This window comes from Stylophora pistillata, chromosome 1 (genome assembly GCF_964205215.1).
Source record: "Stylophora pistillata chromosome 1, jaStyPist1.2, whole genome shotgun sequence".
Classification (NCBI taxonomy): domain Eukaryota; kingdom Metazoa; phylum Cnidaria; class Anthozoa; order Scleractinia; family Pocilloporidae; genus Stylophora; species Stylophora pistillata.
Genome location: NC_142519.1, coordinates 38,159,674 through 38,284,112, shown reverse-complemented (window position 1 = coordinate 38,284,112; position 124,439 = coordinate 38,159,674). Strand labels below are relative to the sequence as shown.

General features: G+C 39.4%; 10 protein-coding genes, 2 long non-coding RNA genes and 3 pseudogenes across 14 annotated transcripts in view; 7 read left to right on the top strand and 8 right to left on the bottom strand.

The window, feature by feature from the left end:
* Positions 1 to 11,783: 11,783 nt before the first annotated feature.
* On the top strand, positions 11,784 to 19,591 carry LOC148742394 (delta-1-pyrroline-5-carboxylate synthase-like; annotated as a pseudogene). Its single transcript, XR_015996165.1, has 9 exons — positions 11,784 to 11,955; positions 12,583 to 12,621; positions 13,153 to 13,477; positions 13,800 to 13,949; positions 14,844 to 15,035; positions 15,588 to 15,710; positions 16,224 to 16,407; positions 17,013 to 17,108; positions 18,503 to 19,591. The product of XR_015996165.1 is annotated as a delta-1-pyrroline-5-carboxylate synthase-like (transcript).
* An 863-nt stretch (positions 19,592 to 20,454) lies between these two features.
* On the bottom strand, positions 20,455 to 26,040 carry LOC148742393 (vesicular glutamate transporter 2-like). Its single transcript, XM_088756028.1, has 4 exons — positions 25,792 to 26,040; positions 22,113 to 22,249; positions 21,323 to 21,494; positions 20,455 to 21,168 (listed from the first exon to the last, which is right to left on the bottom strand). Exons 2-4 carry the CDS (start codon positions 22,171 to 22,173, stop codon positions 21,147 to 21,149), a joined length of 255 nt encoding a protein of 84 aa, XP_088612154.1. The 5' UTR covers positions 22,174 to 22,249; positions 25,792 to 26,040; the 3' UTR covers positions 20,455 to 21,146.
* Positions 26,041 to 31,569: 5,529 nt separating this feature from the next.
* Positions 31,570 to 33,822, top strand: LOC111329736 (uncharacterized). Its single transcript, XM_088747360.1, has one exon. The coding sequence runs from the start codon at positions 31,570 to 31,572 to the stop codon at positions 33,820 to 33,822; it is 2,253 nt and encodes a 750-aa protein (XP_088603486.1).
* A 153-nt stretch (positions 33,823 to 33,975) lies between these two features.
* Positions 33,976 to 35,184, top strand: LOC148742392 (uncharacterized). The gene has a single exon (XM_088747351.1). The coding sequence runs from the start codon at positions 33,976 to 33,978 to the stop codon at positions 35,182 to 35,184; it is 1,209 nt and encodes a 402-aa protein (XP_088603477.1).
* Positions 35,185 to 37,780: 2,596 nt separating this feature from the next.
* Positions 37,781 to 39,693, bottom strand: LOC148742391 (uncharacterized). The gene has a single exon (XM_088755516.1). The coding sequence runs from the start codon at positions 39,610 to 39,612 to the stop codon at positions 37,966 to 37,968; it is 1,647 nt and encodes a 548-aa protein (XP_088611642.1). The 5' UTR covers positions 39,613 to 39,693; the 3' UTR covers positions 37,781 to 37,965.
* On the top strand, positions 39,680 to 41,219 carry LOC148742390 (uncharacterized). Its single transcript, XM_088747346.1, has 2 exons — positions 39,680 to 39,692; positions 39,737 to 41,219. The coding sequence occupies exons 1-2, from the start codon at positions 39,680 to 39,682 to the stop codon at positions 40,996 to 40,998; spliced, it is 1,275 nt and encodes a 424-aa protein (XP_088603472.1). The 3' UTR covers positions 40,999 to 41,219.
* Positions 41,220 to 53,297: 12,078 nt separating this feature from the next.
* LOC148742389 (uncharacterized) lies at positions 53,298 to 57,577 on the top strand (annotated as a pseudogene).
* Positions 57,578 to 72,670: 15,093 nt separating this feature from the next.
* Positions 72,671 to 75,356, bottom strand: LOC148742388 (uncharacterized; annotated as a pseudogene). Its single transcript, XR_015996148.1, has 4 exons — positions 75,314 to 75,356; positions 74,193 to 74,812; positions 72,955 to 73,107; positions 72,671 to 72,839 (listed from the first exon to the last, which is right to left on the bottom strand). The product of XR_015996148.1 is annotated as an uncharacterized LOC148742388 (transcript).
* A 784-nt stretch (positions 75,357 to 76,140) lies between these two features.
* On the top strand, positions 76,141 to 78,690 carry LOC148742387 (uncharacterized). Its single transcript, XM_088747321.1, has one exon. It carries the CDS (start codon positions 76,141 to 76,143, stop codon positions 78,688 to 78,690), a length of 2,550 nt encoding a protein of 849 aa, XP_088603447.1.
* A 7,293-nt stretch (positions 78,691 to 85,983) lies between these two features.
* LOC148742386 (uncharacterized) lies at positions 85,984 to 87,819 on the bottom strand. Its single transcript, XM_088755563.1, has 2 exons — positions 86,909 to 87,819; positions 85,984 to 86,727 (listed from the first exon to the last, which is right to left on the bottom strand). Exons 1-2 carry the CDS (start codon positions 87,804 to 87,806, stop codon positions 86,684 to 86,686), a joined length of 942 nt encoding a protein of 313 aa, XP_088611689.1. The 5' UTR covers positions 87,807 to 87,819; the 3' UTR covers positions 85,984 to 86,683.
* A 2,307-nt stretch (positions 87,820 to 90,126) lies between these two features.
* LOC148742385 (OTU domain-containing protein DDB_G0284757-like) lies at positions 90,127 to 93,291 on the bottom strand. The gene is made up of 3 exons (XM_088747306.1): positions 93,267 to 93,291; positions 91,207 to 91,460; positions 90,127 to 90,426 (listed from the first exon to the last, which is right to left on the bottom strand). The coding sequence occupies exons 1-3, from the start codon at positions 93,289 to 93,291 to the stop codon at positions 90,127 to 90,129; spliced, it is 579 nt and encodes a 192-aa protein (XP_088603432.1).
* Positions 93,292 to 107,410: 14,119 nt separating this feature from the next.
* Positions 107,411 to 111,308, bottom strand: LOC148742384 (uncharacterized). The gene is made up of 4 exons (XM_088755599.1): positions 110,355 to 111,308; positions 108,812 to 108,992; positions 108,530 to 108,735; positions 107,411 to 108,269 (listed from the first exon to the last, which is right to left on the bottom strand). The coding sequence occupies exons 1-4, from the start codon at positions 110,555 to 110,557 to the stop codon at positions 108,092 to 108,094; spliced, it is 768 nt and encodes a 255-aa protein (XP_088611725.1). The 5' UTR covers positions 110,558 to 111,308; the 3' UTR covers positions 107,411 to 108,091.
* A 5,851-nt stretch (positions 111,309 to 117,159) lies between these two features.
* On the top strand, positions 117,160 to 122,248 carry LOC148742383 (uncharacterized). Its single transcript, XM_088755593.1, has 2 exons — positions 117,160 to 117,546; positions 119,590 to 122,248. The coding sequence occupies exons 1-2, from the start codon at positions 117,539 to 117,541 to the stop codon at positions 120,356 to 120,358; spliced, it is 777 nt and encodes a 258-aa protein (XP_088611719.1). The 5' UTR covers positions 117,160 to 117,538; the 3' UTR covers positions 120,359 to 122,248.
* Positions 119,349 to 122,792, bottom strand: LOC148742382 (uncharacterized). The gene is made up of 3 exons (XR_015999539.1): positions 122,254 to 122,792; positions 120,525 to 120,560; positions 119,349 to 119,470 (listed from the first exon to the last, which is right to left on the bottom strand). It is a non-coding gene; the product is annotated as an uncharacterized LOC148742382 (long non-coding RNA).
* A 1,588-nt stretch (positions 122,793 to 124,380) lies between these two features.
* LOC148742381 (uncharacterized) overlaps positions 124,381 to 124,439 on the bottom strand; it is a 3,287-nt gene continuing 3,228 nt past the window's right edge. Inside the window, exon 2 of the long non-coding RNA XR_015999552.1 lies at positions 124,381 to 124,439. This exon is cut by the window's right edge and continues 1,715 nt beyond it. This is a non-coding gene — a long non-coding RNA (uncharacterized LOC148742381).

The window sequence follows — 124,439 nt, the reverse complement described above, 5'->3', positions numbered from 1 at the left end:
GCTAAATTAAGATTTGTCTGTTTTATTTAAGTCAACACCAGATAAAACAGATAACAAGAGATGGGACATTCTGCTAAAGTGCAGTAATGTTTCACATCAAACTGGATGCTATCTTTAGTAAAATATATATTCTTCTTTGAGGCTTTACTACTTTTATTTAGCCCCCAACATGTACAAGGTTTTTGTAAAGCTTTGTAACAGTTGTAGTTTTACAGTAAAAATTAGTTCCATTCATTCTCTTACACGTACCAGAGAAATGTTTTGAATACACTGTGGTTAACACAGCGATGGAAACGCGCCTGATTGCATAAAATTCTACAGAAATCGTTGACAGAAAATGTCACCAACTGTTTTGCCGCGCTTTTTATCTGCGCCGAAAGCCGAATATTAAGAAAGCGATCAAATGAACATTATCTTTTGTAATGACTGTCAAGTCATCTTCGGTTAACGTGCAAATGATCGTGACCCCGTGATAAAATTTCTCAACCTCATTATGTAAACGACACGTTCTCACAAAGCGAGAAGATTTTACGAGCTTTCATGTCACGAATGTGATAATGGCACTACAATAGCCACGATACCGTAACGCTTACTAGTAAGTAAGCAAGGACTTGACCTGTGGCCGCATGAGAAACGTTATCACCTTACTTTTCCGCCCTATTTTGGGATAGACAACGATTGCATTACATGATTTTTGCAAAGGATGTAAGCCGAATTGAAGCAAATCATGTTACCGAAACACAGCTAATTACTACTATATTTACGAGGCGAATTAATCATCAAAAATTAGAATAATTCGTTTAACATCTTCCATAATCAAATGCTAGCAGTTAAGTAAACTTGAACCTTTGCTACACAATTTGTAAATAATTATTCTGTTACATGTTATGATAATCCAATGAAATTAACTTACCGGGCTTGAACGTCGTTCGGATCGCGAAATTGCCATTCTCCATTCAGTTTCCATGCCAAGCGATTCAAAGTTTCTAATTTTTAGAAGAAATTGCATTTTTTAAAATCCAGGTTTCGCCTCCATCTCGGATAGGATGTCCACTCATTTCGCGCCATAAGGTAATTTTTGGCGGGGAATAGATCGATACCTGGTGTTTGTCGCTGTGTTTTCTGAAATGCATTCCCGACAGATTTAGCCGTGTTTTGAGACAGTTAGAATACATTCAGCATTCAAGAAAGCCACAAAATGAAATTGATTTTGACATAAAAGAATGAGGCTCGTTCACTAGAGTCCGATCTTGCGAAAGTTATTAATCGAACGCAGTTAATTTCACGGGAAGTCATGTTGTGACCTCAGCAGCATTGTTTTCCAATCTCAAGTCAAATAACCGCTTGCTGATTGGCCAAAACAGTAACTAATTTCATGACCGCGCGAGTCACCAACTACCACGTAGAATACTTATAAGCCAGACACAATCAAGATTATTTAACATATTATAACAGGAGTCTATTAAGCAGCAGCTTTTGTTACACAACACGATGTTTGTGTTAAATCGTGCCCGCACTGCCTTCTTTCAAGTAATTTTTTAAACTTCCGTTCTTTTGTCGATCAAATCAGTCGGCACTTCTTCCCGTTTATGGAACCGGCTTCATCTTGATGAGATTTTCCGAGTTGTCGAAGGGCTCATAGTCCTCTTTAACCTGTGCTCAATGAAATAATTCGCATTTAGCTCGTACTTGAGACTGTCACCTCCTTCTAGGTGTCAAAATAATACAACACTCAGTTGTTCTTTTAGCAATGTTTTTCACATCTGTATGCAGTCGTCGATACGATGCGCATTACGCTCAGCAAAATGTCCACATTTGCGAGATATCTTAACGACTGTCTAAAAAAATCCTCTCTACTCTTAATTTTATTATTATCCACCTTTGCTTCCGAGTTGCTGATCGTCCTCAGGCCTCAAACAGCTCGAAGCTTAAAGCGTTTGAGTTGGTGAATCATTAACCACTACATTATGTCAGATTACATTCGTTTATCCCCTTTCGAATATGTGGTCGTTAAATAGTTCATATTCAGTTGCTCGAAATGCTACCTTTTTTTAACTTGTGTTTTGACTTACGTCCAAGGATTCAGTCTAATTCTTTATTTCATCAGTAGGTAATGTTGCTTCTGAGTTGGCGATCGTCTTAAAATGGCTCGAAGCGTGCAGGCTTCGAGTTAGTAAATCATTACATCATCACTAATGTCACACTACATTCAGTTGTCCTTTTTCGAATCTGGTGTTGTGAAAATTCATCGAAATTTCACCTCCTTTAAGATTTCGTAACAAAACGTATAAACACATATGGTGCACGATCCTCGCAGTAGACAGCGCTATTTAAGCAATAGCGAAAATCAGACCTGAAAAACAATCAGGCCTGTACGGGATTCGAACCACTGACCTCTGCGATACTAGTGCAGCGCTCTACCAATTGAGCTAACAAGCCAACTGGGAGCAGGCCGTTAAGTTGTATCCAAGTTCATTGTATCCAAAACGTATAAAGCGATATCCTTACAACTCTTCAGTTTATCAATAGGCAAACTCACTTCTGAGCTACAGATCGCTCTGAAGTAGCTTCACTCTGCTTGATTATTTCAGCGTTAAGCTTTTTTAGAAGTCGAGAAAGGGGGTCGCACTAACGATTCCGATGTTTAAATTTGACTAAAGTCCTGTCTTGACATCATACGTATGAGACGTGCTGTAAGTGCCCTTTTGTTCTTACAAGTCACCACTGTGGTTTTTGTGGTGGCCGAGGCACCTTTTGAGATCAGTCAGGCCGATGTCCCAATTGAATGTCCTGCCTCAATTAAGCAGGTCGTACCTTGCCGGATGACCTTGATAACAATATTGCGTGATGTTCTACTCCGTACCAAACTCTGGTCGTTCAAGAAATTCGCATTTATTTGATCGAAATGCCACCTTCTTCAACATGTCTTGACAAATTTCGAAGGATACAGTTTAATTCTTAATTTTAGAAATTGGCATTGTTGCCTTCGGGTTTATAGTCGTCTTGAAACAGCGATAGCTCAAAGTCTACATGGGTCGAATTAGTGAACCATGACAATCATACAACACTCAGTTGTCCTCTTTCGCAATGAATTGTTTGTGATCGGCCCAAACAATCTGCCTAAAACTCAGCCAAATGTCAACATTTTCAAGATATCTTTATAACTGTTTAACAATCCCTTTTACTCTTCATTTTACTAGTGTGTAACTTTGCATCCAAGTTGCTGATCGACTTCAAATAGCTCTAAGCGTGCAGCTTTTGAGTTGGTGAATCATTACATCATTACTAATGTCAAATTACACTCGCCGGGTTGTTCTCTTTCGCATCTAGATCTGTAGGGAGTAAAATAAATCGCGTTTTGTTGATCGAAATGTCACCTTCTTTACCATGTCTTTATATATATTTAAGGATTGAATTCAATTCTAAATTTCACCAGTAGGCAATGTTGCCTCCAGCTTGATAATCTTCAAACAACTCCAGGCGCACCAGGTTTATAAAACTATTTATCAATAATATCATGCTGCATTCATTTTTCCTCTTATACAACTTTTTGCGGATCTGTCGTCGAAAAAACAATTTCCATTTAGGTTATCACAACGTACGTAGAAGGATTCCGTTTGATTCTTCACTTCACCAGTAGGCAATGTCGCCTCTTAATGCTGATCGTCTTCAAGGAGCTCGAAGCTTACGTAATGAGCTTAGTTAATCATTACTTCATTACTAATTTCATTCTACACTCAGTTGTCCACTTTCCGACAGCTTAAGGAATCATTATCGATCAAATAATTTGCATTTAGTTCATCAAAATATCACGTACATTACTAACATTCTAACTCATTTCACTCTTCAGTTGCTATGCGCTTTTCCTACTGAGGTAGGAGTTCAAACCTTCTCACCCCTTTATTTTATTGGATATTTGTTGTCAGAATGCGACCTTAGACGGAACCTGCCTGCTCCACTCTTACAGTCCGGAGGCTTTGTGTCTTTTTTTCAACGAACAGAGTTTGGTACGGAGTAGAACATCACGCAATATTGTTATCAAGGTCATCCGGCAAGGTACGACCTGCTTAATTGAGGCAGGACATTCAATTGGGACATCGGCCTGACTGATCTCTAAAGGTGCCTCGGCCACCACAAAAACCACAGCGGTGACTTGTAAGAACAAAAGGGCACTTACAGCACGTCTCATACGTATGATGTCAAGACAGGACTTAAGTCAAATTCAAACATCGGAATCGTTAGTGCGACCCCCTTTCTCGACTTCTAAAAAAGCTTAATATTGAAATAATCAAGCAGAGTGAAGCTACTTCAGAGCGATCTGTTGCTCAGAAGTGAATTTGCCTATTAATAAACTGAAGAGTTGTAAGGATATCGCTTTATACATTTTGCATACAATGAACTTGGATACAACTTAACGGCCTGCTCCCAGTTGGCTTGTTAGCTCAATTGGTAGAGCGCTGCACTAGTATCGCAGAGGTCAGTGGTTTGAATGCGGTACAGGCCTGATTTTTTTCAGGTCTGATTTTCGCTATTGCTTAAATAGCGCTATCTACTGCGAGGATCGTGCACCATATGTATCTAATACCGCAGTTCAAAATATATGAACTTCATATATTTCATTGTATCTGATTTATCACTTTCACGGGTTTATTACGAATCAACTTAACGGCCTGCTCCCAGTTGGCTTGTTAGCTCAATTGGTAGAGCGCTGCACTAGTATCGCAGAGGTCAGTGTTTCGAATCCCGTACAGGCCTGATTGTTTTTCAGGTCTGATTTTCGCTATTGCTTAAATAGCGCTATCTACTGAGAGGATCGTGCACCATATGTGTTTATACGTTTTGTTACGAAATCTTAAAGGAGGTGAAATTTCGATGAATTTTCGCAACACCAGATTCGAAAAAGGACAACTGAATGTAGTGTGACATTAGTGATGACGTAATGATTTACTAACTCGAAGCCTGCACGCTTCGAGCTATTATAAGACGATCGCCAACTCAGAAGCAACATTACCTACTGATGAAATAAAGAATTAGACTGAATCCTTGGACGTAAGTCAAAACACAAGTTAAAAAAAGGTAGCATTTCGAGCAACTGAATACGAACTATTTTATCGACCACATATTCGAAAGGGGATAAACGAATGTAATTTGACATAATGTAGTGGTTAATGATTCACCAACTCAAACGCTTTAAGCTTCGAGCTGTTTGAGGCCTGAGGACGATCAGCAACTCGGAAGCAAAGGTGGATAACAATAAAATTAAGAGTAGAGAGGATTTTTTTAGAGTTGTTAAGATATCTCACAAATGTGGACATTTTGCTGAGCGTAATGCGCATCGTATCGACGACTGTATACAGATGTGAAAAACATTGCTAAAAAGAACAACTGAGTGTTGTATTATTTTGACACCTAGAAGGAGGTGACAGTCTCAAGTACGAGCTAAATGCGAATTATTTCATTGAGCACAGGTTAAAGAGGACTATGAGCCCTTCGACAACTCGGAAAATCTCATCAAGATGAAGCCGGTTCCATAAACGGGAAGAAGTGCCGACTGATTTGATCGACAAAAGAACGGAAGTTTAAAAAATTACTTGAAAGAAGGCAGTGCGGGCACGATTTAACACAAACATCGTGTTGTGTAACAAAAGCTGCTGCTTAATAGACTCCTGTTATAATATGTTAAATAATCTTGATTGTGTCTGGCTTATAAGTATTCTACGTGGTAGTTGGTGACTCGCGCGGTCATGAAATTAGTTACTGTTTTGGCCAATCAGCAAGCGGTTATTTGACTTGAGATTGGAAAACAATGCTGCTGAGGTCACAACATGACTTCCCGTGAAATTAACTGCGTTCGATTGATAACTTTCGCAAGATCGGACTCTAGTGAACGAGCCTCATTCTTGTATGTCAAAATCAATTTCATTTTGTGGCTTTCTTGAATGCTGAATGTATTCTAACTGTCTCAAAACACGGCTAAATCTGTCGGGAATGCATTTCAGAAAACACAGCGACAAACACCAGGTATCGATCTATTCCCCGCCAAAAATTACCTTATGGCGCGAAATGAGTGGACATCCTACTAACTATGTCCTATCCGAGATGGAGGCGAAACCTAGATTTTAAAAAATGCACTTTCTTCTAAAAATTAGAAACTTTGAATCGCTTGGCATGGAAACTGAATGGAGAATGGCAATTTCGCGATCCGAACGACGTTCAAGCCCGGTAAGTTAATTTCATTGGATTATCATAACATGTAACAGAATAATTATTTACAAATTGTGTAGCAAAGGTTCAAGTTTACTTAACTGCTAGCATTTCATTAGGGAAGATATTAAACGAATTATTCTAATTTTTGATGATTAATTCACCTCGTAAATATAGTAGTAATTAGCTGTGTTTCGGTAACATGATTTGCTTCAATTCGGCTTACATTCTTTGCAAAAATCATGTAACGCAATCGTTGTCTATCCCAAAATAGGGCGGAAAAGTAAGGTGATAACGTTTCTCGTGCGGCCACAGGTCAAGTCCTTGCTTACTTACTAGTAAGCGTTACGGTATCGTGGCTATTGTAATGCCATTATCACATTCGTGACATGAAAGCTCTTAAAATCTTCTCGCTTTGTGAGAACGTGTCGTTTACATAATGAGGTTGAGAAATTTTATCACGGGGTCACGATCATTTGCACGTTAACCGAAGATGACTTGACAGTCATTACAAAAGATAAAGGTCATTTGATTGCTTTCTTAATATTCGGCTTTCGGCGCAGGTAAAAAGCGCGGCAAAACTGTTGGTGGCATTTTCTGTCAACGATTTCTGTAGAATTTTATGCAATCAGGCGCGTTTCCATCGCTGTGTTAACCACAGTGTATTCAAAACATTTCTCTGGTACGTGTAAGAGAATGAATGGAACTAATTTTTACTGTAAAACTACAACTGTTACAAAGCTTTACAAAAACCTTGTACATGTTGGGGGCTAAATAAAAGTAGTAAAGCCTCAAAGAAGAATATATATTTTACTAAAGATAGCATCCAGTTTGATGTGAAACATTACTGCACTTTAGCAGAATGTCCCATCTCTTGTTATCTGTTTTATCTGGTGTTGACTTAAATAAAACAGACAAATCTTAATTTAGCAATGACATGGCATATATTCTTTCATGTCATTGGTTATTTGAGGAACTTAGTTCCTGAAGAGTAAGGTTCATATTACAAACCCAAATCTGATTGGTTGATACAGTAACTTATTTCCCAAAGATCTCATTAAAAATGTATTTGAGATCTGATTGGTTTATTCAGGAACTAAGATTCCTAAAATGTCAAGTACATTTTAAAATGGTGAAGTACATTTTTAAATGGGGATGTGTTTACTATAATTTGACTTGAATGGATATAATTATGTACTTTCGTGACTCATTGAAATGCCACTCACAGTTCAGACATTCAATTGAATTTCAAAATCAGGTGTGGCAGAGTTTGCCTTAAATAGGATGACAGGATTTTCTTGAGCATATAGATGGACTGCAACATCACTTAATAACATTATTTTTGTCTCTTTGATCAGTTACTTTTTATTTTACTTTAGGTGAAAACTATATTGAACCTCCACAATCCTCTTCTCTACTCTTGACAAATTTAAGAGGATTTCAGTTGAAGCAATTCTCTTAGTAGGGGCATACTTTTATCTGTAGAACTAAGGAGAACACAAATCAAACCACCAGTTATTCGAAATGATTTTGAGTTGAAATATTTTTTTATTAAATTTAATTATTAATTTTATTATTTTTTATGATTAACATTTATACTGTTACAGTAGCATTTACATGTAGGAAGGTAAATGAAGCTGTTAGGTCATGTGCCTATGCTGTGTGAAATTTTCTCTCATTACTTAGCAGTAGACCACAATGTAATGGTAGTCAGACAGAGTGAAACACAAAATAGGGAATGAATTTTCTAACTTAAAGAGAGTGAGAATTTGCCAAAAATGCTCCTTTTTAGTAAAACACTCACACAAACTGCTAGCCACAACAGGATTAACAACCAGAAGCAAATAAACAATTTCTCCTTTTATAAAATGTACCATCAATTGACTGAGATACTTCTAGGTTTCAATATTAAGTTTTTAAGAACAGGTTATTACAAGTTATCTGTCTGCATGTCTCCTTTAATATGAAAAGTTAGCACTTGATCTTCCAGCTGTATGTGGTCTGTGAAATATCTCTCCTCTTCATGATTCATAGCAAAAACTCTATTTCAATAAAAAATTCTTAATAAGCTCTTTAGTTTTAAATGTCTCCTAACTTTCAGAAGCTTCAAAAGTTATTTTTTTATTATTTAATTCTTAGCTCTGAATTAGATTTGAAATTTGGGATCCTGTTATTTGACAGTTAACTGTGGGTAATTGGTATTTGTGACAAATTTCTGGCCTGCAAATCTAAGCTTGTTTAAAGCCAAATTAGATATATTGTACATCCACTATTAGAAACTCAAGGCAGATGTATCAGTATTATTTTTTATCCAAATTAAAAATTTGTGGTAGGGTCTTTTTAGCAATTTTTGACCAACTCCTCCTCGCAACATTTGAATAAGCCATTCTACTATCTACATATTGAGCAAATTCTTTCACCTTTACTCAGCCTTGCTTTCCACTCTCTTTCTCTTGCTTGTAGCAGATTAACATAATTGAAATTAAAATTGGTCTTCAAAAGATGTCATTTATTGGTATGAATTGTGCTCATCAATTGAAAGTAATTTAATAACTTTCTCACCAAATAGAGATGTGAGCTAAAGCATTTCATGAACTGCATATCCTATTCTAGAATTTTTTCAATCATATTTGCCCTCAAATGTTCTCACTATTTGACAATTGCCATGCCAAAGGAACCAAAGAAATTGTCCAATTGTATGAACAGAGTAGCCAAAAAACATGAAACTCATCATCATAGACATAAATAAAATTTTGTCAAACAGTTCAACTTAAGACAAAGTTTTATGTAGAATTTAGCTCAGTGAGAATGAAGTTAAATGCTAGACAGTTGACTTTTCTAACACTGTCACTGTTTCCTTCTCTTACATGCACTTTTCTCACGACTTGATAAGATGGCCTGGGCACCGGTAAGTAACATTTTCAATCACAAATCCCTAATTCAGTTACTTAGCACCATTTAGAGAGGGTAGTTGGCACAAGAAGTTGTAGTCAGTGAAGACAAAGATTTAATGTTGAAACTTTACCATCTGTTTCCCGGTTATTATCAATTCCAAGAACCCTAAAAAATATGTATTAATTTTAGCAGTTTCCTTAAACTTGAGAGGCCCAATTGAAGTATAGCATGTACATGTTTATTTTATTGTCAAACTTTGAGAACATTACCTTTATTTGTGGATCAGCGAGTGAAATTTTTATATTATGCTCAGGCATATTGGAGATTGACCTAGTATTTTAGCGTGTCATGCATTTTTTGGCATTAGTACATAGCTGCATTGTGTCAGCCTGGCATTTTTAGCTTTTAACCCTTAATCCTAAGATCTGATTGCTAATTCTCCCCTCTAGCTGCTACACATTTCCTTGTAAATTAGTAACAAGAATTTGGTGTTAGATCACAATCACAAATTCTACTTGATAAGTTTTGAGTATTCTCTTTACCTGTTAGCTGGATATTATTGAATATTATTTGGGGAAGTTACATGTTGATCACTTCTTGGAGTTCTTTAGGGTCCACCAATTCTAAGCACAATTTATCACAATTTATCTTAAAGTTTAGTTTCCTTGGTGACTCTGTCTTGGTCTGAATTAACCTCACTCATAGGATTGTTTGCTGTTCCTGTCAATATGTCTATGTTTATGTTGATTCCAAAGCCTTGTTGCATGCTCATTGTAAACAGTCATTCAAAATACACTCTTTATGAGCTGTTCTTCTAGTGAAAAAACTTTGAAATTTTGTTACAGAAAGCAGCCTAGTAGTGAAAATCTTGTTTATAATCTTAGTCAATGGACTTTTAGAAGAGATTAACAGATATCTTGTCCTTACAATATCAGTAAGCAAATTCTCCACACTGTTCACCAGTACGGTACTGACTAGGAGAGTTTGTTGAACGATCAGTAGCTTCTGCAGTTGGTGATCATTTGCTTTATTCTCAGTACTGTAATGTTTGATTCAGCAGTAAGAAGAATTAGATGCTTGTCACCCGCAGGGTTAACCAGCATTCAGTGTTCATCAGATCGTAGGAGCTGCAGACATTACTTATCAGTCAGAGAGTTTTTAGCTTGATGTGATGCTAAATTCTCAATTCTCAACATCTATTTATTGGTAATCAAACGATATAGGATGCAAGTTGGAATGAAAAAAACGCGTGGAAAACTTTTTACTGACAAAAACAAATTGTGCACTTTTTTGATCCAGTAAATAGCCACTGACAAAATTTAGAGCAATCACTGAATCCTCAACATGACAGATACAAATCTACAGGTGTTCTTAGCATGTAGGAATCTGGGTCATCCTCGGTGTAAAAACCTAAGGAGGGTTTCTTTGTTTCATGAGGTATTGTTTTGCTGTACGCTATTGTTTATAATGTTTTGTTGTCTTTGTTTTGTGTCACTCGTGAGATTCACAGGTTTTTACACCGAGGATCAGCCAGGAATCTTAGCTGTAGATAAAATTTTAGAGCAATTTTCAATTGTGTGCTGAAAGTAAAACGGAATTGCTTTGGGTTTTACTTAACTTTTCTTCTGTGACTTCCTGATGTTACTATCAATGACTGAAAGAATGAATGAACTATTAAGCTTCAACGTAAATGTGAATCTCATAATAACGTGACTGTTATTCCACTGTTCTTAAAAAAGATTCGATTCTCGTTGTTTTCATCAGGTGATAAGTGTAAAGGACAATGATAGTTTATCTTCCTTGCTATCAGTGGAACTGAAGTCAGATTTGCTGTTGATATTATCAGATGTACAGGGCATTTACAGCAGCCCTCCCGACTTGCCCTAGTCTCGCCTTCTAGACACATTCAGGCCAGCGAACGTCAGTAATATTGAATTTGGAGAAAAGTCACGTGTTGGCAGGGGAGGCATGGAGTCTAAAGTGAAGGCTTGGACTTCCAATAGTTCAAAACATGTTTGCAAAGAGTATGAAGGGGGAACTTTAGACAATTGACCGTCCATGAGCGAGGATTGTTAGAGCACCGGATACTCTTAAGGGGAGGTCAGGTAAATTTTATTGGAACGCAACATTGAAATTCCCATTCGCAAGCAACGAGTTGTCATTCAAAAACATGGTGAAAGACCAGTCTTTTTGATTGAATAAAATCACATAAAGGTACAAACGAGAAAGATACTAAATCCTGACGTAAACTTCAAGGCAGGCAGACAGGTACCGAAATTTACATGCAGCCAAATCCTTTCAATTTTGGACTATCCGTAAACAGCTACTTTTTTTCGATTATTCTCTGAGTACATTTTAGTTACCGTATGGCCTATAGTGCCGTTTTGAAAATTATCTGTAGTTTGAAAATATCTGTTTTTGGTGGAGAATTTTTTCGGATTATTGTGGACGCAAGGCAGAAAGATGACAGAAAGTCACAGCACTATGTGAACGGGGCTTTATGCTAAATTTAGTACGAGTCATAAATCGGTTATGATTCCTTTACAAAGGCAAGTTTGCGTTTGAATCTTTGGGAAAGAGAGATCGAAACAGTTTCGCGATTTTCTCTCAGAGAATAAGGCTTACAAAATAACGATGAATTATTTCAACTCTCGTAACTTAACCATTTTATTTTTACCTTGTTCATGACTGTTCAGGCTGCAGCCTGGGCACTAAAGAGCGCTACGAGTTTAGTTATAGCCAATGGTACTGGAAGTGATTACGTCATTCGTCAAGTCCTGGATAGCCGAAAGGTTGGAGCATTCTTCACTATGGTCGACGAACCAGGGCCATCTGTAGAGAATCAGGCTGCGGCAGGTACGTCAGAATGTACCTTAGTCCATGTCATCGTCATGTTGTAGTTTACCTTATAGTGATTGGTTGGAAACTTAAGGCAGCAGACCAACAGAGAACGCTTTATATTAGATCGGAACTTAATTGCGATACTTTTATGTTTAGAATTCTCAAACTCTAATGGCTATCTGATACAGAGTTGATCTCGGCCTTAACTTAAATATTCAGAAACACTGGAGGGACAGGATTCTGAAGTCAAACAATTAAAGAGGAGCTCGTGATGTCCACATAGGGTTCTGTTAAACTACTAATTTTAGATGCTAGATTGCGGGCAGTTTTTGTAAAAATGCCATATCAGCGTTTTCATTCAGTGTGCATCGTGAACTAGATACGGAGTGCTTTTAGTGATTACAGCGTCTGGTTAAACCTTTCAGTAACTTCCCCCCATCTCCCCTCCCTCCTGAAAACCTGTGGTAACTCGCATGTGATGATATACCGAGTGGTCCTGGTTGATCCTGTGACTGTAAATTTGCACCTTCTTCTCGGGATATACTAGTTTTATAAAATTGTTTGCTGTTATACTGTTTTTCTTTTTTTTTCTGCGTAAATGTGTTTTTCGGTTTCTTTTATTAATTCGCTTTTTTGTCATAGCTCGCAAAAGGGGAAGAGTAAGCACTGACCGCTGACCAGGTACGGTTGTAGACTATTAAAAATGCTTAAGGCCGAACATTTGTTTGCTATTAACTTAATTCCATGTTCAGGTCTAGCCTGCAGAGCAGGCGTAATCCTTTTGTGTTGTTCAGACGAACGGAGGCAAACGCGAGGCGAGCGTGAAGTAGCACGTTTCTCCCCTTGCACGCGACTGGCACTCCGCGCTTGTCTCGCGCTTACCTCCGTTCCACTGAAAAACGCCAAACAAATAATGTCTGTTCAGCAGGCTTATTTGGACCATTTCAAATTATCCAGACTTATAGGCAAAAAAAAATTAACGGAAAAGTTGTCGACGAGATGTTTGACCAAAATGACCCAAAATTCCCTTTGGCTGAGGGGTAGTGTTCGTTTTTGCCAACATCTCTCTTTTTTTGCCTTGGCCTAGGTTTGAAGCACGGCTTGAAGCTGACTCTTCTCGCGCCTCATCTATCATTTCAACATTCAAACGTCACGCGCAGTACTACAGTTTAAATGATGCGTCTTTGTTTTTCTTTTACATGTTTTGTCTAGCCGGCCAGAATCATTTACAAATTAGCCAACCTTCTTATCGAACGCAAGGATCAAATTGTAGATGCTAACTTTAAAGATCTGGACTACACTCGGTTTGAGAGACGCTTAAGTTCCCTTATGATGGGCAGATTACTTTTGACACCGTCCGTCCAAACTTGAAAACCTTGCTCAGGGACTGAGACAGATTGCGGATTCCTCGCACAACATCTTGGGTTGTGTGCTAAAACGAACCAAAATCGCTTCTGGTTTAGAGCTCAAACAAGAAACTGTTCCAATTAGAGTGCTTCTTGTGATTTTTGGATCTTGCCCAGCTGCTCTAGTGCAGGTACAGCTGTAGTAGGTTTAAATGTTTCTCATCTTTTTCCTTAGAGTATTGTAAGATTTAGAAGTTTACTTACCTGGTCTTTAGATATGAAAAGTATTTGTTCGTTCGTTCGTTCGTTTTGTTTTGTTTTGTTTTTTCTCTTTTTGTGTGTTCCTGTTAACTTGCTTCTTGATCCAAAGTAAACTGAAAACATAAAAATCCTGCTTTTATAAAACCCAAGGATTTTGAGCCTTACCCATGGAAAACGAAAGGAATTTTTTTCCTCTGGTTTTGTTTGTTCATGTATTTGTCTTTTCATAAGTTGGAATTTTTTTTCTCCAAGGTCGCCTCTTTAGTCATCAGCACAGGCAACGGTTTGCTTCTGAAGGGTGGTAAAGAAGCTTATCACAGCAATAGATATCTTCACAGTCTTGTTGCAGAGGCTTTGTCCATGTACGTTCCCCCCTCCCCCCCCCCCCAAGCTGTTAGTTTGGTAAGTTTTGTGACGGTGCTTAGGCTGATTAGCTGACACTAACCCATCATCCTTGTTGTTTTTTTCGCCTCAACAGACGTCAGTAAATGTGTACAATTTTTACTGTCATTTGTAGAGAGAGTCAAATAATTTCGAGATAGTAAACCGGCAGCAGTAACTTTTTCTAAAAGATTAAGACATGAAACGAGCCCTTTTAAACTTTTCATTCATCAATTTTCTGCTCTCAATTTAAACTTTCTAGTGACTACCATTGACTGACTTTCTCGCAGCCATTGGCTTTGATTCAGAGTTTTACTGCCTTGCAATTCACTTCGCACACTGAATGTGGACTAATTTGGTTTCAGTATATCTTTGATGCTCTCAATAATTACTCAGGTATGAACTTCGCAACTCTTTTGCTTTCCAAAACATGAATAAGCAAAGTGGGTACCCTGTTCCAGAAGTTCTCTCAGACCGCTTTTCGATTGGGTGTCGTAAAAACAAAACTCAAGTAATCACAAGGAGCTAATGACGGCTCAAATATAAAAAGCAAACGGCTGAGTGACCATCTCGCCTCTGGTTGTAGTTTTGGATCTGATTGGTCGAGGAAGTGGTACGAGGTTTTTGGACCAATGACAAGGCGCAGTAAATTAAACCAAGATGAAGACAATTCCGAATTTGTTTTCACACTCAAGTGGAAATTTCTCTAATAAATGAAGCGCGATGGTACGAAGAGCGTTGAATTAGGAAGGTTTGGCGTCTACCCTTCTCAAACCTCCTCTCCCTTCTCACCGGCGATCATTTCTCATAGAAGCCGTGCCACAGATCTGTGATCGAACTCTGTGAGCCGATCACACCCGTGTCAGTCCTGTAGTCTTTATATACTGACTGTGTAAATGTTATTCTTACTGTTAGGTCAGTACTCGAGAAGAGGTAAATCATCTTAATCAGTTGGATAAATACCTGGATGTAATCATCCTTCGAGGCTCCAGTGAGATGATTGAGCGCATTCAGACAGAGCAAAGAAATTCCTGTTCTTGGCATGCTTAGGGAATTGGCCACGTGTATGTCGACAAAGATGCAGATCTTGAAATGGCCACAAAGATTGGTGAGCATTATATAACTCATTATTGTACCTCATGCTTGGTGAAAAAGCGTTTCATTGCCGATTTTGCTCGATTTTTAATTGGAAGTAGTAATAACCCGCGGTTGCATTCGTTGCGCTTAACTTCGCTCTGTGATTGGTCCAGAAAACTTGCAGCATTCTTCCAACCAATTATCCTTGATTCGGGTGCGATTAACGCGACAAGAACCCGCATTCTGCAATCTTCAGCGATAACTTCCTTGATACTACTTGTGGTGCTTGTGTGGGGATCAACTTTACCACATGGCTTTACTTACTTCAAGGATCGTGAAATACGAAAATTTTGGCTTTTTTCCCAAAAACCATTTGGTAACTCCCGCTATTCAACTAGATGTTTAAGCGCGGGTAATATCTTTAAACCAAACCGTTCTTCAATGGCTTTCCGTTCTGGCTTAATGATTGCCGAGACAAACATTTCGTTGTGGGTGATCATGCTCGTACGGTACATCTGTTAAACTTGATTTTTTGGCATCAATCTGTATTTTGGTTGCAGTATACTCTATTCTTCCTTTGTGGTAATGGATTCCAAATGTGACTACCCTGCAGCTTGCAATGCTATGGAGACCCGTTTAGTCCACAGGGATCTTGTTCGGTCACCATTTCTGGAACACATGCTAAAAGCTCTCAGGGAAAAAGGAGTAAGTCGTTAACCTTTACACTATAACATCAGAATGCGCTTTTTCCATATTGCTCTCTATGCTTTGGGTGATGAAAAATGAATGCGCGAGAGAAATTCGCTTCTGAGAAATTTTAGAGCGTTACTTTTCAACGGTTATGAATTTTTGTGTTATTTTGCGCAATTGAATTTATTTTGTTTTTGTTTTTGTTTTTGTTTTTTTTCATCGCTCTATGCGTTTTAAGCGTCAAAATCACGAAATTTGACAAAACTATGAAAACACAGCTTTGAGTGAAATTGAAGAGCGAAGCTGTTTTATTATTATTATTATTACTTTTTTTTATTATTATTTTTTTCAATCAGTACGCTTTTTTTGTCCGTCGCTAACCTACGTAAGTTCGCTCACTACTCATGCTGGACAAAATGTGCGTCCTTCTTATTGAGACCACCAACTCACCAACTGACTCCGTTTGCTAGTTTTGTTCTTATTTCTCGTATTAATTTTGTTGGTTTGTTTAATTGATTTTCTTTTAAGGTGATAGTTCACGCCAGACTCAAGTTGGTCAAGACTCTACCGCTGGCTCCGGCTCTGGCCAAGACTACGGAGAAAGAATACAGCGAGTTGGAGTGTACAGTGGAAGTAGTCAGGACTACAGAGGAAGCCGTTGATCGCATCCATCAATTTGGAAGCTCTCACGCTGTCATTATCACTGATAATGGTAAGAATATCTTACTTAATCTCTTCGTAATCAGGGTTCTTTTCAGCTCTGTTTTTATCGCAATGATTTCGCGGAGCTATGACAGTGTGATGAAGATTATATCAGTGTTTTTGGTAATTCTCGTGATATTTAAGAGCTATTCACCGAGTGAGGGTGGCAATGCAGCGAGGTGAATATCCACCGCTAGCTACATGTAAGACACATTAGTCTTTCAGTGTTAACGCCACGCTTCATTTTAATTTGCCGCATGTGTTGACTAAGCGTTTGCTAAAGTTTTCATTATAACAATTCAACGTCCGTTTGTTTCCATTACGGGGAATTTCTTTCAATGACTCTAAGGTCCATTTTTGGAGGTCACTTCTGTTGGCCATCATCTCTACACTGTGATGTTTCGTATGTTTGTTTGTTTGTTTGTAAAAACCTTAAAGAGAATATACGTAAGCTGTGCAACGCAGAAAAATATAGACAACTTACTTATATTTTCCAAGTTTCTATGTTATACTACATATTGCTCAGTTCACAAATTTGTAAGCCGCGCAAGATACATTTATGGTTTGCGTTGTGTCGATTACTAAAAGTCCCTTATCAAAATATTTTATTTTTAGAGGGGACTGCTGATCACTTTCTAAAAGCTGTGGATAGTGCGTGTTTCTTCCATAACAGAAGCACTAGATTTTCCGATGGGTATCGCTTTGGCCTGGGTAAGTATGAAACAGTGTGCTTAGCTATTACAGGAACACAATTGCCGTTAATTAAGTAAAATAAAAGATTCAGTTTGTGGACCGCAAAATTGATCAATGACCCGATGGGAGGAGAAATTTGCTTCGGTTCCGGTAACAAGGGTTCTAGTTATGGAGTGTGAAGGGTTAAAAGATTATCCCGAAGGGAAATAAAAATCTTGTCGAATTTGCGGGAGGCTTAAAGCAAAAATAATGTAACCTGCGACGATCCTTAATTGGTAAAAAGGGATACTTTTGCTCATAGATATCAGAGGTCCGGGAAACAGGTTGCAGGCGCGCAACTACGGCAGTTATGGGATTGGATTTCTTACTTTGACATTGTAATGATGATGACATCCTCCATTCCCAGTGTTCTTCGTGTAGCGTGGCACCTTTCCAATTCTTTTTATGTAATCATCTGGAATTTAGAAGCTTGTAAACCTTTAACTTCCATCATTGACTCGCGGCCCGTTTCTCGAAGGTACAGTGATATTAACGGGCCGGTAAAGCTGTTCTGTTTCTGCGGCTACTGTTTCCTATAGGAGGAATATGTTGTTATTCAATGTGGGGTTTCTGAAGATTTGTAAATTGTGCAATAAAACTATCAGCTAAAGAAAAAAATGAACTGGTTAGAGTGCCAGAACCTGCGAATCTTTTCTCTGTTTTGATTGTAAAATATGGCTTCGGGCCTGTTCAGTTAATGGGACTTTCGGAAAACGGGCCCCAAAATTTCTCCTTAGGGAATTATTTATTGATCCAATACCAAATTCTCCGAACTAGTTTCATACTATTTGTATTGCTGCCTCTGAGGAGAATTGCTAATGATATCTTGGGAGTGAACGGGCTAATCTAATTAGATACGCATAGGTAGGATTTTTCAAAGGCGGTGGGAAGAGGGATAAGGACGCTGTCACGAATTTCCGCGCTCTTATGTGAAATGGCTCATACTGCGTATTTGCGCGTTTGCATTCAAGCGGCGAGAATGACGAACAAGTGGAGTATCTAGCCATGGAAAACATATTATGCCATGACGATCCTTTGGATTTGGGCAGTTTTCCAAAAGTGATTCTGAAGATTTGAATGTTGTTGACCTGAAAAGATCGTTTTACAAAGGGAGGGGAAATTATGCGCGCATCGGGACTCCTACCTTCCAGGTACACCCGTGAGTCCATTAGAACCTTGAAACCCCGGAATAGCTCCAGTGCTTTGGTCGTGGATGCACTTTGCCCGTTTTTCTACCTGTTGATTATCGTGGGTTTTGTTGCCCTGCGTAGGAGCAAAGTGTGTCGCGGAACTTGCTATAGGTAGCGGGGATGGGAATTCATCGAGTCCTTCAAAGGTACAGGATACTAAATAAACACCATTATTTTATTTAGGTGCTAAAGTAGGTATCAGCACGGGTCGTATCCATGCCCGGGGTCCTGTGGGTGTGGAAGGATTACTGACCACTGGATGAGTAATGACTGGCCAGGGACACACAGTGGATGACTTTGCTGATGGAGGCCTGGTCAAGTATCTTCACGAGACCCTCCCGATTGAAGGCACTCCTCAGGATTCTATTGACGAAGAAATGACTTCGGATAATGGCGAGAGCGAAGTAATACAGAAATAATTACGTAATGCTAAACGTGTGCTTCAGTTTGCGCACAGTACTCGTTAAACGAGTCAATGTTATACTTTTGATGAGCGTATGTTTTGAAACGTCCCGCCCAAGAACGTATTATTATGTTGAATCAATTTAACTATTGCTCTCATGCTTGTATCTCAGTTATCCGTTTTTGTGATCCAACTACAAACCGTAGAGTACAAATAACGCCAAAGACGAGTACAAATATCATGCGGTATTTGTACACCAGAGAACCCGTTAGACAGGTTTTCTCGCATCGCGCAAGCGAAGAATTGGATGAAAGTTACGAGAAAAAAGATGGCGGACAATTTGAATCATATTTCTGACGACGAAGAGTCGAAATGGATGGCAAATATAGATTTAAGTTTATTAGTTGAATCGAACGAAGAAAAAAAAGCTAGACGACCAGGAAACTTTTTGATTTATTGAAGAAAATAGAAACAGTAACACGACAACGCGTCAATTCCGTCCCACCTCCTGAAATAACAGTTTGGCGGGTTGAATAATAAATAACTCATTAGACGTTTGGTTGTGTAGTATCGGTGAGTATTTTTACTAAATACGGCACAACTCGTAAAAATACTCAGCAATAATACACAACAAAACGTCTAATAAGATATATATATATCCTATTGCTAGACACTGTAAAAATATCATTGACAAGGAACTTTTTTCTCTGTGGATAGCTAAAAGCGGAACCCCATTTTTAAGAAAATAGGAATATTTAAAACTGTTTGGTTGGCTTTGCGTTCGACTTAACGCAATCTTGATACCTTGTTTCCGTTCTTGTGCTCCATGCTCAAGCGATACTGATGAATATACCGTAATAATAACTGTACGTTGACCCCAATAGTTGACTGTCACGTTCTCAGGACAGACTATGCAAAGCAGAAAACCTGACTCTTGATTAAGGATACAAAACTGTACGAGAGTTTTCGTTATAATAATAGTTGTTATATTGGTACTACCGAGATGTTGCTGTTAACCCCGAGAAAGCAAGATATTGGTTTACTTCGTAATTCGGTTCTTAAGTCAATCCCGTGCATTTTCCACGATTGTCCGCGGAGGAAAGGGGCAGCTGAAAAGTCCCTGGTCCTGATGCCTGTTACAAGAACATGCACAGTTTGAAAATAGTTCTTAAAGCAGACTCTTTGTGTGTTCGGGGGGGAGGGGGGAGAGATAGGATCTGTGCAATCAGTTCTAACATGTGGAAAATGCATAGGACACAACTCTGCTATTTTAGTACGGTTATCGTTATCAGGCACAATGAGAATTACATGAAAAAAATTAATAAATAAAACGGAAGCGAATCGTTGAGACAGAATCGTTACGACATCAATGGGTTCTCTGCATCTTGTATTTTCTATCTGCCTTTTCGCCCTCCCTTCCTCTCCCCACGTACAAAACAAAGATCTGGTCGGCTTGCTGACAAGTACTATTAACAGAGTTTCAACTCGCCGTAGCGTATTGTAACGTGAAGGGTATTTTCTCTTGCGAAATACTATTTATTAAGTTTTATCACCGATGAAGGAGACAGGTTCCACGTAACAGAGACTAAATAATGTAACATTCAGAATAAAACCAAATGAAGCAAATACGTTTGATAAGTTCCTTTCTTAGCTGGTGCATATTCGCTCACGTTTAAACCAATCGTGTTCAAGCAAAATTATATGATGGATTAACTATCTGAACGGATCTTGGACATCACTGTCCGCCTGTTATCCTTTTTTCGAGAGGTAACAATCATAGTCACGTCATTTGCAGCCTGGAGACAAAAGATTCCGGTAGCCCGGCTAAAGATCATATGGTTCTTCACAGCAGTGTCAGTACGCTTTCCCCTATTCTCTCCCAGATCAGAACATGTGGACCGCTATGTAAAGAAATACTGCAAAGTAGTAGAATGGTTATAGATTTATTCTTCAGTTTAAACTTATCTTACGTTTGTTCATAGAAGCCAAATGGTCATATCTTTTCTTAATTAAGGTCGACATACTTCGAAGATGATACTGATCGTATAAAAAGTCATAATTGTTAATCACGCCCTTCAAACTGCCATACTCCTAGCCTCGGTCGGATGATGAAGTAGAAATATTGCGTCTCACTATGAGCCACACGTTGGTAAGTATTCCTTCGCTCTTTGCTTCGCACTAATTAAACGGAACAAAAGAGCAAGGACTAGAACCAACTTGCCACCGTGATACTGGAACATGTAACCATTGGACCTTACCACGTAGTTTCTACTGTAGCACTGTATCATTCTGTGTGAGTCCTACGAGTCTTATTCCTCTTTGTCTATATCTTCCTGCGTAGTAGGTGATGCCCATGGCTGACGTTCTCCTAAACAAGGCTGTGTGTAGAAAATTACGGCGTTAACATAAGTGTGTTCCAGAACACTATCCTCCAATCCTCTTGAATCTAAATGAGATAAACAATTACAGCCTTTAAACTTGCGGAATGGACTACCATTGTAAACAGTCGAATGTACAGGGCAGAAAAAGTGCAGATTCAGTTTCGAAACAAAGCATGCGTGGTTGGTTCCTTGAGGTCCCTCTCATACATGTCTACTTACTGGGTTATAAATCCAGGAGCTGATGCAAAGGGTGGGGCGATGTCCAAATGATCGACAGCGTAACCATTAGCATTTAAACCAGAAAATTCAACACCCAACACCAGGAATATAACACTTGTTCTCCTTAGCCAAATATAGCCTGTTGCCACTATAAATATTCCAGCTAATAAACCTATGGACAGAATCGGAGAAGATTCATCTTTAAGTGAATCTTGAAGTCAAAATTTAATCCACTATCAAGTGAGGTTTACGCATGGCCCGCATACATCTCTCCACATACGCTCAGACTATAAGTTTTGAAAATCTGAAAAGTTTGTTTTGACTTAAATGGAACGCCACAGATTGGCGTGCGCGAAATACCACAAAAACGATTCTACAATAAAAAAAACTTTTCATTTATTTTCTCAAGTCAGAACAAGAAACTCACAATTCATCGAAAACATTACTTATTTTCTCTTTTTTTTTTTTTTTCACTGTTGTCACTTTTTTTTTTTGCAACAAATGCGCAGAATGTTCGTTTCTTTTTTTTTGTGCAATAAAGGCGTACAAGAGAACCAGAGCCGGATGGCTTTTTCCCGACCGGCTCACGTCAACCCGTCCAGCCCTGCACACGTCAGCTTTTGTTACACTTTCCTATGGGATTCCGCGAGCGGGGCCAGACGGGTCATATGATAATTTTACTAATCCCTGCGACAAAGACGATCATATGCGAGCCTTAACAGAATCATAGTTTATGCTACTGGCCTTAGCGATTGCTAACTAATTACAGATATACAAATGTAAGTATTACCTGCCTCGTAGAAAATTTTCCTTATTGTACCAACTTTACAAATCTTGTATCTTATGAGCATATCAGCTGTTATTCTTCCTACTGGACCTAGAATGGCTTTAAACAAATACGGAAGGGCTGCTAGGAATCCGGCCAGTCTGAAACGAGAAAAAAACAGACATTGTCTTTGCGTCGGCAGGTGAATTCATAACTTTTATGTACATCCTAAAAAAAGCATACGTCTCTTTGGTGGTTTTGATGTTTTCTTCGTTTAGCTTTTCATGTCTTAGTCTTGCCTAATTTCTATGAGAATTTACTTTAAGGAGATGCGGAGAAAAGGTTACTGGTAAGGCTCATTCTTTCAGCGTCTCGAGTTGGCCCGCCTGACCAAGACCAACAATGTGGCAATTAGAGAAAAAAAAAAAAGCAAATTTAAAAACTGCCAGGGAGCTGGATTAAATCAAAGTCATCAACAATGGATAGTTCTCATTTGACTTTAATCCATGGGTTTTAAGGACCTTAATCACAAAATAATGCTCTCAAAAATAAACATCTGACAGAGTAATGGTAGCAAATTTTAAAATGTCGACTATTTCAGCGATATTTCCTCGTCATAGATCTAACAGAGGGTAAATTAATGCTCAAGACTTCTTCTAAACTTTTCAAAACTCGCCACAGTTGCTTGCCTAACTCTAGAGAATCATAAGGAAAAATGCTTATTGTTTGACTTTGCCGCAGATGCCTGATCCAGTAAGGTGACAATTTTGATGACAGTTTAATGACATATGACAATATTGCAAGAAATATGCACTGCCCGCAGTCAGCAAAGGCTAGTCGAGGCGGGCAGTGTTTAATACATATGTTAAAAAATATGAAATAAAAAAGATTTACAGAGAAGAGATTCAAAATTCTAGACAAATTACACCTCAGGGCAGGAAACTTTCTTTTCAATTCACTTGTCCCTTTGGGCAAGTGTAGTGTGTATTTTACTAATGTCCGGACCACAAAACTACTTGTCCCAAAAAATCGGCAACAGCAATTTAGGGTTTCAAAAATCCTTTTTATCAGTTCAACAATGCACCAGTTAAGTGGAAATCAATGGCGACGCTGAGCGAAGAAATCAAATACACAGCTTGCGCAAAAAAGAAAAGAAAGTTTATTTCCTAGGCTCTTAGTTGTAAAATACGGGAAAAAATGACTTATTATTTATCCAAAGTCAGGCAACGTTAGAGCTCTACAACTTAGGCCTAGTTTATACGTCGATTCAGTCGAATTTAACTCAGACCAATTTAATTCCATTGAATTCGTCGTTCCTTCGACGTAAACCGTGGCGCGGTTTTATGCGTCGAAATCAATACGATCGAATTTAATTCTCTTCCCAAATGCAGTGCCTCGGGTCGCTGCGGGCTCGCCAAAATAAATTGAAATACATCAAGAAAATGTATGGATTTCATTGGACGCGGCGCTAGTGGGACGTTAAAACTGAAGACGCGTTATTGCTATTTTATCCGTCTTACCAAGACGGATAAAACGTCAAGGAGGAATTGAATTTACCAGACGAATTTAATTCGTTTTAGACGTCGCGCTATCGTAAAATTTAATTGCTTGTGGGACCTTGAATTAAATTCGACTGTAGCGCGACGTATAAGCTAGGCCTTACTTGTTCAATCGCACAACTTCGATCATCTTTTTCCTTGTCCGAGTGGAAAAGTCACCCGTCTCGGACGTTCGGACGGGCCAAGTTTCCTGCCCTGCAACTACATTAATACATTTAAGATACGGCAAGAAAACAGAACAAGCTGGGGTCTTATAGTTGTGCTATTAAAGTAGACAAATCAATATAGTCGTCATATTTTTCGAGTCTCTGGAAGAGGAAATCATGATTTTTACTTTTAAAAATGTATTGTGATAAGGTCCAAATTACATAAAACATTACTTTGTGTTCTATAATAATTATGTGGTTGCCATGACACCAACACATGAGAATTTTAACAGTGAGAAACAGTGATAAGAGTTTCTATCAGAAGGTCAACCAGCAAAACTAACATGTATTGTAAATAGTAAAGGAGACAAAACACTATTAGATATGGTGTTAATGCTAAAGTAATCTAAAATTGTGGACAGAGAAACTAAGTTGAGGTAACAGCTAAATGCAAGCTTGGTGTTTGTCTAAGCCTGTGTATAACAGTACAGCATGTATATGTCACACCATTTTGACCCCTACTTCATTCTTCAATGTTGTTTTATAAGTGACTGTGGTTTTTTTTTTTCTTCGATAACATTGATGCTAATGTACATGTACTGTAGATTAGTTTTATTCACATTATAGGGACTTTTGACCCCAAAATGCGCAAGTACTTTGCTGAAAACAATACCATTAATACTCAGTGTAACAGTACAAGACTGCTGGTTTAATTAATAGTACGAGCATATACAACTTTGTAAGGGGTTTTAGGAGGGCTTATAAATAAAGGGCCTTACAAACACAATGTATATATCTAAGGGAGCTTACAAATGCTGTATTTACTGACGCAAATAATGATCTCTTTTTTTTTAAATGGCCAGAGCAGCTGCTGCTTGTGAACCGCTCGACGTGGTTATTGCGAGTTGTTGGTTTGCGGCAAGATTACTGAGTTGATTTTGAAAATGGCCATTTCTTACCTATTGATTGCGTTTTTTATTTTCTTGAGATCTCAAGACACAATAATAGCGTTCAAAAGATATATTTTTAAAAGCGAAGACAGATATGACTCAGTTTTACTTCCTTTAAAAAGAATAGACAGCATTCTCGTCTTCTGACTGCTGTCATCAAACTATTTGATTCCGAGAACACCTTCATGACGTACAAAGGAATGACAAGGACACATCAAAACCAGTTGCCAGACACTTTATCTATCTATAATCATTCTAAGCAGTGTCAACGAACGCTGTTCATTTCTACTAATTCATTCTTCTTTTTCTCGTCACCCGGTTCCCACACAGCGTTTAAGCTCCACTTTCTGCATATAAACACACACAACACACGATTCTCCCATTCGCTCTGAGTAAGGGCTAACGCTCCAAACGTCAGCTTTTTAACTCTTTTACGGTGGTGGCCAATTTACAATTTCAACTTAGTTGATAAAACCAAATTACCATGTCACCCCAACTGACGCAGCACCACAGTTTCTTTAGAAACTTGCCCCTTTTATTCCTTAATTTTGTAATTTAGAAAACGGAGGAGATTTAAGTATGTTGAAGTCATACATGTTTTTACTCAGAGTGTTTGGAAGGTGTATTTAGTAAGCTCAAATAACAAATTGTAGAGGAAGCATGATCATTTTTTGCTCAGGTTGACCGAGGACAATAATAAACAGAACACTTAACTGTCCGAGATAAACACAGGTGCATGATGTTGTCATTAGTAAGCTTGGAAAGAAATTAGTGAAGGACCCAATTTTGTTTATTAACTCAGTTGCAGCCTAAGCATACATGCAAGTCATTAAGTTAATTGTTAAACACAAGTCATGGTTTCTTTAATTGTTGTTTAACTGCAGCTATAGAACTGAAAAGCATTTCTACAGCTGACTGCATGTATACTCTTTCATCAACAATTCCGAAAGAGTTATTTGAGGCTTGATGCTCACGATGATGTTAAGGATTTCCTAAATCTTAAAAGGAATTAATAAAGAAATGATCTTTTATAAGATGTTAAACTTACTTGAACCGTTTTCAAATGGTTCCAAAGGTTGTACTTCATAGAAATCACAGACAAGTGCAGCCAAATCATCTACTCTTCATCAACTTACATTGTGTCATCTGCTATAAAAAACAAAACTAAACTAAAACAAAAACACGAGGGAAATGAATTCAATTTTTCATATCCTTATCAGCAAATGTGACTGATTAACTGTTGTTCAGTTATCACAGAAGATATAATTTTAATGAAGCAAATTTGACCTGCAGATGAAATTTAAGCAAAGAAACGATCCTCACAAGTAGACTGTAATTCATATAATTATTACAAGCAATTGCAGAAAAAAAACCAGAAAACATTCAGGCTTTGAAAGGATTCGAACTCCTGCCTCCAAGATACTAGTTGAGCAGTCTACTACCAACTATCAGCAACAAAGCCACATGTTAATAGGCAAAATTTTGAAGATTTTCAATGAATAATCAATTTGAGCTGCAGGTGAAAATTAAGCAATGAAACAGTCCTTGCAGGTAGACTGGACACTACAGTACCAAAAGAGAGAACTGAGCCATGAAGCCAGATTCAGAGCAAAAACTATGAACAATGAACTCATTTGCCCCCAAAAGCTAAAAAGGAAAGATTTTCAACAAGGGTTGTCATAGGGATGCCCAGCATTACTACTGAAAGCTTAATCCAGTAAGGTTCAAATTACATAAAAAATTTTGTGTTGACTTCTATAATAAATATGTGGTTGCCATGACACCAACACATGAGAATTGTAACAGTCAGAAAAACAACTTGAACAGTGATAAAAGTTTCCATCAGAAAGTCAACCAGCAAAACTAACATGTATTGTAAATGGGAACAAAACACTATTAGATATGGTGTTAATGCTAAAGCAATCTCAAAATGTGGACAAAGAAATCAAGATGAGGCAAGAGAGCTGTCTGTCTGAGCCAAATATATGTACAACTGTACAGCATGTATGTCACACCATTTCGACCCCTAATTCATTCTTCGATGTTGTTTTATTGGCAACTGTTTTTTTCTTGGATAACATTGATGCTGATTTACATGTATTGCAGATCAGTTTATTTCACATTATAGTAACTTTGGACCCCAAAATGTAACAAATACGTCTGTATACAAGTACTGCACTGAAAACAATACCATTAATACTCAGCATAACAGTATAAGACTGCTGGTTTAATTAATAGTCTGAGCATATACAACTTTGTAAGGGGTTTTAGAAGGGCTTATAAATAAAGGGCCTATTTCATTCTTCAATGTTGTTTTATAAGTGACTGTGTTTTTTTTTTCCTTGGATGACATTGATGCTGATGTACATGTACTGTAGATTAGTTTTATTCACATTATAGTGACTTTTGACCCCAAAATGCACAAGTACTTTGCTGAAAACAATACCATTAATACTCAGTGTAACAGTATAAGACTGCTGGTTTAATTAATAGTACGAGCATATACAACTTTGTAAGAGGTTTTAGAAGGGCTTATAAATAAAGAGTCTTACAAACACAATGTATATATCTAAGGGAGCTTAAATTTACCAGAACAGAAACACTTTCAATTGATACAAGCTGTGGCAGCACTCGTCACCATATGTTTTACATTTGAGAAATTGAATTCATGAAAATTTCAATTCATGAAGCTCTTGATACATTTTGTTTCTAGTACACACTGTAATTCAATACATATATTGTTCTGTTGTGTAGTATTGCTGAGTATTTTTACAAGTTGTGCTGTATTTTGACAAGCCCATGGGGCAAGTCAAAATACAAACAATGAGTAAAAAACTACTCAGTGATACTACACAACAAAACATCTAAGACGAGATTTATTATTCAACACGCTAAATTGTTATTTCAGTGTGAGAGAATTTTGTAGATATTTCTGGAGTACAAATATCGCGTGATATTTGTGCTTGCATGACTTGCACGTTATTTGTACTCTTCAAAACACAATTGGATAATAAATATATCTTATTAGTCAGACGTTTTTTGTGTAGTATATTGCTGAGTATTTTTACGAGTTGTGCTGTATTTTACTGAACTAGCCCATAGGGCGAGTCAAATACAAACAACGACTAAAAATGCTCAGTGATACTACATAACAAAACGTCTAATAAGAGATTATTATCCAACACGCCAAATTGTTATTTCAGTGCCGGCGAATTTCGTGGACATTTCTGAAGTACAAATATCGTGTGATATCTGTACTCGTCTCGCGCGTTATTTGTACTCTACAAAGCACAATATTGGATAATAAACGTATATCATACTGACGGACCAAACAGCTCATTTTATCGATTTCTCGCCTCACTTCTTGACCGATACTGAGGGAGTTTAAATGACTTTGCACTATATTTCGATGGAAGAATTTAGAATATTTAAAATAATCGCCTAAATTTCGTGGTGTTTGTTGTCACTAACAAATAGCAAAACGAAAAAATCAAAAGGTTGCATGGTCTATGTACTTTGAGTATAGTCCAACGAGGTTAGGTAAATGGACTGGAGGTCATTGTTTTGTCGACCAATCCATTGCTTGGTGATCAGTTCCTTCAACATTTGTTAAAGGATAAGTACGCAGTGGTACTAATAAGATACATGTCATAGACATTGAATAAGGTGAAAGTCTTGTTATTAGACCTCACCTGTCAAAGTATAAATTCGAATTTTCATGTCACGTTTACGGATACGAACTCTAATCTTTTTTACTTATGTAACTCTTCCATTTTTAGCACAAAGACACTAAGAAACTTTCAATGACTTTCTATTTAATTTGTTAGCGCGCTTTGTTTGATTTCTGTTCCGTGACTAGCGAATATCCGCTCAAAGCTAGCTACATAAAGCTCTGTTCATTTCTATTTCCCATACGTCAAAGTGTAAGAACTAAATTCGCCTTCTATAAGCAAGTAGCTCAGTTGCGAGGAGTCACTGTAGCGAAAGCATTTCGGAGCCGAACGAAGTTTAGGAGTTCTCTACCCCGGAGTCAAGATCCGATTTTTTAACGCCTGTGCTGTACAAAGACTGCCAGCTTAAGTGAATAAAGAGTTTGATGCTGCTACTTGTCTAAAGTTCAACACTGTGGTTACACTGGCGAACTCCGGTGCACAACACCACGTGTCTGCGGCATCGGGAACGCGACAGTAAAAAATCGGATCTTGAATTACAGAGAAGATTGAGGTAAGCCGTACCTTGTAGATTTTAAGGAAGGAGCCTATAAATCATGAATAGAAACGGAGAAGGATTAGTCAGCGAAGGAGCGCATGGAGAACACGAACCAGAAAGGAGGTCACGAAAGCCGTCACGAAAGGCTTTACAAAACGCAGTAGAGACAAAGCGTTATGAGGTTAAGACTTTACAGAAAAAGCTCCTTAACAAAATACAGGCCGCCGAGGGCCTTGATGACAGCGGCAACGTAGAAAGTGTTTTGCGTGATCTCGCCACGACATCAGAAGGATTAAACGTAGTAGTACAGGAGCTGCTTAGTTTATACGCGCAGGACGTAAACCATGACTTTGGAGATGACGTCCTCCTCACTAATGAAACCCTAACGCTTCAACGCGCTTACGCCTTAATGGAACGATTAAACAATAGAAAATCCGACAAATTGCTAGAGATCGGTTCTGGCGTAAGTCATTGTTCGTCACGCAAAACCAAATCCGCCAAGTCCCTGTCCTCCGCATCTTCAGCAAGCACCGCGAGAATCAAAGCGATCGCAGAAGCCGCCGCAGCACGCGAAAGCGCAGAATTCGAACGAAAGATCGCAGAAAAGGAACTTCAACGCCGAAAGCGTGAGGCAGAATTAGAACGCACTCGCGAACAGGAAAGGGCACAGCACGAAAAGGATTTAGCTGTTCTCGCGGCGAACAAAAGGGTCGCAATGGCAGACGCGAAGGTCAAAGGTATCGAACAGGCGATGACAGATGTCGAAATAGGAGAAAACCGTGAATTGCCCGGTGTGCCAAGGGTGAACTTCGAAGAGCGCGTTCTTGATTGGGTCCCCACGATTCCCAGCCCAGAAACCTTACTCGCCCAAAAAGGGCCACTTGTTCTATCGCAAAGCAAGCCAATTCAAAACGCCGCCTCCCCACAGTTTCCTGGCACGTCAGTGCCAAACTTACCCCGGCCGCAGATCGATGACAGTTCACAGCACGTACCCATCATCGCCTCGACTCCGATAAGAGACGTTACCGGAAGTCAATTAATTGAGACTCTAACGTCAGTAAATCAACAAATAGTCGCCGGTTTAGCTAGACAAAACTTTCCCAAATGTCAACCAGACATTTTCAACGGAGATGCCACGCTTTTCCATCCATGGAAGGCCGCATTTAAAACCATGATCAAAGACGCCGACGTTTCTCCCGTGCAGGAAATAAATTATTTGCGAAGCTTCACTAGCGGGGAACCGCAGCGGTCGGTCGATAATTTTAGAAGACGACAAACCGATCCAGTCACGCTACTCCAGAGTTTGTGGAAGGAGTTAGAAATTCGCTTCGGTAGCGCGGCTATAATCACTAACGCCTTACTGGAGCGCATGCAAAAGGGGGCTATGTTTAACGAAAATGACAACGCAAGATTGCAGCATTTCGCGGACCTTTGCACTGACGTGGAAAGTCAAATGTTGTGTCTTCCTGGCCTCGCGTGCCTCAACTACCCAAACGCGATACAACCTATAGCAGAGAAACTCCCGCCCTCGCTCCGCGGAAAGTGGGAAAAGGAGATTGCGAAGCACGCGGACAATAATGCAGGCGCCTACCCCAGCTTTAAGAGATTCGCAAAGGTCGTCCAAATGCAAGCCAGATTGAAGAACAACCCCAACATTTTGGCAGGAAACAAGCCTACCAACCCCCCTCCCAGTCGCCCTGCGCCCAATGCAAGTGGAGTGAGCCGGAAAGCGCTTAAGACGAACGCACACCCGTCACTAAAGAAACCAGAAACACGATCGAGAGAGAGCACGAGGAGAAAGCGGTGCCCATTCCACGACCGCGAGGGCCACGACTTAACCGAATGCAAGGCCTTTGCTGAGAAAACCTTAGATGAAAAGGTAGAGTGGATAAAGGGAGCTAAGCTATGCTTTCGCTGCCTATCTGAGGGTCACCAGGCCAGCAGGTGGGAGGCAAACGTTAGCTGTGACGTATGTGGAGACGAAAGGCACATCGCTCTGTTCCACAGAGTAAAAGAGACTCAGGCGAGGACCCATAGTGATAAAGAAAGAGAGCACACTAACGAGGCGAACGTGAACAATAGATGCACAGCGATTTGCGACTCGAGTGGAGGCCGATCCTGCAGCAAAATCCTATTGGTCGATGTCTACGACAGAGAACAGCCGGACCGCACTCGGCGCGTGTACGCTATCGTTGATGAGCAAAGCAACAGTTCTCTCATTAGCAGCGAACTTGCAGACGAGCTGGGAGCGGTCGGACCTCCGGAGAAGTACTATCTGTCCACTTGCAGTACAGAAAGGGAACAGAAATATGGCCGTCGGATAACTGGGGTGGCAGCGCGATCAATGAACGGAGTCGAGTCGATGCTACCAACGTTAATCGAGTGTGATAGCATCCCACAATACAAGCGCGAAATCCCTACACGAGAGATGGCGAGGAGATTTCCCCACCTACAAGAAATCGCCGACGAGATCCCACCATTTGATAATGCAGCCGGCATTCATCTCCTTATTGGAAGAGACTCGCCCGAGCTTCTCAAGGTCAGAGAGTTTAGAAATGGACCCAAAGGTGCTCCCTGAGCTCAACGACTTACTCTTGGCTGGACGATAACAGGCCAGATGTGCTTCAACTTCGTAGACGGCCCGGCCTACGTGCTCGTAAATCGCACCAGTCTCCACATAACCAACGCAGATGACATGGAGTTAACAAAGATAGGTGGTTACGAGCTGGTACCCTGCCCTAACAGGTTTTCAGTGAAAGGGAGCTTGACACAGATGAGTGTAGAAGACAACGTCTTTGCTGCCACTAGGTATGACAATCAAGTCGCCCCGTCTCGGGAAGACCGAAAGTTCCTAGAAATCATGGAAAGAGAAGTCTGCAAAAATAGCAAGGGAAATTTGGAGATGCCACTCCCCTTTCGTCAAGAGAAAGTACAAATGCCGAACAATCGAATTCAAGCAGTCAATCGTTTAAACGGCCTATTGCGCACCCTTAAAAGAAAACCGCAGATGCAGTCCGACTACTTCAACTTCCTGAAGAAATTTATCGAGAAAGGCCATGCGTCAATGATACCAGAAGAAGAGTTGAAATCTGAACCTACGCCCGGTAAAGTTTGGTACCTACCCCACTTTGGCGTCTACCATCCAAAAAAGCCAACACAGATCAGAGTTGTGTTCGACTCGTCTGCGGAGTATAAAGGAGTTTCGCTGAACAAGACCCTACTACCCGGCCCCGACCTAATGAATAGTCTTGTCGGCGTCTTAATGCGCTTCAGGAAAGAGAATACAGCCATTATGTGTGATATCGAGCAAATGTTTCACTCCTTCCATGTCACCCCAAAACATAGAGATTTCCTACGCTTCCTCTGGTTCGAAGACAACGATATCTCCAAACGAGTTATGGAGTACCGTATGAACGTCCATCTCTTCGGTAACGGCCCAAGTCCCGCAGTAGCGACCTTCGGCCTCAGAAAAACCGCGGCTGATGGCGAGGAGGAATTTGGAGAGGAAGCAAAGAAGTTTGTGTGCAGAAATTTCTATGTAGACGATGGCTTAGCTTCGACACCAACACCACGACAAGCCATTATCCTAGTGACCAATACACAGGCCATGCTAGCGAAGTCTAACCTACGACTTCACAAGGTCGTCTCTAATTCCGTAGAGGTCATGGAAGCCTTCCCACTAGAAGATAGGGGAAAAGACATCCGCAACCTTGATTTGCGTCAAGATTGTCTCCCCACGCAGCGTTCGCTCGGAGTTTACTGGGACCTAACAAAAGATGCCTTCACCTTCAAAGTATGCTTACCCAGAAAGCCCTTCACCCGCAGAGGGGTCCTCTCAGTCGTGAATGCAGTATACGATCCACTTGGCTTGGCCGTCCCGGTACTCCTGGAAGGTAAACTCCTACTCCAACAACTACTCAGCATGGGGAGAGGGAAGAATAACAATGCTACCCTAGGATGGGACGACCCACTCCCAGACAGTCTCCTACAAAAGTGGCAGCGATGGCGAGACTCCCTCGCCGAATTAGAAAGGGTCACAGTGCCCCGATGTTACCACCCAGCAGATTTTGGTAGAGTCGCTCAGGGAGAACTACACGCATTCTCCGACGCTAGTAAAGATGCCATAGGAGCCTGCGTTTACTTACGCTTAGTCAACGATGGCGGAGAGGTAGCCACGTCCCTTGTGTTTGGCCAATCAAAGGTTGCTCCCCTACAGACTACAAGCATCCCACGTCTGGAGCTCTGTGGAGCCGTGCTAGCCACACAACCCGTCGCTAGAATATTGAAAGAAATAGACATCCAAATAGATGACATTAAGTTCTACACCGACTCGAAGGCAACTCTTGGCTACATCCAAAACGAGAGCCGAAGGTTCTATGTCTACGTCGCCAACCGAGTAGAAATTATCCGTAGGGTCTCCTCACCCGATCAGTGGAGGTACATTGAGACAAGTGACAATCCCGCGGACCTAACCACACGTTGCCTCAATGCGAGTAGTCTGGCCGACTCAGCCTGGCTGAAGGGACCGAGATTTCTCAGAAACCCAGACGCGGTACAGCCTCAACGAGAGAATATTCAACTAGCCGAAGACGATCCCGAAGTTCGAAGAGAAGTGATAGCCCACGCATCATGCATATATAAATGCAGAGGCCTCGGAGCGGGGAGATTTTCACGTTTCTCCAACCTCCACTCCCTAAAACGCGCGATTGCACGCCTCATTGTCAAAGTTAAAGAGTTCAGGCGTCAAAAGAATGAACAAAGGCCACCGAAAGCCAGACAAACCTTCAGGAGTCCTACAGCAAACGAGCTAAATCAGGCAATGGACGCGATAATCCGGGCAGCGCAGAAGGAAGCCTTTGGCGCAGAGTAAACGAACAAAGATCTCACGGAACAGAAAGAAGGGGAAAGATATCAAAACACGGTAAGGAAGAGAGCCCTGAAGGGCTCCCAGTTTTACGCGCTTGACCCGTTTATCGACGCCAATGGAATTGTTCGGGTGGGAGGACGACTTAGGAGAGCAGAAATGGAGTATGGAGAGAAGCACCCTGCAATCTTACCAAAAGACCACCACGTGTCCGTCCTCGTAATTCGACATTACCATAAAGAGGTCCATCACCAGGGTCGACAGATTACGAATGGCAAAATTCGCCAAGCCGGCTATTGGCTGATTGGAGGTCATCGCATGGTAGCGAAGGAGTTAGCTTCTTGTGTGCCCTGCAAGAAGCTGAGAGGCCCCCACGTAATCCAGAAAATGGCTGACCTGCCCCAAGATAGAACCGAGGTAGGCCCACCATTCACAAACGTCGGCTTCGACGTCTTTGGTCCCTGGACCATATCCACAAGGAAGACGAGAGGTGGCGCTGCACACTCAAAGCGTTGGGGTCTTGTCTTCACGTGCTTGAATAGCAGAGCCATTCATATAGAAGTACTAGAGTCAATGGACGCCAGTTCGTTCATTTGTGCACTGAGGCGCTTCTTCGTCATACGCGGCCCAACAGCCGTATTGAGGTGCGTCAGCGGGACAAACTTCGTTGGGGGACACACCGAGTTAGCCGAAGCCCTTAAAGAAATGGACGAAACAAAGATCGAGAGATTCGTGACACAACACGGTTGTGAGTGGAAGTTTAACCCACCAAACGCATCCCACTTTGGAGGCGTATGGGAAAGACAGATCGGGACCATCCGCCGTGTTCTGGATGCCATGCTAGCCGACCTCGGACCAAGACAGCTGACGCACGAAATCTTGAGCACTTTCATGGCGGAAGTCACCGCTATTGTAAATGCACGACCCATTGCAGCTTTGCCTTCAGACATCAACGACCCGCAGCCCCTGTCACCAGCCATGCTGCTTACAATGAAAACACGCCCACCAGGACCACCACAGGGCAACTTCCTGCCCCCGGACCTGTACGCGAACCGGCGTTGGAGGAGGGTCCAGTACCTAGCAGATCAGTTCTGGTTACGGTGGCGCCGAGAGTACCTCCAGAACCTCCAGCCAAAAAGAAAGTGGTACGACGCCCGAAGAGACCTGGCCCCAGGTGACGTCGTCCTTATGAAGGAAGACGGCCAGAATCGCAGTGACTGGCCTATGGGTCGAGTTACGGAGGCCATCTGGAGCGCAGATGGCAAAGTAAGAAAAGTGTCACTTAGGATTGTGAGAGAGGGTAGAGGAAAAGTGTTCCTACGCCCCATTAAAGAGCTCATCCTGCTGGTTCCAGTAGAGGCCCAGTGACAGACCCTTCGACCACGGCAGAGAATTAAAGGACAAACAATTAGTAGAGCAAGGATCATAGACGATCCTTGGGCGAGGAGTGTCACGTTTACGGATACGAACTCTAATCTTTTTTACTTATGTAACTCTTCCGTTTTTAGCACAAAGACACTAAGAAACTTTCAATGACTTTCTATTTAATTTGTTAGCGCGCTTTGTTTGATTTCTGTTCCGTGACTAGCGAATATCCGCTCAAAGCTAGCTACATAAAGCTCTGTTCATTTCTATTTCCCGTACGTCAAAGCGTAAGAACTAAATTCGCCTTCTATAAGCAAGTAGCTCAGTTGCGAGGAGTCACTGTAGCGAAAGCATTTCGGAGCCGAACGAAGTTTAGGAGTTCTCTACCCCGGAGTCAAGATCCGATTTTTTAACGCCTGTGCTGTACAAAGACTGCCAGCTTAAGTGAATAAAGAGTTTGATGCTGCTACTTGTCTAAAGTTCAACACTGTGGTTACACTGGCGAACTCCGGTGCACAACACCACGTGTCTGCGGCATCGGGAACGCGACATTCATCCGGGACTGGTTTGAAGTTACTTCCCACATCCGATGTACAGAGTGAAGAGGAGAATACACTTTTTTTAGAAAAGGTTGCCAAATGTAACACAGCTGTCGAAACCAACCGTCCTGACCATACAGTGCGACATCAATACTTTCAGTATTGAATCCACAGCCGGCCGCCATTTTGAATGTGGTTGCTAGGTAACTGAGTCGAGAGGAAGTCATAGCCAATCAGAAATAAGAAACCGCATTCAAAGAAATCTTTGCTTTTCATTGGAAAATCTGGATTTTGGAAATCCAGATTTCGGATTTTAGGGTGATTCCCTCGTTTTGCACTGCGCAACCTTTTCTGCTCATAACATTGCGACATCCAAGATGGCGGCCGTTCTTCCCGCTAGCGTGAAAAGGACAGACAAGGGACGCTTTGGCGGAGCAAAAGCTTTTATTCGTAATAAGAATGCCGCAAATCGGCTAACACTTCCAGGTCTGCTCTCGAAAAGCAAGAAAATGAAAAGGAAGTGCGTGATCCGGAAGTCTGCAGTAGATTTCCACTTCGCGGCCGTAGAGTTGTAGAATTAAATGTCCTCACTGAGGCTTTGGACGGGAGCTGTGAAGCGTGTGGGGCAGCTCTACGGCTCTCCGACTGCGTAAAAGAAACAGTCTCTGGGCTAGGATCACTACTCTACATAAACTGTTCAAACTCCGAGTGTGGAGAGACAAATATCTGTAGAAGAAATAAGACCCACCGCAGGTAGCACCGGAACAACGCGAGGGAGACCAATCTTTGATGTAAACACGAAGCTCGCTGCGGGTTTGTTTACATTTAATGTTGCTAAGCCTTGTTTTCCACAATAAAAGCACCCATTTAACATCTAGCCAATTTTTAAATAAATTTTAACTTATTATGCTGATTTAAAAATCGACATATTTATGGGGATGCTACACGCAAGCGTAGGTCCTACTCACCATCACTTGGAGAGTCCACGCTGAAGGCTCGCGAGAGGGAAGTAGGGCCCGAAGTTGAAAAGTCGGCAAAGGAATCATGTCTGAAAAGTTTAGAAAGCAAAAGAAACCTGTGGAAAGAGGATAATGAAAAGGAAAATGTGGCGATAGGCTAGGAGCGTCATATGACAGGGGATGACTGCAATCTCAAAACAATATCCACCTTACACGGCAGTTTGTGAGGAAACAAGCACGGTGACGCCGAATTTTTTTTCAGGTGTTTGCTAAGAACAGTCTAATAAAGAATATTTTTGAAGAAAAAAATTTTTTTAGTAGAACATGATTTTTTTTGGGATAATAGTTCCGTACTTGGTGTATTTTGGCCAAGGTCAGGATTCAAGCTAAGAACGGAACTGTCCGAAAAAGTGAAAAATCCCCACAACCAGGCAATCAAAAACAGCTAAAATGAAGCAATACTGCTTATTTTAATAAAAGACGCTTTAATTTCAAAGTAAAATTTTGTGTCTTTCAAGTTACTAAGGCTAAACTCTGATAAAGGTGATTCGAAATTTTAACGCACAACCAGGGAAAAATATCCCATTTTAGGAACCTGCTGAGGTGTAAACAAGCACGGTGACCCCCACTTTTTTTATTTCATGAATGTTTAATATACCAAATTTCGAAAACAGTTTGATAGTCGAAAAATTTGAAGGAATTTGAGTTAGATAACTCTAGAGTCGAGTTATCTAACTCACTCAAAATCCTTGGGGTCACAATTGACGACAAGTTAACATTTGCTGATCACATTCAGAGTGTCATAAAAAAGGTCTATGCCAAGATTGGTGCCCTTAGGAGACTCAAAAAACTTATACCTGTAGATGTCTCCCTATCACTCTACAAGGCTTACATACTTCCTCACCTGGAGTACTGTAGTCCGCGATTGCTTGGAATAAATAAAACACTGAGCTCTAAACTTGAGTCAGTCAATAAGTACGCACTGAAAACTTTGCTTAATCTTGGTAATAATGTTGATTACAATACAATCTTAGCTAAAAGCAACATGAAAACTCTAGAACATAGGCGATTTTATATTTCCTTGGTTTTACCTTTTAATAATAAAAATTAACGGTAGAAAACTACGACGTTTCGAAGTCTGCATGACCTCATTATCAAGTAAAATGTTAAAACTGATGTAAAATTGTAGCTCAGAGATTATATACAAATAAAATGTGATAACTTCATTAGAATAATGAGCGTTCATTGTTATTGGTGTTTAGCATGTCAGATCGTGCAGTATATGTTTAAATAAATACTTTTGCACGTATTGAGTCAGACTGCGTGTTTAGCTTTGGTTTTTGTTCGCGAATGAATAGCATTTCGTGAATTAGGCAGTCCATTTTTCCGCGGCATTTCTTGAGAACGGAAAACATTTCCTCTAGGCTAGTGGACGCTACACTGTGGGCTTCTTTCAGATGCTTGCCAATGACAGAGGCTTTATGTTCTTCTATGCGTTGATGAAGATGGCGTGTGGTATAACCGATATAATCCGCATCGCACGAATCACATTTAAAAGTATAAACAACGCATTGGTGGTTAATTAAAGCGGACTTCTCTTCTTGTATCTTGAGCTTTCCCTCGATCTTACGACTCGTGAAAACTGGTTGTAGGTCAGTTCCGATTTTTCGGCCAAGATCTTTCAGCTGATGTCTTACTGTGTCGGCCGATTTTTGGTCTTTAAATGGTAAAGTTATTCTGACAGGTCTTTGTGTAGCCGCGTCAAGTTCAGTTGGGGTTTCGTGACGGCTTTGGATCGTAGAACTCGTGTACCAGGCGATAGCTGAGTTGATGAGTTTCACTGGGTACTTAAGCTTAGTAAACATCCGCTTGAGATGCTGGCATTCCTTCGTAAAAGATTCTTTCGTTGATGACAGGCGGTAAGCTCGGTTCAGCATTGTATTCAGCAGAGATCTTTTGTAACGCTGATCGACATGGCTCTGGTAATGTAAGAGCAGTCCTGTATCAGTTGGTTTATGATATACGCTTGTTGTCAGGTGGCAACCGTTTTTCTCAATCATCATACCGACGAATGGAAGCTTGTTGTTTTCAGCAATTTCCATTGTGAACTGTATGGCAGGATGGCATTCGTTCAATGTTGAAAGGAAGGCTGTTGCGGCTTGAATATTTGGCATCGTGGCTAATGTGTCGTCGACGTACCTTTTGTAGAAACTTGGTAACTTGTTGTTGCGATCCAGTTGTTCTTCAATGGAGCACAGGAAAACGTTTGCCATAAGGGGTGCCAGGGGCGAGCCCATGGCCACACCGTCCACCTGCTCGTAAAGTTGACCGTCGAACTGAAATAGCTGATCTTTGGTTGCTATTCTTAAAAGTTCGGTAAGACCTGTCTTTGTGAGGTTGAGACCATGCGTTTCATTAAACCAGTTGTTTTTAAAGGCTTTTTCAGCGATGATCTCAATAGTCTCGTCGAGTGGCACGTTGGTAAATAAAGCACATACGTCATACGACACGAGAATGTCATTCGGGTTGAGTGGTGTTTCCCTTATTACTTCGGCGAAGGAGAAGATATCGCAGATAGTGTGCTGATTTAATGAAAGGGGCTTAAGCTTCTCTTCAAGCCACTTGGCCAGGGCGAAGTTGTAGGTCCCAGTCGATGATAGTATCAGTCGCATTGATAGTTGCTGTTTGTGAGTCTTTGGAAGACCATAAAGGTGAGCAAGCCGGGAACCTTTGCGACAAACTATGTCAGCAATCGGCTTTGGCAGGATTTTTCTGACGACGGACTCCAGCTGTTTTTCTTTTTGTAGTAAGGGATGGTAGTGTTTAGGAGGCCGGCCGCGTGTTTTTGGTCTTTCTGTGTTGATAGGGGTGAACTTCGTTGTGTCTTTGATGGAAGCATCACTTAGTAGACGGATGTACTCTGTCTTGTCCATTACTACTACGCCAGATCCTTTGTCGGGTTTTGTAATGACAATGTCTTCCCTTCGTCTAAGCTGATTTATGGCTTGTTGCAGTGCTTTCAGCACACTATCTGGGATATCTTCTCCTTTGCCGAAGTGATAAGGGAAACACCACTCAACCCGAATGACATTTTCGTGTCGTATGACGTATGTGCTTTATTTACCAACGTGCCACTCGACGAGACTATTGAGATCATCGCTGAAAAAGCCTTTAAAAACAACTGGTTTAATGAAACGCATGGTTTCAACCTCACAAAGACAGGTCTTACCGAACTTTTAAGAATAGCAACCAAAGATCAGCTATTTCAGTTCGACGGTCAACTTTACGAGCAGGTGGACGGTGTGGCCATGGGCTCGCCCCTGGCACCCCTTATGGCAAACGTTTTCCTGTGCTCCATTGAAGAACAACTGGATCGCAACAACAAGTTACCAAGTTTCTACAAAAGGTACGTCGACGACACATTAGCCACGATGCCAAATATTCAAGCCGCAACAGCCCTCCTATCAACATTGAACGAATGCCATCCTGCCATACAGTTCACAATGGAAATTGCTGAAAACAACAAGCTTCCATTCCTCGGTATGATGATTGAGAAAAACGGTTGCCACCTGACAACAAGCGTATATCATAAACCAACTGATACAGGACTGCTCTTACATTACCAGAGCCATGTCGATCAGCGTTACAAAAGATCTCTGCTGAATACAATGCTGAACCGAGCTTACCGCCTGTCATCAACGAAAGAATCTTTTACGAAGGAATGCCAGCATCTCAAGCGGATGTTTACTAAGCTTAAGTACCCAGTGAAACTCATCAACTCAGCTATCGCCTGGTACACGAGTTCTACGATCCAAAGCCGTCACGAAACCTTAACTGAACTTGACGCGGCTACACAAAGACCTGTCAGAATAACTTTACCATTTAAAGACCAAAAATCGGCCGACACAGTAAGACATCAGCTGAAAGATCTTGGCCGAAAAATCGGAACTGACCTACAACCAGTTTTCACGAGTCGTAAGATCGAGGGAAAGCTCAAGATACAAGAAGAGAAGCCCGCTTTAATTAACCACCAATGCGTTGTTTACACTTTTAAATGTGATTCGTGCGATGCGGATTATATCGGTTATACCACACGCCATCTTCATCAACGCATAGAAGAACATAAAGCCTCTGTCATTGGCAAGCATCTGAAAGAAGCCCACAGTGTAGCGTCCACTAGCCTAGAGGAAATGTTTTCCGTTCTCAAGAAATGCCGCGGAAAAATGGACTGCCTAATTCACGAAATGCTATTCATTCGCGAACAAAAACCAAAGCTAAACACGCAGTCTGACTCAATACGTGCAAAAGTATTTATTTAAACATATACTGCACGATCTGACATGCTAAACACCAATAACAATGAACGCTCATTATTCTAATGAAGTTATCACATTTTATTTGTATATAATCTCTGAGCTACAATTTTACATCAGTTTTAACATTTTACTTGATAATGAGGTCATGCAGACTTCGAAACGTCGTAGTTTTTTACCGTTAATTTTTATTATCAAATGTATTTCTAAACATTCTCTGATTTACTTTTTAAATGTATGAAATGGAACGGTCCGGAATATATTAAAAACTTTTTTAAATTGCGGGAATCTAGATATAGTTTAGGGAATAAAGGTGTAAATCTAGTGCAACCAGGGTATAATAATAGATCGTATCATAATTCCTTTACATATAAAGCTAGTCACCTTTGGAACAGCTTACCTAGAGAAATTAAAACAGCATCTACGCTTAGCGATTTTTGTAGTAAACTTAAGAATTTCGATTTTAGCACTCTAGGACCAATCTGTAAATGTAATACATGTAGTTGACTTTTATTGTACGTACACATACATTGTCATTCTTATTCATATTCATCTACTGCAATATCTTTCACCGAACATAATGTTTAGACTCTTTTAACTATCAATATTAATCACCTACAATTTTACAATTATCACTCGTACTCTAAACTTATATATTTTTACCTATAAAGTTTTAAGTACTTCTAATAATATACCTTTAATTATAGTCAATTTATAGTCTACCGTTTTATACATGAGCCTCTGGCTTGGGCGATTGGGCAGCCATGCCTCACGTTAGACAATAAACTTTGATTGATTGATTGATTGATTGAGGAAATTACCTTGAGGCAAAACGTGGAATCTAAAAACGGAATAAGACGCTGAGAAAACCGTCCTCAAGCTGGATTCCAATTGAGAAATCCAATTCAGGAGCGCGTGGGTTTTTATGTTTCACGACATTTGAGAAATCCAGAGAGGGATTTGCGAAACTGCAACTGTTCAACGAAGGGTCTCCCTAGAAAGTTTCTTTCTCTTTTGACTTCAATTTCGCTTCTCCCCTCTCCCCCCCCCCCCGCGTTGTTTTGTTTTCACGCCTGGTGTGCGTGATTTTTTGTGAACTGGCCAATCGCGTTAGGGACATTGGGCTTGGCCTTGACAGTGAAAAGAGGCTGTCGCGTACATTTTGCTCTTGTATCTTAGTCTTTTTTATTTATTTTCAGTACGCAGTTTACTTTGGATTGCTGTTGTCTAATTCCTCAGTTTGGAATTTTTACAAGCTTAAGGAGTTTTATTCAACTAACCAATGTGAATTTCAATGACATAATTTCCAGGGAGAAAAATGTTAAAATAAAATGTTAATAAATGTTACTAAATTGTTGTGATTTTAGAAATTTCTCCGTTGTTCAGCTCTGCTCTGAAATTATACTGAAACAGTTGTTCGCCTCAGCTTCGGTGAATTTTGTCAAATAATCTCCTCGAATTCGTGGCTAAGGAACTACCTTAAACGAGCGCACAGTACTCAAGGTCGTGGCCAAGTTATACGATCCACTGGCTGAATTTCACCTCTTTTCACAACGATCAAGACACTCTTCCAAGATTTATGCAAACTGAAAAATGGCTGGGACGACCTTCTCCAAGAGGGACTTTCTTACAGATACTCGCCATAGTTATCTGATCTGTCAAAGGCCGTCGGTATCCAGATCCAAAGATGTTATCTTTCAGACGAGAGCGTAATTTCAATTCAATTACGCGATTTTGGAGATGGATCGGAAGCTGCGTATGCGGCAACAGTTCACGTAAGAGTTGAGACGAGACAAAGAGTCTACATTTGGTTATTGTTGTCTTTAAGTTTTCGTTCACACCTATTTTAAATCCCTCAGTTTGGAATTTTTTACGAAGTGAAAGGAGTTTTATTAAAACTGAGTGTTGTGATCATTTTAATTACTTATTTTCCGTTGTGAAGAGTGCAACTGTAGGCGAATGATGAGTTAAAAAGCGTTCAAGATGACTTGGCAAGGACAATGGTTAGAGATTTAAGCAAATTTTTTTCTTCAACGAGTTTTCTATGAAGCGTCTTTGAAAAGTTCCTTTTTCTGGAAAAATGTGTGCAGCGATAACTTTCCACTGAAACTTTCTGGTGAAAGAATCCTGTAAATAAATACGGCTTATGCTTTTTCTCTTATACGCGTGTTCTCTTTCTCTCGAATGTCCACATAGAGTCATATATTTTTAGCGCTTTGTTTAGCCAAAGACTGGAAACATTTTTAACACGTATTTGTTTGCAAGTGTCTTATTTCTTGACTTTTCCTCGCTCACGGCGCCCTAAAGGGCTTACAGCAAAATGTGCTCGTTAAAAAGTAATTCTGATTCCATTAACTATATCAAATATCATAAAAAATTATATGCCTGCCTCAATGAAGCAAAGAGAAACTGCTCACAGCAAAGTAGTCGAGGCCAGGCAATTGTAAGCCACTACATTAGTATAAACTGAGTTTGATCAGTTAGGGGAGCATAGATACCGATCACAGACACTTTCTAACAAGCACCACAGGAAATAAGGCAATCTATGAACTGGCTTTAGGGTTGGTATGACATTCGTACTTAGCTGCCCGTTTCCGATATTGACGATGATCTTTATTCTGACAGTCATACTCTACGAAATGAATATTGATAGATGATTAAATAAGTAATAAAAGGCAATAGAAAATAATTAAAAAGCTGACGTTTTGAGTAGAAGCTCTTCGTCAGAGCGAATGGAGGAATTGTGGGTTGTGTGTGGGTCTTATGCAGAAAGTGGAGCTACGCTATTGGTGGGAACATGGTGACGAGATAAACATGAATAGATTAGTAGAATGAAAAGCGTTCGTTGATACCTCTGGGGTTAATAGTGCCCATTTGAAAGATAAAATTTTGTTCAAGAGTTTTGCGGCTCTCCGAGCTACCTAAATGTAAGGAAATACCGCAGACTGCCATATGCTAGTCAGAATGATTAGGTAGATTAAAAGGTCTAGCGTTTTTCTCGTCACCTTGTTCCCGCTAATAGCGTAGCTCCACTTTCGGCATAAAACCCCCACACAACCCATAATTCCTCCATTCGCTCTGACGAAGGGCTAATGATCGATACGTCAGCTTTTTAACTCTTTATGGTGGCCAATTTACAATTTCAACTTAGTTGATATTACCAAATGACCTTGTTACCCCCACCGACGCAGAATCACAGTTTCTTTAGAAACTTACCCCTTTATTTAATAGAAAACAATGTCTGTCAACATCCTCTTTAAAATTGCTAAGATTTTCCTTCTGTGACCGAGGCAGGTTCTGATGTTGTTATTTGAACAACGAGACAGACTTATAGCCACAATAAAATCTATTTATACAGGAAAGTGCAAAAGAAATAATACTGATAAAAAGAAAGGGTGATTGCAAGCAAATCCTCAGTAAAATAGGTCACTAACTTGAGGTTACATGTACTGGAGTTACTTTTTTGTGACCAAGAGGTTCTGAGCTTGTAAGTGCTGGTCTTGATACTCTGAACTACTGAGTTAAACTAACTAACTTTACTTCTTTTATAAGGAATCGAACAATAGCAGGAAATTCTCTAAAAATTTTGGAAGTTAGGTGTGATTATTCTAAAGGAAATTTATGATGCAAATCCTGTGTGTATGATAATTTGGTTATCATAGGAAATAGTTAGGTGTGATGGTGCGACTTAAAGGAAATTTATGATGCAAATCCTGTGTGTATGATAATTTGGTTATCATAGGAAATAGTTTCTGAAGATGTAATTCTAAAATTATAACAAAAATATTGCAATGTCATGCGCAATTGTGAGCCTGGTCACACACTCCCCTGCTTAACACTGTCGTCTTCGACATGTACACTTAGTGAAAAATTAGTAACCTAAATATAAATTCCATATAATGCTAATAAGGTAGTTATCACTAAATATACTGAAAGTTCATTGACTGTAGTAGTTATGGAACTTGTTACTGCAGTTCTTGGTTGTTTGAATTTATTGTTGTGTTTTCCAGCTGTTTTCCTCTTTGTTCGTCTTGGTGGTATAGGTACAGTTTCTGATTCAGGGTTCTCTGTTCGGGGTACTGATTCTGCTGAAGTTATTGCATCTGAATTAGGTTGAAAATTGGTAATTGTTCCTGTGGGCAAACATGGTCATTTGTGACTGGAACTATAGGTTCTGTCTCACTTGGGGTGACTGTGGCTGCTGTTGGGCTTGTGTATCCCTTAGGGAGAATTAACACAAATTCTTCATCTGCATTGTCGTCTTGGTCAGTTGCAATATTGGAATCTGTTGAGAAGGGTTTGACAGGCTTAGGTCTATGTTCGTTCTGTTCCTTCCTAGGAATGACTGTGCTTATCCTCAGGTTACTTCGATGCACTTTCTTAATTTCACCGGGACTATCCACGGGTTCCACTGTGTAACCTGATACAAGGCTGTCTTTTGGGACATTGACAACTTTGTACAGAATAGAATCCCAAGCATCTTGAATCTTGTTACGCCCACGTACATGATTTCTTAGGTAGTCCAGTTGTCCTTTCTGGATTGGGATGTCGTATTCTCTGTCAGAGTGTTGTTCATGTCGCTTCTCAGCCTATTGCTTGAGGTGCTCCCTTGCTCTTTGGTATGCATCTCTCAGTCTTGCCTGGTGTTCTGTTAGCCAATCAGCATGGTTTTCATCAACGTTTTTATCTTCACCCAGGAGTAAATCAATTGGAAGTCGAGCTCCCTGTCCAAACATGGGAAAGTGAGGACTGTATGTTGTAGATGAATGTGGTGTAGCATTGTAAACATACAACAACTCTGGTAGGTATTCTGGCCATTTACGCTTTTTTGCTGGTGAGAGAGTTCTAAGCAGGTCATGCATTGTTCTGTTGAACCTCTCGCATTGTGCATTTCCTTGTGGGTGGTACGGGGTCGTTCGTGTCCTCTTGATTCCATAAAGTCTACAAAGCTCAGCGATAACTTCACTTTCAAAGTTTCTTCCTTGGTCTGAATGAATTCTGAGAGGAATTCCATACTTTAAAAACCATTCTTTTACAAGGACTTTAGCTGTTGTAGTGGCTTCCTGATCTCTTGTTGGAACTGCACATGTGAACTTTGTGAAGACATCTGTCATAACAAGGACATTCTCCCTTCCATCTGTTGCTGGTTCAAGGACTGTAAAGTCTATTGCTAAGATTTCAAGTGGCTTGGTTCCCAACAGGCTTCCCATAGGTGGTCGAATCCTGGGATTTGGCATCTTTGCGACAGTACATCCTTCACAGTTCTTGATCCAATTCTCCACATCTGAGTAAAATTTGGGCCAATAACATCGTTCTCGAATCAGTTGAAGGCTTCTCTCTCTAATCCCTGATGTCCTGTATCATCGTGCAGGCTGGTAATGACTTTTTCTCTCAGAGTGACTGGTAACAAGAGTTGTTTCAGTTCTCCAAGTTTAGGATCCTGTACAATTCTGTATATCAGACCTTGGTCTCTTGTAATTCTATTCCACTGTCGTAACAGGGTGACACACTGGTGGGAAAGTCTTCTCCTCTCATCAAGGGTTGGTTTTGTGCCTTTCTCCCAGAACTTCATAAATTCCTTGATTGTAGGGTCTGCCTTTTGCATGTTGATAAGCTCTTCCTTTGTATGGGTGGGGAATGATGTTGTAGCAATCACTGTATCGTCTCTAAGTAACTTTTTATTTTCATCTGATGTTAGATTGACTGTGGAGAGATTAAGGTCTGGTTCATGTACGGCCATTCGTTTCACTTCTGTTGGGATGGGTGTTGTTACAATTGCATGACTCAGGTCAGGTTGTACAGGAGTTGCCAAGGTGAATATGGACTCTATATGTAATAGTTCATCTTCTCTTGACTCTTCTGTTTCGTCCAGCACTGGTCCATCAGGTTGACGTGATAAAGCATCAGCGTTTGCATTTGATCTTCCACTCCTGTAATTGATAGTGAAGTCAAATAAAGCAAGCTGAGCTGCCCATCGTTGTTCTAAAGCACCAAGCTTGACAGTTGTTTGCAAGTACTTCAGAGGGTTGTTGTCAGTGAAGACTTCAAATTTTGAACCAAGCAGGTAGGTCCGGAATTTCTCAGTCACTGCCCATTTTAGAGTTAACAATTCCAGCTTCATGGAGCTGTAATTTCTCGGGTTCTTTTCACTTGGCCTCAATCTTCTACTTGCATAGGCAATGACTTTGCGCTGACCATCCTAGTCTTGGGACAGGACTGTTCCAAGTCCAACATGACTGGCATCTGTTTCCACAATAAATGATTTGTTGTAGTCTGCAAAACCTAACACTGGCGCATGAGTCAACTTTGTCTTCAAGGCATCAAATGCAATTTGACATTCTGAGTTCCATCGCTTCATAGACGGGACATTCTATTTTTTTCTAATTTCAGCTCGTGCAAACAGTTGTTCACTAATTGGTGAAGTGGTCCAGCAATTCTTGCAAAGTCTTTGAAAAATCTTCTATAATAGCTGCAGAATCCAAGGAACGATCTAAGTTCTTTGACAGTTGTTGGTGGTTTCCACTCTGATACAGCTCGCGTCTTGTTAGGGTCTGTTGTAATATCATTAGATGAGATCTGGTGACCTATATAAGTGACTTTGTGCTGGAGGAACTTACACTTCTCTGGTTTGAGCTTTAGGCCATGTTATCTGAGCCTTGTGAAGACTCTGTCTGGTCTCTCAATGTGCTCATCAAAGGTATTAGAGTAAACAATGATGTCATCTAGGTAGACGAGCAGTATTTGGAATATGTAATCGTTCAAACAAGTTTGCATAAGCCTTTGGAAGGTGGCAGGACTGTTAGTCATTCCCTTGGGCATTCTGTTGTATTCAAAAATTCCAAACGGTGTTATTAAAGCAGTCTTGTGTCGGTCCTCCTCATTCATAGCAACCTGATTGAACCCACTTGCCAGATCCATTGTTGAAAATAATTTTGCATTACCGATGGCATCAACTGACTCTTCAATTCTGGGTAAAGGGAACTGATCTCTGATTGTCTTGGCATTCAGACGTCTGTAATCAACACATAGCCTCAAGGAACCATCCTTTTTTTCTAACTAACACAATAGGGGCAGCTTAAGGACTGTGACTTTCTTGGATGATACAATTATACAGAAGCTTTCGTATGTGATCCTTTGCCTCTTGAAACTGGTTTGGTGGGATTCTACGGTACGGTTGTGCCACTGGTACTTCATCTATGGCTGGGATCTTGTGTTTGACTGTCTCTGTATAGAGCGGCCACGGAAATATGATAAAGAGACTTGACATGTTATGTATCTTTTTTAATTCTTACTTAATTTTTTATAATTTTTCCCTTTCTTAACGGCTCACGCTTACCCTTAAAATTCAATCTTATTATATTAAGTATTGCCGTTAATGACCTTTAGACCCCAAAATCACAAAGCACGCTTAGGTCTCCTGTGTTGATACGTTATATGGAAAAGTAGTGATAACGAAATATGGTTGATTTACAACGCTAACTATTCCGAAATGTGAATATTTTAGACTCTTTGTGTGTCCGGTGCAATTTCTGGTGATCTCTGCTGTTTTGGACTTGCTTTGCCATCACTTTTATTCCTACTAGACTCCGTATTATGGAACGTCATTTGTTTTTCCATAAGATTTTCACCAATATGTCGATAACATATGGATGCGCGCAGTGGTGAGCTCAAAGTAAAAATGTAAGTTAATCACTTCCGAGGTTTCATTGGTAAGAGGACGTAAAATTTGGTGTTTTAACGTTTTAGCTCTGTATGGGACAGCTAGGAAAGTTTTACAACACGCTTGTTTCGTTTTTGAGCTTTTTACCATGAACGTGGCCCTGGCTAGACGGGTTACCCCACCCTGAGGCGTTTGCGTGGCAAATTGTCAACTCAGCTGACAGGGTTACCCTACCTGGTAGACCGGGCTACCCGCTTAGGCGGGTCATCCCACTTAAGCGGGTCACTCCACTTAGGCAGGCTGCCTAACTTCTCTCTCTCTCTTCTAACTTCTCTCTCCTCGCACGTCTACTGACGCCACGGTCACAAGAACCTGCTGATTCGCTGAGATTTGGAAGAAAGCATAGCTTTCTTTGCTGTTGCTTGTGTATAGAATCGACCTGTCTCTATGTCTTTGATAAGAACTCCTAATTGAAAAGTGTATATTTCATCAAAGTATAGTGGAAAAGCCTCTGTTCAGTGTTTCATGAGGGTTTCTAAATGCACACATGTGGCCAAATTTGCGTATTGTAATTGGTTTGTAACTTGTTAATAATTATTGAAGAGCTTGAGAAGTAAGAGATCGTAGTAGAAGGCAAAATGCGATAAGAATACCAGTAACTCACTCGGTGGCGCAACTTCTACATTATGACGCCATGTGTGATCTGGCAAATGCATGGAAGCATGGAATAAATTTTGTTGATGTCACACAAACTTAGCTGAATGAAATGCATCAACAAAAGAGGTGGAAAGCTACGCTTTTCTGCAATCGTTTTGCTCATTGCTGCTTATGTTAAGTCGGGGATTAACAATTTTCAGTCAAATCTATCACAGTTTCTCCGAGCTGTAAGGCTCTGTAACCGACTTGGCGCGAGCACATAACTTCGTAAGACTAAAATTGCTCAACTTCAAAAGCAGTTTTCGGATAAATAGGGGAGTTTTGATGCATTCCATGAAAGTCCTATGTAAGGGAATAATTAGGCGTACCTCTTGGTCCGGTGGAAGCATGGAATAGTAAAAATATAAATCAGAGAAAGTGGTGCGGTTCATAGTGATCTACACCCTCGACAAAAGGTCCTCTCATTCTTACATAAAATACAAAAATAGAGATTGTATATCAAAAAGTCAAGGTTAATCTTTCAATTCTCAGTTTTTCTAGTTCACATAGTATTAAAGACGTGCCGCATGGCATTACAGAAAAAAATGGACTTGAACTTTTCTCTTCGAGACGCTGCAAGCACATGGTAAGACTACCATGTTGAAAATGTGTGAGAATAATGCACCGGACCCTCTTGTCTCACTAAACAGATGATAGATTTTTTCGCAAGAAAAAAAAATTCCTAGTGCACCTGCCCCCAAGTGGGAAATTTTTGCTTACCTAAATTATCTAAACTTATAATTATGCTCAAAGAGTGAAGCAATGCTTCGCTTATTAGCTCAATCTACTCTGCATTCAGTTTGGGTCAGTTATACCAGAGCGGAGTACTGGTGGCTCCTTTTCAATTCAGTACAAGATTTAAGATGGAAAAAAACATGAAACCTGAAACAAACACAAATCAAGAAAGGGTAAACACCACAGCGTACACTATTTAAACATTAGAGTATTTCTGTCGAGGAACTATCGGCTGATAGTTGCCCCGCGGAAATTTAATGTTCTTAAAAGAAATATGCTAGTTTTAAGAACATCAAATTTCCAAGGGGCAACTATCAGACCGATAGCTCCGAGACATAAACACTCTATTGTTTTTATTGTTTACCTCTAAATTTTCTTCCGCGCCTACAGCTTGTCACAAATTTCTAGAATTCGCAACCGTACATTGGCTAAATAATACGTTATACCTGTCAGAATTGAAAAGTCACTGTTTTTCCAATCTGCCTAACTTCGCGGCCGTCAAACTATTCAAAACTTTTAACTGATGAGTACTATCAAGCAAGGTATTTTCCGCGGACAGGCACTATCCATCCTGGTATTTTCCGCGGACGGGCACTATGGGCTGATAGTGTCTCTCCACGGATGAACACTATCGCGTCACGTGATCGATTTAAACCAATAAGAACCGGAGAAAATTTAACTATAATGAGGTGAACTATAATGAGGTACAGATACACGTGGGTGGTTGCTAAGCACGAAAGAGGCGTAAGAGTTGCGCGTGGCGATAGCCGACAGCGACTCTAGCTTCTTGAGTGCTCAGCAAACCTCCCCAAGTGCATTAATAACTCAACAGTGAACGCTGTAGCGTTTACCATTTGTTTTTTAACATATCATCGATACATTGTAGCAAAATAGTTTTCTTTTATTTAATAAAATCTTGCGTGACCAGAAAAAACAGGCGCGCGCGGAGAACTAGCCTTTGCATTTACTCACGTCAGCAGCGTACACTAATAGGCAAATGGTGGACGCTGAATTGACCAGTCAGAGCGCGCGCTTTACTTTGGTTGCGTTATAGCCGAATTTAATTTCTTAAGAAACTGGCCTCAAGCTTGTAGATTATTTAGATCTTTCCCTTCGCAGTTTTTTCTGGCTTTATACGAGGAAGTTTCTACCATTCTATCTTTGTCCTCATGCGCTTGTTATCTCAAAAAATTAAAACTTCTCTGTTTCCCTCGAGTGGTAACTCAGAAAAAGATAAGGAAGGTCTTTTTGCCTATCATAATTATTATAGGAAAGCACAGCTTTCCATCTCTGTCGGTGCGCTAATTATAACTATTAAAGGAAAGCACAGCTTTCCAACTCTGTCACTGATGCATGTCGATTGGACTCAATTTGCACAGCCACGTGCAAAAGAAATCTCAAGTGAATGACCATGAATGGCACCTAGTTATAAAATGCACCACATAAGTAAGTTCTGCTCGCTAATTGTAACTATTAAAGGAAAGCACAGCTTTCCCCAGCGCCAGTGATAGAATAGGAAAAATATATATATATGCTTACTTATATTTATCATTGTATTAGGTTAGGCTATTTCTAAAGAACGCAATTAATTATCTACCTTGCAGTAATAATAATGGACTGCTCTTTTGTGATAAAGCAACAAGGTCCTACAGCTTAAACCTTATGCAGTAGGTGATAACCACTGATAACTCTCCAAAAGCTGTCCAAGTAATGATCTTGGCGAGCATAGTAAAAAGTTTCTGTAGTGCGCAAATCAACAGTTTTCATTATAAGAAACGTGACTAAGAAAGAAGGGTTGGTGCCATGCTCGAGTGATGATGTTAGTTTTCCAACATTAAAACTTGTACATGTCACCGACCTTTCTTTGCTAATCACCCTTCTTATAACGAATACTGTACTCAGTGTGTTGTATTGCACTTTGCACAAACTTTTCGGTGGACTGTTTAAGATGGAATTACATTTATTGCATAGGCGTTGAACATATGTTGACTACAACGAAGTATTATTACGATTGCACTTGGATAGGAAGTTAGTGATGCACAATTTTTGGTTGCGTGCGCCAGCGATAGAGTAGGAAAGTTGTGCTTACTTGCATTTATACGTTTATCATTAGGCTATGTTTCAATTACTCATGTAATTATCTACTTTGCAGTAACAACTGACTGCTCTATTATGAAAAAATAACAAGGTCTAGTGACAACCTTGCAGCGGTTAGTGATAACCCGATAATTGTCAGAGGGCATAACTTTCCAACATTATCACTCGTGTATGCAAACCAACCTTTCTTTCTATCATAGTTTCCATTCAAAAGACTCTCTCTTAATTTCATTCGAAATAGAAATAACAAAAACGTTCATTACTACAGTTTCCTACATATACCCTCAGTAACAAGTTTTCTTCTTGGTGTTAATCTCTAAAAGGGTATATTTAAAAATAGGGACCTTTTTGTTTGAGACACTTGAATAAACACCATGACGCGCTCTGCAGGATATCATGGCCTCTTAAGCAAACGGAATGGGCTGCGGAATGCAATGAAATTGTTAATTTTGTCACTGACGCATGTCTAATGAAATTTTCAATGCCATAAAACAACTCCTTTATCGACAATTGCGAGGCATTTTATTTGCGTGAGCTTCTTGTGAAGACACTTCCTCAGAAAGTTAAACTCCGATTTAGAAAACAAATGGAGGAAAATAGATAAAAGTTAAGGTCTTACAGTCATTTTTTTTTTATATCTCCCTCTTGTTTGTTCATGGTTCCGCGAGATTTTATCTTCATATTTAGTTACGTTTAGAGCCATTGACCCCTGCCATTTTTCCATGCCTTAGTTAATTTAACGACACACATTCGTCAGTGTTGTTACCTATATGTTTTCCTCTCAATAAGAAGAATTACAACAGAACACAAAAACCCACAAATGGGCTAACGTATAATTTCTTTATTTCATTTTATCTAGATTTGTCTGCCATGTCTCCCAAGTTTGGAGTATTGTTGCTTATGTTGGTGCTAATGTGCAGCATTCAATATTGTAAGTATAAACATACGCATGCATGTACAAGCACGCACTGACGGAACTATGCACACACGCGAAGCAACAACTACACCGGGGAGTCCTGATTTCTTGAGTCTGAAGTATGTCGCTTATATACCGAATTTCTCAAAAATTACATTACAATGCTGTGTCCTGTGGATTTTCATGTAATGAACCAACGGTATGGGTCGCGCTGAGAAAATTTTTCAGGGTTATGGTATTGCCAACAATGGGAAAGAGACCTGTTTTATAAGTAAGACTTCTTGAGAATCTTGAGAATCAATTTTAAGTTCAATCGTAGCGCTAGATTTCCCAATCTTTCCTCTAAAGAGTGGCCAGCACTTAAAAGCCTAATAAAACGGAAAGATATTGTTATCAAAGCGGCCGACAAGGGCGGCGCAGTAGTTGTTTGGCGGACCGACCACTGCCAAAAAGAAGCTTTCCGGAAACTTTCTGACACCTCTTTTTTTTTGAAAGGTTGACAAGGATCTCACTTCCATTAATCAAAACATCTCAAAATACGATTAACGAACTCATAGCTGAACAAGAGTTGCCAGCCACTGCAAAAGATCTCATCGTTATCACCCCTAGAACTTCTTGTATTACTTTTCACCTAACATTTACAAACATAACAACCCAAGCTGACGCATTGACTCGGCTTGCAGTTCTCCTACTGTCATGAAAGCATGGTAGTTAACAAAGAATTCCTTTAAGTGTATGTAATTCATTCTTTTATTCTCCGGAGGCAGCGTGGCCGAGTGGTTAGAGTGCTGGACTTATAATCCGGTGTCCCATTGGATTTGTTCTCGGTTACCCTTAGTTCAACTCCTTGGGCAACGATTTATGCACTAGTGTGTATTACTAGCAAAAAACATATTTGAGGAAGAAAAAGGTTTGATTGTAGAACATGATTTTTTTTTGGAAAATAGTTCCGTATTTGGTGTATTTTGGCCAAGGCGAGAATTCAAGCTAACAATGGAACTGTCCGAAAAAGTGCAAAATCCCCCCAACCAAACGATCAAAAACAGCTAAAATGAAGCAATACTGCTTACTTTAATAAAAGAAGCTTTAATTTCAAATATAATTTTGTGTCTTTCAAATTACCAAACCTGAATTCTGATGAAGGTGATTCGAGTTTTTAACGCACAACCAGTAAAAATATCCCATTCTAAGAGCCTGATGACGTGTAAACAAGCACGGTGACCCCCTTTTTTTATATCATGAATGTTAATTATAACAAGTTTCCAAAAAAGCTTAATTGTAGAACAAGTTCAAGGAGGTTACCTTAAGGTAAAACGTGGAATCTGAAACAGAATACGACGTTGAGAAAACCGTTCTCAAGCTGGATTTCAATTGAAAAATCCAATTCCGGATCGCATGGGTTTCTATGTTTCACGTCTTTTAGGAAATCCAGAGAGGAATTTGCAAAACTGCAGCTGTTCACGAAGGCTCTCTGTAGAAGTTTCTTTCATTTTTGACTTTCAATTTCGCTTCTCCCCTCTCCCTTCCCCGCTATTTTGTTTTCACGCCTGGCGCGCGTGATTTTTTGTGAACTGGTTTATCTCGTCGGGGACTTTGGGCTTGGCCTTGATATTGAAAAGAGGCTGGCGTGTACATTTTGCTCTTGTATCTTAGTCTTTTTTACTTATTTTCAGTACGGAGTTTAGTTTGGGTTGTTGTTGTCTAATTCCTCAGTTTGGAATTTCAAGTTTAAGGAGTTTAATTCAACTACCTATTGTGAATTTCAATGACATTATTTCTACGGAGTTAGGATTCTAGTTTCTTTCTTTTACTTTTGGATCTCTTACGGGGTGCCGAGACCCGAAAATTTGACTCACTTAAGAATTTCCCCTCTTAGGAAATGCAACTGCTGACAGGAAAACTCATGCCCGCTAGACGGAAACTGCCTTTAACAATCTGTTATCTACCAAGCTACCGTCACACGTAAAGACAACTCGACGGATTCATACATCGGACTCACTGTAATCGACTTCAAGACCCGCTACAACAGCCACACCTTATCGTTCCGACACACAAAACACCGCAACGCTACCGAACTCAGTGAACACATCTGGACACTTAAAGACGACAGCATCGGCTATTCCATCTCCTGGCGCATTCTATCTTCACATCTGCCCTACAACAGCTCAAGCAAACGATGCAACCTATGCCTTAAAGAGAAATTCCTAATCATCTGCCGGCCCGACCTATCTACACTCAACAAACGTAAAGAACTCGTCTCTTCCTGCCGACACAGAAACAAAACCCTCCTACTCAACGGCTGACTTGACACTTTTCGCACGAAATCAATTATGTCATTAAAATCCCCTGATGAGTGGGCAACCACGAAACAGGTCTGTAGGGATGAAATGTAGTTGATTTTTTCCTGCTTATCACACGTTATATCTTATTACATGTTTTGCTGCGTTGTATCGCTGAGTATTTTTACTAGTTGTTTGCATTTTGACTCGCCTTGCGGGCTCGTGAAAATACAATGAGTAAAAATACTCATCGATACTGCAAATACTATGTCTAATAAGAGATTTATTATCCGACACGCTAAATTGTTATTTCAGTGCGGGCGAATCTCGCGGATATTTCTGGAGTGCAAATATCGCGTGACATTTGTATTCATCTCGCGCGTTACTTGTACTCTAAGAAGCACATTTGGATAATAAAAAGCATTACTCGATGAATTTGAACCTCCTCTGGCGAAGCAATTGAAAACTTATCGGATTGCTCTTACGAAAAATTTAATGTCCTTGGAGCCCTGGACGACGAAATTCTGGCTTTAATGACAGAAGAGCATATGTAGCGAGGATGAAATCCAGCAAACTGGGAACTTCAGGGAATCTATTTATCAAATGATGTGGAAATTGACGAAACCATAAACGAAACCATTGAACTGAAAAGGGCCGCAAATACAGTGATGTCAATTCCTCTCTCTAATTCTAATTCGTTCACTGAAAATCTGGGAATCGGAAAGGCAAAACTATCGAAGATTGATCTAAAGAAGTAAATTCTAAGGTGATCCCATTTCTTTAAAACCATTCAAGGACTCGTTTGTAATTGCTGTCGGTGAGAACCCTGGTTTATCGGATTTTGACAAATTCAATTATTTGGGAGATTTTTTGGAAGGGTCAGCCACAGGAGCCATTCGAGGGCTACCGATAACAGCAGAAAAACTACGAGTTAGTCAAATCCACCCTAAAGAGACGATTTGGGCAACCCCAACTCAGATTATCAATCGTCACATGAAGGGATTAGTGAAAGTATCAGCTCTAAGCGCGGACAATGATTTGAGACGTCTACGCCTTCTTTATGATCGAGTTGAAGCAAACGCTCGAACTTTGCAAACGCTGAGAATAAACTCTGAATCGTATGGAAGCTTTTGACTCCCCTTCTGATGGAAAAATTACTTCCGAATATGCGTTTGATAATTTCAAGGGCTGTGGATGAACCAGAATGGGACTTGGATGTTTTTTAATGCATTTGACCGTGAAATTGAAGCGAAAGAGCGATGCGAGCCGATTGGAACAAACCCGACCGATCCCCCCTACCCCTAAGAAGCCTTTCTCAGTGCGGTCAAAAAAAAGTACAGAGTTTTTGTCTCCTTCAGTCTTTGGTAATCGGTCTGAGGAATCTGTAACCTGTACCTTCTGTAAGCAAGGGCACCCCAGCGCGAGATGTGCTGTAGTCACTAACATCGAAGCCACAAGAAATCTGTTGAAACGAGAGGGCTGCTGCTTTATTTGTTTACGTCGAAACCACTTGGCGAGGAATTGTTCTCAAAGGAAGACATGCTGCATTTACTTAGGAAGACATCACAAGTCAGTTTGTGAGAAAGCCAACAGCCGTCTTCTCACCCCAGAAAACACAGCTCAAGGAAATAAAGTAATGACCGTAAATGTCGTAAATGAAAAAAATCGCCGAGAAAGCAAGTCCTCTTCTACAGTGTACGTGTACTCAAACACGTCAATTTTGTTGCTAACAGCCAACACCTCTATGTCACAGATCAATCAACCTCGTTTTGGCTATGCTCAATTCTATTTGACAGTGGCAGTCGGCAGAGCTACATTACCAAAAGAGCAAAGGAAAGATTGGGAGTGTTTCCGAGGATAAAAGAGAAGCTACTCATCATAACATTTGGAAAAGAAAAGGAAGACTTACAAGACTGTGGCATTGTCGAATTCTGTGTCAGAGGATTGAGTCAAAGCTTAGGTGTTCAGATGACTGCTCTTACCGCTCCTCTCATCTGCAGTCCTTTGACGAATCATGCCGTACAGTTCGCTCAACAGTCATACAGTCATCTGGAAGACTTAAAACTTGCAGATCAATCGTCCGAGGACTGTGGTTCAAAAGTGCCACACCCATACCTCTCCCTCCCAGACACTTTAGTCGAAATGAACAATGCAAGAAGATCACAATTCTTTTTGCTACACCAACAGTATTTTTTGTTTTAATTTTTATATTAACATAATGCATGTTTACTGAAAAGTTTGTGTTGAGAGTTTAACATATAACTGATAATACTCTCACCAGTCTAATTTTTATATGAGACATAATTCGCAGACCGGCTCCATATGGCACGCGCGCAAACAGCAACTTTAAAATAACTTTTAGATAAGATTGGTTTTTGATAAGCGTGAACGTTATCAACCTCGCTTTATTCTATCGGCGTCTTTTATTCTATTGGCATATATGTTTTGTAACTCGTGTACTATTGGTGAATCACCTTTACATGGTTTTGTGCTGATTACTTTGGCTCGTTATTGCATGCCTCCAAAAACTAAATTACTTGCACATGACAGTAAGTAAGTAAGTAAGTGAGTTTATTTTTTTCACGTTGAACACAAAAGGGCTTACGACAAAGCTCGTAACAACGTGCACGTGCTAAATACTTAGTAAATAAATCCCTTCGGGCGGCTGGTATGTCGGCTGATAATTTTCGCGGCTGAGATTGTCCGAAAAATGAATATTTGGCCGAGAAGCGAGGCTTCGAGTGCAAGTATGAAACCTTGAGGACAATCTCTCAGCCAAGGATATTATCAGCCGACATACCAGTAAGCCAGAACAGGGTTTATTTATTTCATAACCTTCCCATTCATTTTCACATCGCAATTAAACTTCGCGTAAACACAGTAAAAAAGCCAGTGGTGATCTGATGGCGAATGCGCGTGAATGACGAAAGCAAAAAAAAAAAGTTTTGTTTCCTTCCATGTTTTACAGAACGGAAAAGTTGAAACTCTTGTGTTGACTATGTTTCTTTTACACGGAAAAAATCGGAGGACAAATATCGACGCGGACGGGGGTTATTGCGTGATAACTGTCCTGTGATTTTGCACCATGTGACTTAAAGTAACCAATAAAATCGCGCCAAAGTTAATGGGTGGGTTATAATAAAAATAAATAAATTAAAACTTCTATGGCGCGGGAATCATAGGGATATGTTCTCTCGCGCTTTGCAATATTGCAATCAGCAATGATATTATAATTGCGCTTTACAACCAGCAGTTATTTTTATAATAATTAAAATTGAAATATAACTCATAAAACTAGGTAATCTCAGGACTAGATAGAACTATTGGATTAAGCTATAAGCCTTTTGGAATGGGTGAGTTTTAAGAACTCTTTTGAAAGATTGTACATTATCTGCACAACGGATGGTAATTTATTTCATAGCGCTGGTGCAGCCGCGGTAAAATATCAACGGGTTTTAACGGTTTTTTTTTTTATCATAAATGGATTAAGATAATGTGGTACGAGGGAAATTTAAGTTTTTTTTTCTCGAATAACCACGAAATATGTTATAAATCATACCAGCAACGGTTTATGGTGAAATCATCATCACGTAATTGTCTCGAAGTATTATAAGTCAGCCATGCATCGCTAGGAAATTACTCAATAACGTCTTTTCAGTCATATTTATGTGTCTGAAGCCTGTTTTCGTACTTTTTAACGTTTCCAATAAACAATTTAAGGCGTCTGACAATATACCTCCTCTAAGGAGAAAAGTCGTTGTCACCGGAAATGGAAACTGTTTTATCGAGCTGTTGCTCTTTGGAGGGATAAAATAAGCGAAGAAAAACGTGAGAAAATCCCTAGGTCAAGTGATACTTTGAGAAAAATCTAAGGTTTTTGAGTGGCCACTCTTCCTCGAGCTCCTCAGGGGATCTTATCAGGAACATTGAGTGTTATTGTCAGAGAAAACCGGGCAGGAGCAAAAGATCGAGGTCGGCGTTTGACCTCCACCTTTTAACCATATAAAATTCACCTGCAAAGATTATCAACGGAGGTATTTTCAGAAGTTGGGGGTTTTTTGTTTGAAGATAAAAGTTTTCTTGAGATGAGGGCCTTCCACGGGCATGAAATATCGAGATCTTCGGCGAACTTTTGTCGAACCTATATGCATTAGCACGAAGTGAAAAAAATTGCTCTTCTCTTTCTGAGATCTTTAGCCTATAATAAGCCGATTGAAATATAATTTTCAATATTTGCGCCAGTTCCAGGGGCAAACAGGCTTCAGACACATAAATATAACTGAAAATTAATAAATTACCATCCGTTTTGCAGATAATGTACAATCTTTCAAAAGAGTTCTTAAAACTCACCCATTCCAAAAGGCTTATAGCTTAATCCAATAGTTCTATCTAGTCCTGAGATTACCTAGTTTTATGAGTTATATTTCAATTTTAATTATTATAAAAATAACTGCTGATTGTAAAGCGCAATTACAATATCATTGCTGATTGCAATATTTCAAAGCGCAAGAGAACATATCCCTATGATTCCCGCGCCATAGAAGTTTTAATTTATTGTTATTATTATTATCTACGCACAAAATGTTTTTTTCAACGTCAAAGCAACCTTTCGCCAAATGCCTCCTTCTAGCAACTTACAATGGGTGTCCCGTGGCGATCCCAGAAATCTTTGCGTAAACTGAAGGATCCGTTCATTGATACAATTGATTTGTCGCCATACTTTATGATCATGACCGATATTGAGAGAAGGGACATGACTTGAATCGCGTTATATTTCGAAGGAAGTATTTTGAATGTCTAAAATAATCTCAAAAATATTGTGTGGTTAATGCTTAACAAAAAGAAAAAAATCAAAGAGTTAGTCCATGTTAGGGTTTTCCATCTGAGTAGTTAAGAAGTATCATGATGCCATTTGCGATAAATTTCTAACGGAGAACGAAGGGAAATCTCCTTTACAACTTATATTTGGTTCTGTCACGCTTTGTCCTCGATACGTTTTCTCTTGCAAACCTTTCAGCGTAGAATAGGTGGTGATTATAACTGAGCTTTTAATCTGGAAGGACTTTTATAATAAAATTTTTGAAGGGTGCACCCGTAGTTTAATGATGAGTTGAAAAAAGCGTGCAAGATGACTTGGCAAGGACAATGGTTAAGGATTTACGCAAAGTTTTTCTTCAACAAATTTTCTATGAAGTGTCTTTGATAAGCTCTTTTTGCTGGAAAAATGTGTGGAGTGGTAACTTTCCACTGAAACTTTCTGGTGAAAAAGTATTGCTGTAAATATATACTGCCCATGCTTTTTTTCTTATAAGTGTGTTCTCTTTCTCTTGAATGTCTAGACGTGTCATTTTTTTAGCGCTATGTTTAGCCAGAGACTGGAAACATTGTTAACACGCACTTGTTTGCAAGTGTTTTATTGCTTGACTTCTCCACGCTCACTGAGTCCTAAAAGGCTTAGAGCAAACTGTTCTCGTAAGAAAGTAATTCCCATGCCATTAACTAAATCGAATATCATAAAAAATATATGCCTGCCTAAATGAAGCAAAGAGAAACTGCTCACAGCAAGGCAATCGAAGCCAGGCAATTGAAAGCTATCGCGTTAGTATAAACTGAGTTTGCAGTTGGGGAGCAAAGGTACCGATCACAGACACTTTCTAACAGGCACCACAGGAAACAGGGCAATCCATGAACTAGCTTTAAGGTTGGTATGGCTTTCATATTTAGCTTCCCCCTCCCGACATTAACGATGGTCTTTATTCTGACAGAAATACTCTACGAAATTAATATAGATCTATAATTAAATAGGTAATAAAAGGCAGCAGAAAATAATGTCGGTCATCATCCTCTTTAAAATTGCTAAGATTTTCCTTCCTTGGAATTTAACCAAAAGAAAAAAAAGACAGATAGGTAAAGAGATGAATTTTTAGTTGATAAGCTACTGAGTAATAGAGCGACAATTGCAGTGAATTGAGTTTTCTTCCATATTTGATTTTGACGGACCGAGTTGTGAAATTAACTAATAATGATAATGATGATGATGACATAAATATTGATGATGATGACATAAAAGAGAATATCTGCTGAGAGTTGAAATTCGCTTGCAAAGTGATGATGATGATGACGTTAAGGTGCATGAATTGAGCGTCATTCGCACTGTCACAGGTCACGGATAGACTTGTGAGTTAGGGCCTATTTACACGGAGGTGGAGGACCCCAGGTCGGTGAGGTAACCCGCCTAGCCGTGTTTGAAAAATAAAACGCGTTTACATGTAATCTTACAACCCGGAGGTGCCTGGGTGAAGTTTTCGGAGGTTGTTGTTGCGCTTGTAATTAGGGAGTTTAGGCATGAGTGTGCCAAGCTCACGTCTCCAAGCTTAAGCAACTCAAACGCGCTGGCATAGACCGCAAGACTCTAATTCTATTTTATTGTGCGTGCAGACGTTCCGTTCTGGAGTATGCATGTTAGGCCTTCCATACTAGTTTGCTAGCCTATTTGTCCGACCAAATAGAGAGGGTTCAGAAAAGAGTCTGAAGGATCCTATTCCCAGAGGTTTCGTATAGCAAGGTCCTGGAAGATGCGGTTTTAAAAACACTCTTTCGTAGACGAGAAATTATGTAGCAGTCTGTTTAAACAGATAGTAGAGAGTGACAGCATAAACCAGCTGGCCTGCTTCCCGCGCGCAATGACAGTGAAAGATATAATTTTAGGACTAGGTGTATGTTTTCAATCCCGAATGTGAAAACCAAGAGGTTTAGAACTTTCATAATGCACTTTGCAATTAAACAACAATTGTAAACAGAAAATTAATACTAGTATAGACAGAAATTTTATAGTTTGAATTTTTAAACATGTTGTATATAACACAAGTAATTCAGCTTATGGCTGCAGGTTGTGGTTTTTTTTTTTCTTTTTTTGAAAAACGACTTAATAAACGATTTACACATTTTGAGAGAGACAGAAAATTAATTCCTGGACACGTTTGTGTTTATTCATAAAAGCGTCACGTGTTGTGTTAGGCGTGTTAGGTTACGGAAGGAACCGTTGACAGTTTGAAACCATTGATACGTTATATGGAAAGATATGGGAAACGAAACGTGGTCGATTTACAACGCTAAATATTCCGAAAGGGGAATATTTTACACTCCTTGTATGTCCTTTGCAGTTTCTGGGAATCTCTGCTGCTATGGACTTGCTTTGCCATCACTGTTATTCTATCATACTCCGTCTTGTGAGACGTAACTTATTTTTCTCTGAGATTTTCGCCAATAAGTCGATAAATATATCTTATTAACCAAGCGCGAGGGCCGTACTGGGAGAATATCGGCCCGAGGTCTTGAAAGTACGGACCGAGCGCAGCGAGGTCCGTACAAAAAAGACCGAGGACCGATATTCTTCCACTACGGTCCCGAGCAAGCTTGGTTGATAAGAGATTTATTATAAGACTGAAGTTCAAAGGGAAACAAGTGCGGTATCATTCGGGACTATTCGGGATAGTGCCCGGTCCAATACTGAGCGAATATTGACCGGCAATAGAGCATTTTGATTGGTTGAGTTTAGTTATTGGCCTTCTGACTGCCCGAGTCGTGTAATAAGATATGAATGCGCACAGTGTCGAGTTGAAGGTAAGGATGTAAGTAGATAACTTTACAGGTTTCATTGGTAAGAGAACGTAAAATTTGGTGTTTTTTAGCGTTTTAGTCCTGTATGGGACAGCTAGGAAATATACAAAGTTTTAAAACATGCTTGTTTCGTTTTTGAGCTTTTTGCCACGAACGTGACCTCAGTTAGGCTGGCTACCCCACTGTTTAGTTACGAAGGAATCGTTTTAATATCTGCCACCAAGTGTTACATCAACTGACCCGTTATTACAAACGTCCACCCCTTAAGTTTAAACACTCAAACCAGGCTACTGCTAAACAATGCCTATTGTTACACCCACCTTGAGGCGTTTACACGGTAGATTCTCACCCTGGCTGACAGGGTTACCCTACCTGGCAGACCGGGCTACCGCTTAGGCGGGTCATCCCACTTAGGCGGGTTACCCCACTCAGGCAGGTTACCTCACGTACCTGGGGCCCCCATCTCCATGTGAACAGGCCCTTCTTCACTTTCTCACTAACAGTTTCTAACTGAACGTTACTAAAGGTTTCTCACTAAGAGAATACAGTTTATAATCTTCTGCTTCTCGCTGCATTAAACGAACGTGGTGAATTATCGCACAGTTTTAAATAAAACTAACTTTAAACGAGATAAGCTCACAAAAAAAGAAGAAATGGAAATTACATTAATTCTAATGCGTCCGTTATGTTTGTCCTTGTATTCGTTTATCAGCGAACGAACGAGAGTATGCAATGATTAACGAAGGTTCCACCAACATGAAAAGCACTTGATACTCAAAATTAAGACACGAATGGTATCTTGTGATGAGTTTCAAGTTATCTTGAATTAGTTGCTCTTTTATCTTTTTCTTATACCTTGGGTCTGAGACAAAATAATAATAGTATATAGTGATACAAGCTTGGGATTCTCATGAAACTTGATAAATTGTAGATTTGAAAAAAAGACGATTATTCAGCATAAGCGTTGTGCAGAGAGCGTCTGTGCAAAATTTTGTTTGTCTCTTTGTGTACATGAGCGTGCGTATGTTTCTACTTACATGTACCGCCAAGTGCTATACATGTCCACTAGCACCAAAAAGAGTACTCCAACTTTGACAGACGTAGCATAGCCTAGATAGTTATAGACTAAAATAAGTGGTCTATTCTCATTCGCGTAAAAGCTGCCGCATGTGGAATTAGCATATCGGATAACTCCGCACTCTCGTGACCGAAATGCTTATGGCCGTAGGAGTCTCCATGGAGACTCTCAAAACTTTTATGCGCTCCCGTTGCATGTAAAATCTCTCTCTTCTCGCAAGTTTACTGACGCCAAGGTCACAACAACCTACTGATTCGCTGAAATTTAGGACGAAGCATAGCTTTCCTTGCTGTTGCTAGCGTCTTCGATAAGAGCTCCTAATTAAAAAGTCTACACAAGGGGCGTTGATCCCGCGATATTCTCTGGTACCTCATAAGTTGGAAACTATGCTTTATTTTGCAGGGTGACCTTACTCATTTTAAAGCAGCTGACCTCTCACATCTCCTGAGATAACAGGAAATTCGTTTTATTTCTGAGTAAAGTCTGTGATCAAAGGCATTGTGGCAGAACTTTCTTAGCGCAAAGCCGGAAACATTCATCACAAAGAAAATAGCCTTAGCCAGTTGTTAATAGTATCATCATATCAGATTGACCTCCTGCATGTTCATTGGTTGTAACTAATGACTTATTAGAGGACTGAGGCGTAGATGGCGTCACCACAAACAAACAACTTGCTTTTTATTACATACTGAAAGAACAGATTTCACTTAAGCCCGTGTCTGTTAAGTAAGAGATCATAGAAGAAGGCAAAATGTGATAACAACATCAGTGACTTATTCGGCCACGCATCCTCTACAACTTTTTTGTTTTCACCGCCTTATGTGATCTAGCAAATGCATGGCAACATGGAATATATTTATTGATGTGACACAAATTTGGCTTAATGAAATGCATCAACAAAGGAAGTGGAAAGCAGTGCTTTTCTGCAATAATTGTGCTCATTGCTGCTTATATCAAGTCGGAGATTAACAATGTTTAATCAAATCTATTTCAGTTTCTCCGAACGTTTAACTTTAAGGCTATGTAAACGACTTGGCTCGAGCATATAACTTCGCAAATCAAAAACCGTTCAGCTTCCAAAGCAATCTTCGGATAAATAGCGGGAGTTTTTATGCACTCCTTGAAAGTCCTATCTAAGAGAATAAGTAGGTGTAGTTTTCAGTCAGGTAGAGGCACGGAATAGTAAAAATATGAAACAGAGAATGCAGTGCGATTCATAAGGATTTGCACCTTCGACAAAAGGTCCTCTCATTCTTACAAAAAATACAAAAACGGATATTGCATATCAAAAAATCAAAGGTTACTCTCTTAATAGGCCATTTTACAGTTGTGTACTTAGTTGCCATGCCTTTGATTTGAAGTGAGGCTGAGGATGACATTGTTGTGATAGAGACCAGTATCTAATTAGCATGATAACAAAGAAATTTGCATTTGAAAAGCAGCAACATCCGTATCATAACAAGGTCACCCTTAGCCTCACTCCTGTCCAAAAGCTTGGCCACCAAGCCCACAATTGTAAAAAGGACAATTCCTAGTTTTTATAGTCCGCATAGCATTAAAGAAATTCCGCATGGCATCAAGGAAAAAACGGACTTGAACTTTCCTCTTCGAAACGCCGCAACCACTTGATAGGACTACCAAGTTGAAAATATGTGAGAATAATGCGCCTGGCGCTCTTGTCTCACTAAACAGATAATCGATTTTTTGGCAACAAAAAAGAATCCTAATGCAGCTGGCCCCAGGTGGGAAATTTTTGCTTACCTAAATTACCTAAACTTCTGATTATGTTCCAAGAGCGAAACAATGCTTCGCTAGTTAGCTCAATCTACTTTGCATCTTAGTTTGGGTCACCATACCAGAGCGGAGTACTAGTAGCTTCTTTTCAATTCAGTACAAGATTTAAGATGGAAAAAACATGAAACCTGAAACGAACACAAACTCAATTTAATATCCTAATGAACTGGGCATAGCCTACAGCTTGTAGATTATTTAGATCGTTCCCTTCGAAATTTTTCTGGCTTTATACGAGGAAGTTTGTACCGCGCTGTCTTTGTCCACACGCGTGTTATCATCTAAAAAAAGAATTAAAACTTCTCTGTTTCCCTGGGGTAATTATCCACAAAAAGATAAGGTTTTCTCGCCTATCATAACTACTATAGGAAAGCACAGCTTTCCAACTCTGTCGTTGATGGACGTCGATTGGACCATTACGTGCCAAAGAAATCTCAAGCCAATGATCATGAATGGCATCCAATCACACAATCCATCCCATAAGTAAGCTCTGGTCGCTAATTATAGCTATTAAAGGAAAGCAAAGCTTTCCAACTCTGTCGCTGATGCACGTCGATTGGACTCAATTGGCACCGCTACGTGCAAAAGAAATTTCAAGTGAATGACCATGGATGGCACCCGATCATACAATGCACAACATATTAAGTAAGTTCTGCTCCCTAATTGTGACTATTAAGGAAAGCACAGCCTTCCTACTCAGCCGTCGATGCATTTCACGTGAGCCAAATTTTCAGTAACATTTAAAAATATTTTTGAGTCAGTTATCTTGAGAGGTGGTGAAAGTAATACACGTTAAACCGACATTCATAACAAGTTGCTACTGTTCAGCAGTAGGTTTTTCTAAGGTTTTTCCTTACCTTAGAAAATAGTTTGAGCTGATCGAACGAACCACTGTTCCGTGCCCTGAATACAGCCAGGTGTAAAGTTTTCAAGATAATACACCACATCTTTCAAATTTGAACATTGAGGTATATCGCACGACCAAAAGACCTCCACTACTCTGCGTATCTCAGTTAGGGGTTCTTCTTTTGATTATTTTTATACTCAATTCTAATTATGCATATAACATTTATCAGTCACGCTTCTTATGGTGGAAACTGTTGGTTTGCACACTGCAGGAGCTTTTCACTAAGCTTGCCAAGATGGAAAATTACTTCGGTATTCAGCCGTTGAACAGTTGATGATTATCTGGATATTTTGTTGCATGTAGTAATGCAACAACTTTGGTTGCGCGCGCCAGTGATATAGTAGGAAAACTATATATATATATATATATATATATATATATATATGCTTCTATACATGTTTCAGTTTATCAGTTAAGGCTATTTCTAAGGAACTCAATCAAATATGTACCTTGCAGTAACAATAATGGACTGCTCTTTTGTGATAAAGCAACAAGGTCCTACAACTTGAACCTTATGCAATAGGTAATAGCCGCCGATATTCTCAGAAAGCTATCCCTGTAATCATCTTGGCGAGCCTTGTGAGAGGTTTCTATAGTGTCCAAACCAACAGTTTTTGTCATGAGCTGAACGTGACTAAGAAAGAAAGGTTGGTGCCATGCCCGAGTGACAAGGATGGAAACGAAAGCTTCCTCGTATGAAGCCAGACGTTCAGGGTCTTCAAGATGGAATCGCATAGCTTGAAGTAAACACGCGCTCTGATTGATCAATACGTCAATCGGAAGAGAGGGTATTTAGCGTGGAATCGCACTAACGCATAAAGCGATATCGCTGACGTGAGTCACGAGCAAAAGTTATTGTTACGAACGTAAAAACGTAAATACAACTAGTGCTACGAAAATATGAAAAAATATGAACAAACTTATAGAAAACGAATGTCTTCCATATTTTGATTTGAAATTGAAATTTTTAGAAAATTGGAGGAAACCACTCACGCTCAAAAGTACGAGAAAATTCATAGAAAAAAATCAAAATGCCAGAGACGAGGGAAGAAAGCCAAACAACAGTTCTCGCCAAGGAAAACCAAACAAGCGTTACGAAAGAAAACCTAAACAGGTATCAATGCCGAAAAAGGTCAAGCATCTTTTCCCGAAATCCGAAAGATTGTAGCCTATACAAACGACGAACTGGCCTCTTTTAGATACAACATGGTTTCAAAAAACACTAGACGGCAAATTCACAAATTCGAGTGGTCGAAGAACTGTCATCCAAGCGCTCAGTGATGATTTCGACCCAGTGGAGATATCAGAACTCACAGGCCACTCCAATCCGGAATCCATATCCAGCTACAGCCATAACCCTCTGGAAAAACAGCGGCGAATGTCGAATAAGTTGGCCGTTTTCAACCCACGCCAAGCGCAACGGCTATTCAAGTCATGCTTTACGGGAGATTGTTCTCAATAGCTCAGCCACGCCAAGCAACACAGCAACTACTAGTGACCTTGACAGCAATGCCAGTCGTTCTAGTTACCTGATGGCAGGAGCAGTTGGCGGAATGCTTACTGTAGTAACTTTTAATAATTCTCCAGTAAATATTTCCATAAACTTTCAGTCCAGCATTGACACCAACGAGCGACTCCCTGCGATGAAAGAAAAACAGTTAAAATTGTGACTTTTAACTGAACTGTTTTTCGCCAGAGTTTACCGAGAAATTCCAGTCTTAATCATCATATTTTGAATACGCTTTTTTTTACAACTGTAAAGCACTTACCGGTTATTTGTAGACCTTGCTTTGATACCGGAACGCTTGAAATTTTCATTTCGCTTGAGGATTTGACCATTCAGTTGTTGATTGTCGGCGCCACATTTTGCCAAGTTGAGTGGTAGCAGGCAAATCTCTGTCTTAAATAACTCCGTGTTGTGTACTTTTAGTTTTTTTGCTGAAGATTGTAAAATGTGCGGCACCGCTTTCTCCACGAGTTTGAAATAAAAGTGGTTTTCATTCTAAAAATATCTTGTTCCCTCTATTCGCTAGATATTGACACCTGACTTTGAAAGGATTTCCATTGTTTGCGCACTGGCGTGGCGCACAAAAATACAGAACATCTGGTTTCGCCCAGTGATTTGATGGCTTTAGCTATGTGATTCAAGAAAAATTCACGAGGTACAATTAAAATTGTCGACGGTTCAAACGTGAGCGACTTACCTTGCTTTCCTTTCCCTTAACAATGACAGTTCTGACAGTTGACTTTAAAATGGCTTTTTTAAGGGCGCGCGTACGGAATAAAAACAGACAATAACATTGCCGTTTTAATTTCTTGTTTTCTTATTTTTATTCAGTTATGCGATTCAAGAAAAATTCACTACCTGACTCGTGAATTCCACATTAAATTTCACTTGAAAAATCGATATCGCACTCATCGCTTCGCGATTCGTGCGATATCGGTTTTTCGCGTGAAATTTAACGTGGAATTCACTCGTCAGGCAGTGAATTTCTCTATAGGATTACATTTGCACTCAGCCCTTGAAGACATAATGACTACAACAAAGTATTGTTCAGTTGTACTTAGATGGAAAGTTACTCATGCATACTTTTTGGTTGCTTCAACAAGCGATAGAGTAGGAAAGTCTTGTTTTCATGCATTTATTAGTTTATCAATGGGCTATTTTTTAATAAATCAAGCAGTTATGTACCTTGCAGTAAAAACTGACTGCTCTCTTATAATGATAAAATAACAATGTCTAATGACAACCTTACAGTGATCAGGGATAACCCGATAATTATCGGAAGGCATACCTTTTCAACATTATCACTCGGGAATGTCACCAACCTTTCTTTCTATCTTAATTTCCATTCAAAAGACTCTTTCTCAATTTTATTTCTACTACAATTAACAAAAACGCTCAGTGTTACAGTATTTCTTAGTTTACGGTTTCCTGCATAAACCCTCAGTAACAAGTTCACTTCTTGGTGTAAATCCGCAAAAGGGTATATTAGGAAATTCCCGAGTGATAATGTTGAAATGGTATGCCTTCCGATAATTACCGGGTTATCACTGATCGCTGTAAGGTTTTCCTTAGACATTGTCATTTAATCATAAGAGAGCTGTCAGTTGTTACTGCAAGGTAGATAACTGTTTGACCTTCTTATTTGAGACACTTAAATAAACATCATGAAGGTAAGCGCTCTGCGTGATATCATGGCCTCTTGAGCAAACTGAATGAGCTTCGGAATGCAATCAAATTGGTAATTTTGTTACTGGTGCATGTCTAATGAGATGTTCAATGTCATTAAACAACTTTTTTATCGAGAATTGCGAGGTATTTTATTCGCTTGAGCTTTTTGCGAAGACAACTCAATTTTTTTCTCGGAAAGGTAAGCTCCGTTTTAGAAAACACGAGGAGGAAAATAGACAAAAGTAACGATCTTTCTGTTGGTTTTTGATATACATATATATCGCTGTTTCAAGTTGTTCGTAGTTCCGAAAGATTTTATGACCATATTTAGTTATCTTTGGAGCCATTAACCCCCTACGATTTTGCAATGCTTCACTTAATTTTACGGCATACATTCGTTAATGTTGCTACTTTATATGTTTTCTTCGCAATAAGAAGAATAGCAACAGAACTGAAATGCATGGGCTAACATACAATTTCTTTAATCTATTTTACCTAGATTTCTCTGCAATGTCTCTTAGGTTTGGGGTATTGTTGCTTATGTTGGTGCTTCTGTACAAAGTGAAAGTAAATGCATCGCTACCCTAATAGCAACATAGGCTGAATTGCTAGGTCTATAGTGTTACTAAGGTTGAGATCGGACGTCAGCCATTATCAGGTGCCTCTGGCAGCAGCGTAAGTTCATGTAACGACCTCACCTTTTCCCCCCACACATCCCACCCCAGGGGAGGACATCCATCACACAGTAATCTCGTGCGTGGAAAATTAACGTCTCCTACCCCTAGCCCTGCAGGAGACGGGACCTCCATCTATTCGTCCTTATCCGAGAAGACCAGAATATCTTTCCATTTCGTTGATGATTTAGAAAGGTAGCATATTCTCCTCAGTCATTTTAAGACCATGAGTATTGGTCCGGCCGGGGCTCAAACCCTCGACCTCCCGCAAAACACAATCCGGCGCTATAACCAATTGAGCCAACCAGGAGAACCGTACAGCATTCAATAATGTAAGTATAACCATCCACACGCATGTACAAGCACGCACTGACGGAATTATTTACACACGCGAAGCAACAACCACACCGGGGAGTCCTGATTTCTTGAGTCTGAAGTATGTCGCTTATATTGAATATCTCAAAAATGACTCTGTAACGTTGACCTGTGCATGAGTTTTCATGTCATGAACCAGCGGTATGGATCGCATTGAGAAATTTCTTCAGGGTTATGGTCTGACCAACAATCGGAAAGAGACATTATTGTGTTTTACACGTAAGACTGCTAGGACCGGAATGTAATATTATGTGGTCATTGATAGATTATTTGTTGGCTTGTTTAGTGTCACTGTTGTTAGTTTTAAACCTTTTAACTGTCTCAGTTCTACTTCAGAAGTATTTCTGAAATGTAATGATTTTCATCCCTTCTATTCAATAAAGCTTTATTTATTACAAGTGCGTATTTATCATAAGACTGCTAACATAAAAGTCAGTCAGATCTATTTAGAGGTTTGAAAAGCATACATGTACGTCTTTACTCATTAAGCTGTAGGGTCTAAATGTTACAAACTCAACGAGGAAGAAATATAAAACAAATTTTATTTCCTAAAGTTCTTGCGGGATAAGTAATTAGGAATTAAAAAATTACTTGAACTGTAATAAAAGAAATTTTAATACCACACTGTTGAACCTTATTAATTTGTAGTTATTTTTCCGGCCTGCTCTTTTGATTTCCCCATTATTTTGTTCACAAAACATTTCGTTACAATACTTCAAGCTGCCACTTAGTTGTGTGTTTGGTTTTGTTACACCAAGTAAATAAAAATGGATTCCTGAAGATGTTAAGACTTTTCAAACGCAAGTGCATGAGAACAGCGGACATTTACTCTGGAAATTTAAATGCTCTAGTTATACAATTTTCATGACTGCTCTTCCCTACTTCTGTAACGAGCGCTGAACGGCAACGGACAACTACATTATACGAAGCAGAAACCAAAGAGCTGTCTTTAATGCAAAAGATCAACAACCGATACACACAGTCATAATTATTCTATCACAGAGGCGATACATACCACGAATAGTTACAGTCGTATGATGGTATTTGATAACATGCGCGAGCGATCGTCACAACTTTCAAATCAGCTTTTCTTTCATTTGTAAGAACTTCCATAACTTTCTTCTCCATGTCCTCAAGGGAAATGGTGACTTTATTCAGTGATGAGAAATCCCGTTTCAAAGCAAACACGATGACTGTTGATGTATCTAGAGCAAAAATGTGAATCAAGTTCTTAATGCATAATCAAAAGATCAGAATGCCACAAGGTCTCTCCCAATGGGAAAATGTCTGTTGAGAATTATGATTATATTTTAAAAGTAAAATTATATGAATAGGCTTCCTTGGTTGTTCTCTTATCATTATTAACAATATAACACAACTGTTGCATGAACAGTGGACATGTAATGCTAAATATTGGGCCAAATTTTACATGATATTCTGCACCCAAGTGGTGTTTTCCAATATAGATGATAATGTATTCTTTTTGTCGCAGCCATTTTCTTTCATTGAGCTGGAGAGCATAAATTGAACTTGCAAGAAAAAGTACAGCCCATGTCAGAATGTCAAAAAAATGTCAAAAGAAGGCTTGAAGGGAAGAAAATATAATGTTATGTCAAAAATTTCAAAATTAACACTGGCTTATACTCTTGATGAAATATAACAGTGAGAGACACCATGACTACAGACCCTTTTAATTTCCTCAAAATAAGATAAAAAAAAATTCATATTTCATGCTGCTGGGTAGTATTGTGTAGATCAAACTTAGGTTTGTTCTTCTATTAAAACTTGGCCATCCTTGCTCCTTCTCCGTTTTTTCAGTCCTTCCTCTTGGGGGTTTGTCTCCTCTGAGAGAATACATTGATTGTTTTAAGACTTCTGAATGTAACCTGTTTAACTAATAACCAAATGCAACTTTCTTTTTACTTGGTCATACCATAACATTCATAGAACTGTGCATACCTTGTTGATCTGTTGTAAGAGGGGACCATGGTAATTCCAGCTGTGGTGAAAATATGCAACACACATCTCAAATACAGTGGCCTAATGTCTGCATATGGATCACAGTTTGGGACAAGTTGCTGCAACCAGTGCCATGACTTTGTGATTCGCTCCCTATATTTGACCAGAAAAGTAGTATTCAAAGTACTGGGTCTGACTTCTCAAAAGTTGCAATTAACTATTGATAATAATTAAAAAGCTGTTATAAAAAAGGACATGAGGACTGATCTTACAGTTGTTATTTTAGACCTTGGTTTCTTTCTTTTCAGTCCAGAAGTATCACCTTTATTTAATGTTGAGCTTTAGACAAATACTAAATAACCAAAAACATGTCAGCTTATTGTTTTAGTTAATAATAGACTGATATTATTGGAGTTCACACAATGAAGACGACTGAGTTGGACAACCAAGATCAGGTTCTTATTAGGTACAACCAGTCAGTACTCACTGATCAGAAACCAATATTACTGTAACTTACAGTACTTCACTGCTCAATAGTGTCTGATATTTATTGATAGCCAACACTTTCCTGCATGTAATCTAGTATTTCCATATCTAATGCCCATCCCAATTTTCTCCAGACTTCTTCCATGTTTTACAGTGAAACCCTTCTATGTGGTGTTGAATTTCCAGCTCTTATCATGTATGAAGACAAAAAAGGATTGGAAAAGAGAACTCAAAGTAACACCAGAAATACCAAGTTTGATTTGGCAGAAGTCAATTGTATTCACCCATATCCCACTAGAAAAAAATTGTAAAAAAGTCAGAACAAACCAGATTGAGACCACGGTAGTAACTCACTGCATATATGTGTAATTTAATATATTAGATGCATGTATCTAAAGGGTCCTACTAATACCCCCTTGGCACTGGCTGCATTTTCACTAATTTCAAAACTGTTGGCAGTGAGTAAAAGTATTAGGGTTGATAGTATGAGATACCTGAATTATTATGCTGAATTTTCATTGATGGGGCAGCTACTTTCATTTTTGCTCAAACATGGAGTAAATTTTACTTGAGTAGTTTTTCACTTGCAAACTTAGCATATACCAGTACACAAAATTTGTGTGGGTTGGATATACAGTCAGCTCTAAGCTCTGGTAATGTGAATGCAGTCTTGCATCTTAAGAAAATTACCAACATTTCCAATAAATAATTTTCAGTTTTGTTATGGTACCAAAAGCTGAGAATGAGCTTACCATTGGGAGTAAATTTCTTCATTCACATTCTTTTCTTGGGTTCTCCAATCACTTTTATCAGCTTTTGTCTGTGGGGTCTTTTTTCCAGATTGATTGATTTCATCATTGGAATTAGCACTCACTGGCTCCATCACAGTTTTTTTCTGCCTCTGTTTGTTTCCTACAGGAAATATCTTGTGGAGTTTCATCCATGGCCTGCTTCTTGTCCTCTTCTTTTGTAAGCACTGAAGGTTGCCAGTTATCCCTTTGCATAAACCCACTAGACATAACAGTGCTCCCTGGGTCACCTCTGTCTTTGTTTACATGAACATTACTATTTTCATTTGTAACATGAGGATAATTAAGTGAAATGGATGTTCTGGTAGCAGCTGTGTGTGATACAAACCACATGACATCAGCTGTTCTGCTAAGTGAGCCACAGTACACTTCTCATAATAGCCTAGGTGATGAAGAAATCAAGAGTGGATGAATGTGGCTATGTACACTTGTTGTGTTATCATAACCATGTAAAGATGATGAAACTGAAGGTAAACCCCTACTTGAAGCTGGACTCTGCCGATCTTTAAGACTTGCTGCTCCAGCACATGGTTTAAACAAGGAATTAGAGGGATTCTGTATTGCTTAAAACATCACATACATGTACACTGCAAAACTACAGGCAGGAGTAATCTGAAAAGTTCTTCTCAAGTATATGGCAGTATTATTAACACTGTGCAGTCAACTTAATATTGCCAACTGAATGCAAACAAAACAGTCACAATGTATTAACCTGGTGCAATGTTTCATTTACAAGCTGCCCCAACTATCCTGTAAATCTTCAAGTACACTACATTATATCAACAAGCAGCCAACTCACTTTGATGTCTAACTAGCACCCTGACTCTTGGTTCACATTGAAGAAGTATCATTTAAAGGAGCTAAAAATCCAGAACCTCACAATTAATCTGTTAGTAAACAAAACATGTGCTAAACACATTTAGCAGACAGGTTTCTACAATTAATGAGCCCACTTACTCTGATCTTCAACTTGGTTATGAGCTGGGAAAACTATAATTTTGAGGAAACAAGTGATATGCAGTCAGAGGCTTACAAATGATGAATGTATTCACTCCTTCACCAACCTCTTCCATATAGAGCAATAATAAAATATACCTTTACTATCATGTTGTTACTTTATGATACGAAAGCTGTGTCAAATTTCCTTTTCCTTACAATGCTAGGCCTCTTTGATTTGGGAGTAACTGCAACAACATTTTGAAGAAATTTTTAGACAATGTCTACCTTGTAAATCTATAAAATTATTATCTAGCATTCATAAATGATATTTTGTTTTTACAAGGTGCACAAGTATTCACCAGACTGAAAAGGGCCATATATATATGCATGTTCAGTAATAAAAATTAATAGGAAATGAGCTAAGTTGAAGTCAACACTAAGTTACAAAAAAATTAAAGAAAATTCTATAATACTTGGGTGACATTACAATTTTCTGAAAGGAGCTAAATTGTGTATGGCTCTGCCAACAACATTCTCATTATGCACACTGTGAGCTTCACTGCTTGACGATACTCATTTAGTGTCCACCACAAAAAAGCTCTTGACTATGTCCAGGGAGAAACTGTCAAAACCAGAACGAACATGTTCACAAAATGAGCCACCAATCAGTAGAAAAGAAATTGTCAATTGGTGGTTTGATTTGCTTGCAGTTAATTCCATTGCTTAGTTATGTTAGGGTGCGCGATGCACTCTGGACTACTCAATAAAGACACACGAGTTCTCATCCAATATGGCGTCCAGTATTGCATAATAACTTGATGTCAGGAGTGGGATTGCCTTTACGCCCCATCCCTTGCCTTAACTCCTTCAAGCGACGGAATCTACGAGGTTTTAATTCAGACGTACACTCTCGACGACCTCTGACCGAGAAACGACCTCGTAAGAACCAAATATGGCCGAAGGCAAGCCACCAAACCTTTCGCTCCGCGAAGACAAAGCAGCCAGTGTAAGAATTTGGCGCAGGAAATTCAATGCCTGGTGCCTGCTACAGCGAAAATGGAGGGACGCCAGCAAAAGCCCAACGACTCCAGAGCACTGGGTCCCAGAAAAGGCTCAATCCGAAATAGCGGCTTTCTTTCTCGCCCTCCCGGATGATGTCTTGGAAATTTTTGATACCACAATCCTTCCGAAAATGACAACAGAAGAGAAAAAACAGCCATGGACATATCAGCAGCGTTTAGAGGGTCATTTTGTCGGTCAAGACAACGTCATGCCCCAACGACTAGCTTTCTTCAATTGCACACAAAAACCTAACGAATCCGTCACAGATTTTGAAACCCGAATCAGAAGCATTGCCCAAAAATCCAAATATTCCGAGATGACAGACCCCCTCCAGGAGCTCATGCGCGACCGCTTATGCACAGGAGTCCACAACAAAGACCTTAGAGAACTACTCCTTCATCACTACAAGGAAGACGGGAAAACACCCTACACATTCGATGAACAACTTGCTCGTGCAAAGTCCTGGGAAGCAGCTCACAACACCAACCTAGCCATTATGCACTCTACCAACCCGAACCTCGAAGAGCAAGTCAATCAATTGGCAACGAAACCGACACCACCCCGTCGTGGAAACTGTGGTTGGTGCGGAGGCCTTAGACATCCCCGCAAGGACTGTCCAGCGACCAAACCAGGTACCTACTGCACCAATTGTTATATGACTGAGAACCATCTTGCCAAGGTCTGCAGATCCCCCAAAGACAAGTTCAAGTTGGATTTTGACAAGAAACAAAGAAAACAAGCCAAGCACCCTCCCCCTCGGCGCTCAGACACTGTTCACCACTTCTCTCAAGGGAACGATGCATCTGCAACGTATCTTGATGATGATGATGACTACATCGTCCACTCTTTCTCAGCTTTTGCTCTTTGTGACGACATGGAGGACGACAAATACTTCACCTGGCTCCCAGTCTCCGTTAGCCCTGAAAAGAACATAAAAGTGCTAATGCAAGTAGACTCTGCCGCATCCTGTAACACCTTACCATCATCAGTCTTCAGGAAGATATCGGCAACTGCCCCGCTACGCCCCTCGCATGTCAAGATATTTCCTTACTCTGGAGAACCTATTCGCCCATTGGGCAAAGTCAGTCTAGCCTGCGAGGGCGTCTCCCACTTCGAAACACTAGAATTTCAAGTAATAGACTCGGCATGCATCCCAGGCAAACCCGCCATCATAAGTGGTAGAGACAGCAAACGTCTCGGTCTACTGAAATTTCACAAAGACAGAGTGTTCTCCTCCCCAACGTCAGACATCAAACTACCCCGCATTCATCTGGCCTCCACAGATCAGACAACACCTCCCCAGTCAGCAACTACAACCGACTTGCACCCAGGCCACCTCCAGCAGACCCAATTGGTTACATCGTACAAAGACAACTTTGAGGGTCTGGGAAATCTGGGTCAGCCAGTCCATCTGACTTTGGACCCTAAAGTCACACCCTGCCATGCAGGCATCCATCAAATACCGGTGGCGAAACTCGAAAAAGTGAAAGCACAACTTGACGCCATGGTGAAATGTGGAAAACTCAAGAAGGTGGACCAACCCACAAACTGGTGTAGTAACATGACGGTCAGAGAAAAGACCCGCCCCGATGGCACCACCAAAATACGCTTATGCTTAGATCCCAGCCAAACGCTGAATAAAGCCATCATAATTCCGCGCTACCAGATTCCTACTATACAGGAAATACTTCCACGCTTATCAAGGAAAAAGCATGAAACATTCTCCATCTTCGATGCCCTCGATGGCTTCACTCAAGTTGCGCTCACAGATGAATCCAGTCTGCTCACCACCATGCACACCCCCTGGGGTCGATACTGTTGGCTCCGCCTCCCTTATGGCGTTAGTTGTGCCCCAGAGGAATTTCAGTTACGAATGCATGAGGCCCTTGAGGGTCTGCACGATGTGTATTGCATAGCTGATGACATCCTCGTCGTGGGCCAAGGCGACACAGTTGAGGAAGCAAACAGAAATCATGATCTCAATGTTCTTGCCCTAATGAAGCGCGCTCGAGACAAGCACCTGAAGTTCAACCCGCAAAAAATTCAATTTAAACTATCACAGATCACCTTTATGGGCCATGTGATATCCAACCTGGGTGTGACACCAGACCCCAACAAAGTCAAGGCCATCTCTGCTATGCCGGCCCCTACAGATAAGCAGGGAGTGATGCGATTCTGTGGCATGGTGAACTACTTGAATACTTTCTGCCCTAACTTGTCTCCCGTGATCAAGCCCCTGTTTGACCTCACAAAGCAGGATCGTGACTTCATCTGGTCAGACATACACCAGGAAGCTTTTGCCCAAGCAAAGCGTCTCATTACCAGTGCCCCATGCCTCGCTTACTTTGACAACAACAGGCCAGTCACCCTCCAAGTGGATGCTTCACAAGGAGGGCTTGGGGGAGCCCTCCTCCAGCCTAATGATTCCGGAGACCTTTAACCAGTCGCTTACACATCCTGCACCCTTCGCCCCAATGAAGAACTCTGGGCTCAAATTGAAAAAGAATGCCTTGCTATAGTGTCGGCCTGTGACAAGTGGGACCTCTGGATTTACGGCCGCGAAGTGAACGTCCACACAGACCACCAACCCTTAGAAACAATATTCAAGAAGCCTCTACACTCAGCACCTCGCCGCCTCCAGAAAATGCTGATGCGGCTGCAACGGTACAAAATCAAAGCCACATACAAGAAAGGCACGTCACTCATGCTGGCGGACACTCTCTCGAGGGCCCCTCTCCCCACCATCAACGACTCAAAACAGACCAATTTTGAGATCTTCAGACTTAACATCGACAGCGACATCAAAAACCCCAGGGTCACTTCCGAGACTCTGAATGACATCATATCTGCAACTGCGAATGACCCCACCCTCTGTCACCTGATCAGGGTCATAACCACAGGCTGGCCTTCAAGAAAATCGGAACTTACCCACAGCTTACACCCCTATTGGAACTTCAGGGAAGAACTAACCCATCAAGATGGGGTCATCTACAAAGGAACGCAAGTACTTATCCCGCTGGCAAAAAGAAACGCCATCCTACAAAAGGCTCACGCTGCCCACTTTGGAGCGGAATCAAACATCCGTCTCTGTAAGGACACTGTCTTCTGGCCAGGCATGAAGTCTGATATTCGCGAAACATGCCGTTCATGTGGGAAATGCGCACAGTTCCAATTACAGAATGCCAAGGAACCCATGAAGTCCCAGCCTATACCAGAGTACCCTTGGCAGTTTATCAGTCAAGATCTTTGTGCGTTTGAGTCGAGCACCTACCTCGTCACAACCGATCACTATTCAGACTTCATCGAGGTTGATGAACTGGAAAACACCTTATCTACCACTATTGTGGCCAAAATTGAAGCACATTTTGCTCGACATGGTGTTCCAGAAACGATTTTAACTGATAATGGACCACAATTTATTGCATCCGATTTTGAGCGACTCTGCCACAGATACCAGACAAACCATGTCACAAGCTCACCATACTGGCCCAAGGGGAATGGAAAATCAGAGGCATCAGTAAAAATCGTAAAACGCATCCTGAAAAAGTCTGGAAAAACCGGCCTGCATGAAGCCCTTCTTGTATACAGAAACACCCCCCAAGAGGGCCATCTCTTGAGTCCAGCACAAAGGAGTATGGGACGCCGCATCCGCGGACTCCTACCTATATCTACGGAGCTCTTACTACCCAGCGACCATACTACTGACATAGTCCAGGGAGCCATCGCGGCTAAGCGAACTAGGGCTAAACAACATTATGACATAACTGCTAGTAACCCTCTACCTTCGTTAAATATCGGTGACTTTGTCTACGCCAAACCGTCCCCCCATCACAAGTCTGGCCCTTGGCTCTACGGTCTGGTGACCGCCATTCCGGCCCCACGCTCCTACATTGTGGAAACACCCGCAGGATTAACCAGACGGAACCGAGCACACCTGCGCCCTGCGGCGCCACCACCTCCTGGTGCTCTAGTCCCAAGGTCGTGGTTAGATAAGCTACCTCCTAGTCCTACGCCAGCGGCAGAATCCCCACCATGCCAACCACCCATCTCACACATTACTCAACCAGCCCACCCACCACCTCTTTCACCCACAATGCAACCACCTACCTCAAGTGCCATGCCAGTGCCGACTGCTGAAGTGGAAGCACCCGACCACCCTATTCCAATACCATTAGCACCTATCACCGACGAACCAAGCTTATGCCATCGCCCAAGCCCCATCGCCGAGGAGAGCCACACAAACAAACCTGTCACAAAAACTCGTTCGGGCCGTGTTTGCAAACCCCCTATCCGTTTGAACTTATAACTACCTCCCCGACTAATCATCAATGACACTGTTGCTGTTGGAGATTCATTTTATTACTGTTCAGTTTAACCTTGTTTTTTTTTCTTTTTTTTTCCTTCCCCCTTCGTTGCTCGATGTGCGTAAAGACACTCTTCATTTGAGGGCATTGTTGTTTCCCCCTAGCCGTGGCGGAGACTTTTTTTTTCACCGACCCGTCACTGACTGTTTTGTTCAGTTATAGTTTCAAAAAAAAAAAAAAAAAGAAGGAAGGGAGATGTTAGGGTGCGCGATGCACTCTGGACTACTCAATAAAGACACACGAGTTCTCATCCAATATGGCGTCCAGTATTGCATAATAACTGTTATTGTAAGTAATGGATCTAAACCCACAACACATCCCAATTAGACCACTGTCCAGGTTTTTTTCCTCTCTTTAAATTTGCCTTTTTTGGGAACTAGTTAAAGAGCAATTCAGGCAGATTACACCATCCAAAATTCCCTGTATCTCTGACTATATAAATTGACTCTATAAAAAAACACTCTGAAAAATAATGTGAGACATTGAAAAAAAAAAGCTAGCATGAATTCCCCAAATGCTTTGTGATAGATACTGGAAAATTGTCCTGGTTGTGTTATCAGGCGATTTAATGCACTTCCCAAATCACATTCCAATATCAAGCATTTGAACACAAGCTCATCAATGTACTGCTCTTGCATCAAGTATCTTACAGAATCTAGAAGAAATTTCTAAATTTAGTTATAACACTTAACTGCAACAGACAACTTTTACCATGAGTCAATACTCAGAAAAATAACATACTACATTCTAGTGTAACAAAGAGTTAAAAAAAAATAGGATCAAATTTATATTTGAGAACAGTTTAATTGGTTCAATCGTTTAGTTGTCAATTAGGAAAGTCATAGCTGAGTAATACCTTTTATAAAAAAAGTTATAATTTTAATTTACTTTGGTTTCTGCTACAGTATTAATTTGCATCTCCAGCTATATCATAAGAAACATTAAAAAACAGAGAAGCCTTTGAGCCAATTATTAGAAGGGGAAATTGAGTTATACCTACATGTACATGACTTTGTACAGTTGTTGTTTTAGGTAAGCAATACACCACATTTTCCCATCATTTACTACAGACTCCATTAACCCATGTAAGTTAAGGGAATTACTAGAGGGGATGGAAAATCACTGACCTGATTTAATTTCTTCTTAAGTTTCAGTGACAATTAGCTCCATCATTACAGGTATATTATTAAACAATAGACTTTTAACCAATCTCTTTTTCTTGAGATTCGTTTATTTTTAACAATATTTAAATTTCCTAAGGGCCTCAATTCTTAAAGCACTGGTCAATGAGGCTGGCTCTGTCTCCATGAACTCATATAATTGGTTTTAATCTGTCATGATGATAATGAATAAGGTCCGCAATGAGGCTGGTTCTGTCTCCATGAACTCATATAATTGGTTTTAATCTGTCATGATAATAATGAATAAGGTCCGCAATGAGGCTGGCAGCTCTGTCTCCATGAACTCATGTACTTGGTTTTAATCTGTCATGATGATAATGAATAAGGTCCGCAATGAGGCTGGCTCTGTCTCCATGAACTCATATAATTGGTTTTAATCTGTCATGATGATAATGAATAAGGGAAGGCTGGTTAGGCCAGTAACCGTTGTGATATAAGTAACCAAGGAGAAAGGGACAGGTTTACCTGACAGAGGTCCAGTAACCAAGGAGAAAGGGACAGGTTTACCTGACAGGGGTCCAGTAACCAAAGAGAAAGGGACAGGTTTACCTGACAGCCTGCATCCAGAGGAAATAAACATGATGGGTGTGTGCTCATTACATGCCTTTGGTGATCTTTTGAAACAAAACAGGGTTCATCAAAGAAGCCATAGAGGCTATAACTGTCTGAGGGAGAGATTATTAACGTTTATTTAGTTTTGGGATTTAATTAGCAAATAACACGAAATACATAGTGACAAATTTTGGAACATCAAGAGAGATGAATTACAACAATATTCAGAAATAATTATGTAGGGCTTTAAAGTCTTAAAAGGGCAGTGCAAAGTAGCCTCTATGTAATCACTAATTTACTGTCTACTATAGGAAATCTTTGAATTAATACCAATTCACGCAGTTTCGAAAAAAGGAGAAAAATCTCAGGACTTCAATAAATCATTATGTTGATCATAAGAAATGCCCAGAAGACTTAGTCAGTTCTTATTTAATCCAAGGCTTAACAGCATTTTGAATTAATGATGTTTAGGTAATGATATTTTCAAGTGAGAGTAATTTGGTGTTAATCAAGCACTAATAAATTCTTCACAGAAAACAAAATTCATTTGCATTAGAGAACAAAAAGCAAGTGTAATTTGTAGTCTTTGAAAACTTAACAAGTGCTTAATTCAATTAATGCTACATTGCATGAGAAATCATGGTATTATACTTATCAGTAATTTACATGAAAAAAGCAGCAAAGAGAGTCAAGACACATGACCATTTATGATTTAACACTTTCTTGTGTTCCAACTTTGCACTTGTTTATAATTCTACATTTGTGTTACATGAAAAATGCACTCAGTTGCTGCCAATTGGAAGCGCATAATTTTTTCATGTACATAAAAATGTGTTTAATTGTACTTAATTTGGCCACTCACGATAAAAGAGACAGACTTCTTAAAAAGATGACACTTACTTGATAGTCTTTATGAATTTGTTTTCTTCCCAGCTGATGCAATGCTTGATTCCTTGTTAACAGTAAACCCTAAGGACTCCAGCATTTTGTAGATGATTGTTGTTGAATCTGAACTTTTTGCTGAGGACAAATATATGCATGCTCCTTTTCCACTTTCCTCTTTCTGCAATCAAAGTTAGCCATAGCAATGCACCGCACCCCCTTTAAAATTCACCAAACCTGACTACATATTAAAAAGTAAATGACAAGGAAATGCTGTTTGTTTCCTAAAACTTCTCATTTTGTACTTTGAACGGTCATATTAAACATGCAAATGATGTATTTCTGAAGTCAGTTTGTCTACTTCTATAGTCGACCTCTCGAGAAAGGCATAGCTTACTTACCCACAAAGTGCTTTCGTCTATAAACAAAAAACTTCAGCCCAAAACTCCCCAGCAACGCGCATGCCCTCTTTATCACGAGCTAGGTTTTTAAGGTACTGAAACTTTTGAAGGATCGTTTCGAGCGATGAAAATAGAACATCACGCAGACTCACCTCGGCGCTCTTTGCATTTGTGTCAGCATCCTCACCTTTACTTGCGATCATTGTTCAATTGACGTGAAGAGGTACTAGATTGTGATATGATGTTGGACTTCGCCTTCATAAGGCATTGAAATTCTTAAAGGTTTTTGCTTTGTACCTTACGTCCTGGCATATCTTCTTGCAGCTAGAGACATCCATGAAATCTGTCAGGCATTCTATCGAGTGGCCGCGGGAAGAGTAGCACGAGTCAACAAAACGTGCGGTGACAAGTGCACGTGAGGCCTGCACGTGAGGAAAATACTTTCAGGTTAACTAAGGGGTATTGTACACAACAAACGAAATGAATATGATAACAAGAGTAGTACCTTTTATACCGAAAAAAACTGTTTTTGAAATCTCATCGCGTGGGGGCAAACACAAAGTAAGCTAAAAATGCAAATATCGCGTTGAAGTTTCAAATATTCGCCTCATTTGTTGGAGGAATCAGAGTTGAATGATGGCATTCCATAACGTATTTACCTTGCACTGTTTGAGTGATTTCTGCATTTTTCCACCAAACTCGCCTCGTTGAAGGCTGTTCAGTGATGGCTCAAATTCTTGCGGGAATGCTTCACAAGCTGAGGAAGATCTTGCTACGTGTAAACTCAGTCACTGAGTTTCTTCTCGTCCCCAAGAACTACGTCGCTCAGTGTCACCGCTGCAAGCCAATTATTTCTCAGGTACGTGTTACAAATTGTGTTGAAGTGCTAGTATACTTTTTTTTGGAATGAAACACTTTTTTTCGAGTTCTTCTTTGAAGTTTCCTTTGACTCCTTTTTTGGAAGGTTTTATACCTAACTTTTCTAAGTCAAAATTTAGCGGAAATTTAAGAACTCCCATTCCATTGTTTCAGTCTGAATGTTTGCACACTCTTCTGCAAGCATAAACCCTTTAAACCCAAGAGTGACCAGTATCTAATTTCTCCTTACAATATCATCCCTGAATCACACATCAAGGTCAGGAGAATTATGGAAATGATTACCAACTAAAGAAGCTCTTGATTGCTACACCAATTCTCCCTGCCAGCACCACAGGAAATGTATCGAGACAATAAGCAATTAAGCAATTTCATAGTAACGGCATAACACCAGTTAACCTCCAATAATGAACAACAACAACAATAACAATTTATCACTTATAGAGCGCTATTTACAATGACAGATCAACAGCGCTTTACAATCAATCCTAACCCGCCCATCCCACCCCAGGGGAGGACATCCATCACACAGTAATCTCGTGCGTGGGAAATTAACGTCTCCTACCCCTAACCCTGTAGGAGACGGGACCTCCATTTATTCGTCCCTATCCGAGAAGACTAGAATATCTAACCATTTCTTGATGTTATAGAAAGGTAGCATATTCTTCTCAATTATTTTAAGACCTTGAGTGTTGGTCCGGCCGGGGGTCGAACCGTCGACCTTCCGCACAACAGTCCAGCGCTCTATCCATTGAGCTAACCGGGAGGAAGTTTCGTACTTGGTCTTTCAGTCGTAAAAACCTATTTCCAATTCATCCACGGTAACATTATTTATTATTAAAAGACTAGTTTATTGTTTTGCAAGGATTTCCAGCCCTTTTGTCTGCCGACTCATGCTTCCATCTCGCGTTCAGACTTGCCTATTTCATCAGACAACCGTCAGAATCTGTTTGGTGTATTGGACACATATGGTTTTTTAACTGATAATTTAATTCGAGAGAGAAATTTTGCGGGAGACTAGTTAAAGTACTAACTACCTATAACCGGAAAAAAAATTACTAAAAGACTAATTCCAATTATTTGTACCTAGGGCGGAATGGAAGATTTTTGAAACTCCACGGGGAAAGTCAGAAGCGACACTGAGCCGGGAATTAAGACTGACACTTGGAGACCACAGAGCACGATCTTCCTTTAAAAATTAAAGAGAGACAAAAAAGCTTGTTCATGGAATCTTTACATTCTACTCGTACTCCTACTATCGTTTCTCTATTTGAACCTCAACCTTTCTTTAGGGGGGTTCACTTCCCGTATGGTCTGTTGATCATTCAACCGACAAATCTGATTGAAATCGTTTTCAGCAGTCCTTCAATAACTGAAATGTTTCAAAGTTACCTTTCAGCTATGAGATTGTGTTTGAACTATTGAACTCCAGGATGGTTCAATTATTGAGATAACAAAAAAAAAATGAGAGATGAAAGATTATTAATTTTTTTTTAATTAGGTACTAAATGGCTTGACAATAACTTAAAGAACATTTAACACTTCTAAAAACATCCTCACTTGGGTTACACTTTTCTAATACTTTTTCCTTTCATTTTTGTTCAAGCTCCAACAAAATTAACTTAAGTCATACATTAACAGCAAATGTGAGTAAATAAATGAGGCAGATGAGCATGCATTATCTGACCTGTGCACTTAATACATATGTGCGGTGGAGTAAAAACGATTAGTGGCTTAGCATTGTCATAACAAAGAAGCCACCTAGTAAATAATACACTAGGACTTAAGTCAATAAATAATAAGTAAGACATGCAACTGGATGCTGAGTTAATAGTTAAGTCATGTTTGTAAGTACTTGTAAACTTAATAATATAGGAATCAGATAAGTTGCGGAAACTTCTGACAACACGGGCGGCGCAATGTAACCGTAAGCATGCTTTAACGAGATCTTACTCCGCATACCAAATTCCCTCCCTTTCTGACACCATGGACGATCAAACAGTGCCGAACAAACATCACGAGTGCGAGTTAGTTACTTTGATTTTTTTTCGATCATTTTTTCTGAAAATGTTCTTGGTTAAGTAAATGAACTATTTCCATGACACAACAGTATGTAATCTTTCTACTTCTATTGCAATAATTAGAACTAAAAGGACTTGATAAGTCAGTGCTACCCGTTACAAACGTGTGTCCAGCACCATATCATCTTCTTCGTCTTGCTCTGTTGAATAAAAGTAACCAATTATCAAGACGCTTCAGTTATACATTGTTACCTTACAAAAAAAATAACAATACGTTTTGGAATAACGAAGAAGTTTTTCTTCCACCCAACGTGATGAACGAAAAATTAATTCCCCTAAAACTTTAGAAATTAGCGGAAACGGAGGCCGGGTAAAACATACCTTCGTCCATAGTCTGCTGGTGTCGTGGTGATACATCTTCCATAGACTCTTCACCCCGATGTCGGGAGTCCTCGTTATCTCGTTTTGACTGCTGTTTTTCGTCCTGCAGTTGAACTTGATTTACTTCCTCAGACACTCCTCTGGGTTTCTCTTGTTCAATATCTACCTGTTTTGGACCTTTGTAGTCCTTTTCTCGCCATTCTTGATTAGAATCAACTTGCTGATTTTCGGTTTCTTCGTGTTTCTCTTCTTGCTCTTGTTCATCTTGCTCATTTTCTTCTTGTTGCTGTTCACTTTCTTTTTTATTTCTTTTCGACTTCTCGTCTTTTTTAGAACCAACCTCTAGCCCATGGTCGACTTTCAGTTCTTTTTCCTCTTCTTTCCAAGTGCGCTGCTGTTTGGATTCTTGGCCTTCCCCTTTTGGCTTTTCTTCAACAGTTTCATCTTGCTCACGCTCAGGTTTTTCATGTTCTTCTTTCAGCTCTTGGTCTACTGGCTGCTGTTTACTAACTTCTTTGTTTCCCTTTGAATGACCAGGTCCAACTTCCAGCTTTGTGCTAGGTTCTTTGTGCTCATCGTTTGGTGCTTCGTCTCGTTGTGATTCAACTTGCTCCTGTTTACTGGTTTCGTCTTGGCCTTGATTTGGTTCTTCGTCTTCTCTTTCAACTTGCTGCTGTTCAGTAGGTTCGTCTTGACCTTGTTTTGGTTGTTCGTCTTCTCTTTTAACTTGCTGCTGTCCAGTAAGTTCGTCTTGGCCTTGTTTTGGTTCTTCGTCTTGTTCAGGCTCAACTTGCTGGGGTTCAGTGGGTTCCTCGTTTTCTTCGCCTGATCCTGCATGTTGTTCTCTCTCTACCCGTTCTTCCTGCAACTCGTCCTCACAATCAACAGCGCTCCCCATCTCTTCTAGATTTTGTACTGTGTTCAATAAAGAAAACACAAAAAGGGAATAAGATTACAAAGTGCTCTCTCTCGTGGCTTTAGTTCGCTAGATCGCCAGATTTGTTCAATAAGTCACGTTGCGCGTGTTGCATTTGGTAACCGTATCGTGTAACTTCTCCATCCCTAGTCATTTACGTTCCGCCTTTGCTCTTTCCGAATATCGCTTTTCTCTTTAAGAGTGAATGTTACCAATGGTCACACATTTGGTGGCAACAGCTGAAAAACAAATTTTGCCCATATTTAAAAGTTGGGTAGGTCTCAATGAGAAATAAATCACTGCATACTTCGTTTGGCTGAATATCGACTTATTTTCGAGAAAATCGATATTAGCTGAGTTCCGCCAAAATGCCGCTTTTGAATCTCAAAATTTCACACGAATCTTGGAGAGTCGCGCCACAAATTGAAAACAGTCACTTGGACCAGTGAAAAGTACCAAATCTTGAAAAATAACATTCAACATAGGTTGACAGCAATTTGAGCAATTCTTGATTGTTTATATACACAGTCTGATTGAATTTATCCGATCATCTTCTAGCTAGATCAAAAATAGGTCAAAAGTAGCCCGTTACTGATTTAAACTATGTGCTAAACAAAATAATCGACTGAGAATCTGGCTTTTGGAAGGCGAAATGTAGTTCTGTTCGATCTCCGAAGGAATTTTTGGGGATATGATTCGGCGTGATTTGTTGACGGTGCCATCAGTTAGCAGAAAATGTACATATCCACACGCAAACACGGTTGTTTCGCATTTACATCAAAACTACACCTTTTTCAACAGAATATCTTCTTACCCTCCCTGTTGATGTATCACAATAGAGGATTGCAATCCTGGAAATTTTGCATCGATCGCTCTCAAAGTAGCGATATAACTTATAAGGAAGTCTCCTGATAATGATTGTTTGAAAGAACTACTCTTAGCCTTCCAAAAGCCAGATTCTCAGTCGATTACTCTGTTTATGTAGTTTTTGTATACTAGTTTTATTAATTATATTTTTTGTAAATAATCTTGAATTAATATTGTTATTAAACGAAGTGTGTATCCATGAGCTTTACTTAAATTTTTACTAGACATTTTCACGCATTTTTTTCGATTTTTAAGCAGTTTATCATAATTTTTGTATATACTTTTAGAGATTATAGTGATTAAAAGTTTTTCTTTTCCACGATGATACATGTAACTTAATAAATAATGATGAAAAGTATTCATAATAATAAAAATTAGATTGTGTCTACAAACAATCAAGAACTTAAATTTGAGTGTTTTTCAAGATTTGGTACCTTTCATCGGTCCAAGTCTTTTAAATTGGTCACGCGAGGTTCGTGTAAAATTTTGAGCTTCTAAAGCGGCATTTCGGCGGAATTCAGTTATTATCGATTTTCTCGAAGATAAATCGATATTCAGCCAAACGAAGTATGCAGTGCTTTGTTTCACTGTAAGGCCCACCTGACTTGAAAGAGTGAGCCAAATCGATTTTTCGGCTGTTGCCACATTTCGAACCTGTTCAATCTTTGGCCACATTTGCCCCTAAAAAGGACACAAGTCAACACTCTGGCCATAATAGCAGTTTACAATACAAGCCCGGAAAAATTAATCACAGGAGTAGCGAGAGCGTTTTAAATTAAAGAGCCACAAGCAGAAAGATAATTAGAAGCCAGCAAGCTTATTAACTAGAATCTTTGGTTCATATCAAGGTCTTTACAACACTAGCAGACAAGATAAGTATGTAATAGTGGCTCACCACTATGTAATACAACAACTTCAAACTTAAAAGGAGTGAGGAGAAAAATGACTCATTAGATTCGCCCCAAATAGCAGTAGGTACGAACCTAAATAAATAAGGAATAAAACCTCCTCTTATGAGGCCGATTTGTTCAAAGCCTACAGAAAAAACGGCGTACGTTTTGGTTTGTTTTGACACGCGCGGAAGTAAATATGGCGGTCAGCCGCTCTAGTCCCGAGTTCTCTTTGACGAAATTACAAACAAACATTTTCACAAGACAGTACATTGTTGAATTCACAATAGAAATAACGAAGCTTGTACACTCACTGAAAATTAGTCAATAATAACGCGCTAGGAGCCTGTAATGGCATTTTCTTTGTTAGCTGTCCTCAAGCTCTAATGAGCAAACTTAGCGAAGCTAGCGCTTCCAGTGTTGGTATGTGACGTCATCTTAACAGTGATCATTTGACGGGGGCTTATACCAGAGAGCGATAGAGCCACCCCCTTCCTCCTTGATGATGTAGATAATTACACAAAATATCATGATAAACTCACACCTCATTTACTGGGTGTAATGTAAAGAATTGTACCTTGTGTAGAGTAAAGGCTGACATAGTGTGCATCAGGGACGTGTCCCAACACAAGTGTCCTGCCTTTGTCAACAGGGCATTGTGGCCGTAAGATAACATCGTGAGAAGCGTTAAGACTGCTGACCACACGAATGCAAGTTTTGTAGCAGTTGGCTGCGGCACATAGAATAACATGGTCACCCCATGCGCCATCTTGCTCCATGTACGTTAAGTAATCAGCCCATGATTGATGTCCATGGACGAAGTGAAACAGATCTGTTCCATTCGGCTGTGAGAAAAGCAAAAAAGAGAGAACGAAACTTGGAGTGTAAAGTTCATTGTACAATGGACCAGGTTGAGTACGTTGGAAGGAGTCATCGAATGAGAAAATAACAGATACTAAACAACAGTAAGAACGGATAATAACATATCAGAGTAATGATCACAAGGATCTGCATTGGATGTAGCAGTCTCAACTCCTGAATTTGCCCTGCGAAACATCAAATATCTAATGTCCACCTTACCCAGAGTCAAGGTTATCCAATTAGGATTGTCCCTTCTAGGGGAGATTCAAGTGTGAAGTACTTTTAAAAAAACCTCGGGTTGGCCGCTTTCTCCACAAGACAGAGCCCTTTCATTTTATCAAGGAGGTTTGAATTCATCCGTGACCCGGACAAGGTCTATAAAAAAACACACTTGAACAACAGAGCGTTTTTTTTTACGAGCAATCCAGAAGTATTGAACAATTATTCTCCAAAATAAATGGTGAATAGGGGTGAGTATCTTCCGAGGCAAAGAGGCAAGTTAATTATCCACCACTTTCACCAACGCTTATGTAGAAAATAATCTACGTCTATACCAGAATACGGTGAATGGTACTTGCCAATCAATTACCAAGGAGCGCGCGGTGTGATTTATACTAAACGATGATTTCAAGGTATTTATGATCCTTATCATCCCCTACAGAACGAGTAGTGATGTGTTTACCAGTTGACCCACATGTGGATCCAACCTTTATGGTGCTCCTAAAGTAACAGTGGTGAACACAGAGTGCAAGACGTCAACTTACTAATTTAGGGTTTTTTCTGAGGTATTGGACCAATAATTGCCTTAATTCGTCATGCTTGATTTTGATTCTCATAGCAATTTCCAGTTGATCTGACAAAGCATAGAACATGCAATCTCTTGATCCTTCATTGTCGACGATTCTGAAGCCCTTGTCTGAAGCAATTTTCTTCAACTCAGTATTTAGGTCTGTCTTGTCATTGGCTTTGCTTGCATCGAGTTGCATCTGCTGAAGCTGAGCAACTAACTCAGCAGAACCTAAGTGAACAAACGGATGGATGAACAGAGGATAAATACCACCATGCTCATGATTTAAGGGGGCCAAAACAGAATAATTCTACGTTGCAAATACTTTTTCTCTAGGTTTCCACGAGTTCTTAATAATAAGTTTCTTTGATACATAGAGGAATGTTATAGAAAAGGAAGTAAAAAGTAATTCCTAGCCAACTGAGTTACTTCAGGTTGGTTTTCACATAAATTGGGGTCAAAATGGCAAATATTACTTAAAATAACTAGATAACTCTCCGTAAACTCATCCAGATCAGAAATTCAGAGGAACGAGATTTTGTTCAGATTTTGTTCAGAACACAGCCAGGTGTCCATTTCAGCACGTCTCCCCTGTTCTAAACATCATTGAGAGGCAGTCTCTCTAAAAGCGTTAAAGTGTATTTCGGCAACATTCCGCTTGGTTCGCGGTTCGGTTGAAGACTTATATCTAAACAATGATCTCTTGAAGTAATTACAGCCTCCTTTTCAACGAATTGGGTATAGAGAAACCCCGTAAACAATCGTTATCAGGAGGTGTTGACTATTCTTCCGAGTTATATCACTATTGTGAGAGCGATGCAACAATTTCAGAACTGCAATACTCTATTGTGATACAGCAACATGAAGGATGAATGAATATTATGTTGAAAAAACTGTGGTGAAATGCGAAACAATCGGGTTTGCGTGTGTATGTATACATTTTCCCCTAATTGACGGCACTGTCAAATCAACGCATTTCATCCAATTTTAAAATTTAATGAAATCGCACTGAAACGTTTCCCCAAAAACTCCTTCGAAGATTGAAAAGAACTACACTTCACCTTCCAAAAGCTAGATTTTCAGTGGATAATTTTGTTTAGCACATAGTTAAATAACGGGTTACTCTTGATCTATTTTAATCAAATTAGATGAAGGTCGGATCAACTCAATTAGTTTGTGTATACAAAACAATCAACAACTACTCAAATTGCTGTCAACATATATTTTGATGTTGTTTTACAAGATTTGGTACTTTTCATCGTGGCGCGACGTTCCGAGATTCGTCTAAAAAATGTTGAGCTTCTAAAGCGGCTTTTGGTGGAATTCAGTTATTATCGATTTTCTCGAAAATAAATTGATATTCAGCCAAACGAAGTAGGCAGTTCTTTCTTTCACTGTAAGGCCTACCCAACTTGAGAATATGAGCCGAATCGATTTTTTGGCTGTTGCCACGATATTGCGAAAGTGTGCGATTCTTGGCCACATTTGCTCTTAATACCTTATCAAAACCATTATTTCTAGAATTTTAACTGTCGAACAAACAAGTAAATTCTATGTTGCTATGCGTCTGTTCAACGATGATATACGGGGCGCAACGGAGTGTCTGTAATGTTCGAAGCCCATTTTTCAGTGAGCAATTTCAGAATAAACCCACGGTAATATGGAATCTATTTGTTTTTGTAATAAAAATAGAAATATTGTCAATGGTGACTTTGTCTATGGATATTTTCTTCTCTAGAGCATACCAAGAATCAATTAAATTAGATTCAAACTTACTATACATGTACAACGGAAAATTGCAGTCATTAAAGTGTTTCAAAATATGGATGATTGTAAACTTCAAGCTAAAGGTTAAATTTCTTTTTACACCTTCGTTAGAATATAAAAAATTTGGAAAAAAACGTCAGCTGGAACTTTTTCAGCTACATAAATTCCTCATTGTTCTTTGATCATTCTGTTCTGTTCTTGGTTTTTGACTGCCAGATGTTGCATTCTCAAATTTGTTGCAGTCTGTGGATAAGTGAATTGAGTGCGTACCTTCTTCGATAACTCTCATTTCCATTCCCTGGTCTTTAGCTGGCACAAAATAATAACACAAACGACAAAAACGTCAGCAACAAACATATTGTTCACTCATGCATGAGGTAGTCATATTTTTCAATGAGACTGAGTCTAACTAAGTGTTAACATGAAATAAACAAGCTTGTTATTAAATATAGATACCTGTCTATTTCTTATTCACTTGACTTATGTGTCAATTTTATTTATAAACACGCGGCATATCTGTTCTTAGAACTGTTTTATACGTAGCTTTATAACATGAAACAGAAACAAAAAATGAAAGAACGGGGAATAACACTATACAAAATGACGAAAGATTAGTTAAAATTGTTAAAGGTTACCTTCATTTTGATTTCGGCCGAGTTTTGCTATCAAATAATTCCAGAACGGTCGGAGTTTGGCATTGATGACACCTCGAACCTTAATACATCGAAAAAAAAAACAAAAAACACACAGTTGTAATCAGTACACATTGCTTTCTCCCCACTCCCCATATTAAACCTTCGAGTCTTTCATTTCCCCTCGAATGCGGATGAATATAGAAATGGCAAAATTAAACTTAATCGCCGAAGATATATTTTTCAACCGTTCAAATAATGACCTCGTGTACCTGTGGGGTAGAAAAGGTGTAGAGAATGGGATTGATGGCAGAGTTAACCGGCAGAACAAAGACTGCGATCCAAACTGCCAGGTCACCACGTACACGGAAGGACTTTTCCAGGAGAGACCTCACTCCAATCACCACGATAGGCAGCCAGCAGACACAGTCGGTAAGAACAATGAAGAACACTCTTTTGGCGAGAGAGGCCTCCCTCCTCAGATCGGCTGCCCTCTGCTTGGCTTTCATTTTCCTCTCTCTTTCGGTTCCTTGCTTAGCCAGGCGCCGGTTTGATGCGCAGGACTTAAAGATTATCATTGAGTAAGCCACAATGACGAAAAACACCAGGGAAAAGTTTAGACCAACAAACATGGTAACAGAGTACTCCCAGCCTGAGGGCTTATCAGCAGAAAGCTGCAATGGAAGACATACAACTGATCTGCCATAAAAATGATGACCCTTCTGGCGACTACCAAAGTAATCGAAGCCCACCGTGGGAATAAACGCAATTATACCACCAACAATCCAGATAAAGACGCAAAGAAAGTGCGTAACCCTAATTGTAAGGGACTTTCCGCTGTAGGGGTACAGAATATTTTTAAGCCGGTCGGCAGAGAGCAAGCAGATGAGCATCAAGGACACCTCGCTTGACAATACGGAAAGGGAACCTGTCATCTGACATGGAAAACTTGAACGCCAATAATAGTCATGCAAGAAATACTGCCCTGCCCAAATGGCATCCATCACACCTATAATGATCAGGTAGACACCCATCAGTCCATCAGACCCGGCCAAATTTATCAACATGATAGCCTGTATCTTGTTTTTCTCCTTTGTTTCTTTAAACACCAACCGCCACACGATCACAAACACAGCACCAACCAGTGTCATAATTCCTACAACCCAGAGACAAATCCTAGGAGCTCGATCTTTGAACATCGTTTCACAACTTGCAAAGCTGTCGACATAAGCAAAGTCGCAATCTGCGTCCTCCTTCGTCAAATGGCAACACATCAGGTTGGTGTCCACAGTCCTACGGTTCAAAAAAAGAGTTGAAATGAATAAAAAAAGAGAAAAAGCGGAAATCTCATTCGTCACAGGTTCTGTACTGGTAGGAAAATGAATGAGTGGTTGTAACATTATACGAGTAGCATAATTGTCTTCAGACAAGTGAAATTTTTCAATTGTTCCACTTCTACCATCGTGAATATTCCACTTGACTTACGCAGTTATTAGATTCTTCATGTTGGAAAAAAATTCCACTGGGAGTTCTCGCATTTCGTTGTAATGGAAGTACCTGCAAATTAAAGAAAATTCAGGTAATTCAGCTAAACTTTGCCCGCTATTTCATGATAATATCATCATCATTACCCTATGTTTAGACCGCTTGCGGTTTTTTGGCTCTCTCTTTTCCTTTTTTCCGTCTCCAATTCTCATTAGAAATCTTACACCCTTGGGCGCTAATCCGAGAATTTTCAGCACGTGCAAGTTGCACTCAGTCTGACAATCTCTGTCTCCTGTGAACTTGAAAAAACTCTTCGTGTAGTTTGAACACACCTGAAATATTATCAGTTTAGTCAAACTCACAAGAATCGAATAGTTGGGGCGACATCTTTGAATTGTTCGTTGGTCACTGTGCGGATCTTATTGGAATAAAAGCTCCTGCAGAACGATAAAGTAAAAAAAGCGTAAAGCGTCAATTAACAAGCATTAAAGAGAACCTCATCTTGCATGAGCCCATGAAGTCGTACAATAACATCAGGTAAGTATTTTCATGACCTTCTCTGTGCAATTATTGCTTCATGACCAACTTAAAATTACGTTCAAATTACGGAAACTTTTCCAAAGATAATTTTTTATGCAAGTCGCATTTAAATTGCAACTTATCCATTGCTGAGTATGACAGCTATCTTCGCTGTGACGAACACTACATAAGCGATAGGGAAAATGAGGCCTGAAAAAAATTCAGGCCTGTACGGGATTCGAACCCGTGACAATTGCGATATCAGTTAACCAGTGCAGTCCGGTATCCCAGAGGTCATGAGTTGGAATCCAGTACAGGCCTGAGCTTTTTTTCAGTCGTCATTTTCACTACTGCTTAACAGAGGTTGTCACGAAGAGTCAAACATTCACAGACAACAGTCAAAAAATCGAATTGGCTCATATTCTAGTGTTAGGTAGGCCTATAGGTAAAACAAACCAAGACATATATAAAGGGGTAAGGGCTAACGAAGGGCCAACTCTCGATATGTCAGCTTTTTAACTCTTTACAGTGGCCAAATTACAATTTCTACTTAGTTGATATTACCAATTTTATCAAGACATATATAGTTTGTTGAAAAACTCTTTGTTCTTGAGAAATTGATAAAACTCAATAGACGCATAATTAGCGTCGTTCTAAGGTCGAATTTAGCCCATTTTGGAGGCCTTGTTTGTACTAGTAAAAGCAGTGAAAAACGTACTTATTCCAGAGACTCTTAGAACAATGTCTCACCTATGTTTTCACAAAGAGTAGAATCAATATTTAAATTTGAAATATAATACGGATTTTTCTATCTATTTACTTAAGTGCAGTGTGAAAAGTAGGAGTAGTGTAGGGGGCCTCTATGGGTAAAACCGCACGGCCTGGGTCCGAGTGTCTCGGCCGAGGATAATATATTCACGCTGCATTGGTGTACGAGGGGTTTGATTAGGGCTAGGGTTTAGGGTTAGGTGAATAAAGGGGTATTATTAGGGTTTGAATGTGGCGTAGATGTACGAGGGTTTTTAGGGTTAAATTTCGTGAGTAGGGTTTCAGGTTTAAAAAGTAACGGTACAAAAAGTACAAAGACAACAAAAGAATCCAAGATTGCGGTGGAATTAACTATGGTTTATTTATTCACACTGCACGATATTTGAGTTGTAAATAGGTAACATAATCTAGAAAAGCTGTCATCATGTCCATGTATAATTGATGGAAAATAGAATGTTCTCCCACGTTAGAATCATAACTTTCAATCTCGTCAATGTATTTAGTCACTTGTCTGCGTATTTCACAAAGATCTTTTAAATTGTACAAAGCTTTCATTCTCCCTCACTTCGAATATGCATCACCACTGTTTATAGGTCTAAGTAAGGGTCTGTCTGCGAAACTGGAGTCAACCAATGCATTCGCTCTGAGGACTCTTCTCAATTATTCTAAATCGACTGCTTACGAAGAGTTATTGAAAACTGCAAATATTAAAAGTTTAGAACATCGACGCATAGAACAAGCACTTATACTTGTATATAAAAGTATTCATAACCAGACACCGAACTACATTCAGGAATTGTTTTCTCTGCGAAGTAATGGTTACAGCCTACGTGGCCATCTTAAGGTTGTTCTTCCAAGACCAACCTCATCTTATATGCAACATTCTTTTACGTACCAGGCTAGCAAACAATGGAACAATCTGACAGACAAAATAAGGATGTCGGAATCCCTTTCTATATTTAGGAAAAATTTGCAAGACATACAGTTCTCCTCATCGTATGACTGCAGCTGTTTGTTTTGTAAACAAATAGTCTAGTCACAAATAGCAATTATTCATTCTAGATAATTAATTTTTATTTCTTACCTATTACTTATTACTTATATATGTAAATTATGTCAAATTTTTATGGCACATTTGCATTTAAACGAGCTATTCGCTCATATGCGATATGTGGCTAAATAAAGTTACTTACTTACTTACTGGTAGCTTTTTCTTTGACGACGGCAAATAATTCGTCTAGGATGGTTCCGGCCCACTGGGGATTCGGTTCAATCTCTTCGCCCAAACAGTTGTTTTTCATATGACATGGTGTTTGAAATGAATGTAGAAATGTAGGAAGAGGTTATACATAAACGTAAAAAATGTCACTCTGATTGACAAGCTGTCATAAAACATAGCGTATATAAAGTTATCGTTTCGTATCACAATAGAGTATCACAAACTCGAGAGAAAACAATACCTGTCAATCATTTGCGAGGTAGGGAAAACAAACGCTGTCAATCATACGAAGGATGCAATAAAATTAATATTCTGCCGTTAGAAAGATTTGAATTTTATTGAATATAATTATACCCACGCCGCGTCCCCACGTGAGGACGCTATAATTTTCCTACATAACTAGCAGAGTTTCTAGCATCAGTACAGAAGTTGATTCCTCCAGCTAGAAGAAGCAATCAGCAGAAGAAACCAGAAGACTAGCAAGAAGAAGTGAAAGTCATGGACAACAATAACGTAAGTACATATGATGCACGATCTTGTATAGAAGAATGGTCTATTCTTTTAACACATCCTCTGAGAATTGGAAGTGTGCATGTTATTAGGTATTCAAATTTCTCTTACTTTTAAGTTGCGTATACATAATCAATGTTGTTGTTGTTGTTAAATTATATACCGTTATTCACTTAATTATTACCGGCGCGTGTGCATAATCATTATTGATAAGTTATATGTCGTTATTCACTTTATCGGCGCGTGTACATATGAATAATATGAAAGTGCCTTTTTACTAAGACATCACAAACGCATGCGATGATGCGATTCCGCACCGAAAAACAGGAAATGTATACAGAGAAACTTAACAAAACAACGCTCTCACCTTACGACGAGAAGCGATTTTTGTTGGGAGAGTTTGGAATCGATACACGCACTTATGGACATTACTTGAATGCATTAGAATGATAGAAACTCAACTCGTGATAGACTTTGCTTTTAACTACATTTGATGAACATGCGATGCGTATGATTTGTCAATGAGATTCGTTCGCTTGAGTTGCCTGTAAATAGCGCCATAATATGAATAAAAGCTTTTCAATTTATTTTCTGTTTATTTTAAAAGCGTGAGCGGGTGTATGCATTTACCTCCTTTTCATTAGGACATGTCAAATATCCCTAAAAGACTTTGAGCGATTTTTCTTTTGGTTTGAACAGCGTTTATTCACTCCGCATCGGTATATTTTTTATTCCCATCATGGAAGTTAAGTGGATAGAAGCATCCTGCATTTAGATGAAGAAATATAGGAAATACAATTTAAAATAAATGAGCATCAACATTGAAAACCGAAATGGAATGAGAATTTACTCATACCCAAGAGTGAAGGCTTATTATTATCCATTCAACGATGAATTTTAAAATAAGAATACTCTATGGATAACGTATGCATGATTACATTGGAAGCGGTGGAGTCTAAAACTCTATCTTCTATCAAATGTTTGGGGCGACTCACTAATATCCCAGTCTTTACATTCTTCCCTCAAACACTCCGACTTACAAGAACTATGCTAGGCATGTTAGATTGGTTAAGTTTCAATTGGATGTCTACAAAATTAGAAGCGTCGAATACGGAATTTTAAGTGACGCTCACTTTCACAACTACTAGCGAACAGGAATGGACTCCTTTCTCATTGTAATAAATGCAGGTCCGTGACACCAGGAAATTTCATGTTTGAAATTATTTTACTAAAATTACTTTACATGATACAGCATTTCCACTATTCACTCAGTGTTTTTTACATTCTGCGTTTCTACTTGTGCATAGAGTTGTGCGTATTTCTTCTGTAATTCCTCCAATTCGAGTTTCACTCGTGATAATAGAGTGAATTTCATAGGTTTACGCTGTAGTAGCAATGTATGCTTCGCATGGTTTCTCTCGTCTTTCATGGACTGATATTTGATCAGATCATCCGCTAGTTGAGTTTCAATCTCTTGTATCGCCTGACATAACACCACGGTTTCCAAATCGTGGCATGCCTTTTTTACTATGTTCGGACCCTCCACTGTTCTCATCTTAGGAATTGGAACATGTTTAAAATGCTAAAAAGTTGTTAAGTTCCATGTCTTCATCATCTAATCTAATGTATCCATAGGGTAACGACCTAAATGTACCATTATCCATTACCCTCTTGTCAAAAACTAGTCTATACGATTTTATTTGAGTCTCTGTTCTAATTTTCTTTTCTACTGGATCTCGGACAAAATGCACAGGATTGATAATCTCTGTCTTTCTTGCCTCGTCCAAGGGATGCTGAATCTCATCCAGGATGTTTTGCTTTATCACTTCCTAATTTAACTGGGCCATGCCACGCACATTTAGTGGGAAACCTTTCACTTTTACGCAGGACTTTCCTTTGGCCGTGACATAGCCATAATTCTTGGCTCTCGCCGAAATGAACTCCACGATGTAGTCTCCCTCCTCTAGCTCGTTTGTCATATCCCCCAAATAATCCCCCAAGGCAATCTCTGACTCTCCAGGTTTCCACTTGTACACTGCCGAATCGGTGTCGTAGTAGAGCACACGATCTTTTTTAAATTTCCAATGACTCGTACAATTTAAGGCGAGCCTGGCAGGTAGTAAACGCGGCGATAAAGAAATTGGTAGCCGAGAGTTTAAATAGTGCGACTATGCAGTGTCATTGTAAATGATATGTGTCATTAAATTGCACAAAAATAAATAAAAGATGACATTAGCACTCAATGCTCTATGAAGCGTTCGATGACGGTCTTAAGAGAAACAAAGCTCAGTTCCTTATCTAATTTTTCTTAGTATAAAACCGCATACATCCTTCATGGATTCTTGTTTCAAGGGAAAGCTTTCGTTTCCAAGAATGACAACTGTACAAGCAATCCATCATCCAAGTTCTACTTCATCGTCACTTGATCCTCTATTAGGCCGTTATAAATCTCATTCATTTTGTCGTATGAAAACTGCTTTGGATCAAATGCGCACACGTATGTCACATGTCTATGCTCCCGCGATGTAGTCACCACTTTCACAAAAGAGGTTTTCCATGTTTTCCTCGCGTCCATAATATCCTTCATTCCCCCTATAAAACGGATAGATCATTTCAAATGTTAAATGTCTTGCATCCAGTTGCTTAGGCTCCAACTGTTTAAACATTACCTCGTACAAATTAGACTCGGCTATTCTACGGTATTCCACTTTCACTAACGAATCATTTAAGGCTAATTCCAAGCACGACTTGCTTCCAGTATTTCCTGGAGTTCTATAGCTTTTATAATCTTTTCTTATTAAAAACTCGTGATAAACGAAACGTACTTAAGTATAACAACAAATCTTATAACATTCTCTCCACCCATCTATAAGAAAAACAAAAGAAAAATTATATAAACTAATCTTCTTAGCTTAGCTTTTATCTTTTCAACACTTCATTTCATAGCGTCGACACGTCTGACTTTTACTCTCAAAGAGTATCGACAGAAGCTGATGGCTATAAGAGCTCGCATTAAATATAATGAGCAGAATCTGAAAGAATTCAATCAATCAATCAATCAATACTTTATTTACCCACGTAGCGTCAAGGAGTTCATAGAGTTCGTTCAAAATACGTACGCGCCTCTCAGATTAAGAATGTAAAAAACCTAATACATACTATCAAAACCTAATTGATTAGAAATTAAAATAACTAACAACTAATATTAAAATTGAAGTTTGTACAGTAAAAAATCGCATGTAGAAATAGGAACGTTTCCTAGAAGATTAAAAGCCGTTCCAATTCCTAAGATGAGAACAGTGGAGGGTCAGAACATAGTAAAAAAGGCATGCCACGATTTGGAAACCGTGGTGTTATGTCGGCGATACAAGAGATTGAAACTCAACTAGCGGATGATCTGAACAAATATCAGTCCATGACAGACGAGAGAAACCATGCGAAGCATACATTGCTACTACAGCGTAAACCTATGAAATTCACTCTATTATCACGAGTGAAACTCGAATTGGAGGAATTACAGAAGAAATACGCACAACTCTATGCACAAGTAGAAACGCAGAATGTAAAAAACACTGAGTGAATAGTGGAAATGCTGTATCATGTAAAGTAATTTTAGTAAAATAATTACAAACATGAAATTTCCTGGTGTCACGGACCTGCATTTATTACAATGAGAAAGGAGTCCATTCCTATTCGCTAGTAGTTGTGAAAGTGAGCGTCACTTAAAATTCCGTATTCGACGCTTCTAATTTTGTAGACATCCAATTAAAACTTAACCAATCTAACATGCCTAGCATAGTTCTTGTAAGTCGGAGTGTTTGAGGGAAGAATGTAAAGACTAGGATATTAGTGAGTCGCCCCAAACATTTGATAGAAGATAGAGTTTTAGACTCCACCGCTTCCAATGTGATCAAGCATACGTTATCCATAGAGTATTCGGATCACATTTTGTTCCTGGGCAACCGAGCCCGATATGCATTTGTCGTACTCGATTACCATTCCTGCTCGATAAGCAAACCTCGTTTCATAATCGAGCTCGATAACTACAAGTCGAGTACGATTACTAATCGAGTACGATTACTAATCGAGTACGATTACTAATCGTACTCGATAACTTATCGAGCTTGATAACTTATCGAGCTCGATAACTAATCGAGCTCGACAAAGCTCGTTTATCGAGCTCGGTTACAGAACTGACGAGAAAGACTGGTGGAGAGTAGAGTCTTATGGAGTGCGATGGGGTTTGGAAAAAAACCTCGATACCAACGGTGTTTACTTCATAAGTTTTTTAAGGAGATTCAGACACAGGATTCATAGAGAGGATATGAAGTAAGAGTGGAGAATATTGAAAATCAATTTTCCCATGCTGCCGTTTTTGTTTAGGCGATTCTCTTCCCCAAATATCAGGACGCCCTTTTTTTCGCTTGCGCGCGTTCCTGCTTTTTCTGCAACAACGTGCATTGAGATATTATTGAACTTTTACTGTAAATCTTTAAAGGGTAAATAAAGAACGGAAAACCTAGACATGCATATGAAGCAGTAAAAAAAAACTGGATATCGCCGCACCCTTTTTCCTACTCACAACAGCGTCATCTATCGATACAACAACATTAAATCGCACTCTAGTTTTAAAATGCTACTATTTTTGCTCCTTCAATTACGATTGAATCACCAATCTCTTAAACTTTCAATCACATTTTATTTTTGAACACTCTGAATTGTTCGGCGTTAAACACTTCCAAAATAAAGGCAAACCATCACCACAGTGACTTTTGTAGGTGCTTTGAAAACGTCATTTTGCTCTCTGAATCCAACAAAGGCTTTGCCTCTATCCATGAAAATGAATAAACTATGTTTTTTCCCCATTATTATAATAGTCACCTACGGCAAAAAACGCATTGCAGCTAGATGATGCGTGTAGTAAAGCCCTTATCATCCCGTCAAAAAAATGTTACAAGAGAAATCAACATCGGGGAATTCGAAAAGATCTGTTTTAAAAGTGAGTTAAAATTCAAGGTAAAGTCGCACATTTTAAAAGTGCGTCTTTTCGTCAGAAAATCTTTCTGGACCAGTGTGGTCAATAGACCTAACCTATGAAACACTTTTCAACATAGTCATGGACAGAGCTTAATTGTTTATCTAACTTTCTCTCAAAACCTGAAAATAAAACCCGTAGCTTATTTACAAAACCGGATTTTGAACTAGATACTGATTGGCTAAAACGGCCAAAAAGGCTGCATTGATTTCTGAGGGGCTCCCGTTCTTCCCTCCTTATCCTCCAGCGTGTTGACTGGTCCAGTTTTAAAATTTTCCAGCAGGATTCGATTTCTTGGGTGTCAACCCCATAGTGACTGAGTCAACGAAGTTAAGTCGGTGGACAATCATTTGATGTGCAGTTATGTTGTTAATTCTTTGGTCCATCTGCCGGAAGGAGGGCCAGTAATCCGAGTGCACTTCGGATCTAGGGCGGTGGCCATATCTCGTCTTTCCACTATCTGGAAGTGGTCTTATGCAGGTGAATTTTGTATCGTACCAATTCTAAAAACCCATGTCTCCCTTCGTGCACGTCTTCCCCTATTGTACTGAAATATTGAAAATAGTAGATATATTTGAGATGGATTTTGTCCCATCAATATCTTTATTTAGGCGTTATCCTAGCTATGCATATATGTGTAATTTATCATTCGCCTGTATGAAATAATTTTGATGTTAAAGCGCCCTGAGTACTTTTTGTTGTCACATTTCCACCTTCTTCAGCTTGCGAACCACATGTCCCAGAATATCAAGGAACAATGAGATTATGAAAATATTTACATTTAAAAATCTTTAGACAATGTCTGCTCTGGTATATACTATGTCAGTGATTCTTTTTTAACTCTTTTATTCCAGTAACGGTTATCATAATTTTTGTGTGCCAATAATGGGTGAGTTGCTCGGAGGTGCATAGCAAAGGATGCTCGGATTTTGAGTGCAGGCCGATCAGAGCGATCTTACGACGCTATTTACTGTTTCAGTATATACTTGAGAAAATAGAGATTTCAACCTTTGATAAGTGGTTGAACTCGCTCTCGTTGCATTTTACCACGTTCCCAGGTCCACCAAAGCGTGCGACTGGCCTTTCCTAAAGGTGTTTCGAGCAGCCATCCTGTAAGGGTCTACCAATCTTGCTGTTCAAGCATGCATTTAAATCAGAGAAGAAATAAACCATGAACTTCCTCTCTTTCCCAGGTCCACCAAGGGGCAGAATTGGCCTATCCTAAAGGAATCTCGAGCAGTCATCCTGTAAGGGTCTACTAATCTTGGTGTTCAAGCATGTATTCAAATCCAGGAAAGCCTGGAAATTCGTTGCTGGGAATCCTAAGCAGAGAAGAAATAAACCTCGTGCAGGGGTTTACCAAGTGGCACTCTGGGTAACTCCTCGAAAAACTGTTTGATCTCACACCTCTTTTCTTGCATCTTCTGCAACGCCTGTACAGCATTAAAAAGGAAAGACCCTTTAACGGTTTTGAACAAATTAAGATGGCCGGCTTAGACTTTATGCATAAGCATTCTTTTCCCCTGAACATATAGACGCGTATAAGATACGACTTTTATGGTGGATTCTCTTGCTTCGAGAATTTTTGAATTAACATAAAGGAGGCCTTCCACATCGAATGGGAAAAGTGCAGTCTACAACAGCACCTGAGTACGTCGATAATTATTATTGTAATCCACAATACTCTTAGTGTTGTTTTGAGTTGTTTTTTTAGTTTTTATTTATCGCGTAGGCGTCAATCCAATTTGTGCTACGAACAGCGAGCAGACGCACGTAAAATTTGTTACTATATAAGATGATAGAGATAGATTAAAGGACGTTTGTGCCAATGCACGCACACGATGAAAGAAGGACTAAAGCGCCCTTTCCCCGTTATTGTTTTTCAATTAATACAAAGTACATTTACGTCAGCCCCGCGCGTTAAGATGGTCGCTGCGTTAAAAAAAAAAAAAAAATCCAACGAAATGAGGTTTATCCATAATTGACGGTGCCCACTAAAAAGGAGACGTTGCAATATTTGTGTGCACGAACTAAAAACAATTCATTACCATTGAAATGGAAATGCGACTTTTGGGCATATGCTCAATTCTTTAATTATAAGCGGAAAGGAATTGTACAAAATAATTTCTTTATTATCTCGTGCTGCAAAAAATTGATACCCTCGTTCGCAATTTAAAGCCTGGCATCTTTGGAGAACGCTTTCAGTTTAATCTCTTAAATAGGCCGAGGTGATTACCGAATTAGTCCCTTTTTAAGTTTGGGTTGAATGTTTCATGGAATCTGCAAAAAATTAACTTCGTGTCGTTGCAACAGTGTTCGGCAACCGACCTACCGGCGTTGAGGTTGAACTCGCCAAAAAAAATTCATAAATGAATAATAGTAATGATATTAAAAAGATGCACCAAATAGTGGAGTGTTCCTATTGGGTGATGGTTCGAAAGTTTAAAGAATAAAATTATGGCCAATTCACGGCTGGCGGTTTTTTTTCTCCTTACGCCGGTTACCATAAACATTTTTACTATTAACATTTTTTTTACGACTACTGTTTAAAAGCTTTATCGTGGGGCCCTGCTCTAAAGCTGCATACTGACGTAAGGACTTACCATTTTCTTCTTCTCCTTGTTGGAGTCTACTCAGCTAGCAATAGCGAATAACGATCTAAATTTCAATGATTCTGTGACTTTCTTCAGTTTCCTAATTGACTATTTCGCACTTATGCAAATTACCTCTTTTTCACACGGTTGTATAGAACAAAATGAATAGAACCTCTTTAGCTGACCGTAAATCATTGCTAAGCACAAGGTAAAACAGCCTATTATTTCAACTTGCGACTTCCTCATTACTGCCTCGCGCAAGGTAAGTTTGATTATTTTTCATCTCCTGTTATAATGGCGAGGTGTGTTTGCCGTTGTCACAACAGAAAACAGGACAGTTTGTAATTACAGTTATTACTACGATTACTAAAAATTTAGGTTTTGTTCATAAAAACGTTGGGTTGTTATGTACTTTCATTTAGGACGGAATATATTATTTGTATGTGGTGAAAATATTATCTGCGTGTGCATGTCCTATAACTCCCCTGTTCCCGCGCTTTTTGATCTTACATTCTGCTGTCGCCTATCAAAAATGGACGCCCGTAATAAAAATGTTATTATTTAAACGCTGGTAAATTTACTAGTTGACGAAAGAAACAGACCTGACTTCGAACATACCTAAAGGGAAAACATACCCTATTGATAGGGGTAGGAAACGTCTTAACTGACTGACGTGACTGACAAACTGGCTACCATGAAAACTACCAAAGCTAGCTTTTTGTATTTCTAAAGGTAGAAAATTTACACGATCAAATCTGTTGAACTCACCGATCATTTTTTTTCTTAATTAACGACAAGTTGTGAAGAAAAAAAGTGTTTGTTTCTTGAGTCACAACAATTGACGATACCCTCACGGCTCCCAAACAACAACAACGCTCAGTAAATTAAGGCATTTCTTGTAATATCAGCATGGATACGGAACGACTTAACTGACAAACCAGACTGGCAAACTGGCTACTGTAAAAAATTCGCGGCCCGTATATCTGACGGAAGAGAACTTATTTGTTCAAATCGGTTGATCTCACCGACCTTCTTTCCTAATTAAAAAAGATTTGTAAAGAAACAAAGTCATTGTTTATCGATTCACTGCAATTATCATTTATCCTACCGCCCTCAAAATACAATAACGCGCAATAGATTAAGGCGTTCTTTTGTAACATCCGTTTACAGGATTTTTCAACTCTGATACACTAATATGGGAAAGTAAACTGAGACTACAGAATGTGTACTTATATTCTGTCCAATGCTAGAGACGACACGCTTCGGAAGAAATAAAGGAGAAATCACAACAATAAGTCTTCCTTTGTGCTGCCCACTAGTCTCCTTTGAGAAAAAAACTACTTTTAATTCATGTTATGCAAGGCAAGGTTTTTATTTTTTCGCTTTTTTTTTATTATAGCCATATCGTTTCTCCCCCACCCTAGCATCAGCACTGCACTGATGAGGCCCAGAAGGCCGAAAGGGTACTGTCTGCAGTTAGTTATATATATTGTTTTATTTTGTTTTTTAACAAATTCAAATTCGTGTCAGACTGGGGTAGTGCGAGGCTACGTGTCGGCTTTTATTCGGTGTGGGATGCCTTGTATTCTGTTACCAAACCGGTTATAGCGTCTGCGACAATGGGACCAGGGTATTCAGAGAACAAGGAAAAATGAATTTATCAAATTATTTATTATCACGTAAAACACAGTGCAGCAAACGAACAAATCTAGCTTACTCATACTGAACAGAGGTAAATTGACAATTCTGTTTCCCATTTACCTTGAAAAAAAAACAATTTGACTAAAAAACCTAACCTTTTTTTATATCGCCCAAAAAAGATTTACTATCAGAGCACCACTCTCTACATTTGTCCTCCTAGCTATCTTTCCTTCCATAACGTCATTATCGAGAACATTTTTCTTCAAGTGTACTTCTGTTTCCCACAGGCATTTTTCCAAATGTACACAACTTAACTAAACTGGTGGCTGACTGGAAAACTCAAGTTATTTAGCTTCCAGACTCTCTATTTTCTAAATTCGTCACTTGTTACTAACCCTAAAAAACAACAAAGTTTTGACATCAAAACAACTGCGTCAAGTGATCTTTTCCAATTAGTAATGTTACAGATAAGAGCTAAGAGAGGTATTACATACAGCGAAAAAAGCGGAAGATCTCCATGAAGAAGCACTTAAACTTTTTTCCATTCAAAGTTATTTCTTAAATTTCATTGTTAGTTTGTTCTATGCTTATCACATCGCCTACGATCCTTTTTGTTCTAGTGCATAAACGACTTCCATTTTTTGCGTTATTATTTGCGACCTTGTTAACTCTCCTAGTTAATAAATGGAAATCTACTTGTCTTCTTTTAAAAGATAATATGTCAAGACAAACTTGACAATCATAACGTCTTCTCGGTCCACGTGATCCAGTTCACAGAGCGGGATATTTGCTGCTACTTCCCCCTCTCTTATCTCCCTCGCTGAGAAAGGGAACACCTTCTCCTCGCGGGAATCAGGCATCAGTACTATTCTGTTGACATGAAGCATAAAGTCATTATTGTGGAGAATCATGATAAGGTTTATTTTATTTTTGACAGTTTTCAGGTTCGGAGACATGGTTTTAGATTTCCTCACTCCTATATGGAAAATTAACGATATTGATAGTTGTCGTAAAATACGTCACCTATATGCAAGTACTTTGGCTTATTAGCAACGATCATTTATCCTCTGCACAGCGCTCCAGATTCAAGAGTGAGAATCTATCCTTTATGATAAAGATGAGTCCCTCACCTCGTTCCTACTACCACTGCCGTCACTGCGGACACCAGCTCCAAGGAGAGTCCCGCAAATCGCAGATGCGCCCTCCACCGGTTCCCATTCCAGCACCTGTACTCAGTGCTGAATAGGTGCGGCCCCTTGACGTCACTCCATTTCTCTCCCTTCCAGCGGAAGGAGAACACTCCTCTTTCTTCCAAAATCCATTTTGGTTTGGCTCTCTGAAATGAAACCGAATGTTCAGTTCATGTTAATATGATGTCTTTTCTCATTATTTTTAAAATTCAAGCATCTCACCTGGAAATGCATCAGGCCCCGCAGACGCTGGACCTCTCCTTCCTGCACAACACTGTGGGTTGCGGCTGCATTTTTCGAGTGCTGTGACATGTTCTTCTGTTTTATTATAGCAGTGCAGCCAGTCACCGCATAGCGAACCGCTCTTTCTGGGCACTCGCTTAAATGCAGTGTTAAGTGGAGTCTGCAAAAGAATCAAAATTAGGGGGAGCTGGCTGGCTAGTGCTGGCTGGCTAGTTATTTAATAGATCTGCTTATTATTTGTATTCTTACAGAAAATATGTTTTATTTCTAATTGTACATACACGTACACGTTTTAACGAGAACTTCTGTACTCCTAGGTGTCACGTGTTTAAATAAAGGATTGATTGATTGATTGAGTCAGTTTGCTAGACATAACGTCTCGTAGTCACGTTCGACGCACTAAAAACTACTATAAAACGAATACAAGAATTGTAAAAACGTGTAAAATGGTATATAAAAAGTCACTTGTAAAAATGTAGCGGAATTCCAAATCGATTTCGATCAATTACGATCCTCATCAGTAGTACTCCGCCATGTTCAAAATACTCATAAATAATTGTTCATATAAGTGACTCTGAAATGTCCACACTTCTTCCAGGCTTCATGTAAGCGGTCATGATGTATCAATCACAGCTCGTGGGATTTGAAAAAAGTTCCATTCGTTCTTGGAGTTCATAAGCGAGTCTTCGTTCACATTATTTATCCTCACTCCTTCAGTTATTTGTCTCAGCATCGCGTCATTGTGATAAACCCCCGTCACATCCATTCGGAACTGCTTTACCTCTCTATTGTGTTTCTCTTTACAGTGTTTCCACAATGCAGATCGTTCTTCCTTATTGTTAAGTGATTTCGTATGCTCTTTCCCTCTGGTATACGCGCTCCTGGCTGTTTCCCCTACGTATACGCTGTTACACTGGATACACTTAATCTCATACGTCACACTTTCTCTATCACACGGTCCTTTTCCACCTGTGCTACACACTGGGGGTTTATCACAATGACGCGATGCTGAGACAAATAACTGAAGGAGTGAGGATAAATAATGTGAACGAAGACTCGCTTATGAACTCCAAGAACGAATGGAACTTTTTTCAAATCCCACGAGCTGTGATTGATACATCATGACCGCTTACATGAAGCCTGGAAGAAGTGTGGACATTTCAGAGTCACTTATATGAACAATTATTTATGAGTATTTTGAACATGGCGGAGTACTACTGATGAGGATCGTAATTGATCGAAATCGATTTGGAATTCCGCTACATTTTTACAAGTGACTTTTTATATACCATTTTACACGTTTTTACAATTCTTGTATTCGTTTTATAGTAGTTTTTAGTGCGTCGAACGTGACTACGAGACGTTATGTCTAGCAAACTGACTCAATTATCGAACACGTTCCTGGCCTCGGCCCACAAAATTTCATCACAGATTGATTGATTGAGTGCAACTTTTGGATATTTTATTGGCCTTAAATAGTCATTTTACTATTGATTTCTTAATTAAACAGATAATATCTTACCGTGGAAGGCTTGTTCCGCAGCTTAGAGGGCATAGTACTCTCTTATTAGAGCAAAGGGAAGCGGTATGCTCCTCGAAGGATTCCCTTGTTATTTTTCTACCGCATTCCTGGCAAGGGAGCTTGTGCTTTGCACACTGCGCAGTGTGTGCTGCTATCCTCTCCCTTGCCACCACCTCTCCACACCCATCATTGGCACACGGCATCGGAAACTTTCCACGTGTTTGTAAGTGCTACTCGTGCTCGTGAAATTTTCCTGTCCATAGACAGCCGCTCTTATTGCACTTGACATCAAAATTTCCCAGGATGTCGTCGAGTGCGATATTGACGTGAAGGGTACCTGTTCCTATCGGTGCTTTACAAAGTGGGCATTTTGGGAAAGTCTCAATGCCCATGAGAGTCGCAAGGCAGTGTCGACAGCCTGTATGCCCACATGCCAGAGTCACAGGTTTAACCATTGTCGATAGGCTTCAAATTAACAGACAATAAAGAGAGTTTAGTACACACTATTGCAAAACTTGTGTTGACAAGTCAAGTAATTCCCTTCAAAAATACCCCTGCTAGCAAGGAATTCAGTTCGAAAAGTTGTCGAAGGAAAGTGGAATTTAATCATGGAGTAATGATTCCTTACTCAGAGTTACAACAAACGCAGAACATAAATCTTAATTTTTTAAGGCTTCATAGTTTACTTCTGTTCCTAGACACATTGCTATCATTTCGTCTAATTGGTCAAATTCCTGTTGAAGGAGCAACATTTCTCTCATCTTAGAAAGACAACTGGTGAAGTATAAACCATTTCAGCTCGATCACAGAAGTAAGCAAGTTTGCATTAATGATTTTCATTGCCTTGATATTTAAACATCCCGTCCTTTTGCCTGAAGATCATTACAATTTCGCTCATGATCTCTTTTTCCCAGAAAATGCGAATATAGTTCCGCAGTTAAAAAGAACTTCTGCCTTCTAAATGCCCTGAATGCTGTCGGTTGTTCTCCTTAAACGTCATGTTTAACCTTTGTATTTTGAATTTGCAATTTTTTTCTCAAAGAAGCTGCGTGGTATTGTTTGCTTTAATGCTGATTTTTAAGTGCGACTTCAAACCGGAAATCCAAAAATAAAGAGCCACGAAAATTTTTATTCTCGTCAGGCATAAGGGGGTCTAATTTCTTATCTGTTTTGAAATGTTCAACTCGACACCGAGCTTGGTTTGAAAACCAGCGCATTTTGAAGTTCAGAGTTATGGTGGTTGCTTGACATACAGCTCCACGTTGTTGAAAAATATAGACTTATCTGTTACAAAAAGTTCTTTTGTACATTTTTTTGGGTTCAGTTGAGATAATCAGAGGGCTGGATAGCCAAATTTAAATTCAGACTTTTTGCACTATTTTCCGGCCGCAATTTTAGTGAACCAAAGATACACCCACCACAATTGCGACTCCATACTAGGCTCTTTAAATTTGCGCAAAACATTTCGACGAATATCTCAAGTTTAGAAAACAAAGAGACCTAAAAATTAGAGAGTTATTTCTTAATCTATCTCCTATAACATTGAAATTTCTTAACGAATGCACTGAAGATCTATCTGTCGATGCGTGACAGCGAAAACAAGCAGTTGCTGACAGATAAAAATCATCGCAATAATAAGAAAACAAAAAAAGACTTACCATACAGAACAGTTAAATAGCGCGCCGGGAGGAGAAGTAAACTCAAAATGCTCATGAGACATAGCGAATCTGGCAATGAATAAGGCAGCGGAGTGATCTAGTCCAAGCGAGATCTGCTTTTAATTTGTTGAAATTACCAAGATTAACTGATAAGTAAACGATGAATATCACCCTGTGGACCTCAATGGGAAATGTGTATTCCCTGGACAATTTGACACGTATTCATCAATAACAATTGATACTGATCTGGTAGCAATCGATCCGCGAAATGACAGTTACCCATACATGGTCTCAAGTTCCTGTTCAAACAATAAAGTTTCCATTCTGCGTGTACGGGTGTCTATGTGTGCACACCACTTCCTAGAAAAGGGTCACTTGCCCGTTTGATGTAATTAAAGAACAATTGGACGATTAAAAAATTGCGTTTGGTGCATTTGCGGAAAACGATCCCAAAATTGTTTAACTATCAATGTAAGTGTCCCGTAGCGACAGGCCTAGGTGACATGGGTGTGCCGTGAAACAAAAGCCTTTCATATACACGTCGGTCAGTTTCATTTTCGGCGTGGTTTCGCGTCATCGAAGGACATCGATTAGTGTAGCAAGCACTTAAGTCTTTTAGATTAAGCCTTCAACTCTACGAGATGAACCACAGTAAGCGCGCTTTCCAAAGAACTGTTGTCTTTCTGGATAAAAGGCACAGAAGCGTGCCAAACAAGACTGAGCTGGGCAGGCTCACTACCGCCAAGCGGATTTCTGATTTATCATTTACAAAGAACGACAGCTCTTCCCAAATCGGAGAATTACTGGTGAGAGCATTTCCTCCTCTTACAGGAAAAGACCTTAGCAGGTAAGTGCTGCTCCCTACATAATCTGTATCGTAGGCTAGAAAAATGGTTCCAGGGAAAAGAATGAGAAGTACCGTAATAAAATAAGCGAAATGCCGAAAAGAGGCGAGATTGGATGTAAACGTGAATGAAAGAAAACTAAGGTTGCTGTAATACATATTCCTTTAGATGTCTTGCAATTACTAATAACATTGAGAATTTCTCGCCAAGTGAGAGGATTTATTGCATTTAAAATTGGTTACAAGGCAACACTTCGAACAACTTGCCAGTTTGCAATCATTTGTGACGTGATAAAAAAATGAAATGAAATGTTGGCCAATTTTATTAAGAACATCTTAGATGATAATCTTCCTTGTACCAGTGCACATTGAATTATTTAAACTTACAATACTCTTTTTCATGTGACATACTGTGCAATCTTTCTCTCATTGCTACGATCTAAAGCAAATACCACTAAAACAAATGTCACAGTGCATGAGAAATTAATGTATGTACCTTGCAGAAATAAACCCAGAGTTAAAATCAATTCAACAGAAAAATTAGTGTGGGTAACTACAATCACCTTTCTGTCATTACTTTATTACACTAGCTTGGAAATAATAACATCGTATGCGAGAGGGCATGCACTTCTTGTTTATTTTTGAACATTTTGATTTGTCGAAATAGTGTAAAATCATGTAACCTCTACAATTACTGAGATACTTTGGAAATTGTTGGAATGGAAACGGTCATGTATGAACTTTTTGTTTATTTTTTAAAATGTAGTTTTCATTTAAATACAAAACTATACAATTACTAACATATTTAGTGTGACCTCCCTCCTTCCAACATTTCATCCAGGGAGATGGTTCCCCCTTAAATCCATTATTTTTATATAAACTCACCTCCAACCCCACCCCTCCCCCCCTTCTCAACCCTAAGGGGTCCAAATTGTATGACAGTTTTCAGAAATGGGCCAGTGAATAATTTAAATTCTCTGGATAATACTTCCCAGCAGCACCTACACAAGGGTGGTATGCCACTCATGGGATGAGTGGCATATCACCCTCTGCCTTTGTTTCATTGCAGGTGTCATTCAAGGGAAACTACCCCTCAGACGAAGAGGAACTCTCTGAGACAATGAAAGGTAAACAAAATAGTAAATAGAATAAGCATGACCAATGTTAACACCACCAACTTCATATTTATATTCAAAACTCTTCTTTATCAAACTTGCTTGTGCAGTGTTTGTGCCATGGTGAAGCACAGTGAGGCACCTGTTTCTTCCAGTAAATGAACAAAAAAAATAATAATGGTTGTGAATTTGATTGGGGAGTACATCCCAAAATATCTCCAACAAGCCCCTTAGCTTGTTATTTTTATCATCAGTTGATGGTATGTAAACATGAACAACCCTCATTTTTGCCTTTATTCTAGTGAGCACATTACAACATTCAACTAATCTCTCACTTTTCCCTCTATGTTACATGGAAACAAAAGATGGAGCCAGGCAGGTTAAAAAAAAGAGAAAGGAAAAAAGATCTCACAAGGATCGAAAGGGAAAGAGAAAGAGGGAAGATCCCAAACACTAAAAATAAATTGTGTTACATCCCTCATGATCAGTAATACCAGTGAACTTGATCATACCAAGACAAAGGCAGATCCCAAATTACTACTAAATTCATTTCATGTGTACTTCACCTAACCATAAGTATACAAGTGCAAATGATATTCTATTACAATATTAGGGTTTTTTCTTGTTTACTATACTGGTTATGTGTAAAGGAACACAACTTTTTTCTTCAACTTTTCCTTTCAAGTAGTAAATAGAAATAGATAACATGTACAGTGGAAGCTCGATTTAAAGAAGTGCCAAGGGACTGGGGAAATTGCTTACTTATATGGAGGGTTCGTTATAATTATAGAGGTTCTACAGCATTCCTATTACTGTAACTTTAGCCGGGCTGGAACTGAAGTATCAGTTCATTATACCAACAACTTCGTTGTAGAGAGGTTCATTAAATCGAGGTTCCACTGTCCCAATAACTTAAAATCTCCTACTTAAACCTTTAAAGGGACTTGGATCTAATTTCTCCATACAACATCATCCTTCAATCACACACAAGGCCATGAAGGTTTGAGGAAATGATCATTAACTGGAGAAGCTCTTGATAAATAAACAAACTCTCCTTGTCAGCACCTTAGGAAATGTGTAGAGAACAGTATGGAGAATGTGCATACTAATGCTAGAGTGTAGAGGGTTGATACAAGTCATACCAAAGTTGAATGAACACAACATGTTAAGGCTACAATACAACAATGACTGCATTCATTCAGAAAGTGTACTGTTAACCCTTTAAACCCTAATATCAGGAGGGGATATTCTCAATACCTGTCTTAATACATTTCCAAAGTGTTAACAACAAAAATTAGTTTTAACAATCTAGAGTGTGTTTAGTTGGTGATCATTTCCTTCATTTTTGTGACCTGAATGTGTAATTCAGGGGTGACATTGTAAGGAGAAGTTAGATGCTATTCACTCATAGGAGTCAAAGGATTAATCATAGCCTTAGCTTTTTAAGATAGTGATTCCCTATAAAGTTGTGTTCATTCAGTTCAGTGAAGATCCACTATACCATGCCTCTGTTATAATTAGGCCGTATGTTCATTGAGTCCAGAATCTTAATAATAAGGCTGTAAGGATTTCTGCTAACACCTTGACTAAAGGATCATCTCCATTTCTTCCAAAGAAAAAAAAAATACTTAAGAGGTTGTCTCCCTTATTTCCACTCCGTCAGTTTTGTGTCAAAAATAATTTTGCCTGATTTACAGGGGCCAGAATATGCTTAAGTTTGCCATTTCAAATAATTATATTGAGAGGGTAATTCAAACTTTCTTTGCAAACTAGAAAGGTTTTTAAGCAATCTGATATGAATTTCGTAGCTGAACTATGCAAATCAAATATTTAACAATGTTACAAATATGCCTATAATTCAATTTTCAAGATCTTGCAAAAGTCCCTAAATAATTATGGCCCCCAATGCAGTCAAAATTATTTCGAATCAAACCAGATCTAATTTATTTCTTTCCTAAGTATAATATTTCTGTTGAAAGAGTTTCAGGCGAAATTGACTGGGTGGAAATAAAAGAGAAAGCCTCTTAAGCCCTATAGATCAAATTTCGGATGCCTCAGAATCCCTTGTAAGTTGTCAGTGTAGATGGGCTGGATGTAACCAAGGTTACATTTAATAGTAAGACAACTCAACATTTTTCCACTAGCTAAGGCCAAAGGAACATCCAGTGAGAGACAAAAATCCTCATATTTACAAGCAGTTAAGTAATTTTCTAAGCTGCAAGCCTAAATATTCAGCCGGGTTATTTTATTATTTTTTCTCTTATTGTGAATGAGAGTTTGAAAAACATAGTTAAGTATCACTGTGCTTAGAAGTGTTACCTCCAGGTCGAGGTTTTCGAGACACAAGTTTGCTTTAAAAGGTTGCTACTTTTGGCTACTTAAGTAAAAAGGAAAGGAATTGCGTTGCAAGGTGATGGAATGGTTTAAAAAATCTCGCTATAAACCATAGGTTGCTTTATTTGAGTTTAAAAAAGTGTACATAATTTTATAGTGAACGTAAAGATGAGACCTTTAATTTCTTATATCGAAATCAAGTGAAGAACTTAAGTGAAAATAAGGGATACAAGTATTCCCCTGCGTAGTTCACCATCAAATTTTTACGTTTTACAATAAAATAAGGATTACTAAAGTTCTTGTCTGTGTTAAGTCCCATTCGAGCGAAGTTTTAATCAAGTGTAGATTAAAGTGTATCCTTCTTTACCCGAAATGACTACACCTGACCCGGGGTTTTCATACTTTGAGAAAACTTCTGTTTCCAATATATTTGCTCCCACTTCTTTTATACCTTCCCTTTGAATTCTATCGCTGAAATTTAAAAACGTACGAAGTACTCACCCAATGATCAAGGTTCTTGCAAAGACACCACTACCCGCCATCGTCCTCCTCAATCAGTGTTTGACTCGTTCCCAGTCTTTCTCGTTTTTACTCTAACCGCGCTCGACAAAAATTCGAGCTCCATTAGTTATCGAGCTCGATTAGTTATCGAGCTCGATAAGTTATCGAGCTCGATAAGTTATGGAGCTCGATTAGCAATCGTACTCGATTAGTAATCGAGCTCGACTTGTAGTTATCGAGCTCGATTATAAAACGTGGTTTGGGATCATTTTAGTTTTCTGGGCAACCGAGATCGATTTCACTTTCTCGAGCTCGCACAACAACCTGTACACGATTTCACAAATTGACCTCGGATCACTCACAGTTTCTGGGCAACCAGTCGATTTTAAATCGTCACGATTTATAAGTCACTCGATAAACGATTTAAAGCGAGACTCGTTTGTTTGTGAATAGAAACGAGACTCGTTTAGGAACGAGACTCGTTTTTAGAAACGAGACTCGTTTTTAGAAACGAGACTCGTTTTTAGAAACGAGACTCGTTTTTAGAAACGAGACTCGTTTGTAGAAACGACACTCATTTTTAAAAACGAGACTCGTTTGACGAAACGAGAGTCGTTTTGCGAAAGAATACTCGTGTGCCAAACTTTGCTCTTGGCGCATGCGCGGATGTATATATTTTTTTTTTCCAGGGTAAAGTTTTAGGTTCAAGATAAGCTGGGATTTTGCTGCAATATGTTAAGGTAATCTCTATTTTCTTTTTCTTGGGATTATAAAGTGCAGGGAAGGCCTTAACCGATATTTTTATAGAGCTTCTAGCATGAATTTCAGCACATAAAGTAGCACTAATTAATTAACTAATTAATTAATTAATTGAATCGGATCCTATCCCATTACTAAAGTTACTTCATCTTTCCACAACAAGAGGGAAACCAGAAATTAAAACCATGAAAGATGTACATTTTGATAAATAAAAATTAAATGCTGAAACTTCGTATTCATTATGCAAGGAATATTTCATCATATTTTGCTGTTTTAGACTTTTTTTTCCCTTTAAGTAGACGCATAGCTGCTTCAACTTGGGCTTTCTATATCGCACATCTGGAGTTATCTTTAGGAGACTGCCCTGTTGCCATTGTTACTGTCGTTACGAAATTTTTTCATTTCCAATCATGAATAAGTCTACTTGTTTTTATTTTTGCCTGCTGGAGTGTAATGAATGTTGTTATGGTACTAGACAATAATCAAAATAATAGGAGTAGGTTCCTACAGGTGCTAAAGGTTGAAATTGAAGGGCTTTTCAATGACTTTGCCAAGTTTTAGATAAATTGAAGGACCTCTTTTGGAAAGGTTTGCATAAGAAAGTTTAAAAATTATTTAACATTATTTCTCAGCTTTTCTATTAAAGTACTGCAATTTTTTACTTGAAAATTGTTGAGAAAAAGCATTGCAAAAATCAAGTTCTAGTCCTCAAATTCAAGTACTTTCAAGACCTTGAATTTGTAATTTTTGAATTCAAGCATCTTCAAAGACTTTCAAGGCTTTTATGAACTATGAGTAGGTAATGTACTTGCCTTTAACTGCAAGGAGAAGGGAATTTTTTATCTATTATTGATATCGAATCAAAGTTTGTTGCAAAATGTTCACCCAAGGGGAGTTTTCACAAATCAGTTGATTGAAGCAATATTACTTTTCAATAGTTCATGTTGTTTTTAATAGAAAAATGTCTGAATATTGAATATCGCTGATGGCCACAACAAGAGAAGTTGTACTATTTACAGTTTTAGTATATTCAATTAGAGGGATTTGACTTTCATTAGATACCAAGAGGCAATACACATATTTTGACCTTTTAGTGGGTTAAAAATACATGTCATAAAAAAAGAACTGAAAACCTCATTGAAAACCCTGTGCATTCATTATTATTTCTTACAAGATTTTCAAGAACTGATTTGCTATTAACTGAATCAGACATTGTTCCTTCACTGTAATCACTTTTAGGATCTAAACTTACTTAATTTAATTCAGATGGTTCTTATTATCTCCCTTTTTTTTTTCCATGCTACAATAACTATTTTGCATAAGTCAGCCAGTACATTTCGATGATTTTTTATTAATATTCAAGATTTATTTATTTAACACATGATAAATATCATTGGTTTGCATTTCTGTGAATTCCCATCCCAGTCATGAACTGTGGAAGAGAAACAAATACAAAGAGTTAGGTGTGAATTTTGAGTGAAAGTCAATTTAAGATGACAGGCATGGGTAATAGAAAGATGAAACAATCTTCAACTAAAAAAGGCCTTCTAGATGGATGATTTGACTTCCAAGAGACAAGAAGGAACTCTAGGCCAAAAATGATAAATAAGGTAAACCCAGAAATGGCAGTGATTATAACCATGGCAAGGAAGGGAATTAAAGAAAAAGGAGAGGAAGTTATGAACTAAATCAACTAACTTGTAAGAGAAAGGGCTGACAACTTGGCGTTTAGTATTCTGGTTATTTCCTTTTTTTTTTTTTTTTGGGGGGGGGGGGAGGAAAGGTGGGGCATGTTACCTTAAAATTCCACAATAGGATTTAAATCATTCACACCTACCACCTCTATTCATTCACAGGTTCATTGTTACAATGTAAAGATCCATTACTTGACATCAGAAAGTTGTACTGGGGAAAAAAAGAGCAAAAAACAAGTGGGAGTATGTCTTTCTAATGACAGAAAGACATACTCCCACTACAACTAACCCTATTTCAGAAAATTTGGCTGAAATAATTTTTTATTATAGCAATACCAAACATCTCAGTGAGTCAACCAGACTCGTTCTCAGCGAGCCAACTAGACTTATTCTCAGCGAGCCAACCAGACTTATTCTCAGCGAGCCAACCAGAATTATTCTCAGCGAGCCAACCAGACTCATTCTCAGCGAGCCAACCAGACTTATTCTCAGCGAGCCAACCAGACTTATTCTCAGCGAGCCAACCAGACTTATTCTCAGCGAGCCAACCAGACCTATTCTCAGCGAGCCAACCAGACTTATTCTCAGCGAGCCAACCAGACTTATTCTCAGCGAGCCAACCAGACTTATTCTCAGCGAGCCAACCAGACTTATTCTCAGCGAGCCAACCAGACTTATTCTCAGCAAGCCAACCAGACTTATTCTCAGCGAGCCAACCAGAATTATTCTCAGCGAGCCAACCAGACTTGTTCTCAGCGAGCCAACCAGAATTATTCTCAGCGAGTCAACCAGACTTCTTCTCAATGAGCCAGACTTACAAAGTCCAGTATCCTCAGCAAGTCAAAGCCCAGTATCCTCAGCGAGTCAAAGACCAGTATCCTCAGCGAGTCAAAGACCAGTATCCTCAGCGAGTCAAAGACCAGTATCCTCAGCGAGTCAAAGACCAGTATCCTCAGCGAGTCAAAGACCAGTATCCTCAGCGAGTCAAAGACCAGTATCCTCAGCGAGTCAAAGACCAGTATCCTCAGCGAGTCAAAGACCAGTATCCTCAGTGAGTCAAAGACCAGTATCCTCAGCAAGTCTAAGAGCAGTATCCTAAACAAGCTAAAAAGAAAGCATTTAATTTGGGGCCAGTCAAGGTATATGGATCCTCTACAAGTGATAGCTTTAGATTTGCAGCAAATTTAATTCCATTAAACACTATGAGTCTTAGTATTATAAGCAAGTTGAACTATAGATACAAAATAAGGGACAATCATACTAACCTTTGGAATAAAGCTCCAGGGGAATTGTCCAAATTTCTGTAAAAGAACAAATATGTTAGCCAAGTCACTGGTACCACTAAATGAGGAAAAAATCTAAATGAGAGTGAAAAGGAACCATTGAGTGCTGTATAATTTTTTAAATATCACCCTGAACTTTAATCAAGTGGAAACTATTTTAAGAAGTTGATTCTGTTTGCTTTACTTGCCTTTCATAAAAAAATAGCTGTTGATAATGGGTGCATAAATACTCCTTTTCTGAATTTTAACCTTGATTTCAATGTTTCCCATCAGCGGAGAGAGTGATCTCAGGATAAACAATGTTCTTCCTATTTTAAAATTTATAAATGAACTCTTAACATATTTCCAAGGTTGTGATAATTCCACTACCTAATTGACTTGGCAATTACCTGGTTTTTGATAATACATTTTTTACTAAGCCAAGTCATCTCCTACCTCTCCTGGGCTGGATATTCAAGCTCTTCCCCTTTATAACTTGGTTATGCAATATGGTTAAATTACTACAGATTGCTAAAATTTCTGTGCCTTTTCTCCTGAGCGAATAAATACGAAATGGAAAGTACAGAAACATATCTGCCTTCTGAGTTGTTTCAATTCTTCATAATGCATGAGATAAATGAATGAAGATCCATCAAAATCATAACCTCCACGCATCATGGCTAATGTGGCATTACATTTCTATTTTTCTTTCCTTTTACTTCATCTGGTAATTTGTCTTTCAAATGGCTCTAACCAAATGATAAAGTTCAGTGGTTGAGATTCTGAACTTGCATCCATTGTTTGGACCTCACAATGAATTACAATAATTTATAAACAATATTTGGCAAATGAAAAGGTCAACTTTTGGTTTCACCGAGGAACAGCATACGTAGATCACTGTACTTAATTCTCACCTTGAAAAAAAATAAGGGGCCACCCTTACACTCGTTTTTCAAGTGAATAACCTTTTCACAGGGTCAAAACATTGAGCCCTACTGACTAAGATTGACCTAATATTATGGAAATAACAAGAAAAGGCCTTGAACCAGTTAGGAGCTTTCTTTTTAAATTGTTTATTGAATAAGAAATGTGGAGACAAATAATACCGCAAACAATGCATAATGATAGTTGCTTGGTAACGCCAGTTACTTATTAAAATTAGCTTTAATTTTTAATCCAAGAAAAAGGTAATCTTCGGAACGAACCAACATGACAGGGTTAAAAATCGATATTTTGACGTACTTGGTTAAAGTAGTTGATTAGCTTCTTCGTGTCCTAGAAAAATTCGGCGTTGTAACTGGGCCAGACTCCAAATCAACGTAAATTAAGAACGTATCCTCGTTTGCAAGTGAACTCAGTTCAAGGTCAGATCATGGGTCATCTTTACTTTCGGAACGTAGTGACACAGATTTCACAGGGAACTTTATAAAGAAAAATTTCCCAAATCCTTAGAGGAGCTGCGTTCGTTTTTGGATCCATCTCAAACCTCCAGTAAACAAGCCTGATTGTAAATAGTTATTGAATAATGAAACGCTGGGGCCAAATTTATTTAAACATGGAATTGTTTCGCGTAATTCCGCCCAAAAACCCTTTGGCTATTGGACAGGAGGGTAATCAAAACCTTTGCTTGGCATGTATGATACTGTAATAAGAATACGTGGCACTAGCTTACTTGTAACATAAGTTGAACTGTGAACTTATAAAATTCAGCTGAATTTAGTCACGTACTTACCCGACTCTCGACTCTTGCCTTGTAAACAACGTAGCAACCGGTATCATTTCAAAAGCATAGATGTGTCATCATGTAACAGAAATGGATTGTTTATGTGATGTATTCCACTACATTCTCGTTAAGCAACTTCTAAAACGACTGCCATTCTCGACACACGCGTACCATTGTGGCTGTAGCTGCTGGTTTCCTCTCTAAGCCATAACTAAGTCTAAGCTGTCACATCAAGTTGGAACACGCTGTGCTTGTTAAAAATTAAAAAAACATCGAAGGGAGAAAAAGATAAGGCTGAAGGCGTGAACGAAGCCAGTAAATCTAAGATGTAAAATTACGACCTTGATGGCAAAGTAAAAATTTGAATGACATTGCGCTTAATTCAAGGACCTTTGCCGGCGTGGGAAAGTTCAATCTCGAGCCTAGGGGCATCTTGGCGTTTGTCAGCGGTATGACCTCAGGGAGAATGGGTTACCATAAGCGCCCAGCCTCAAATAAGCGCCCAGCCTCAAATAAGCGCCCAGCCTCAAAAAAGCGCCCAGCCTCAAATAAGCGCCCAGCCTCAAATAAGCGCCCAGCCTCAAATAAGCGCCCAACCTGAAAGCCCAAAAATTAAGGTTACCTCCTACCTTCGCGGATGTCCTTCGGGAGAAAATTCGTACGCGCGCTAGTTGGAAGAAAACCCTAACAAACTAGACATCAAAACAAAGGTTAATAAATGCAATTTACGATAGAAATATAATTTCGGCGATTTTTTCACTTAGGAAGTGTCAGGAGCCGGAAAGGCGTGAAACGACCGAGTGTTTTTCTATTGAATTTATCAGGTATCGGATCCCGCGGCACGAGAAAAATGGCTGCCTAGTCTCATTCACAAGGTATCAATCAACAAAAATGTGTCAGGCTTTTCCAATATTCTGATTGGTTGTCTGGATATTCGCATCTAAAGTTAGAGTAGCGAAAAATATGCGAAGCGTTTTGCGTAAATGGACACCACGTAAAAAATATTTAAAAGATCAAAATTTCCTGACACACTTTTGTTCGTCATCATCCCGGGAATGTTTTGGCGAAATTTCACGAAAATTGGTCAAATCTACATACCCTATAAATTCGTTCAAAGTGGATGTATTCCTCTCAAAATCAAATGCGAGATTTTAGCTCCCAAAGGTTTGTAAACAACTTGCGCCACACCAGGAGATTATCTCGCCTCCCGAAACCGCAAACCAATGAGAAAGACGAGACCCGCCGTCAATGACAATGGATCAAGATTGTCCCGGGAAAAGTATCGTGTAGCAGTCTTTTTTTTTTTTTCTCGCCCTGTTGATCGTTTTGTAATGGACAAAGTCGGCGAAGAGAAAACCCTCGGCAGAAAGGGTAAATCTGTCGCATTCTTCTTTTTCTCCATCGGTTTCGTCAGATTCCAACGAAGAATCTTGTTTACAACCTTCTGTGGTGTTGACTTTAATTTTTCCGCTCTTTGCCCCAAGGATAATTGAATGCTGTCGATCTTCAGTGGATGCCAAGCTTGTCGACGGCTCCTGGCCAAACCAAGAACCTTTGTCGCTTTGTTTTGTTTTGTTTTTTCTTTTTTTTTGACAAAATGCTGCCATCTCTCTCTTCTTTGGACCTTTTTCTCTTTTTCTTTACCCAAGGACTCTTCTCTAATTTTGAGTTTTGTGTTATATCCACGAGAAAAGACTTTCTACGAGCAGATTACTTCCACGTATGAAATTTGTCAAGGGCGCGATGTAATATTCCTCCTAATATTCGAATATTCCCCCGGGGGGTTCGCCCATTTACGAGATTATGACACCTTCCTGATTTATTAACTTTTATTCGAAAATACTTTTTTTTAAATAAGTCGGACGCTTTTTGAAATTTTTAATTTTTTTTCTTTTGCAAACACTAGTTAAAAAGTGTAACTTCAATCTAGTCCCAAAACAAATTAGCCTCTGAAGGTAGGAAGTAACCTTAAATAAGCGCGCTTAATAATGATAAATAATAATAGTAATAACAATAATAATAATGGTCTCTATTGATTCAAAACAGAAAAATACAGTCCTAATGTTACAAGCAATTTGAGTTAAAAGAGTAAAAGGTTAATAATTCCACAAAATTAAATTTACCACTTGATTACAGTTAAAAATTGTCATATAGGTTATGTCTAAAAATTAAACGACCAACGAATGTATTTTTAA

Excerpts from the sequence above, each read along its gene's own strand:
- LOC148742385 (XM_088747306.1), bottom strand. The coding sequence starts at position 93,291 with ATGGAAATGAGAGTTATCGAAGAAG. Across the intron at positions 91,461-93,266 it reads AATGAGAGTTATCGAAGAAG|GTTCTGCTGAGTTAGTTGCT; the intron begins GTACGCACTCAA and ends TTGTTCACTTAG. Across the intron at positions 90,427-91,206 it reads TCAGAAAAAACCCTAAATTA|CCGAATGGAACAGATCTGTT; the intron begins GTAAGTTGACGT and ends CTTTTCTCACAG.
- LOC111329736 (XM_088747360.1), top strand. The coding sequence starts at position 31,570 with ATGTGCTTCAACTTCGTAGACGGCCCGGCCTACGTGCTCGTAAATCGC.
- LOC148742391 (XM_088755516.1), bottom strand. The coding sequence starts at position 39,612 with ATGGACAAGACAGAGTACATCCGTCTACTAAGTGATGCTTCCATCAAA.
- LOC148742392 (XM_088747351.1), top strand. The coding sequence starts at position 33,976 with ATGGAGTATGGAGAGAAGCACCCTGCAATCTTACCAAAAGACCACCAC.
- LOC148742387 (XM_088747321.1), top strand. The coding sequence starts at position 76,141 with ATGGCCGAAGGCAAGCCACCAAACCTTTCGCTCCGCGAAGACAAAGCA.
- LOC148742393 (XM_088756028.1), bottom strand. The coding sequence starts at position 22,173 with ATGCTCATAAGATACAAGATTTGTAAAGTTGGTACAATAAGGAAAATT. Across the intron at positions 21,495-22,112 it reads GAAAATTTTCTACGAGGCAG|GTTTATTAGCTGGAATATTT; the intron begins GTAATACTTACA and ends TTCTGTCCATAG. Across the intron at positions 21,169-21,322 it reads GCTCCTGGATTTATAACCCA|ATTCAAGAGGATTGGAGGAT; the intron begins GTAAGTAGACAT and ends TATCTCATTTAG.
- LOC148742386 (XM_088755563.1), bottom strand. The coding sequence starts at position 87,806 with ATGGGGAGCGCTGTTGATTGTGAGGACGAGTTGCAGGAAGAACGGGTA. Across the intron at positions 86,728-86,908 it reads CCAGCAGACTATGGACGAAG|AGCAAGACGAAGAAGATGAT; the intron begins GTATGTTTTACC and ends TTTATTCAACAG.
- LOC148742384 (XM_088755599.1), bottom strand. The coding sequence starts at position 110,557 with ATGCCGTGTGCCAATGATGGGTGTGGAGAGGTGGTGGCAAGGGAGAGG. Across the intron at positions 108,993-110,354 it reads TGCGGAACAAGCCTTCCACG|ACTCCACTTAACACTGCATT; the intron begins GTAAGATATTAT and ends ATTCTTTTGCAG. Across the intron at positions 108,270-108,529 it reads GCAGTGGTAGTAGGAACGAG|AATAGTACTGATGCCTGATT; the intron begins GTGAGGGACTCA and ends TCATGTCAACAG.